The sequence below is a fragment of the Pinus tabuliformis genome, chromosome 8 (assembly GCF_031772625.1).
Source record: "Pinus tabuliformis cultivar Carrire ecotype Pingquan chromosome 8, CPIR1, whole genome shotgun sequence".
NCBI lineage: Eukaryota > Viridiplantae > Streptophyta > Pinopsida > Pinales > Pinaceae > Pinus > Pinus tabuliformis.
This window is the reverse complement of record NC_142294.1, coordinates 552007888-552152066: the sequence shown is the minus strand read 5'-3', so window position 1 is coordinate 552152066 and position 144179 is coordinate 552007888. Positions and strand designations below refer to the sequence as shown.

At 39.0% G+C, this 144179-nt stretch overlaps 1 protein-coding gene and 4 long non-coding RNA genes across 9 annotated transcripts; 3 read left to right on the top strand and 2 right to left on the bottom strand.

Annotated features, from left to right (window-relative positions):
- The first annotated feature begins 50367 nt into the window (after positions 1-50367).
- Positions 50368-53032, top strand: LOC149236638 (uncharacterized). Of its 2 annotated transcripts, XR_016268420.1 has the most exons (6): positions 50368-51731; positions 51902-52016; positions 52162-52290; positions 52380-52474; positions 52621-52843; positions 52946-53032. It is a non-coding gene; the product is annotated as an uncharacterized LOC149236638 (long non-coding RNA). The 2 variants fall into 2 exon arrangements; XR_016268421.1 differs by lacking the exon at positions 50368-51731 and having other exon boundaries at positions 51824-52016.
- A 13288-nt stretch (positions 53033-66320) lies between these two features.
- LOC149236637 (uncharacterized) lies at positions 66321-72619 on the top strand. Of its 4 annotated transcripts, none has more exons than XR_016268419.1 (7): positions 66321-66903; positions 70085-70306; positions 70450-70751; positions 70857-71109; positions 71276-71486; positions 71574-71672; positions 72495-72619. It is a non-coding gene; the product is annotated as an uncharacterized LOC149236637 (long non-coding RNA). The 4 variants fall into 4 exon arrangements; XR_016268417.1 differs by having other exon boundaries at positions 72477-72619; XR_016268418.1 differs by having other exon boundaries at positions 66323-66903; positions 71588-71672.
- A 20375-nt stretch (positions 72620-92994) lies between these two features.
- On the top strand, positions 92995-123685 carry LOC149236634 (uncharacterized). The gene is made up of 3 exons (XR_016268415.1): positions 92995-94335; positions 94436-94899; positions 123308-123685. It is a non-coding gene; the product is annotated as an uncharacterized LOC149236634 (long non-coding RNA).
- Positions 114178-114722, bottom strand: LOC149236636 (uncharacterized). Its single transcript, XR_016268414.1, has 2 exons — positions 114643-114722; positions 114178-114537 (listed from the first exon to the last, which is right to left on the bottom strand). It is a non-coding gene; the product is annotated as an uncharacterized LOC149236636 (long non-coding RNA).
- Positions 121979-122822, bottom strand: LOC149236635 (uncharacterized). The gene is made up of 3 exons (XM_089461588.1): positions 122635-122822; positions 122444-122522; positions 121979-122338 (listed from the first exon to the last, which is right to left on the bottom strand). Exons 1-3 carry the CDS (start codon positions 122805-122807, stop codon positions 122279-122281), a joined length of 312 nt encoding a protein of 103 aa, XP_089317714.1. The 5' UTR covers positions 122808-122822; the 3' UTR covers positions 121979-122278.
- Positions 123686-144179: the final 20494 nt, after the last annotated feature.

Here is a 144179-nt window from a genome sequence, read left to right as displayed (position 1 = left end):
AGTGAAAAAAAGGTGTGTAGTTTTTTTTAAATTTTTGTGTAAGCTTGGTTTAACGGAATTCAAAGGGCATAGTAAAGCATTATTATCGGTAATTGATGCCCCGAGGAAAGAAAATGCAAATACCTAGTAAGGAACCTGAAAGCTCTAGCATGACTTATGAAGAAGAGGAAGAAATGCTACATGATATATCAAAATTACAAGAACAAGTGCAACAAATGTCACGCTCACAAAAGCTAACAGAAGCTAAGATAAGTGGCGTGGAAGCTAAGATAAAGGGCATGGAAGCTAAGATGGATGATTCGAAGACAGATTTGAAGAGAGACATGGCAGATTTGAAGACAGATTTGAAGACAGACATGGCAGATTTGAAGACAGATTTGACAAATTTTCTACAAGAAATACTTACTAATGGTGAAAAGGTTGTAAAGGAAACTCATGATGTGAACAAAAGCAATGTTAATCTTGATTCCATAGACGCTAATTTTGGATCAAAGACCCACCATATTCCAAAAATTGATATGAGGAAGTTTGATGGCAAGGATCCCGCCACATGGATATTACAGATGGAGCAGTTCTTCGATCTCAATAATGTGCAAAACACACAAAAGGTACGTATGGCAACTGTAAATTTGGAACCAAATCAGTTTGTATGGTATCAATGGCTTTGCTCTCGTAAAAAATTTATCACTTGGGCAATTTTTACAGAAGAATTGATAGCACATTATGAAGATACAAAAAGCAACACTTTTTTTAGCCAATTGATAAGTCTCAAACAAAAGGGTTCAGTAATGGAGCACATTGAGGAGTTCCAAAAATTGAACATAAGGGTAAAAGATATTCCAGAGGAGCATAGGATTGATGTGTTCATAGGGTTTTAAAGGATAATATCCAACATGATGTTTGCCTTTGGGAACCTGATTCATTAGAGAAGGCATTCAGGTTAGCAAGAAAAATGGAAAGCAAAATTATGGCAACTAGGAAGCATACCATTCACAACTATAAAGACGGAAGTGTTGTCTCCCATAGTCTTCCACAACCTACAAGGTTGACACCACAACAATCGGAAGAAAAAAGAGCAAAAGGGCTTTGTTACAATTGTGATAGCAAATACACAAAAGGTCATAAGTGTGCTGAGAAGAAATTATTCTACATAGATTGTGAAGAGGAAGAAGAAAAGGAGCAAGAAAGGTCAAAAGAAGAGGATATACTCCAGGAACAAAGCCTAGATGAAGAACAAATAAATCCGACCATATCATGTAATGCATTGGCGGGAATTACCACTCCTCAAACCATCAAGATAGAAGGACAAATCAAGAAGAAAAAGGTAATAGTGTTGATTGATTCAGGAAGCACCCACAATTTTATTCATTGTAAGGTAGCAAAAGAATTGAATTGCTTCCTATATCCAACACCAGAGTGTCAAGTGATGATTGCAAATGGAGGAACAATAAATTGCTCTGGAAAGTGCCATAATATCAAGCTATCCATGGGAGGTGCTGATGTTGTACTAGGAGTCCAATGGCTACAATCCTTGGGTACAATAGCTTTTAATTTTCAAGAACTTTTCATGAAATTTTCTGTGGAAGCAAAGGAAGTTGAATTAAGGGGTATTGCAGGCAAACCAGGAAAGATAATCAGCTCTAATGGCATGACAAAGCTTCTAAAAAAGGAACAAAGAGGTGTAATTGCACAATTATGTTCGCTAGATGTTTCCACATTGGAATCATCTATTTCTCCAGATCTCCAAAAAGTCCTGGACAATCATTCCAAGGTATTTGAGACTCCCTTCACCAATACTACTGGAGCTGAGAGGCTGGTATAGTTCAACCGAGTCAAAGTTCTTTCTCAGCTCCAGTAGTATTGGTGCACAAGAAGGATGGATAATGGCGCATGTGTCCAGATTATAGGGAGCTCAACAAGCTCACTATTAAAGATAAGTTCCCCATTCCTGTCATTGATGAATTACTGGATGAATTGCATGGATCAATTTACTTCACCAAGTTGGATCTTCGTTCGGGATATCATCAAATCAGAATGAAGATTGAAGACATTCCGAAAACGGCATTTAGAACTCATGAGGGTCATTATGAATTTTTGGTCATGCCTTTTGGCCTTACCAATGCACCTTCAACATTTCAAGGTTTGATGAATTCAATTTTCAAACCATTCCTTAGAAAATTTGTGTTAGTATTTTTTGATGATATACTAATCTACAGCAAGTCTTGGAAGGATCATGTTGAACATGTTGACAGGGTGCTACAACTATTGGAAGAGAAACAATTATATGCAAAAAGATCCAAATGTTTCTTTGGAGTCCAGGAGGTGGAATATTTGGGTCATATTGTATCTCATGAAGGAGTTAAGGTAGACCCTAGCAAAATTAAAGCCATTAAGGAATGGAAAATCCCCACATCCATAAAGCATTTGCGAGGATTTCTTGGGTTGACAGGGTATTATCGCAAGTTCGTTAAGAATTATGGGAGAATAGCAGCACCTCTAACAACATTATTGAAGAAAGATTCATTTTCATGGACTCCGAAAGCAACAAAGGCCTTTGAACATCTTAAAGAGGCAATGTGCCAAGCACCGGTCTTAGCTACACCGGACTTCACAAAAACCTTTATTGTGGAATGTGATGCTTCAGGAAATGGAATTGGTGTTGTTCTAATGCAAGATGAAAGACCCATTGCTTTTGAAAGTCGTCCAATCAAGGGAAAGTTTTTAAGCAAAGCTATTTATGAGAAGGAAATGTTGGCAATACTCCATGCACTTAAGAAATGGCGACCCTACCTAATGGGAAGACACTTCAAGGTAAAAACGGATCATGATAGCCTTAAATACTTTTTAGAACAAAGATTATCCTCTGAAGAGCAACAAAATTGGGTCACAAAGATGTTGGGTTATGACTTTGAAATCATCTACAAAAAAGGTAAGCAAAATGTGGTGGCAGATGCACTCTCAAGAAAGGATGAGGATGTGGAAGCATTGTTGTGTGCCATTTCTATTATCCAACCAGATTGGATAAATGAAGCAAGGGAGGAATGGAAGAATGACAAAGAAGTGTGGGCACTTATTCGAAATCTACAACAAGATTCCAGTACTTCTGATACATTTAGCTGGCAAAATGATTCGTTATGGTACAAAGATCGCTTATAACTCTGTAAGAATTCCCAGCTAAAACAAAAGATTCTTATGGAATTGCACACTTCTCCCTTAGGAGGGCACTCAGGATTTTTAAAAACTTACCACAGGGTTAAGAAGGAATTTTTTTGGGATGGCCTTAAATCAGATATTCAAAAGTTTGTGGCGGAATGTTTGGTTTGCCAACAAAATAAAGTTGAAACAATTAAGACACCTAGTCTATTACAACCTTTATCCATTCCAAGCCAACGTTGGGAGGAGGTTTCAATGGATTTTATCACAGGTTTACCCAAGTCTGAGGGAAAGAGTGTCATCATGGTGGTAGTTGACAGACTTACCAAGTATGCACACTTTTGTGCATTATCACATCCATTTAAAGCCAGTACAGTTTCTACTGCATTTATGGAAACAGTTCAAAAGCTACATGGAAACCTAAAGATTATTGTAAGTGATAGAGATCCCATTTTCACTGGAAATTTTTGGACAGAATTATTTTCTTGTATTGGTACTCAATTAGCTCATAGCTCATCTTATCATCCTCAAGCTGATGGGCAAACTGAGATACTAAACAAATGTTTGGAAGGATATCTTCGTTGCTTTGTATCTGATAAACAGACACAATGGGTCAAATGGTTGCCTCTGGCTGAATGGTGGTATAACACTTCCTTCCATACAGCAACAAAAATGACCCCATTTATGGCACTTTATGGGTATCAACCACCATCCATCACATCATATTTAAGAGAAAATTCTAAGGTTCGGGCAGTGGAACATCACATCGAACATCAACAACAAGTCCTCCAACTCTTAAAGGATAACCTCGTGTTGGCACAAAATAGAATGAAACAACAGGCAGATCAACATCGCAGTGAAAGAAGTTTTGATGTAGGTGATTGGGTATTCCTACGGCTGCAACTGGTGGGCTCCAGTATTGTAGCAATAATGCTACAACTCCTGGAGCTTCCTTCTCTAATTTTATCAACCCGGTAGTTCGTAACAAACTTGGAAGCGACGGTGCTGTATGCACAAGTACTAGCTCTTGTCGCAGTTGTCACTTGGTCAGCTGGCACAAGTCCGCTAGGGCTCAAGCCAACTTCTATATGTTCTCAGAAGAAGCTTTTTAAGTGATGAACGAAAGCTATCTCAAAGGGAATCAACCTACTTTGTAAGAATGAACTGAAAGCCAACAAAACATGGAAACCCTAGTAAACCCTAATTCTACCAGCTTAATCCTTATGATGCAATGGTGGGAATGCAACTTCTAAAAGTGATGCCATTACTTCTATTGAGATGAGATGCATGTGTCTAAACTACTTTCATCTGAAAAGAACATGTTTTTGTATTTTTGCTCAAGTTGTTGGAGTTATTATGACTGTGCTTCTTACTGGGTCTTGACTGTGCAGGGGTAGATCAAGGGGAGGAAGGCTTGGAAAAGGTCAGGAGGACTCTGAGAGGGTCTAAGGGATCCCTAACATCATTCCACAGAAGTTCACAAAGTTCAGATGCCTGGCAACCGTGTTTGCAAGCTTCTACAGGATGTCTGCAGGGGATTCTACAGGAAGTTTAGGATTTCTACAGGAAGTCCCGTAATTTCTACAGGATGTTCTGCAATCGGAGTTTTGGGTGATGGATGAGTGCATGAGCTGTGTGGGTGGATAGAGAGGTAGGAGGAGAGCTTGTGATGGCTTATGGACAGAGAGGTGAGATGGAGAGGGGGTGTGTAAAGCTGGTTGGTCTAGAGGAGGGTAGAGGCAATGGAAGGCCGAAAAGATAAAACAACGTGGATAATAGAAGAGTTGGGAGGCAAATGATCTAGCTGGGAGATAAGTAGATGGCTTAGGCACGGCTTAGAAGGATAAGGAAATGATAGAGTGGTGTTGCGCAGTGTAAATGAAACAAATCACCCCTGTCTTGCGTATAACTGAAATGTCATCAACCTACTCTAACTGTTTTATTAGAAACCAAAGAACAACAATGTAGTTTAAAGGGAAATCGTGCATGGTGCTGAAACAAAGAGTTATTCCACAAGATCTAAATGCATGGACACTTCTACAACCGAAAACATTACCTCAAGACTTGCCTGAATATGTAAAACAGTGTTTTTGATAGTTGGCACAGTCTGCACTTCCGGTCCCCAAACAGAGGTGAAAGTGAGTGTGCATTCAACCTTTTTTGGAACTCTGATTAACTCCAATCCTCTTACTCTAATCTAAACTACTGAAGCAATTGTGTTCATAAAACTAGCTTACGTAATCACACCAAAACAGTCAACTCAGCAAACTGTGTTTCCAAGTGCATGTAAAGGAAAAGAAATATAATGCTGAAAGAAAGACGAGTAACAATACAAAGGAAGGAAGCCTTAGGCTATCAGGTTGGGCCCAACCCTGAGAGCTTAAGCTCCTTTAAGAACTCAGAGCTGCCTCAAATCTGCTTGCTTATTCATTAAAAGATAATAGTCAAAAGTCTGATAACATGCCAAAAATGGCTTACAAAGAGCAAAACAGAGCTATCAGCTCGTAGTCTAGAATAAACAACAAAGTTTCAAAAGTCCCCATCGAAGGCTATAGCCTCAATATTTATACATTATGAGGGCCAAGCTGGCCTCCTAAATTAGTGGGGCTTGGCTAACCAACTAAAAGTAAACTGTTGTTCCCTTAGAATCCGTTGGTTGCCTTCTAGCTCGGTGGTGATAGCTGTTGGAGCTCGGAGTTGTGGGTGGAGATCACGAGGAAGGCCATTCAATGCCGTGGACAACCTTCCTACAAAACCTCAATGCCACCTTGGCTGTCTCCTTGCCTTCATCTGCGTGGTTTTGCTCCATTTAATGTCAAAAAACCTGAAATAAACATGTATTAGCCACCTAGGAATAGTGACTGCCCTCCTTCCTACAAATAACATGAATATACTAAAAAATGATGCATAAGTGATGAAAAATGAAGGGTTGAGCAAGGGTAAGTAGGCCAAATGAGCCCAAAATGTTACCAAATTTGGGGCTCATCATCACCCCCCAGCTAAAATATTTGCTCATCCTTGAGCAACTAGTCCAGCTCCTCATCCTTCATTGCCTTTACTGCCACCCTTACATCCCAAGCCTCTGTAGTAGTGTCCTCTTTGCTGATATGGAACCCAGCCTTTCTGTTCACCTCTTCCCACTGTTCATTATCATCTTTCTCGGTGCTGTCTTCCATCAATCCTAGCAGCAGTGGTGGGCTTAGCTTGAGGCCAATCCAGCTGGCCTGGAGGTTTTGCATGGATTTCTTATAGAGGACCACCCGTACTAGAGCTTCCCTCATCCGAGTTGGGGTATGATACTCTCTGATTTTCAGACTGTGGGCCAATGTATTCCATCGGCGGGTGCAAGCTTGGACAGCAGTGTCTCCTAACAGTCTCTCCATGTCCTCAAAATGTGCTATGGTTTGGGCCTGCTGATCCATATATCTCAATGAAGCTTGAGGGTCAGTGGACAAGTGTTGGTGTGCCGAGATTAGTGCAACTGGATCCCCTGGTTCTACTTTAATTAGCAATGGCTCATTCAGCTCTCGGTTCATGACCGCTTTGGCTTCTGCTGCTCTTTTGTCCTCATGGTTCAACCATGAGGCAAATGCCATTAATTGCATATCTCCTAAGGCTGTATTGGGATCCCATGAAATTACATTAGGCAGGGCCAAATTATGGAGGTAGAACTCCGCTAATTTGGCCTTATCCTCTGATGAGCTGGTACTGCATAATTCAGTGAATTGTTGTGGGTCTTGGAGCTTAGAGATACCCCTTTGCGCCAAGGTATTGATTTTAAATTGCAGCCATTGGTCTTTCAGGTACAGGCCATAGGATTTGGCCGGCTGTCTGCATTGTATAGCATCCATGGCCCAACTGGCCATGCAGGCCAATTGTGCCTCTTTCTGCTGCAGCTGTTGTTTGAGAGCTTGCACCTCAATTTGTGCTTGTTGTTCTGCTTCCTGTAGATGCAAGGTTGGCTCCCCAAGATCGGTGTGCAGTTCCTTTTTGCCTTGCTGTTCTGTTGTGGTGTCCCCGGAGGATGTACCTGTTCCTGTCCTCAGCTCCTGTAGCTGCAATCTAAGCTTTTCGTTTTCTTCCTGTAGGAACACTCGTTGGCAATTTGCCACGTGTTTAGCCATGGCTAATTCACTTCTGGCCTCCTTGAGCTGCTCCTCCAAGGGGCCTATGTCCGCCACACCTTTTGACTTGGCTATTTTTATCCACGTGTGTGTACGTACTCTCTCTTCCTCCAATGCAAAGAACAGTGGCACAGTGAATTTCTGTGGTATAATTTTGCCAGCTTCCAAGAAGTTGTAATATGAACTCAGACTTGGCTGAGGGCTAGGCTCTGGAATATGCTCTTTCTCTACTTCTTTTGGTGGCTCTACTTCGCCCTCCCTCGGTGGTGATGAGGGTGCTTCCCCTTCCATTCTCTCTGTTTCCTTAAGCCGGGCTAAGGTTTCCTGTAGAGCAGCTTCAGCATCCTGTAGTCGGGCCTTTGAAGCCAATTGGTCTAACCTTTCTTTCCAAGTGGTTTTCTTCGGGCTCCCCCTCTCATAGGTGACTGATATCTTTGAGGGGGACCTCTCCTTGGGCGAAGTAGGGGCATCCTCTATAGTGATTGGGCTGTTGGATGGAGGCTGTGGCTTGCCCGTCTTTATTCTCACACTTCTTCGAGCTTTAAAATATAGAGGGGCCTCCCTCTTTCTCTTTTCCTTGGGCTTAGGAGGTGTACTGAGGGCGGCCAGCACAGCTGCTGCCTCCCTTGCAAGAATGTCAGCTTTCTTCTCCTTGGGTTTCGCTTTCTCAGGGCTTCCTGTAGAAGACCCTTTTCCAGCTGATTTCGGGCTTCCTGTAGAAGCCGGTTTCGGTTTTCCTGTAGGAACAGGGGGCACCACTTTAGTTTGTTTTGCTGAGGGTGTTTTACTTTTTGACTTGGTCGAGGCTGCTGTCGAGGTGCCTTTGCTGATGTGGACCTGCTCAGCCTTGTCCACTCTGCTTTGTAATCTTTTCTCTCTGGCCGTCAACATGGGTGTGTCATCCTTCTCTTTGGCACCCTTTTTCTCTTGTTTCTTCTTTTGCTCTTTCTTCTGCTCCGTGGTCGTGGTCTTCTGGCCTTTTTCTTTCTTCCCTGCGGGCACTGACTCCTTCTCCTCACTGCTGGATGAACCGAGCTCTTCGGTCAACATCTTTATATCACCATCCTTGGTCAAATTTCTGAAGGCTTCCCATGAGAGAGGAACCTTGTATGTGTGGAGCGCATCCTCCACGAGGAGTTTAATGAGTCCATGGTGGGCTACCTAGTCTGGTGTGCCTTCTTTCAACTTGGTGGCACATTCAATCATAGACTGTAGTAGAAAGTAGGGGATACTTAGTTTGTTTTCTACAGGTAGGTCCATCTGATGCCTTAATTCCGTGAGTAACCGAAAATAGTACCCATATACAATGCTAAACCGACCTTCAAGGTGATGTACTTCATAATCTGAAGGCTAACTTCACTCCAAAGTGGCAGTAAGCTGGTTCTACGAACCCCGTTTTTATCTTCTGAGAATTCCTCCTCTGGTGGAAAGAATTCTTTCTTAGCCTTCTGGCCCAATTTCCTCTCTTCTCTATCCCATGGTAATCCCATTGGGAGCTTAGTGACTCGGCTGATGAATTGTGGGGTGAGTCTGAGACTCAAACTCCTGAAGTTGACGGTGGCCAATGTTTTGGATCTCGGCTTCAGAGCTTGCAAAAACTCCTCTGCCACCTCATCGTCATAGCCCTGCAATTTGTCGCAGGACGACATCCATTGCGCTTGCGTGAACAGCTCCACCACGTCAGGATTCTCTCTTAGCTTTGTTGAGTCGGTTGGTTCCCTTCTGATGAACCCACCCGGCATGGTGAAAAACTGTTGCGTTAGCTGGAGGTGGCGAGTGCGGAAGAAAATTGGCCTACTGGGACAGAGCGTAGAATTACGCCTCTACCACGCATACAATTCACGAAAACTTATCTCCCGATGACCTTAACACGGCTTAATTATAACTCACATCCTGTAGGACGACAATTCATGCAAACGGCAGACAATACTTGCAATTTTTTACGACCAGACTGTAGAACGTCGACTCTGCCACCCTCGAAACCAATTGCATGGAAGGTTCAGGCTTACCTTTTTAATCCGCCACCTTTTGACGTGAGGAACCCAATTTCCTGTAGAAGCAGCTTTCCTGTAGAAGCAGCGCACGAATTCTGGAGGATACTGCAGTGGGTCTGCGCTCTCTGTGCTGCTTAACAGGCGTTCGAACGGCCGAAGACTTGGAGTGTCGAGCTTCAGAGGAATCCGGATGCTCACTCGACTTTCAAACGGCGAATGATAAATGCGTGGGGTGGCAATCTAGCCGATTAGATTTGAATCCGGCAGAATCCGTGGCGCGGGGGTGAGCTGTCCCTGCCGGACCGTTGGACGACGTCACTCCATCATTCTTCTGCAAGTTCCCTTACTGCCGCATCATTCCCCGCAGATCCGCCGCCGTCATTTCTGTTAAAACGCGCTTCTCCCCGACTGGATGGCTCTCACGTGTGCACTGCCCGTTCCTTTTGCCACGACCACCGTTTACCATCCGACTAGACCATCTGACTGGTCGACGTGGCCAGTCGAATGGCCATACGACCGCTCAACCCATTCACTTCACACTTGCAAACATTTCAAAGTAAAATTCATGCAATTCGACGGAAGAAAGGGCGAGGCACTTACCTGTGCGGCCGCGACATGATTCTTCAGGCTTTTGGACGACGATGACTAGATTTGTTTGTTGCTGCTTGATTGCACAGGCCCGGAGGTTCCTCTTCACAGGCCGCTGACGATGAATCTTATGATTCGGCTGCATGTGCCTGCGTTATCCTTGCATGTTGCAGGCGATGGAATGGTGTACACTCTAGTTGGCTTAACTGCTACGGGACTCCTGCAGGATGTCCTGTAGCAGTTTTTCCTCCTCGGGTGCATGCTGCACGATGAAGACAGTGGCCTCACGATCATGCTCACAGGGCTCTTGGATAGCTGGGATGGGTATGGCATGGCATCTCAGCGTCTTTTTTCATTTAAAAATTGCTTTCTCTTGATAACTCAATGATCTGCTTTGATTGTGCAGGTATCTTCATTGCATGTCGACAGGGGTGGTAGAAGGAGGTGACAGCAGTGTGTGAGGGAGAAAATGGTAGCTTGCATGCGTCCATACCAGACCTTGGTCGTTAGATCTCCTCATACAATTAGTTCTGGGTCGTCCAAAACTTCTACAGGAAGTTTCCTGTAGAAATAGAGAATTTCCTGTAGAAAGTTTGTAACTTCCTGTAGAAAGTCTGTAACTTCCTGTAGAAGACTAAGTTGTGATGAAATTGTGCCCATACCTTGGAGAAGATGAGTATTCTTGGAGGAGGTGCTGGTGAGGTCTCCTGGCAGCATGATAAGGATCCTTGACTTTGAGTTGAGAGACCTCCTCTCCTTCATAGAACACCTGCAACCTGCATGCATTTCCACATTATAAACTTGTTGTCCCTGTCTTTTTTGCTTATTGTTTTTCCTTTTTTCTCTTTTCTTTTTTTCTTTTTTTTTGAAAGATAGCAGGGGCGCCTCAATGAGGTTTTCACTCAAGGATTTTTTTTCAAATCCTTTTTTTTTTTTTTTTTGAAAGACAATAGGGGCGCCTCAATGAGGTTTTCACCCCTACCACCTGCCTTGGGAGCCTCAGAAAGGTTTTTACCCAAGGATCTTTATTTTTTTTATTTTTATTTTTATTTTTTTTAGATCTTTCAGGGTATGCCCAAAGCAGAGGCAAAACCCTTCTCTATGACCAACACTGATTTCTCCACAGTTTTGATGAACTCTTGTCTTGAGAGAGGTTTCCCGTAGATCTTCAGTCGATGCCCATTGACAAGCAGGGGGATGGCCTCCTCATCAATGATTCGAATAAGAACAGATCCATTGTCATGACATTTTTCCACTGCATATGGTCCCAGCCATCTGGTTCTCAGCTTCCCCTTGAAATCCTTGTGCCTGGAGTCATACAACAGTGCCCAATCTCCTGGCTGGAATTGCTTGTCATTGAGGTGTTGGTCATGCCACACCTTTCTCTGAAGTTGAACCACTTCTGAGTGAAGGAGGGCCTGCATTCGGTGCTCGTCCAGTCCATTCAGCTGCAATAACCTTTTTTGTTGTGCATGGCTGAGATCTAGGTCCAGCTGAGCTGCCATCCTCAAAGTGTTGTATTCAAATTCAATGGACAACAAAGCTTTCTTCCCATAGACCAGCTCATAAGGTGTGAAGCCGGTTGTGGTCTTCCAGGTGGTGTTGTAAGCCCATGTGGCCTCAACCAGGCAATCTGCCCAATCTTTCCTACTGCTGCTCACCACCTTAGTCAAAATCCCTTCCAATGCTCTGTTGGTGACTTCCACTTGCCCATTTGCCTGTGGATGATAGGGGTTGGAAGTCCTATGCTTGATTTTGTGATGAGCTAGTAGGTCTTCAATTAAGTTGGATGTGAACTGGCTTCCTTGATCGGTGACTAGCTCTCTTGGGTAGCCAAATTTGTAGAAGATGTTTTCTCTTAAGAACTCAGCCACCTTTTCTTCTGTTGCTGCTTTGATTGCCTTAGTTTCTGCCCACTTTGTCAGGTAGTCAGTGCACACAATGATGTAAGACCTTTGCCTCGAAGGAGGGTTGATTGGACCCACAAAGTCCATACCCCACTTCTCAAATGGCTCAAGAGTCACTTGAAGTTGGAGAGGCATCTCATCCCTTTGAGTCGGTTTCCCCATTCTTTGGCATCGGTCACATTGGCTGATATACCTTCTGACATCTTGATGAAGTGTGGGCCAATAGTAGCCTGCCTGCAGGATTTTGAAGGCAGTCCTCTTTACTGCAAAATGTCCTCCATAAGGCCCACCATGACAGGTGAGGAGGATATCAAAGACTTCCTCCTCCCTTACACAACGCCTTAAGATCTGATCAGGGCCAAGCTTGAACAGGTTGCCCCCGATCCAAGTAAATGAGGCACTTTTTCTGATGATTCTGCTCTTCTCTCTTGAAGATAGGTGCGGAGGGAACTGTGCTGAAACAAGGTAGTTTGCTATATCAGCAAACCATGGAGAGAGTACTGCGATAGCAAACAGATGTTCATCGGGCATCTGGTCATCCACTGTTCCATCCTCATCTGCAGATAGATCCAATCTAGATAAAAAGTCAGCAACAACATTTTCTTTACCTGGTTTGTCAACGATAGTCAAATCAAATTGATGCAACAAAAGTAACCATCTAATAATACGAGCATTCACATCTGGTTTATTCATTAAATATCTAATTGCAGCATGATCCGTATGTACAAATGTTTGATAGCCAGTGATATAATGTCGGAACTTGTTCAGTGCATGGACCACAGCCAAGAATTCTTTCTCAGTTACAGTGTAATTCAGTTCTGCTTTGGACAAGTTTTTGCTGACAAAGTAAATGGCATACGAAAGTTTTTGTTCAACTTGTCCTAAGGCTGCCCCTATGGCTTTGTTCGATGCATCAGTGTGGATGTGGAAAGGTAGGGCCCAGTTTGGACCTCTCAAGATTGGGGCAGACACCAACTTGTCCTTTAATTCATTCAAGGCCCTCTGACAATCGTCAGTCCATTTAAACTCCACATCTTTTGCCAACAAGCCAAACAATGGTGAGGCTAGCTTGCTGAAGTCTTTAATGAATCTTCTGTAATACCCTGCTAATCCTAAGAAACTCCGAACATCCCTTACCTTTTGGGGAGGTGGAACCTTCTTAATGAGAGCAATTTTGTTAGGATCCACCTGTAACCCTTGGCAAGAAATGGTATGGCCTAGCACGGTCCCTTCAGTCATCAAGAATTCACATTTTTCAGGACTAAGGGACAGGTTCATCTCAATGCATTTGGTTAGGACTTTTCCCAGATTGGACAATGCTTCCTAGAAGTTGGACCCATAAGGAGTGAAGTCATCCATATAGATTTCCACCGCATCATGGACCATCTCAAAAAAGATGCTCAAGACGGCTCTCTGGAAGGTAGCAGGAGCATTGCATAGCCCAAAGGGAAGAACTCGGTAGGCAAAGGTACCCCAAGGACAAGTGAAGGTGGTCTTATCTTGGTCTTCCGGGCTGATTTGGATTTGGTTGTACCCGCTAAACCCATCCAGGAAAGAGAAAAACTTCTTTCCTGCCAGTCCATCCAACACTTGATCTATGAAAGGTAGAGGGAAATGGTCTTTCTTGGTAGCTTTGTTCAGTTCTCGGTAGTCCACACAGATTCTCCACTTCCCATTTTTCTTGGGAACCAACACCAGAGGGGACACCCATTCGCTATCTGAGATGGGGTAAATGAATCCGGCATCCAACAGTTTTTGCAATTCTTCCTTGACAATGTCCTTAAGGGCTGGATTCATCCTCCTCTGGGGTTGCCTAACCGGTTTACAATCCTCCTTGATGTAAATGTGATGGGTACAGACCGAAGGATGGACTCCTTTCATCTCCTTATAGCTCCAAGCAAAAGCATCTAGATGACTGGCCAACAGACTACACAGCTCCTTTTCCTGGGAAGGAGATAGGGAGGAGCTGATCTTTAACGTTCTCTCAGGGCCGAACTCCACATTTTTTATTCTGGGAGTGACAGGGTTGGTTGCACAAAGGTCCACTAAGGTGCTGGCTTGGGCATCCTCCACCAATTCCTCTAAGGTCAGTGCGCTGGGAGGTGGATTCTGGATCAAGGTCTCAATCAAATCATCCTCGGTTGGGGGGTCTCCCCTAGTGGTGTCTAGGGTGCACAAAGGTGATGAGTACACCTCATCTTCTTCTCCTTCCTCCAAACAAAGTGGTAAGTCATGCTCTAATGAGGGTTGGGCAGGAGGGTATAGGACTAGCTGCTTGGACATAGGACCATTTTTGATGGTCATGTTTCCTGCACGGCAACTTATGTAAGCATCTGCAGTGGCTAACCAAGGCCTTTCCAAAATAAGAGGATATCCAGTGAGCTTTGCCTTTGGTTGCAGCACCAAGAAATCTGCAGGATATTCCCAAGAGTCAACAGAGACCAAGACATCCTCCACAATCCCTTCGGGAGTCACGGTGGAGCGATCTGCTAGTTGTAGGACTGTCGAGGTCTTCCTCAATAACCCTGAAGGTTGAGTTTGAGCATGGTATCCCTGGTCATCACATTAATGGCAGCCCCCAGATCAATCAAGGTGTGAGGTATGATGGTGCCATTGATGTGGACATCTACTACAGGACTCCCAGGATCTAGGTACTTTGGGCATATGACTTGTCCCAACATAAGGTCAGACAGTTGTCCTATGACATTGATGGTTGAAGCATCCCTCTTTCGCCTGCCTGGGTGTTTGAAACACTTTTCCTTAACCAGTTTGTTGTATATTGGCACATCCTTGATGGCTTGGAGAAGTGGTATTTTCACACACAACTGCTTGAGCTCTCCCAGAAGCTCATCCTCCTCTGGGTTGGGTTGTGTGGTGGCTGTTAGTCTCTCAGGAAAGGGTGGAATAGCTTTTGGTTCACTTTCTTGTTTGTCTCCCTCGTCCTCTGGGGGAGGAGGTTGGTGATCCGGAAGAGTCTTTCCAGATCACAGATTGATCTCCTGGATCTCCACAGCATAGGTAGGGCATGATGTTTCCCCAGTGTATACCTGTTGGGCCTGTCTGTTGTTGGGGTTCGGGTTCAGTTGAGCAGGCATTTGAGGTTGCCTTAGAGGAGCAGGAGGTAATGGTTGAGGTTGAACTGGTGGTGGAGGCAAAATGGCGGGAGGAGTGTTGTACTGGGGCTTCCACCCTGACTAAGGTGCATTCCACTGAGGCTGTGGCTGGGCATGTGAGTGATATGAATGAGTAGTGGGTTGAGTATGGTACTGGGGTGGATAAGACCATGGAGGAGGCACAGACCAGGAAGGATGAGCAGGGGGACCCCAGGAAGGCATAGGAGTAGATTGGTTGGGGCTGTAATAAGCTTGGGGTGCCCCTTGCATCCCCTGCTGGTAAGGTCTAGGTCCTTATGGCCTCCTTTGGTTGAGGAAATAGAGAGGTTCGGTGGGGGCTTCTGTCCCTTGATACATGGCTTTAAGCCCAGGTAAGGTTGGACATTGGTTCGTGGGATGGTCCTCCTCACAAACGAAACATACTTCAACCGAATGCAATGGGCATTCGTTCTTAGGGTGTCTCCTTGTACACCTAGGGCAGAAGATAGCCAAGGCCCTCTCAGCTTCTTCCTTCTTCTGCTGGATCCTGAATGTATCAAGTTGCATGGCAATGGTCTGTCTCACCTCACTTTTGAGATCCTCTAATTGATTTGCAAACTCATGTTTGGAGAAAGGAATACCAGCTGAGAGGAGGTTTCCTCTACCTCGTTTCCGGGCTGCCCTAGAGTGGTTTCTAAACACAGTCTTTATGTCCTCATAAGGCAGTTGGTAAATATCTCCTCCAGCCAACATGTGAAGGGTATCTAAGAGGTCTTCAGGGACTCCTCGGAGCAGGACCAACTTGAGGGATTCAGGGTCAAGTGTGCACCTGGCCCGTTTATAGCTAAGTTGGAACCTTTCCTCATAATCCTCTAAGGACTCATCATTTCCCATGGTCATCTGAAAGATTTCTCCCTTGGTTTCCTTGGACCTACAGTAGTCCCGGTACTTGGTATTGAAAGCTTGTTGCATCTGAGCCCAAGTGGTGATACTATTCCCAGGTAAGCCCATGAACCAGCGCAATGATGCATCCTTAAGAGTTGAGGGGAAGAGTTTCAGCTTCTGCTTATCTTCAGTATAATCATAGGTTCGACAAAGGACAACAAACTCAAACAGGAAGGTATCAGGATCTTCAGTAGTCATTCCATGGAAGTGAGGTAAAGCGGAGGGGCTAATGTTCTTCATTTTCATGTCTCCGTTGGTCTCTCGGATGGGGAAGGCACCTTCTATTCTCTCATCTTCTCCTCTATTGTCAGCCATAGCTTCAGATGGAATGGTCTCTAATTCTTCTTCTACTATAGGATCTTCGTATATCTCAGGAGGTTCACCTATAGGTTCTTCTGGATCACTGTCACCGAAGAAGAGAGAAGGGTGACTCAGTGATGTAGTGGGGGTGTTGGGTAAGAATTTGCTTGTTTTATCTCGATTCCTACAAGGCATGAAATGGAAAGACTTTTTTGATTGCTTTTTTTTTTTTCTGGTACCTGCAAAAACTGAAACAGATTGATCTACAACTAACTATCTTGCTGAAATGAAAATGCAAAATTGAAATGAAAGCACGAAAGAACTAATCTACTTTGCTCAAATGAAATTGCAGGAATGGAAATGCTAGTCTACGCTTGCAAAATTGAAATGCTAATCTATGCTTGCAAAAATGAAATTGCAGAATTGAAATGTTAATCTATGAAAGCAGGAAATGTCTATGCTACTTTTGCAGAATGGAAATGAAATAAACTACTTGGCAGAAGGCGAGAGTAGGAAAATAGAAGAAAAGCAACAATTACTAATACTCTGACGCTTCCCCGGCAACGGCGCCAAAAAGATGGTGGGCTCCAGTATTGTAGCAATAATGCTACAACTCCTGGAGCTTCCTTCTCTAATTTTATCAACCCGGTAGTTCGTAACAAACTTGGAAGCGACGGTGCTGTATGCACAAGTACTAGCTCTTGTCGCAGCTGTCACTTGGTCAACTGGCACAAGTCCGCTAGGGTTCAAGCCAACTTCTATATGTTCTCAGAAGAAGCTTTTTAAGTGATGAACGAAAGCTATCTCAAAGGGAATCAACCTACTTTGCAAGAATGAACTGAAAGCCAACAAAACATGGAAACCCTAGTAAACCCTAATTCTACCAGCTTAATCCTTATGATGCAATGGTGGGAATGCAACTTCTAAAAGTGATGCCATTACTTTTATTGAGATGAGATGCATGTGTCTAAACTACTTTCATCTGAAAAGAACATGTTTTTGTATTTTTGCTCAAGTTGTTGGAGTTATTATGACTGTGCTTCTTACTGGGTCTTGACTGTGCAGGGGTAGATCAAGGGGAGGAAGGCTTGGAAAAGGTCAGGAGGACTCTGAGAGGGTCTAAGGGATCCCTAACATCATTCCACAGAAGTTCACAAAGTTCAGATGCCTGACAACCGTGTTTGCAAGCTTCTACAGGATGTCTGCAAGGGATTCTACAGGAAGTTCAGGATTTCTACAGGAAGTCCCGTAATTTCTACAGGATGTTCTGCAATCGGAGTTTTGGGTGATGGATGAGTGCATGAGCTGTGCGGGTGGATAGAGAGGTAGGAGGGGAGCTTGTGATGGCTTATGGACAGAGAGGTGAGATGGAGAGGGGGTGTGTAAAGCTGGTTGGTCTAGAGGAGGGTAGAGGCAATGGAAGGCCGAAAAGATAAAACAACATGGATAATAGAAGAGTTGGGAGGCAAATGATCTAGCTGGGAGATAAGTAGATGGCTTAGGCACGGCTTAGAAGGATAAGGAAATGATAGAGTGGTGCTGCGCAGTGTAAATGAAACAAATCACCCCTGTCTTGCGTATAACCGAAATGTCATCAACCTACTCTAACTGTTTTATTAGAAACCAAAGAACAACAATGTAGTTTAAAGGGAAATCGTGCATGGTGCTGAAACAAAGAGTTATTCCACAAGATCTAAATGCATGGACACTTCTACAACCGAAAACATTACCTCAAGACTTGCATGAATATGTAAAACAGTGTTTTTGGTAGTTGGCACGGTCTGCACTTCCGGTCCCCAAACAGAGGTGAAAGTGAGTGTGCATTCAACCTTTTTTGGAACTCTGATTAACTCCAATCCTCTTACTCTAATCTAAACTACTGAAGCAATTGTGTTCATAAAACTAACTTACGTAATCACACCAAAACAGTCAACTCAGCAAACTGTGTTTCCAAGTGCATGTAAAGGAAAAGAAATATAATGCTGAAAGAAAGACAAGTAACAATACAAAGGAAGGAAGCCTTAGGCTCTCAGGTTGGGCCCAACCCTGAGAGCTTAAGCTCCTTTAAGAACTCAGAGCTGCCTCAAATCTGCTTGCTTATTCATTAAAAGATAATAGTCAAAAGTCTGATAACATGCCAAAAATGGCTTACAAAGAGCAAAACAGAGCTATCAGCTCGTAGTCTAGAATAAACAACAAAGTTTCAAAAGTCCCCATCGAAGGCTACAGCCTCAATATTTATACATTATGAGGGCCAAGCTGGCCTCCTAAATTAGTGGGGCTTGGCTAACCAACTAAAAGTAAACTATTGTTCCCTTAGAATCCGTTGGCTGCCTTCTAGCTCGGTGGTGATAGCTGTTGGAGCTCGGAGTTGTGGGTGGAGATCACGAGGAAGGCCATTCAAGGCTGTGGACAACCTTCCTACAAAACCTCAATGCCACCTTGGCTATCTCCTTGCCTTCATCTGCGTGGTTTTGCTCCATTTAATGTCAAAAAACCTAAAATAAACATGTATTAGCCACCTAGGAATAGTGACTGCCCTCCTTCCTACAAATAACATGAATATACTAAAAAATGATGCATAAGTGATGAAAAATGAAGGGTTGAGCAAGGGTAAGTAGGCCAAATGAGCCCAAAATGTTACCAAATTTGGGGCTCACCAGCAACCATATAAGCAAATGTCCCTAAAGCAAGCTAAGAAGGATAATAAATTATCACCAAAGTATTATGGTCCGTACAAGGTGTTGCAAAAGATTGGTACTATGGCATACAAATTGGAGCTTCCTGCAGCTTCTCGATTGCACCCAGTTTTCCATGTTTCATGTTTAAAGAAGGTTATGGGCGACAAACTCCCAGTTCAAACAATATTGCCAGAACTTGACGAGGAAGGAAAAATTATATTGGAACCGGAAGCAGTCACAGAAACAAGAACTCGACAGCTACGAAATCGATCAATTTCAGAGTATCTTATCAAGTGGAAGAACTTATCCGCTGAAGATTCCACATGGGAGGATGAGAACTTTATGCAGAAGTATCCAGAACTACTCAAGCGTTGAGGACAACACTTTTTTGAAGGAGAGGGGCATGTTGGGTCCCTATAATACTAGTGATTACCCCATTACTATTGTAGTTATACCCCTTATTTATATTGTTGTGCCCCTATTACCCCCATATTGTTATTTCTGTGCCCCATAGAATCCCTCTATTGTTATTTTTGTGGCTTTATATTATTATTATTAGGTCGGCTGGATTATATTGTGACTCCTTAGACTCCTATATATAGAAAGGAGGTTTTGTCATTTGTATCATCAAAGAATTGTACATTTATGTAATGTAAAGGAGGTTTCCCCCTCGAAGAGGCTGAATTCTAAGGCGTTGATCTATCTTTTCTTGAGTTGGTTTCATAACAATCTGTCAACTCCTCTTGTGCACTCCTGTCCATCTCTGGAAGACTCTGCTTGAGTGGATGTCTCCACTCCTGGAACCTATGCATGTGGCTGCTCCGCATTAGTCTGAGGCTCCTCCTCCTTAGGAACCAACAGTTCCTCCACAGCCTGTAGTTGGAGCTCCCTCTCAAGGGAAAATTGCATGGCCTTCTACTCATCAAACTTGATATCTTTGCGAACCACTGTCCTCCAACTGGGAGGAAATTACACCCGATAGTTGTGAGGTGTATCAGTGTACCCCACAAATATCCCCAACTCTACTGTTGGCAAGCTTCTTCTGTGCTTCCTTTGTCACATGGCAATATACCAATGAGCCAAAGATCCTGAAGTGACCCACATCTCGTCTCTTACCGTAGAAAGCTTCCTCTAGCGTCTTCATCCCAAGTATTCGATGTGGGCTTCTATTCTACAAATAGACCGTTGTGTTGCATGCCTCAGCCCACAAGTGATGTGGTAGGCCTTGGTCATGCAGCATTGCCTGTGCTGCCCCTACAATAGTAATGTTCTTCCTCTCGGCCACCCCTTTCTACTGTGGGTTATGAGGTTCCGTCAACTCTCGTTTAATTCCTTCCTTTGCACAGAAGTCCTTAAACTCTTGAGAGACATATTCTCCACCGTTGTCGCTGTAGGCTTTAACCCCGTACAGAAATTACCTGCATACGAATTCTAAAACACAGAAAATAAAAAATGCGAGAGCATAACACATATACACAGAGATTTCCCCTGGATCCCAAAACCGGGACTACTAGCTTGATTTTTCATTATGTTCCTTTAAATGTTACAATACATATTTATACATGCCGAAGCATCCAATACCATGGACCGAAAACCATCGCGTCCAAAAAACATGTGCGAAAATCATGCACAAAACCATAGGTGGGTCCGCCCAACCTGACATAGGGTCCAAAACCAAAATTTTCCGGGGCGTTGCCCTAGACCCCATAAAGTGCGGTTATGGGTGCCCTTCGAACCCCCTATTAACTACGTGGAATGAATATAACACAACCCAACATTCTCCCACTTGTTGTTTTCTTTCCACAGGGGGCCACAAGAGAGCTTAGTCATTTTCCCAGCCCTGAAATGCCCATTGTCTATCTACACCAAGAGAACTTCTTAGAGCTCACAGATTTTGTCAATGCATCTGCAGTATTCTTCAAAGTGTCCACCTTTACCAGCAACACCTTTTTGTCTTCTATCATATCCCTCACAAAGTGATACTGAACATCAATGTGCTTTGTCTTTGAATGATATGTAGGGTTCTTTGCTAAGAAAATTGCACTTTGGCTGTCACAGTCTATCCTTATAGCTTCCTGTACTAACCCCATACTTGAACACAATCTCTGCAACCAAACTGCTTCCTTGCTTGCATGAGTGGTTGCCATGTATTCAGCCTCTGTAGTTGATAGTGCCACTACAGATTGTTTCTTACTCATCCAACTGACTGCACCTCCAAATAGGTTAAACACATACCCACTTGTAGATCTTCTCTGATCTAGATCTTCAGCCCAGTCTGCATCAACAAAGCCATGAATATCCAACACTTTGTCCAATCCTGGTCTTCCTTGGTAGCACATACCATAATCACTAGTGCCACGCAAATACCTGAAAACCCGCTTCACTGTTATCCAATGCTCCTTTCCTGGTTTTGACATAAACCTGCTCAATACTCCCACCGCATGTGCAATGTCTGGTCTAGTACACACCATTGCATACATCAGGCTACCGACTGTACTTGCATATGGAACATGGGACATGTCCTCTTCCTCTTCTTGTGTCTTGGGACGTTGTTCAGCAGATAACCTCACACCTACAGGAATAAGAACCTTCACCAGTTTACTATCCTGCATATTAAACCTCTGCAGTATTGTCTCGACATACTTCCTCTGGTTTAACTAGAACTTCCTCTTTGCTCCATCTCTTTTAATTTCCATGCCCAAAATATAGTTTGCAGCACCAAGATCTTTCATGTCGAATTTGGAGGACAATTGGGTCTTAAAATCCTGGATAATTTCTTTGTCATTTCCAACCAGCAACATATCATCCACATACAAGACCAGATAAATAACATCGTCACCATTTAATTTAAAATACACACAATGATCTGCTTTTCTTCTGGTGAAGCCAAGTCCCCGTATAAATGTATCAAATTTCTGATACCACATCCTTGGTGACTGTTTTAACCCATACAGAGACTTCTTTAACTTTCATACCAGTTCTTTCTTACCCTTCGCTACAAAGCCTTTATGTTGCTTCATGTAGATTTCCTCTTCCAGATCCCCGTGAAGAAATGTTGTCTTCACATCCATCTGTTCTACCTCAAAATCAAAAGTAGCAGCAACAAAGAAAAGTAATCTAATAGAAGTTACATTGGCAATAGGGGAAAAAATATCACCAAAATCAATTCCCGACACCTGGGAATAACCTTTTGCTACCAACCGAGCTTTGTATTTCTCCACTTTTCCTTCTGCATTTGTCTTCTTTTTGAACACCCATTTGATGCCAATGGGTTTCCTTCCAATCGGCAACTCCACCAGATCCCAAGCCTCATTTTTGTGCAAAGATGCCATTTCATCAACCATGGCCTCTTTCCAGAGTTTTCCATCCTCTGAATCTACTGCTTCCTTCACAGTTATGGGATCATCGTCAGTAATAGATAAAGCAAAAATTGAACAGAAAGCAGATGGACTATACCTTTTAGGCTGCCTTCTTATTCGAACTAATCTTCTCACAACCAGTGTTGGTGGCTCTTCATCTTCTGATTCCTCCTCTGCTGTAGAGTCTGATTCTTCCTCCTTTAGCTCAAAATCTATCTTCTCAGGTTCCTTTCGTTGGACTTCATGTTTAATAACATCTTTCACCTCTCTGAACACCACATCTCGGTTGTACACAACCTTCCGTGTGACTGGGTTCCAAAGCTTAACCCTTTAAACCATCCTTATACCCAATAAAGATGCACTTTTCAGATTTACTATCCAACTTGGTTCGTTTCTCCTTTGGAACATGTACATATGCATCACATCCAAATACCCTCAGATATGAAAGAGAGGGTTTCTTACCAGTCCATACCTCTTGTGGAGTCTTATCCTCCAACGCTGATGAAGGTGACATGTTAACCAGGTAACATGCAGTATCCACCGCCTCTGCCCAGAATTCCTGTCCTAACCTGGCACCACTAAGCATGCTTCTTTCCCTTTCCATCAACGTATTATTCATTCTTTCTGCAACTCCATTTTTCTGAGGTGTATATGGAGTAGTCTTTTTCCATGCTATACCACACTTCTTACATAATTCTTCAAATTCCTTACTACAAAACTCTCCACCGTTATCTGTCCTCAGCACCTTTATCTTCTTCTTTGTCTGGTTTTCCACCAGAGCCTTAAATTCTTTAAACCTGTCAAAGACTTCAGATTTCTTTTTAAGGAAATATATCGATGTATTCCTTGAGAAGTCATCTATAAATGATACATAGTACACAGACTTACCCAGTGATGGAACCTTCACTGGTCCAAACACATCACTGTGCACAAGTTCTAATATCTGTTTCGCCCTCTTACTACCAGAGGGGAAACTCACCCGATTCTGCTTCCCATATACACAATTTTCATAGAAATCAAAATCCAGAGAGCTATTACTCATACCTTCTACCATACCTTTACCACGAAGTATCTGAATGCCCTTTTCTCCAATATGTCCAAGCCTTTGATGCCACAGCATGGTCTTCTCTCCAGAGACCACTAGATTTTCTGCTCCACTTTCAGGAACCATAGAATTATTGCACCCATCAATAACAGTGCTACCTTGCAGCTTGTACAAAGTTCCAATCCGAACTCCCCGCATCAATACTAGTGCTCCCCGAACCATCTTGCAGGTATCCTTCTCGAACACTTTTTTACACCTGCATCATCCATCTTGCTAACAGAAATCATATTTCTGGCTAATGCATGAATATGTAGAACACCTGGAAGCGTTCTAACCCTTCCACCTTGCAACTTCAAGTTTACTTTTCCACGACCAACGATTCTAGCCTTCCTGTCATCCCCCAAGAAGACATCACCACCATCATATTTCTCATACTCGCAGAACCACTCTCTATGGGGAGTGAAGTGAATGGATGCACCTGAGTCAATCAACTATGCCTCATGATTTGCATGTGTACTTGAAGAAGCCAAGTACACATCCCCACCTTCATCTGAGGTGGTTTTTGCCTCTGCGGAAGGAGCCTCATCAGATCCCTTTCCTTTGTTAGGAGCTTTAGATTTACAGTCCCTTTTGTAGTAACCTTCCTTTCCACATTTCCAGCACACCACCTTTACATGTTTTCCTGGAGATTTAGATCTCCCTTTAGATTTAGATCTCCCACTCGATGACTTATTCTTGTTTCTGTTCTGGATCCGCCCTCGTACAGGCAAAGCATCACCATTTTGGCTCTCCATATTTTTCCATCTCATCTCCTCCGTCAGCAAGGATGAGACTATTTCATCAAAATGCAAGGTAGTTGCATTGCTACCTATTGCAATAACCAGACTATCCCACGAATCTGGTAGAGAACACAACAAACAGATGCACTTATCTTCATTTGAAATTTTAATATCAACAAATCCTAACTGACTTACCACAGTATTATATGCATTCAGATGCTCTGTCACCGAGTCTCCATCTTTCATCCTCAGGTTATACAGCTTTTTCCGCAGGAACAGTTTGTTCACCAGAGACTTAGATTGGTACAAAGTCCCTAACTTGTCCCACAAAGCCTTTGTCGTAGCTTCCCCTGATACATTCAATAATACTGAATCTGAGACACACAATCGTGTTGTGCTCTTTGCCATCTGATCCAACTTCTTCCATTCTTCATCGGACACTCTCGTTGGTTTAGTACCCGTATCTACCGCGATCCACTGGTCTTTATCCACCAACAGATCCTCCATCTTGAGTTTCCACAACTCAAAACTCTGACCATTAAATTTCTCAATCTCTATCTTTCCACTGCTCGCCATCTTCTTTCACCACCAGAATTGATCTCGCAGATCTCCCACTGAACAGGGTCTACCACAGGCCCGAGCGAAACCCCTTAGCAACGAAGGCGTCCCCTTGAAGCCAAAATAGCTCTGATACCAAATGTAGGTTTTAACCCCGTACAAAAATTACTTGCATACGAATTCTAAAACACAGAAAATAAAAAATGCGAGAGCATAACACATAAAACACATATACACAGAGATTTTCTCGTGGATTCCAAAACCGGGACTACTAGCTTGATTTTTCATTATGTTCCTTTCAATGTTACAATACATATTTATACATGCCGAAGCATCCAATACCATGGACCGAAAATGATCGCGTCCAATACCATGGACCAAAAACCATCGCATCCAATACCATGGACCGAAAACCATCGTGTCCAAAAAACATGTGTGAAAATCATGCACAAAACCATAGGTGGGTCCACCCAACCTAACATAGGGTCCAAAACCAAAATTTTCTGGGGCACTGCCCTAGACCCCATAAAGTGGGGTTATGGGTGCCCTTCGAACCCCCTGTTAACTACGTAGAAAGAATATAACACAACCCAACAATCCAGGGAAAATTTTAAGAACCACCCTAAATTTGTATGTATAATAACTGGGCTAATCCCCATGATACATAGGAAAAATGAGAGGCGATTTTATCAATAATATAATATGTATATATAATTTTTTTGGCAAATCTCTCACCAGATTATATTATCTTGTACAGTGATGGAGAATCTTTCACTGAATTATAAAATCTTGTAAGATCTTGGCAAATCTTTTACTGAATAATAAAACATTGTGAAGTCTTGGCGAATGTTTTGTTAAAGTATGAAACCATATATGATAATAAGAAAACATATTCATTAAACTGTAATATACTAACATACATGTTTGGAAAAAAGAAACATAATTTTCTCTTCCTACAAACAATGTTCCAAGCTTCAGTTGCTGTGTTTGTCAAGGTTCTTACAATACACTCTTTCATATCCTTCTATTAGTTTTGATAATATTCCATAACAAAGTTCTTGTAGGTGTTGATATTGACAATGAGTTCTGTCCAGGTAGGAGAGATTAATCTTTTCTCTACAACTTTTGTCAAGCTACCACTTTTTTCAAGTTATCAAATTTCTTTCTTATTCCATACACTCCAACTGCGAGATAAAAACAAAAAAAACAAAAAAAAACAAAACAAAAAACAAAAAACACATCAAGTTTGTTTACCCCAACACGCCAACAAGTAGTAAGCCCCAACTATATTATATAAGAAAGTATTAGGTATCCCAAAGGCTTGAAGGGGATCTAATTGAAAGAAGTGACCATTGTGAGAATCCTTCCAATCAATATATGAATATATAAATGTAGATTTATTATTATTTTAATTGGAAATCTTCAATTAAATAATAAAATTTAATTACGTCCCTCCCATTCTAAATTGCTTATTAGCATAATTCACTACCCTCATAGGTCTCACATTTTTTAACAGCGTTGTAACATGTAGATTAATTTCCTTTTTGGTGAACAATCTCCACCTTTTAGGAAAATATGGTGCAGTGGCTCCAACCCCTACAGATCATTAGGACAAACTAAGAATAGCACAGAAGATGAAAGGTTATATAAACCAACTTATTTTTCAAACAACTAATCCAACATCAGTACCTAAACTTTTTCATGAAGATATCATATTAAGAATGTTTGAAAAATGGTGAGAAATCTTCCGCGAGGGTGATGCGGAAAGAGTGATAAGGTTTCATTGTTTTGAATTTTTTTTGTTAAATCAGAAAAAGTTAAAAACCAATATTAATGGAGATATTGGTATTTTTTACTAAATTTTGTGAAGTGATTAAATGTAGCTTTAACCATTCACATTAAGATGTTTTTACAATATAATTTCCTAAGTCTATTTAATATCTTCATTATCATAAAAACCAACCTATATCCATCTTAACTCCACATCTACCACTCTTAGGGGGATGAAATCTATTTATCTCTCTAAGCACTTGGTAGACCCAGAATTAAGATGGATCTAAGATGATAGAATTTCTCCTTTAAATAGTCTATGCTCACATGAATACCATGGTATTACCATGGGTCAATACCATGGTTATCATAAACGTGGAGCTTAAAAATTACTATTAGTAATTTATAAAAATTAATAAAATTAATAATTGATTTTTATTTATTTTTTATTTTAACCAAGTTAAAATGTTTAACATACATTAAATTACAACATCCATTTTTACTCTTGATCCACCAAGCCCCAAGAGGGATCAAATATTTTTTCACTCTATGCTAGTTTGCATATCATGATATTTGATCCCTGCTTAATAGATCCAGAGTAAAGATGGATCTATGTTGGTTTAATTCCCCCATTTAAATATGCTACATTCCACGTGAATACCATGAGTCAATACCATGCGCCATTTTTATTTTTATTAATACTAATATTAGGGTTAATAATGTTTTTCTGCATGGTATTAATAATAATCTAGCCCATGGTATTTGGCCCATAGTATTTTGCCCATAGGTTTCACCTAAATATAACGCATTTTTTTAGTGTTCGTAAATATAAGGTGACTTATGGAGTAAATATAAAAAAATGTTTTATTTGTTTACCATACCTCTCGTTTATTTATATTTTTATTAATTTACCATACCTCTTTTACAAATATGGTATTTGGCCCATAGGATTCACTTAAATAAAACCTCTTTTTTAAGCCTTCATAAATAGAAAGAGGGTTATGGACTAAATATAAAAAGAGGTTTTATTTATTTACCATACCTCCACTTTATTTATATTTTTATTTGTTTACACCCTTGCATGTATATAAGGTGACTTATGGAGTAAATATAAAAAATGTTTTATTTATTTACCATACCTCTCATTTATTTATATTTTTATTAATTTACCATCCCTCTTTTATAAATATGGTATTTGGCCCATAGGATTCACTTAAATAAAACCTATTCTTGAAAATTAAGGGGAATGGAAGGTTGTAACTCCTAATTTCAAGGGCTAAATTTACCTTTTTTACCCTCTCCCTTAAAATAAGGTGGGCTATTTGAGGCGATTTGTAAAAATGTACTATGATACAAAATATTCGCCCACTAAAAATTTAAAACCCCTTAATTTCGCCTAAGGGCGAAAATTCGCCCCTAAAATTTTCCATGCAACAGTCGCTTTTCAAGGCCTTGATCTTCTTCCCTGACTCTTTCTCGACCAAGGCTTTGAACTCACAAAACTTTGTGAAAGTTTGGTCCTTCTTATACATGAAATAAATCAAGCATTTACGAGAATAGTCATCAATGAAAATCACATAATACCTTTGCTTCGTTGTGGATGCCGTCGAGAATGGTCCACACAAATCAGTGTGAACTTGCTCTAAGATAGCCTCTGCTCGACTGTCTCGATCATGAAATGAAGACTTGGTGTACTTTCCCAAGGTACAACCTTTGCATGTGTCAACTTGCTCAAGTTTGCCTTTGGGAAGTCCTGTAGATATCTGCTGCATTATCTTCAAAGCCCCATGATGCAAATGGCCCAACCGCTTGTGCCACAACTCGCCAATGTCTTGGCTTTGCACCAATTATGCTTTCGTACCCAATGCTGCACAATCATCTACCTCTAATTTATAGAGATTCTTCACCTGAATCCCTATCCTCTTGGTCTGACCCATGGCTATGTGCCTTAAGAACACCTTTACTTTATTGAAGACAACATCGTAGCCTTTGTCCTCCAACATCACGACCGATACCAAGTTCTTCTTCAGTCCAAGCACATACATCACATCTGTCAAGGTGAGAGGAGCTCCATGTTCCCTCTAAAAAGAAACCATGCCCACTCCTGAAACATTATACCTTCCGTCATCACCCATCTTTATGCACATCTTGAGGTCTTTCTCCTCCAAGGCACTGAATAAATTTTTATCATCGATCATGTGGAATGAGGCTCCACTGTCAAGATACCATACACGACCCATCATCGATGACACCATGCATGCGATGAGGGCAAAGTCCATTTCAAACTGAGAGGCTAATGCCTCACCTTCTGATCCTTATAAGGATCCCTTCTTGGACTTCTTCAATGGGAAATTAGTCTCATAATGTCCCATCTTGTGACAATTAAAGCATCTTACTTTAGGCATGTCACTCTTCTTCCCTCCATGAGAAGAATTCGATTTGAAATGGGAAGCCTTCCCCTTCCCTTTCCTTGCCTTACTTGCTAAGGCTAGATTTTCTTCATCATCATTCTCGGATGAAGAACCATCTCGTGTGCTCCTCCTGATCTCCTCCTACATAAGATCCGACCACAGTCATTCCCAATCTGGCAGTTTCTCCCTTCCATTCACAGATTCCTGGTAGCTATTCCAAATCTTTGGAAGGCCAAGGAGAGCAAGGCTCACCATATCATCATCGTCAGTAGTTATTCCCACACTGCCAAGCTCATCTCTACAGGTGGTGAGCTTGTTCAGATATGTGGAAATAGTATCACCCTTCTCCATCTCGATTCTTCGAAGCTTATCCTTGACCGCCAATTTCCTCTGGTCGTTATTGTTCTAGTAGAGGTCCTTCAATGTCTTCCACATTGAAAATGGAGTATCCTTCCCATGGAGACTCAAGACAATATGGTCTAGAACTCCCTCAAGGATGATCTGTCTCGCCTTAGCCACACACTTCTTCCACTCAGCCAACTCTTGTGCATTAGTTGAAGCTAGCTTTGGATTTCTTGATCAATGAATTCCTTCAAGCCATTGTCTTCTAATACAACCTCCATTTATCTTTCCATGCTATGTAATTCAAGCTACCTTCCAAGGCATACTCAAGTCTCAAGCCATAGAACTCCATTGGCCAACCTTGAAGTATGATATGAATTCAATTTGCACCTACAACCCTGAACTTCAAACTTCGAATTCTCTTCTTAGTATATTGTTCACAACTCTGATACCATGTAGAAAATATGTGATAGGTTAACCAGATAATGCAATATAAATCAAAGTAGAATACTATAACCTTCTTCTACTATCAAATTGCGGAAGCTTAAAGATCGAGCTGAACAATATAACCAGAAGAAGAAGAATCAATGGCACAATACACATGAAAATACTTTGGGGAAAGTCTCGGATAAAAACCCAACACTATTGTATTATCATACATGGTGGAAATACATAGGAATTATACAAAGCCTTAGCTCTCACAGCTAGCCAGCTCTCAGTACAATCCTCACAGATGCTCACAGGCAATCCTGACTTCTCTCCAGCCTTCCTCTCTACCCTCCAAGCTCCTATTTCCTTGCGTTGTCACTTGTGGATGATTTGCCAATTACCAAGTGGAAAAACCAAGCCATCAAAACTACGCAATCCTCAAGGATGAATCCTTGACTGCATGCATGAGTTTTCTCCATGAGAAAAACACATGCAACTGATAGTACATTGTCCTTGAACATTAATCTCAACTGGGTCTTTCTCAGAATAGACATGCATCAGTTTCTGATGAGGGAATCTTCAGTTAACTAGAGTAGCACTAGTTGAGTGCATTAATGCATCAACTGACTATTAACTCACTATTAGTTCCTCAAACTGTTTGGAACTAATTCAACTGGACTTAACTCAGTAAACTGAGTTAATTAATTACAACTCAAATATAACTAAATCTTATCTCCTTAATTTAAGGGATAACTCTTGCATGACTTCAGAAAGACTTCTAACTTGAGTTTCTCCAACTAATTAATTTAAAATAAATTAATTAATTATTTCCAAGTAGTTGTTAAGACTAAATTCGATTTTAGTTCGCAATTTAATTCAAGGACAAATTAAATTGGAATATTCTTGTTGCCATATTTCAACAGTAATCCTCTTACGGATCCCATCTTGCTAACTTTTATCAAACTATCAAATTTCATATGCCCAAGCCTCTTGTGCCACAGTTGTGCTTCACTTGTTTTGTTTAAATAGCAGTTAACCCTGGAATCATCAAACACATATATATTATTGTGAGTTCTAATTTCTTTTCCCAACATTTTTCCATTCTTCATGTTGCGAATCTCACATTCTTTAGATCGAAAGGTCACATCGTAGCCATTATCACACATTTGGATAACACTAAGCAGATTTTTCTTGAGACCTTCTACATACAACACATTGTGTGCTTATGTTTTTTTATCAAGACTGGCTACGTCTTTACCCTTGATTCTTGTTGGAGCATTGTTTCCAAAGGTGACATTGTTTCCTCTATCCTTTTCTTTTAGCGATAGAAATGTGTTTTTGTCCCCATTCATATGTTTGGAACAACCACTATCCACATACCATTGGTTTTCTTGATTATGAGCTGATAAGGCGAGTCCACGCTGCATGCTCCTTTTATTTTTTCATTTCCAACTCTCCTTATAATTTTGGAAAACTGAATGTCTAACATTTTGGAACTTAGATTGGTAATCAAACCTACTTCTGCACTCACTTGCCTTGTGCCCAAAATTATTACATTTGAAGAATTCTACTTCACTTAACAAAGGAGAGAAGACATTTCGATTCCTTCATATATGCAAATTTATGTTGTTGTTAATGTTGAGAACTTAAGGTTGTATTAGCCTCCTTTGATTGAAGATAAAGGAGAAAATGTCCAAATTCCTTCCATTGGGGATTTTTCTCTTGAATACCTTGATGAACTACAGCAAGACACCATTCTTGACAGAAGAACAAGGTCTTCAAAACGAGGGAGTGTGGACTACCTTCGAGTGGGGCTCAAAGGAACAAATCCTTCAAAATCCAAATGGATCGAGATTGGAAAGGTGAGGGAACTGTACCCTCACCTATTGGACAACTGAAAGTGATATTTTGGGGTCCAAAAGGCTTCCAGTGGGGAGGAATGGTCAGGTGCTCAAAAAATAACTCAAAATTCAAAGTTGTCAGATTGGTGTGGAACTTGAACGACCATGTAGTGCTCGTCATCCTGAATCGGTGCAACTTGTTTCGCACGAAACAAACTCCATATGCTCCCAAAAACGTGTTCTGTTCACTTTCCCAAACAGGCGAATTGTTGCAAAATGTGACAGCCCAGTTAGCAGTCTGTAATGTTGATGTGGCACTGACTGTGCAGGTTGACGTGGTAGGGTTGACTGGTCAACGAGATCCTTCGGTGAAAGGCGTGCTGAAACGTGGCAAGCACCTAGGTTCTGATTTGGACGAATTTGGTAGGTTGGAAGGTGGCCAACCACAGGCTGACACTTGACCTAGCCAGAGGCCACCACGTGGCAACCCGGGGGCCACCAAAATTTTGGTTAAGGTCTGGGCAATAGCAGTGGGAGTCGAACCCGCGACCTCCAAGAACAAGTCCAAAGCTCCTACCAACGCACCACATGAATAGTTCTTAACAAACTATGTGTTCGACATTTATTTGAAGACTTCATCTGCGCCATTCCAGGGAAAGGGCTAGCCACGGGGGCCAGCCCTTCGGAATGCGCCACCCACGGGACCACCATCGGAGCGCAGTGGGGGCCCGACCAGCAGGGGCAGGCCATTGTCCTTATCCCTGGGCACGTGGCCGCCCACATGACCATAAAATTAGGATTTAAGGCCTTATAAGTTATTTAACACGTCCGACAATTTTGCCCGGATTTCAACGAAATCGGCGCTCCGTTAGCACAATTTAGGGCAAATTTGTAGGATGGTGTCAAAATTTGGCGAGTTTGTAGAGCGAATAATAGAAAGACATGGGGAAGCCATAACTTCTTCAGTTTTTTACCAAATCAGGAGCAGAAAGAGGCTAGACAGATTTTTTTTGGGCATTTTGGAGCCATTGGAACAGGTTTTAGAGCTATCTAAGCAATGTAAACTGATGTATTCACACTTTTGAGCATAATAGAGGGGCAAGCCATTGGAAGTTGAACCAAGAAGACATAGCCCAGGCGGGGTAAACCCGTTCATCATGTGTTGTTGTGATAATTTTTTGGTGATGTTAATGTCTATTATATGTTGTTGTTCAGTCATTAGTTTATGTTAATTTGTACATGAAATTTACATAAAAAAGACACTCAAAAACTATGTTTAAACTTGCAATTAACCTCACAAATCCTTAAGCACTTTTACGTATTCTGAAGATCAATTTAGCACAATAAAACTAATTTTCCCATTCAGATCAACATCACACAACACTACACCATTCTTGTTTAACTAGGACGTAGAGGGAGAGGCCACACAGTCATTGGGAGAATTGGTGCTAGAATTTGGGGTCTCTATTGTTGCAGAGGTGTTCTTGATCATATTCCAACCAAAGGAGGGAGATTTTGGGAGGCAATAGGGAGTCCCTCACTGTTGTACGAATTGTTGAAGCTTGCTACTACATCATATCTCATAGGCTTGCGCAGTTCTCTTGGGTAATTCTTATGTGGAGTGTCTGTTGGAGGATTTAGGGGTTGAGATACTAGGATTTCATTTAGAGGGATATTGCTAGCATTTTGGAGCAACAATTAATCCTTTTTTACTATAGTTGAAGCGTTCTGGTATTTGAGGAGGGCCAAGCTATTTGGGGTCAAATTTGGAGGTTCAAAACCAGAGAAAACCCTTTATGGGTTTTTGAAAAGTATCACATCCCCAAATTTAGATAATTTTCTAGGTAGTTTTGAGGGGCCAAATAAGAGATCCAAGTCAGTGTGTAGAAAAACTGGGTCAGCAAAGATTTATGGAGGGAAAAGCTATTGCAGCAGTTGGGAATTGGGAGATTGATCACTTGGGGCTTGTAGCTTGCCTTCCAATTTTATTATACTCCAACAAGTTATTTTTAATAAAATTGCCCATTTTGGGTGTTATGGAGCATTTTTCTGTTCATGGGCATTTACTGAAATTTATTGTGTTGTTATTTTTGTGCATGTCTTTGATTATCCCTGTAAAATTTCTATTTGGAATATTACATCCTACCTTGAGGGAGTAACACATTCCTAAGTTAAGAATATAGAACTTACAACGTTAACACATCACTCATAAGATAATTGTTTGTACCCTCTTTGTTACAAGGAACATTTTATAAAACAAAGTCCAGTAAGGTGGAAATACCATCCTATGTACACTTTTAGTTCTTCATTTTCTTAATGAATGAGATTCCCCGGGGAACATGAATAACCTCATAATGGTGTATCCCATGCCTCACACTCTCTTCTAGTGGGCATATATCCCTAGATCCACATTATATACAATGGTGCAATTTTTTGCAACAGAATGGACAATATATTTGACACTATTCAAAGATTGGTTGAATTGATGAGTTATCCTAGGACAACTAGGAAAGTTGCTAACAACAACTCCCTCCCAACATGGCATTTTCCTGGAAGTCTTTAAATAACACAACTCTCAATCTATTGGCTGAAATCATGAGGGAATTAAATGATGACCTATATTGCAGTGGCCCTCTAACATAATTTTTTTCACCTTCCAAAAATATGAGGCATTTATCTGTAGTCATCCAACTATTCATGTGCTAATGGGGTAATCACAACCAAGACAAAATTATGCTACATTTGTTGAAAGGCATGTCACTGCCACTATTCTTGATAAAAGAATACCTTGCCTCTATTGTATGAGTCTACATCTCAAATAGTCATTAGGCACAAGAATTGAATAAATGAAATGACATTACCCTCGAGAATCATACATTGAGATAAAATATAAAAATGCTTGACATTGAGTTGAACATGGTTGATATTAGCAAGCCTAAAGAATCATTTGCATGCTAGAATTTATATGTTATATATAACAATTCACGTTCTATCAAGTACTCGAGGATTTCATCTTCCACTCTAAACTTGCTTATGTGTAACATCTAACACTTCCATGAATGCCCTTTTGTTTGACATGTTTAGGATAGGATAATTGAAGCATTGTGCAGATAAAGGTTTTTTTCTCCCAACTTCTAATTATGCGTTTATAGTGGAGACTTGGATTCCTTCCCTCCAGGGTGGGTTGGAGTTGGCATTTTCTATGGTAGAGCGCAGGGTGGGTTGGGTTGGAGTTGGCGAGCCTCAATACAGGTGAACGGGCTGAGCATGAACAATGAGCAACGAATAGGTTTGAGCAGCAAACGGTCTAGCGAATAGGTGAGAAGCGAACGATTTGGCGAACAGGTGAGCAGCGAACAGGTTTGGCGAACGGTGAGCAATGAACATCGAACGGTCGTTGCGTTTTGTTGTAACCGTAGCAATGATACCTCAAGGGTTTCAACAAAGATACACAGGTAGACAGAGCAGAGATACTGATAACCTGAGCAGCAGGGATCTACAGCCACAGGTAAGGGTTATGCTTTTTCCGACGTAGAGTGTTTGTGTGGGACCACATCACAGAACTGCGAGAACATGTCTGCTCCATCTTCCTCTGTGTCTCTTTTGAAATAGAAATTTTAACTTTTTACTGCTTGTTGAGGTTGAAGAAATAATTTAGAGTTGCAAATAAAGGGACTAGACAACATCAAAATGTCATTTAAAGCCATGTCCATGCCTGAAGTGGGTCAAGGTAGTTTTAAAACAAAGGATTCTAGCTCTGCTGCTAGTAAAAACCAAATTTCAGTGGAAAACATATCCCCTCACAATCTTGGATAGTAAAATGGTCTTCAAACTATTGTGAGGTGGTGAAAATGCCTATAGATATATCATGACTTGAAATGGAAACCCTTCTTACCAAAGTTTGAACATGTTAACACAAACAACCCAACTGATCAGTGGATCTTTGTAAATGAGAAGCAATATTTGAGGATATTAAAGTGCCGACAATCTAGGAAAAAGAAACAGTTGCAGGAAAAAACACTCATCGTGAACTTATCAAAGGTAACAAAAAACAACATTGGGGCAACAACTATAAGGGGCCTTTCAATAGTGAAACAAATTGACTAGGGAGGTAACAAAGACAAAAAGAAGGAGGCACTCTCTTCCCAGGAAACACACAAGACAAAACAAATCAGAATTGAAACCTCTGCATTAAACAAAGGGAAGAGTAAGGATGGACATCAAAGCAACAAAGACTTATATAGCCCACAACCTCACCTTTAGTATGGTCTCCAAAACTATATGTAAATGGGCTCATGACTATGAAAAAGAAGATTGAAATTTTAGAGGCAAAGGTACAACAAGAAGACAACTAGATAAAAGAAATCACAAGAGTTAGGGGGAGGATTGAAAGAGAGAACAAGTTGTTAAAAGAACAAGTAAGAAGCCTACAAAACGTAGAATGGTAGTAAGAGCTAATCAACTTAAAGCAAGAAATGGAACAACAAAAGCAACATAACAAAAAAAAATAAAAATAAAAATCCATTAGAGCCAACGGGAGCAGCTAGCACAATTCAGATGGAAAAGTTCTAGTCAGTCATTATAGACATGGAAATAAGAGAAAACAAGTTAATGGAGCAAATAAAAGAGGCTAAATCCTGGGCCCAGGTGATAAAAGAACCGACAAGTGAACAAAAGGAAATTATAGAAAAATAAATCAAGAGGCAAATGAGAGAGGAAAGGCACAGAGAAGAAAAAGCGACAAATATCAACATCAAAGGTTTGAAAGACTTTGGGGAAAAAGAGAGAACAAATATTATAGCAAGGGATTTTCTCAGGGAGACGTTGCATTAGACAAGTGGGATTCAACAGGGAAACATGATAGGAAACATTACGAGAGAAGGAAGGAACAGACACGTGAGAGTTTCTTTGAGATGCACGGAGGACAAGGCGAGGATCTTAAAGAATAGAGGGTTGCTTAAAGGCACTCATATCTACCTAGATGAAGACTTAACACTTGTATAACAAGAAGAAAGGAGGAAAAAAATGGGAGAAAGTAACGTTAGCAAGAGAGGCAGGAAAGTGGGCATGGTTGAAAATGGGAAAGCCCAAGTTACTAATAGAGTAACACATAAGCAATAGGGATTCGGGGCCCCACGGGAGTACCTAAACATGGTAAACTGGAATTGCAGATGCTATCCATGGAGAAGGGGACTGAGGTTGGGGCCCATAGCTAAGGGTAAAGACATTATTTGCCTTATGGAAACACACAAACACAATGGATGTAGAATTCTAGATTTCGAAGAATACACTAAAATCTCTGTTTGGAATTGTTGTAGAATTTTTTGGTTTTGATAAGATAGAATATTTGAAAAAATGTTAAGTTAGGATATGGACATAATAATAGTGAATACAATGTTAGTAAAAGAAAATATCTTGATAATGATGTCCATATCAAAGAAAATGTTAGGTAGATGCTCTTTTGAACGTAGTTTAGAAGGTTTTCACACTTATGATTGTTCTGTTTTACAGTGTGGAAACTGTGATAATCATATTTTTTGTTGTCTTCTACTCACCACTATTTTTTATCTATATCACTGTGTAATTCTTTATAGCGGCCCTCTGCTAAAGTATTAATATAACCCAAAGGATTAATTACTTTAATTATACATCTGTCTTCATTCATTGGTCTTCCAAAAACTTGAACCAAAAACCCCAAAACATTTATTTTAGATGCTCTAGCATTGGTAGCTGACCTACTACTATCTCAGAGGTACAACATCAGACTGGCACCGTTGCCGGGGATTCAAATTTCTTTTAAGTTTCCCTTGGGACAACGATATTCATTTATTCTTTTCCTTTAAAGGTGATTAAAGGATTTAGAAAGGTTAAAATCATTCACCTAGGCGACTCCACACTCCCAAGCTGGCACCTTATAAACATACCAGATCTCGTTCAGAAGCTGACATAGTTAAACCTCTGTCAGATCCTGAAAGGCTTCTGAGAAAAGCCAGTTCTAAAAGGGGACACCAACCATCTTCTTCTTCCTCTTCAATCCTGCAGTCTGAAGAATTAGAATCATTTGACCCCTATAGTAATATCCCAGCTGATCCTAATTGCTCCCATTTATCACCTAGGGTTGTTGAACTTCTTGATAAAGGAGTTGATTTTAAGTCAACCTACCTTACCCATTCATTAGAAACTCATCCAATACCCACACTACCATCAAGGTCACCTAAAACTGAATCTAATTTGGGTGTCAATCTACCAGAATATAAACCCACAGATTTTATATCCCCTACCACCTATCATTTTCCTTCCATTTTTTACTGTCCTAAAGCTTCTTCTTCCAAAAAATCTGAGGAAACCTTTTCTATATATTCCAATCCTCTCTTTGAAACAAAAGAAGGTATTCCTTTACAGGTCCCAAAGTTAGTTCTTAGGACTCCTTTGAAGTCTTTCAGGAGATCTCCTCCTTCATCTCCTCCTTCACCTCCAACTAGTCCATCAACCCTTGAATCACCATCTTCTTCCTCTACTTCTTATTCATCCTCTACATCCACACAAACACCTCATACTCTACCTGGACAGCCTCATACACCTCAACAACCTCATATACCTCAAGCACCTCATACACCACCTACTGTCATGGCTTTCTGACCTATTGTACAGGCTAGATATGCTGCCTTAGTCTTACCTAATAACCTTGATGCATTCCCAGCTAGATACTTAAAATACCTTCCCAAGTACAATGGAGAAATTGGTCCCTCAACTGAGGACCATCTTCAAGCTTTCCTTGACTTTGCAGACAACATGAATATTGAACAAGAAAATGCTTATATGAGATTGTTTGTATAGTCACTTGAAGGAAATGTGAGAATTTGGTTTAGGCAGTTACTGGCAGCTACCATTAGAAATTGGGAAGAGCTTACAACCATATTTAAAAATCAATGGGGTGTGAAAAAGGATCCTCTTTATTTCCTCACAGAATTTGAAGAGCTTAAAAGGAACTTCGGTGAACCAGTATCAGATTTTATCAAAAGATTCAATAAACTCTATCACAAAATGCCTGTTGATTGTAAGCCCCTTGTAGCAGCAGCTAAGTCTAGATTTTATAAAGCTTTTGATGATGACTTTGTTGTTATGCTACGTGAGAGAACTTCAAGAACTCTTGAAGATATGCAAACAAACGCTATAGAAGTAGAATCAAATAGAGCAGCCTCAACTTCTTTAAAACTTAAGGAAGAAAAGGCCCAAAGAAAACTAAAACTGTTCAAGAAGCCTCTAGTTCCTCTAAGACTAAATTAGAAGACTCAAAAATAGATGAAATAACATCTCTTCTTAGAAACCTATCAAATATGATTTCAAAGATTGAGACTCAACCTAGAACAATACAACAAACAGTTGCTAGACCCCAAAATCAAAATCAAGGTCAGTATAAAAGAAATCCACCACTATAAATTCTTCAGAGACCCAACAATGATCAACAGGTTCCTACTCCTCTACTGATAGATGACCAACAACCTGATGATATTACTATGACAATTACTGAAGATATTAATAGTATGGATTCATCTTCCAATCAAACAGCCATCATTCCTATCTCACAACAGAATCAGGTTCAAGAAGATCAGGAAGTTTCACAAGTGTCTAAATATCATGCTTTCTCTGAATTTTTAATTGCAGAATTAAACAAGAGGTATGATCTTAGGCCTAGGCTTGGTCCTAGAAGACCTCCAAAGGAAACTCCAGTATTTGAACCACGTACCTAAACTGCTGAAGCTCAAACAAATCTTATTCATCCATTAGATCAGTCAATTGATACTACCCAAGCTGGTAAAAACATTTTGACTGCATTTAATGTTGAAAAAGAATTAGAGAGGGTGAAGATCCCAATTCCAATGTCAGAACTTTCTAAAAACCCTGGTTGCAAAAGCCAAGTCACTAAATGGATTCAAAATACCTTGATTGATGCAGAAGGTGATGTCATAAGTCTACAAGATGAAAAACCAGCAATAGTTTTTCGCCCTAGTTCAGACATGATAGATGAGATAGTGCCTCCTTTCTATGTAACTCTTAAAACAAATGATTCCATGTTACATAATTGTATGCTTGATTCAGGAGCACCACACAACCTTATGCCAAAATCCATCATGGACCATTTGAAACTTGATATAACTAGATCCTACCATGACCTGTACACCTTTGATTCTAAAAAGGTGCCCTGCTTGGGATTGATCAAAGATCTAGTGGTTACCCTTACTCAAATTCCAGTGAAAAGTGTAGTACTTGATATTGTTGTCACAGATATCCCTCCCAAGTTTGGAATGCTCCTTTCTAGGTCTTGTTGTGCCAAATTAGGGGGGACTCTACAAATGGATATGTCATATGCTACTATTCCTACTTATGGAGGAAAGCAATTAAGATTATATAAAGAGGTAAGATTTATACATAATGTTTGTAACACTGACCAGCCAAGAAACCATCTAATTTATGCAATAGATCAAGACTTTGATTGTTTTCAACTCACTTCAAACCAACATAAAACTCAATTCAAAATTGAAGAAGTAGTTGAAAGTCCTGAACCAAACCAAACTGATATTTGGAAACTGTTCTTTGATGGCTCTTGCACGAAAGATGGGGCAGGAGCTAGAGTAGTTTTAATTTCACCTGAAAAAGAAAATATAACCCAATCATGTAAATTAGACTTCGAAGTTACCAATAATGTTGTTGAATATGAAGCTTTCCTTTTAGGATTACAACTAGCCAAAAGCCTAAAATTTCAAAACTTAAGTGTGTTTACTGATTCAGAACTTATTGTTAGGCAAGTAAAAAATGTTTGCTAGACCAAGCACCCTAGACTTAGGTCCTACCGAAATGAAGTATGGGATTCAGTTGAAAACCTCTTTGATGCTTTTAATTTGACTCATATTCCTAGAGATCAGAATATTCACGCAGATGCCCTAGCTGTTCCAACTAGCTCTTTTAAAATTTTTGATCATACTGATGTACTCTATCAGATACGAGTCAAATATAGGCCATCTATCCCACATAATCTGAAACATTGGCAAATATTTGAAGATGATGAACAACTGAGATCATTTTTGCAGGTAATAGATGATTTTTCATTTATGCAAATTGACGAAGAAAGAACTGGAATAAATGAAAACGCAGATGGAAATGATACTTCAGATTTTAAAACCCAGATTGCTAATCACGACATTATTCAATTATCTAATAATTTTATTCCAAAGGGACTCATTCCTTTAGAAAAATTATTTGATCAAAATGATGTTTTTCGAAACCCATAGTCCATTTGTGACATAGAAGAGATTAATGTTGGAATTGTTGAAGATATTAAAAACATCAAAATATGCACATCTCTAGACCCAGAAATCAAAGCTCAATATTTTAAGTTGCTACAAAATTATAAAGACATTTTTGCCTGGACTTACGCTCATTTAAAGACCTATGATACATCGTTAATACAACACAAGATTCCTCTGAAGCCAGAAGCAAAACCTTATCAACAGAAGCTTAGAAGGATAAACCCAGCCCTTCTACCAACTGTAGAAAGGGAGATTAAGAAAATGTTAGATGCTCAAATCATCCTCCCTCTTAGATATTCTAATTGGGTTGCAAATCTAGTTCCTGTTAGAAAGAAAAATGGAGAAATAAGACTCTATGTGGATTTTAGAAATATGAACAAGGCATCATTAAAAGATAATTATCCTTTGCCCAAAATGGATTAGTTACTTCAAATGGTTTCAGGAGCACAAAGACTTTCTATGCTTGATGTTTTTTCAGGTTACAATCAAGTGAATGTTGATACGGCAGACAGAGAGAAGACATCCTTTACTACACCCTGGGGTACATTCATGTACGCTAGGATGCCATTTGGCTTAACCAATGCTGGAGCAACGTTTCAGAGAGCTATGGACATAGCTTTCATGGGTTAGGTAAATAAATTTGTGGTTATTTATCTTGATGACATAACTGTTTTTTCTAAATCTGATCAGAAACATTTAAAGCACTTGATGAAGAAGGTTTTTAACAGGTATAGAAAATTTGGAATATCATTGAACCCCAAGAAGTCCTTATTTGTTGTCAAAGAAGGAAAAATGTTGGGCCATATCATTTCAAAGGAGGGAGTAGTAATTGACCCCAAACGAGTATCTACCATTAAATCATTGACCTTGCCTATAAAGAAGAAGGAGATTCAAGCTTTTCTAGGCAAGATTAATTTTCTAAGGAGGTTTATTCCAAATTATGCAGAGATTGTAAAAGATATAACTGACATGCTCCGAAAGGACCATGAAGTCAAATGGACTCCCACTTCTAGGCATGCATTTGAACAAATAAAAAAGGCTATCTCTGAAGCTCCCACCTTAGCCAGCCCTAATTATACTAAGCCATTTAGTATTTTCTCTTTTGCCTCTGAAACAACCCTTGCTGCTGTTCTATTACAAAAAAATGAAGATTCCCATGACCAACCCATAGCCTTTTTCAGCAAGGTTATGAGAGATGTTGAGCTTAAGTATGACATCATTGAGAAGCAAGCCTATGCCCTCATTCAAGCCCTGAAATCATTCAGAATGTATGTCTTACATTCACCTATTACTGCTTATGTCCCTAATAGTGCTGTAAAAATTGTCTTAACCCAACCAGACACTGATGGGAAAAGAGGTAGATGGATCACTCAAATTCTGGAGTTTGATCTAACTATCAAGACTACCAAGCTAGTAAAAGGTCAAGGATTAGCTAAGCTTCTAGCTGAATCCAACTGCAAAGTACTTGGAATCAATTCTGTTTTAGAAATACAAGGGAAAAACACACAAGAACCTTCTGTCCTTGCAAAAGGGGAGAATCCACAAGAACCTTCCCTTCATCCTAAAGGGGAGAATCCACAAGAACCTCTACCTTCAGAGCAGATCAGTCTTATACACATTGATGAAAAATTCTTGTCAAATTGGTATCAAGATATTGTAAATTTCTTGATCCATTTTGAGTGTCCAGCATCATTCTCAAAAACCTAATGTAAAACCCTCAAGTTAAAATCAGTCAGGTACTGCATTATAAATGCAAATTTATACTGGAAAGATCCACTGAACATTTTGTTATTATGTTTAACAGAATCAGAAACTGAAGGAATCATTGATCAGTTTCATACAGGATTTTGTGGGGGACATTATGCTTGGAGAGCAACAGCATACAAGATTCTGAGGGGAGGATTTTACTGGCCCACATTGTTCTTACAAGTAGGGGCAAAGGTCAGAGGTTGTGTTCCTTGTCAAATGTTTGCTGGTAAACAAAAATTAGCAGCTCTTCCACTCATTCCATCAATAGTTTTAGAACCTTTTTCTCAATGGGGATTAGATTTTATTGGAGAAATTCACCCCACTTCAAGTAATCAGCATAGATGGATTCTCACTGCAACAGACTACTTTACTAAATGGGTGGAAGCAATTCCAGTCAGAAATGCTACTGATGCAGTAGTAATTAAGTTTATTGAGGAGAATATCTTATCTAGATTTGGTTGCCCAACTCAGATTGTCACTGATAATGCAACAACCTTTTCTAGTGTTAAATTGATTAACTTTTGCCAGAAATATCAGATTCTATTACATCATTCAACTCCATACTACCCTCAAGGTAATGGCCTTGCAGAATCATCCAACAAAAGCCTGGTAAAGGTAATAAAAAAGACTCTAGCTGATCATAAGAAGAGTTGGGATTCACATTTGATTTATGCAGTATGGGCAAACAGAATCACTCCAAAGAGATCAACTGGCAAATCTCCATTTCAATTAGTCTATGGGAAAGATGCAATTTTCCCTACCAATTTGGCCTTCCCTGTTTTAAAATTCCTGCAGGATTCAACAGATGAACCTGATGATTTCTCAAGAAGGATAAATCAGATTATTGAACTTAATGAGAACAGAGATGAAGTTCAATACAAATTGATGAAATATCATAATAAGATGAAGACCTTGTTTGACAGAAGAGCCAGGGAAAGGGATTTTAAGGAAGGTGATCTAGTTCTAAGATGGGATGCTAGGAGAGAAGAGAAAGGAAAGCATGGCAAATTTGACAATTTATGGTTTGGACCTTTAGCAATTGCTGAAGTGAAGGGTAACAACACTTTTGTGCTACAAAATCTTGAGGGGCTATATTCCACTTATCCTATAAATGGAAGGTTTCTCAAACACTACATTCAATACTAAGAAGTTGAAATATTTTTCATTGTAAATACTCCGGTTTTCTTTTCCTTTCCAAGATGTCAGTGTGATTTTCTTACAGCAAGGACTCCATAGCCCGAGGAGAAGGCACATGGATCTGCAGGTTCTCTGCATTCTAGAGGAGAAAACAGTCCCTAGATGGAGCCAATGTTGTAGCATTTTTTGGTTTTGATAAGATAGAATATTTGAAAAAATGTTAAGTTAGAAAATGGACATAATAATAGTGAATACAATGTTAGCAAAAAAAAATATCTTGATAGTGATGTCCATATCAAAGAAAATGTTAGGTAGATGCTCTAAAAAATTAAGGCAAAAAGAAAATGTTAGGTTAGATAGAAAATAGAACAAATAAATTCTGAAAGTGAGCAAGTCTAAATGCCACTACTCTGTTTCTACAAAATAATGGTTGTGTGTAGCTTGTTTTAAATGCCACAACCCATGACAGTCAAATAGTTTAATCTTGACTGCTTCATGCTTTAAATTTGATATTATAGTTAGAGAATAAGGATCTGGCCAAACTATTTAATCTTGGTAGATCAGTAGTTAGGTAGAGAATAATAAGGTGCTCATCAGTTTAATTTGAGCCCTTGGGGGTTATAAGGGTAGATTTAGATAGTTTGTTTTTGTTAAATAAGAAGAAAGGGAAAGGGTTTGCTAGCTTAAATGCACCCATTAAGTGAAGAAAAAATGATAGGATAAGCAAAGGGTAAGTAGAGAAAGGTTGCAGAAGTTTGATTATTCATTGGACTAAAGGTACATTATCATGTTTCACCATAGGTTTCTATGTCCATGATTCAATTACACAAAGTAAAAGAAGGTCTACAACATAGATTAATTAACTTCCCATTCATCCTCATTCATCCCTATATTCACTAATTTCCCCTTCCTACCTTCATACATTCATATTCATTCATTTTCCACTAAGAACCCCTTTTCCTAAGGTCAAAACCCTTTTTTTTCTAAGAAAAGTGAAAATCCCATACAAAATCCCTTTTTACATGAAAAACCCACAAAAATGATGTTTTCCCTAAGTATTAATGCATATATGAAAAAAAAAAAATCATAAAAAGCATTATACTTAGTCCATTTTTCCCTTTTCCGCTCATATTTCGTGTTAACATTAACTTATAGTATTAAATCCCTATTTTTCCCTTTCCCGTATATATTTAATTTCATTTATTATATATCCTGAAAACCCTTAGTTTTGTTTAAAAAACTATGTCTTTCATAGTAATATCGCATTGCAATATCGGCGGGATCACAAGCCTTTTTACATGCATTACTCCCTGCATTGCGAACTCCGATTACGATATGCGATGGGAACCCTGGACCCGATGCTATCTATATTACAATCTATTCCCATACTGCGTTCGCCCCCATCGCAAAGTCCCGCTAATAAGCATTCCCCTCCACCATTGCGAAATGCGATGCGCGATAAGTCCGGACCCGACGCAATATATACCATAACTTATCGCCATTTCGCATCTGCCCTCGTCGCAAGTCCCGTCCGATGAATACACCCTCCGCCTTTGCGATATCCGATATCTAATGGACCCGGACCCGACAACATTCATTCACCCGAATTAATAAAGTTTCAAGTCTGCCATATATGTTTTTGCGAAGGTTTTCTTTGTTAAATCATTTTTATGATTTTAACAAAGAATTAACCTTAACCTTCATTTAAACCGCAAATCTTTGTTTTAACCCATGTTAAAGCTCATTTAGCCATAATTAACCGTTGAAATCCTCTGTGCTGCTCCTTCACTCCACCACCATCCGATCTAATCCATCCAAATCCAACGACCCTTGGCAAATTTCCGGTTGACTCTCTATACGGGCATTACCCGCCCGAAAAGTGGTATCCCACCGTCCTCCATTGCTACGTGTCAGGCTCTGGTTATTTCGAGTGACTCCTCCCCAAAACCGCCAGTGCCTCATAAGCAGTGCGATGAAAATTGTCTTCCGCAAAATGATAAATGGTTACTGTTCACTATCGCGCCATATTTCAAAGGAAAACTGTTTTTCCCATTTAAAAGCTAAAATGACCATTTTGCTCTGTTTTCGCCTATTTTACACAGCGAAGCCTCCATAAGCCTATGCGACCATATAAACCATCATTTTACCTTCCAAAATGCCCCGGATTCTTTCCGATATCCTTTAAAAGCTCAGCAAAGCCATGAACGACCTCCTCTGTCACCATGTTTTTCTTAATAAGTTTTTGTGTTTTGCAAGTAAAGGTTGTTGTTCTAGGTTTGTAAACAAAAAGCCTGTGTAACAGTTTGAAGACAAATATGAGGATTTTACTATTGAAAAACACAGTAATAAAATTGGAATGCGCAGTAAAGGTAGAAAAGATCACAGTAAAGGTTACTCAACAGGGTGAAAGCATATTAAACAGAGTTTAAAGAGTATCAGGTAAAGATTAAATGAAGGAATTGGCCAGAGTAAAAGATACAAACAATCGATCAGCATAAAGGGAAAAATATCAGACAAACAAAGCCAGCACAACCTGAATAAAAGGGGACAACAAGAAGCAGTTCAATAGCTGCCCCTATCTTCTTGCATGAAGATCTTTTCCTTTCCTAGAATAAATCTTAATCAGTTTTAGGATATTTCTTAAGTTTATTATTGTATAAATAACTCTCTTCTCGAGATGTTATGGGTTTAGAGTTCAAGATTCATAGTTCATTGCTTGTAAAGTCTTGACTGTTAATACTACTTTGAACCTGGAAGCCACCTTTGAAGGAAGCTTTTGCAGACACTTGATGTACTCAGTTTTTCTGGAACCTTAATACAAAGCAGAGGATTCTGAATCTGGTTTTACACAGTTTGTGTTATCCTGTAAGTTTTTCCAGTTTTCAATCATCATGTTTTTCTTCATATGCTTATGACTTACAGAGATATCTAGGTAGGAACAATTTGTGTTTCAATTGATTCCTATAAGCTCCTGAAGTGATCATCTATTAAGAGATTGGATTAATGCAACTGTTTGTGTAGCTAATCCCCTCTAATCAATAAATCATCAACATCTTGTGTAAGCTTAAGTATACTGCCTTGAATCTTTTAAACGTAGTTTAGAAGGTTTTCACACTTATGATTGTTCTGTTTTACAGTCTGGAAACTGTGATAATCATATTTTTTGTTGTCTTCTACTCACCACTATTTTTGATCTATATCACTGTGTAATGCTTTATAGCAGCCCTCGGCTGAAGTATTAATATAACCCAAAGAATTAATTACTTTAATTCTACATCTGTCTTCATCCATTGGTCTTCCAAAAACTTAAACCAAAAACCCCAAAACATTTATTTTAGATGCTCTGGCATTGGTAGCTGACCTACTACTATCTCAGAGGTACAACATGAATGAAGAAACAAAATCAGGTAAAGGGCATGGAGGAATAACAATCCTAATAAAAGAAATATGGACCATGATTATAAAACTAGAGAAAGAAGACCCAAATAAACAATTTATATGGCTAAAAATAACATATATGGATGCAACAATATGGATGGCTACTTGCTATTTTTCCCCAAAAAGCTTAAAATTCTACAAAAAAGGAACCTAGATAGTGAAGACCCATATGTAGCGTTAAAAAAGATATTTCAAACTTTAGTACTAAGGGAGAACTATTCCTAATTGGTGATTTTAATGCAATAACAACAAACAATCAATCTATTAAGTCGGGCAGCGATATGGGAGAGGATAACAATCTGTTATGGCTTAGAGAGAATGAAGAGCACACTTGGAGGAGGATATCGCAAGATGGGAAAGGGCAGGTTTCACACCTTGGAGCAGAACTATTAGGTATTTGTAGCCTAAATGACATGGTTATATGTAATGGCATGAAAAATTAGCCGAAGTCCAATAATATTACTTGTAAAACATACAACGTGCAATGCACAATAGACTATGTTATATGCTCTCAAAGGTCTATTTCCAAGTTGTTGAACTTTTGTATGAGCGGACAAATGAGAAAAGTAAGCCTTCCATAATTGTCTCCTCAACAGAGCTATTTTCGGTTACTAATATTGAACAAAGTATTGCGAAACTGGAAAAATGGAAAGGCACATGACATTGACAGTTTACAAGTAGAATTTTTAAAATGGGGAATGAAACTTCTAGCCCCACACATCAAGGAGATATTTAACATAGTCAATAAATATAGCTTTCTGGTTGAGTGGACAAGCAATGTTGTTATACCTCTTCACAAAATCGAAGATATCAATAACCCTTCTAACTACCGTACTATTATGATCAACCCTCTTCTTGGAAAACTTTTTGGGAGCATGCTAGAGCGCAAAATTAGCGAATGGGCAGAAAAAGAGGGAAAATGAGCAAAGGGACAAGCTAGATTCAGGCCTAAACATTCTACCATTGATCATTGCATCACTCTAAGACACTTCATTGAAAAAGTTTGGGACAACCAAGGTGGGGAAGCATTTTGTTGCTTTGTTGACTTCAAAAAAGCCTTCAATACCGTCCCTAGAGATAAACTATGGCACAGAATGGAAGAACTAAATGTCCCAAAGGAATATGGGGCAGTTGTTCATAAGCTTTATGAGAGGGTTAGAGCCAAAATTAGAACAAAGGAAGGCATGTCTGAATGCTTTGACAGTGACATAAGAGTTGAACAGGGATGTCCTCTTTCTCCCACATTATCTGGTTTATATATTGATAAGCTTTAAGAGTGGATAAACAATACCAAAGGAGAAGGCATCCAACTGGAAAGATATGTGGTGAAACTACTTTTATATGTAGATGGCCTTATTCTTATCGCTAAATCGGTACAAGGTTTGAGAGAACACTTGAAAGCTATGGAACTCTTTTGTCAAGAGGTGGGAATGCAAGTAAATACCAACAAAACTAAAGTCATGATTTTTTCTTTGAAAAGAAAGAAACATCAGGGTACTTTTCTCTTTGAGGGCAACCCCTTGGAGGTGGTAGATGAGTACAAGTATTTAGGAATTGACTTTCACTATAGGCTTAGCTGGGAGACATGTAGATCAAAGAGAATCCAAGGAGGGTGGAAAGCTTCTTACCTCCTTCAGAACAGGTGTAGATAGGTAGAACTATGGGATTGGAAGACTAAGAAAACCCTCTTTGGTATATTAGTGGTGCCAGTTATCCTCTATGGTTGCGAAATATGGGGGAGCAACATGTCAAGCCACAAATGGCGACAAATAGAAAGAATTCAAAAGCATATGATCACAAGTAGCCTCAAAGTTAAATCAATGGTCCCATATGATATCCTTTTAGCTGAGGCTGGTATGTTTCCAATTGAGGCGTCAACGATCATTCATTTGCTAAGTTACCTAAAGAAGGTTGAAAATATGGATAAGCATCGGTGGCCCAAATTGGTTGTTGAAGAAGAGCTAAACTGCTGGAAAAAGACATGGATGAAACAAAACAGAAAGTGGTTAGGCAAATGGGACATAAATCTGCATGATTTCCCTCACGCTAAGGAGGAGATAAAAAGGTGGGTGTTAGAAAAATTTAGGATTGCCATGTGGACAAAGCATATAGGCAAAAATAAAGCATATTATGTCAAAGAATTTAACCCAACGTGGAAACATGACAATAAAGAGTATTTGAGTTCCTCAATTAAGGGAACAACTAAAATTTTAATTGCTCGACTGAGGACTAGCTCACATCATTTAAGATGTGAAACTGGTAGATGGGCGGTCCCTAAAGAAGATTGGGAAGAACGAATTTGCATTTTTTGCAACAAAGGGGTGGTAGAAACATAATGACATTTTATCAAAGAGTGTGTAGCGTATGAAGTTATCCATCGTCAATTTGTTAGCAGTCTAAAGGTGAACAATCTTAGTGAGCTTTTTGAGGAGACAAGACTTCACAAAACAACAAATTTCTTACTCAATATCCATAACAACAAAATCAACCTAGAAAAAAAATCTGAATATGGATTAAGCGATAGTGGGTGGTCCCTTACACCGCGAGGTCTCGTGGATGTCATTAAAACCATTTCATTTCATTTCACTATGCTCTATAACTCTTGGGTTTACTTGGGAGGTCCAAACATAGATGATATCATGTGATAAGTCTCAATTTTTGTAATAATAAGCATGAAAAGAGTTAAAGAAAGGAAAGAGAGACAACTCTTCTCTTTGTTTTAATGGCACGTTCTTTCCACTCAGAAGTACAACGTTGTTTACAGATACAAAAATCCTATAAATTATCCTTGAACACTAAACCTCAAAAGTCAGAAAAATAATCCCCTAACATAAGTGACCATTTCTTCAATCATCTTTAAAAAACCTAATTTAACTAACAAATCTAAAATTAAAATAAATCTAAATTCATTAAATAAATATACTTTATATAAACAATTTCTATAATATTAATTCTCACACATTTAATTAATAAAAAAATTTATATAAACAATTTCTATAATATTAATTCTCACACATTTAATTAATAAAAAATATGTTATTAAGACAAACATTTATTCAATCCCAAAATTGTTAGTGTGCAATGAGTGAGAAACACTATTCAAAATATTTTTAAAGACTTAAAATGCCATAATTTTAATCCATCAAATGTAATGTTTTTTTTTTTTTTGCATTTTAAGTTAATTATTCATTTTAAAATAAAAAAATAAATTAGATTTGTTGTGTTGGTGCAAGTGGTCGGTGGCGTCATTTTCAAAATTTGAATTCATGTCATCATTAGAAGGCATGGTTATGGTTAGAAAAGCCAAACAGTTGTTTTGAAAAAAGCATAAATCATAAAAGCAAAAAAAGCATAAAAAAAAAATTAATGAAACAAAATAATCACCGCCCTCATTAAATGCAATTCGAGTTTGGACGCCTGGCGGGAGGAGGAGTGATGTGTCCGCTGGTCGGCCTGGACACAAAGCAGGGTCTGATGTCGTCGTAGTTTTTTCACAGGACTTCTAAGCCGAGAAGAAACAACAAGGCATTCCTCTCGCATTTACTACAGGGCTCCGGACAGGGTATTCCTCTGGCATTTACTACAGAGCTCCAGCTCTGGGAAGAATCCCTTTCAATTGAGAAGCAGAGCCGGGCAAAGCTAAGACGGTGGGAAGCTGTTATATGAAAGAGGAATTGGTTGATGATGAGATAATTCCGCCCTGAATCCACCACTGTTCCTTCCAGCCGAAAATAATGGCAATTCACGCGTTTTTCTTGTGGAAAAAGGAGGACGGGGTTACTGCACAAGATCATGTACGGCCTGCAACAACACAAAACTCAAATGAAAGCAAATGTGAAAACTCAAATGAAAGCAAAGGTGAGCTGGATGACGCGAAGATGACACTAAGCGACGCAGAGAAAATTAGAGTTGAGATGATGATCAAGAATGGTGGCATTCACATTGTAGCATTAAGTTCAGATTCAGAATGCGAATGTGAGGTTAATTACGCAGCAGGCAGTTCGGATGCACAGGGAGTTCATATAATGTGATGGTCTGTTCGGTGGCCATGGACGCAGAACAGAGCAGAGTTGGACTTGAGAGTTCAGGCGATGTGATGGCGGCCTTCTTGATTGTTTGTGGTGTCTGTTGTGTTGTTGATGGCGGCCTTCTTGGTTGTTTATGGTGTCTGCTGTGTTGTTTTTGTTTTTTATAATTTTATTTTTGGCTTACTGTTTCCATCTTTTTTGTATCGTTGGCTCTCTGGTTATTCTCTTCTGAATTTTAAGCATGGCCATGCCGATTTTTGGTTTGATATCTCTCTTCTCTCTTCTTCTTTCTTCTTCTTCTTCTTTTTTTGTTTGTTTGTCTACTTTGGTTGCTTTCTCCTCTTGGCTTCGCTGTTACCAGTGGTTTTCATAATTTTATCCATTGGGATTAATGAATGGGAAATGAAGACGGTCCAACCCAGACCCAAAAAAGCAGACGAGCGGGATGGAGGTGCTGCTGGGCACCTGAGCTAGTGGCAACTTCCCCTAACTCTTCCATAAGCAGGAGAAGCACCGATTGCACGTGAAAGGAGCATTCGCAAGTATAGTTTCCTCATCGAGATGTGCGAGCCGAGTCCCAAGCAAGGATCAATGATGCCATCGCCTTTTCGTCTGATTCGTATTATTTCGGTCACTAGCTAGCTATCTAAGTGCATAAAGCCCTAAGGAATAGCCAGAATCTCACGCCTGGGCTTGGCACTCCGATCTGAATCGAAACAGCCGATGCAGATTCCACTGATGCAATGGGCACAGGTGAAGATACAAATTATAATGTGATTTGTTTTAAAGTTTAGAAATCTTCAAATTATAATGTGATTAGTTTTAAAGTTTAGAATCGATGCAGATTCCACTGATGCAATGGGCACTGCTTCATTTCTCTCATTTTAGACACAAATTATAATGTGATTTTTTCCAAAGTTTAGAACCAGCAATGTGAAGGAGCCATTTAATATTTTGGTGGTCTGAGAAGGAAAGAGAAAGGTCCATCAGCTTTTGGTCCAAAACCTATGGATCATCCTCATTTCAAGCACAAGCACAGTTAATCTCTTCGTGCCCTCAGGTTGTTTTGGTCTCTTTTAATACATTTCTATAATATGTTACTGGCTCCTTAATCTTTTTAAAGAGAATTTTGTTATTTTTTTAATATTTGTTTTACATGAATTTTTGGTTTTATTTTTGTTAGGTTCAATGCGTGGGAAATTATCTCTAGCCCTAGCAGTGGGGCCAGGAGAAGGTGAAGGAGGAGGTGCAGTGGAGGCAGGGGAAGGCGAAGGAGGAAGTGCAGTAGAGGCAGGGGAAGGAGGAGGAGGAGGTATTTTCGGTTAAATTTAACTCCCATTCTTCTACATAATTATATCAGAAGCATTTTTAAGAATTTATTTCATGTGCCTTGTAATGCAGGTAAATAAAGGTGGAGGTGCACTGTTGAATCTCTCTCTGCCTTTCACAGAGAGGCAAAGGGTGGAGTGCGAGTCCTCTTCGGGATCAAAGCCCCTGTAAGCTTCGTCATTTTCTCCTGACATATATGTAGGGTGTACTAGTTTCTGTTTTTGCATAGGATGGACTTACTTCTACCTGTAATTTGTGTTAAATATTTTCTTGTAATTTACAATTTATGGTTAATATCTCTCATTTTTTTCAGAAAATTTCTTTTAGGCCTTCGATTCCTTTGGGGTGGTGGGAGCAAAAGCGTATTGATAGGTGGATGCAATAAATGCTGCTATCTCACCGAACACATTCGGCATTAGTAATCATTCGGGAAATGCACGGGTAACAGAGGGTTAGTAAGGAAAGAACACCTTCGATCGACACATTAGTAAGGAAACACATTCCAACACATCGATCGGGAAAGCATTGAAGGAAAGGTAAGCTCCCAAATTTCTCATGAGTTTTTGTTTTCTTGGTGTTTTTTAAATATTTCTCATTATATTTTTCTGGTTTTGTTTTTGTTGTGTTCAATGGGCCAGGAAATTAAGGCTTAACCCAAACAATTCAACTAATGAAAGTTCCAATGCTCCATGGGTGTAGTGGGTGCAGCAAAGGCTAAAGAGCAGGTATGCCTGGTTTAATTTATCAAATAATTATGTGATGCCCGTTTTGAAATTCAAAGGGGCTATTCAAGGTTTATGGTTTCTGGTTTTTTCAAAATGTACTTATTTCTACCTAAAGTCTTTTTTCTCTTTCTTTCCCCATATATATTCCATGAAGTCAAGTGCATATTTGATATTTTAGGAAGAAATCGAAATATAGATATATAGATTCCTTCCATCACTCCCAATATACTTTGCCACTTTTGTTTGTTCCTCAAATTTTACCACTCCAAACAGACTTAACCAACTAAATTTACACTAATTAAAATGGCCCATGTAAATAGTCTTCCAAAGGCAAAAGACAATTGTTGGCATGAATACAAATACTACTCAAAACATTAAAAACCAACTATCTTCTAGGAAGTTTCAACTCACGAACCATTTTCAAAGATTCAAAAACGGTACTTTACCTCATATGTATGTTGGTTGCCCTGATTGTAAACCTACTGCTTCCTTTCAGCATGTAATCGCACCAGCAGACTCTCCACGCACCAGCAGTCAAAGGCATACAGCATGTAAACGCTCCAGCACGTCATACGCAGGTCCAGCATGTAGCGCTCCACGCAGGTGGTTTGGTAAACAGCGTTCATTCAAATGCATACCAGCAGTTCTGCGCATAGAAGACTCCCGCACCAGCACTGGAGTCCTGTTAACGCACAGCGCTTCCAAACATATGTAAACGCACAACACTAATTGAATACACGCTCCACCACGCAACGCAATCACACCTCCACGCAGGTTTTACTCAGCGCACCAACAGCTCCACGCAGCACTAGGCACCAGCGTTCCAACATCGCTCTGATACCACTTGTTGGAGATCAGATGCACAGCGGAAATTAAACAAAAATATACAGCTGATATGTCAAGCACATAAGACACAAAAATTTAACGTGGTTCACCCAACCAATCTGGGCTACGTCCACACAACATAGGCATCAACAATTTATTAATCAAACAGGAGACTACAAAAATGAAATCCTCACAAAACTCTCACCCTCATAGCAAACAATCCGAATGGTTGCCTCTTATATAGCAAAGAGAATCTAACAACCTCATTAACTCACTCACATAAAATATAGGAGGCATTAATCATCTCCCAACAACCTGGAGCTAATCTAGGAACTAAATTTCTATTGTTGTCACCTACAAAGATTTTTGCCTATTTTACTCCAAACAGAAAATCTCAATAAGAGTCTCTCCACAACTCCTAGTCGTTCTCAGAAAGTCAAGAATTTGACCTTTCCCAGGGGCTTCGACAGAATATCGACGACTTGCACATTAGTCCCAATGCGATGGAGCCTTCTTGCTCCTCGATGTACCATATCCTAGATAAAGTGGTACCTGATGTCTATATGCTTGGAGCGATCATAGAACATGGGATTCCTCAATAATCGAATCCCCCTCTGGTTGTCACAGAAGATCACGATGGTATCCAACACGTGTCCAAACAACTCACTGAAGAGCTTCCACAACCAGACAGCTTCACACGAGGCTATACTCGCAGCTATGTATTCGGCCTCAGCGGTGCTCAAAGCAACCGACTTCTGCTTCCTGCTCATCCAGGATATCGAAGCAGAACCCAAAGAGAACCAACACCTAGAAGTGTTCTTGCGATCCTCCACATTGCCTGCCTAATCAACATCAGAATAATCATGCAGCTTCACATTTCCAGCAGTGTATCTCAATCCATGAGAGATTGTGCCCCGAAGATATCTCAAATGATTCTTTGCGCCAATCCAATAAGGCTCAACCATATATGAGCCCAACATGCTAACTGCAAAACATATATTCGGAAGGAAGTTCACCAAGAACATCAATGCGAATGAGTTTATGAAACTCAGAGGCATTTCCCAAATCAGGTCCGGCATCACTACCACATAACTTTTGAAAGTTAAGCTCCATCGAGGTAGTCATGGGCTTGTAGTTCACCATTCCAAATCTAGAATCCAACTCCCTCTTACTTTTGCAAATGAGAGGGTCTGCACTTGTCAGAAAGAGGTCGTCCTCATAAGGTGCCAGTATAAGAGGTCTATCATCCACAACCTTCAAGCACTGGTTTGGATCGGCTTCACTCCTAGTGGATCTCAACTTCATCAGCTAGCTATCAATCTTCTCATATCAAGCCCGGGGTGTTTGCTCTAAAACATAGAGAGCTTTCTTCCACCTGCATACTTGAGATTCCCAATCATGAATCTCAAACCCCTCAGGTTGTTCCACATCTGAGGTCTTGTTATTACATGAGGGGAATGGTCCCCTTGTAATATTTCCTTCGGTACATCTCGGACATGTACCTACATGCTCTTCTTGAATTGAAGCATCCCTTTTACCATGTGACTCACATCGGGTAGGGCCTTATAATGAAGATGGGCAAACCTCCGGTGCCATTGAAGAGATGTGTCACACAACATGGTCCCCAATGGACTTCCTGCAACTTGATACAAATTGCCAATCCCTGAACCCATGAGTAAAAGCATCTTGAAAATTCTATTTTCAAACACGTACCTTTCCATCGATGAATGCCACCTTGAAACCTTTGGCTTCCATTGCCGAAATGGACACCGGGTTCTTCTTGAGATCAGGTACATAAAGAACTTCTTTTAAATGAATCATGTTACCCTCATTCAATTGAGGGGTAACATTCCCTACACCCTTTCCGGGATGGGTGGCATCGTCTCCAAGAAAAATCTCCACGATTGTCTCCTTCTCTATCAAATTAGAGAGAGCTTCCTTCTATCTGATGAAGTGCCTTGAAGCACTACTATCAATAAGCCAGATTCCCAAAGAGTCTGGAGGAGTAGTGGAGAGGGCCAATATAAGATAATACTTCTTTAGCTTATCAGAAACAACATTTGATTCTTCATACCTGGAGTTCCTTGCATTCTTTGAAGAGTCGGCCATTTCCTTGATGACTTGCATTATTTGTCATTCCTCCGATCATTGAAAATGTCCCTGGAATGATTGTTATCATCATCAAGTGATGTGTCCCTACCATTCAGACACTCCTTCGCATAATGGCCGAACTTATTGCAAGCAAGGCATATGCCTTTCCTTCCACCCTTAGATTCAGACTTCCCATTGAAGTGATCTTTAGGTAGGCCATTAGATGCTTCCGCTACACCACTCGGATAATATTCTCTGCTTCGACTTCACCCTTGGTGAATTTGAAGAGGGATGAGGAACCCATTGAGCCTTTTTGTCCTTTCCAACTGTCTTTGGTGATTGCTCTTTCACTCTTGCTTGGGCTTTCTCTTCACCTCAACTCTGATACCATGTTAATTTTAGGTATGTTCTATGCTGAGAGAAAATTTACATCAATTTTCCATATTAGCTCAATATCAATTCCAAATTAGCAATCACATTTAGCATGATAGTAAAATGCAGATAGAACATAAACATAAATCGTAGAAAACAAGCCAAGACAAGAGGACACAAGATATGGCGCCAGCTAGGGACAAACCCCAATGTGAAGAAACTCTTGATCAATTCTTCTTATGCCCTTCAATACTTCAGCAGAGAGAGAGATAGTACATATACATTAGAAGTCAACATTTTGACTTATCTAAATAAGAGCAGAGATCTTCTCTAAGAAGATGGCACATGAGGTAGCTGATCTGAACTCAGGTGATGACATACTGCTTCAACTGATCCTCCAAGGTGACTCCATCACCATGCAACACTGTGCTGCACCTCATCATCATGTTGCACCCGTCACTGTGCTGCACCCAATCACTGAGTTGCTCTTCATCACTATGCTGCTCTCATCACTTAGCTATGCCCAATCATCATGCTATGCCCATCATGTTGTACTTCATCAACACTCTGCTGCATCCTTCATGCTGCACTATGCTGTACCCTTTATGCACTCAATGCATACTGCAGCATATCACAATTTTGCCGTTGCAATACATCATACTGCTGCACCTCATGCTGCACCTCATTGCAACATTCATCATCACTGTGCTGCACTCATCATGCTATGATACACTTCATCACTATGCCCATCATCATGCTGCACCTTATTACAATGTTGTCACATCATATAATATCATGCTGCTGTTTGCTGCATTGTTGGACTCAAACAACAATTCAGACAACCTTCACAATGTGGTCATTGACTGGTTAGGGCATCAATGAAGTCCTACCAGACTTCACACATCAGCTGCAACATCCCTCCCAAGGCTACGGTCTCCCTTCTTCAACACTCCTAAATGAGCCATGCTGTCACCTACAACAAAGTGGCATAAGGACATATCCTCCAAAATGTGATATGATAGCTGACTTTCCTTACGTCTCCTTCATCATTTGGCTGATAGGGTCGTCTCCAACTATAGCCATGATGACCTCCTTGAGGGCTGAGACTAGCCCTCCTTTGACTGCGGTTAGAAGCACAAATGGACAACTGCTATAGTCCTCTATTTTGGTGACTGCAACCTTCTCTTTTTACTGCAGCTAGGGCAGACTTGAGACTGTAGATTAGGAACCATTCAGGCAGCGTATTGTAGCTCTAGAGATCCCCTAAGACTGCGGCCAAATCTTGTGATTTACTGTGGCTAGGGTAAGACTGTAGTCCTCCCATTAGGACTGCGACTTGCTAGGAATAGAAACCTTCTACCTGACTGCGGCTAGGTCTTCCTGTTAGGGCATCGTTAAGGCTTCTTTATTAGGGCAACGCTAGGGATTCATTAGGGTAGCATTAGAACAACATTAGAAGCCCATCTTCCTGATTGCGTTAAGCCTTTATCTCCATGCCAGCTTTAGGGGCTAGGGCATCTTCTTTAGAGCAACGTAGATCTTTCTTTCCCATGGCAGCTTCTAGGGTAGCGTATATTCTTAGGATCTCTCCTCCCACCAAAACCCAAAGACAAGTGGAGAGGAAAAGATCACAAGAAGAGTGTGTGTCCAAATGACTAGCAAGCCACCTCTTTTTATACTAAAACATTTGAGCACAAGTGGGGGCAATTTGGTAGCTGGCCGACCTTGACGAATTGTCCCATAACACAAATAAATTGATATCTCCATGAATACATGTCAGAATCGGATGATCTTTAGATCAATCCTATACCTCTTGACCTAAGGAATCCAAGAAAAATATCAGCTACCATAAATAAGATGACCCATATGGAGTTTGGCCCTAGTTGCCAATTTTAACACAAGGTGTGTTTTTTATTACATGAAATACAAAATAGACTCTCCAATTTTATATAACAAACAAGGTGTGTTTTTTATTACAATTAATTATTGCGTTCCACACGTGAAATACAAAATGGACCCCCCCCTTTTATATAACAAGCAAGGTGTGTTTCTTATTACGATTAATTTTTGCGTTCAACTTTGTTAATATCTTATTTGATATTATTTTGTATCTGTAGATTCTGAAAAATCCTAAACCGGAATTCCTACTGCAATAACTAATGATATTTCTCCTACTTGTTAGATTTACATGAACAAGTTATTTGCAGTTTCCTACGACAAATATTGAAATACATACACTGCAATGTTCACTTAATTAATTTATATGTGGAAACAAGAGACTGAGCAAGAAAGAAAATACAACATAATAGCACCGTTATTTTTGGACAAATGTCCTCGGAAAAATCTAATGCGGGAAAACTGGTGCAACAGATCTAAGGGTTTATTATTATTAAGTAGTAGCAAATTTTGAATACATCTCTGAATACCTCACGGGCTGTTCAATTATAGAGAGAAATACTGGCAGAAAGATTTGTGAGATTACCTCACACAATCACCGAGAAAAATTCCAGTTGATCCAGACACTAGATGAGGTGCCTCTAGTAGGTCCTGTGCTGCCTCTGCGCAGTACTCATGCATTCCCTGCGTCAACCCCTATAGGCACTACATCATCTAGCCAGTTGATCGATTTGTTGCCCGGAGTCACTGCTCTCAGCCTCTCGGTCTCACACCCCGGCTCGGCTTCTGAAACAGACTCTGCTGCAAAAATTTCGGACTCTCTCTCACCCTCTGCGCTGCCTCTGCGTGGCCCTGCGTCAGCCTCTACGTGAGAGATGGTGGATCACTCTCTGCCTCTCTCTGCTGATGATGCTGATGATTCTCTAACTGAGAAAATCTCTCTCCGGATGCTATCTCTACCCGTTAACTACAAGAAATATACTGGATCAAAATTTCCTCCTAAGAACTTCTCACTTTAGAAATTCAATCTCTTGATCTCTCGGTGTATTTTCCAAATGACCCTCAAGCTTCCTTAAATAATCTTCTCGTTAACATTCAACGACCCAAATTAAGAGCTAATCAATGGCTAAGATTTTAGCTTGATCCTCGACTTCTTCTAGAAGTTACACCCACAATTAGATTAATACCCATTAATATTTTTAATTTCCTAAGTTTAGACTTAGGGTCCCATTAAAAAATATTAGTTTTTTTAATAAAATTGTCTCTAGGTGGAATTTCCCAAAATGCTTTCTGGGTTCTTTGGAATGCATGTGCCCAAGTCTCCCTGCAAAATTTGAGGCTTAGAGCACATCCGATGCTACAATAAATAAACACTCTCTCTTAGCGAGGAATGTGCTTTAGCAATATACGTTGCTGCATACTGCTTTGACTTTGAAGCATCGTCCTCTGCACTGTTGATGTCTGACATGTTGTCCACCAACTATTGTGCTGCTGCTGCAATTGTACTGCTGTGACACTGCCATTGTTAACATTGCATCCGTACTACAACTCCCTCTCAAGTGTTGCATCTGTGCTGCTGCTAGCACTGATACTGCCTATTGCCATTGCACTGCAAACTGTTGCTGCTACTCTATCAACAACGAAAAAACATCCAAAATTACTGAACTAACTGTGTTCAGTATGATACCACGTGAATGCTGGAGCCTGACTGTTGCTAGTCTTTGCACTGACCCTCTGAAGCCACTGCGCTGCTGCTGACCTCTGCTTTGTGCCATCTGCATTGCTGCCAACTCTGCTCTGCGCTGTTCAGTCTCTGGCGCTTTTGGCGCTCCTAGCCACTGCAACTATCTCCGTGACACTCTGCACCATCTGACACTAGTCCATCTTGCTACTTCTGATTTGGGCTCCCGTAGCAAGTAAATGATCCTATAGGTGGGCTCCTTAAGGATCCTGCCCATTTGTAGCTCTTTCAAACTACAGTTCCAAATCAGCCTACGTCCCTCCTAGAGGTATCTCGGCTGTCATGGCGAACTCCTCATCTTCGATCTTTGCGGGCGCAACCTTCAAATCGTGCTTCTCATCCTTGTCCTTCTTCTTGACATGACACTGAGTAGCGTGGTGACCCATCTCACCACACCTGAAACACTTGATCTTCGAGACGTCCTTCTTACTTCTCTGCTGCTCCTACTGTCCCTTCGATGCAAGGGCTGCATTATCCTCCTCCTCCTTGGGCTTCGACCCACTGTTGCTGCTTCTGTCAAGTTTAACCTTGACTCTCTCCTCAACTCCTCTTGTTTTAGAGTTGCCCACATCTCATCCCAATTCGGCAAGGCTGCTCTGGACAAAGACTTGCCACTCATTTGAGACAAAATTGAGGGCCAGTCTAACGAAGTCTGAATCTTGAGGTGTATGCCTTGCACTAGACAATTCATCACGGGTCTCCTTAAGCTTCGTGAGGAATGGATCCACACGCTCCCCCTTCTGCATCTGAGCAAATCTTAGCTTTTGCTCCAAGTACATCTTTTGTTGCTCGGAAGATCCTTGATATAACGTAGACAATGCGTCCCACATCTCCTTAGCAGTCCCTCTGCTAGCAATATGACAGACCACATGAATCTTCACTCCGTAGAGGATCATTATTTTTGCCTTTGCCATTTCAACTCGGCACTTCTTCAACGGATCTGCATCTACAGGCACAACCACAACGCTGTCGACATATGTCTTGAGGGCATGCTCATCTAGAAGGAATGACATTCTAACCTTCCAGATGACATAGTTGGATCTCCGTCCAACCTGTCCTAATCCCTCAAGCCACTGGTTTCCATTTCTGCCACAAATACAAAGTCAAATGACCTCTTCTCTCCTCTGTGCTGCTGCTGGGCTAGCCTACGCACTCCCTGCTGGAGCTAGTAAAACTACTGCCCCTTGCTGCTCCTCAGCTCTAGAGAATTCAAATTCGCTGGCTAGGAATTCTCCGAGGAAGAAATTCCCTTAACCGTGCTTGTCCTCTTTCTTTTGATGATTTTCTGCCTAGTAAACTGCCTATAGAAAAATTTGTGTCCCAACAACTCTCCTCACATTGAGGTTTCAGCGCTGCTCCCTCTGGCCTGACAAAATCTCGATCTGGAAGCCCTTCTCTCCATCGACTCACTCGGAGAGAGACTGCCTTGAAATTTCAGCGCTCCGGCTAAGAACTACGCAAACCCTCTGGGGTTTCGAACTGCTGCCTCCTGCAGCTTTTTGATCTCCCTCTTTTGCTCAACGTTGGGTTCTCTGGCACTGCTCTTCTTGTTCCACCTGTAGCTCTAATACCATGTGAAAAATCCTAAACCAGAATTCCTATTGCAGCAATTGATGATCTTTCTCCTACTTGTTAGATTTACATGAACAAGTTATTTGTAGTTTTCTATGACAAATATTGAAATACATACACTGCAACCTTCACTTAATTAATTTATATGTGGAAACAAGAGACTGAGCAAGAAAGAAAATACAACACAATAACACTGTTATTTTTGGACAAATGTCCCCGGAAAAACCCAACGCGAGAAAATTGGTGCAGCAGATCAGAGGGTTTATTATTATTAAGAAGTAGCAAATTATGAACACATCTCCAAATACCTCACAGGTTATTCAGTTACAGAGAGAAATACTAGCAAAAAGATTTGTGAGATTACCTCACACAATCACTAAGAAAAATCTCGGTTGATTCGGACACTTGATGAGGTGCCTCTGGTAGGCCCTGCACTGCCTCTGTGCAGTCCTCATGCAATCACTGCATCAGCCCCTCTAGGCATTGCGTCACCCAACCAGCTGATCGATTTATTGCTCGCAGTCACTGCCCTCAGCCTCTCGGTCTCACACCCCGACACCTGGCTTCTGAAACTGACTCTGCTGCAAAAATTTCGGACTCTCTCTCACCCTCTGCGCTGCCTCTACGTGGCCCTGCATTAGCGTCTGCATGAGAGCTGCTGGATCACTCTCTGCCTCTTTCTGCTGATGATTCTCCAGCTGAGAAAATCTCTCTCTGGATGCTATCTCTGCCCCTCAACTGCGAGAAATCTACTCGATCAAAATTTCCTCCGGATAACTTCTCACTTTAGAAATTCGATCTCTTGATCTCTCGTTGTATTTTCCAAATGACCCTCAAGCTTCCTTAAATAATCTTCTCGTTGACATTCAATGGCCCAGATTAAAAGTTGATTAATGGCTAAGATTATTTTAGCTTGATCCTCGTCTTTTTTTAGAAGTTACACCCACAATTAGATTAATACCCATTAATATTTTTAATTTCCTAAGTTTAGACTTAGGATCCCATTAAAAAATATTAATTATTTTAATAAAATTGTCTCCGGGTGGAATTTCCCAAAACGTTTTTTGGGTTCTTTGGAATACATGTGCGGAAGCCTCCCCTCAAAATTTGAAGCCTAGAGCACATCCGACGCTACCCCAAATGCTACCCCAAATCAACATAGATGACTTGTTTGCTACCCCAAATCAACATAGATAACTTGTTTTGATGAGCACAAACAAAAAAAACTCTTCGGGAGGTGTGTTTCCTATTATGAATAATTATTAGTTTTGAAATAAGCTTATCAATACTAACTGTGTGTATATTTTAACCTTATTTAGTCCCTCGTTTTTTTAGCTACCCCAAATCAACATAGATGACTTGTTTTGATGAGCACGAACAAAAAAAATCTCTTGGGGAGGTGTGTTTCCTATTATGAATAATTATTAGTTTTGAAATAAGCTTATCATTACTAACCGTGTGTGTATTTTAACCTTATTTAGTCCCTCTTTGTTTTAGCGGTATAGAGCACATTGCAGAAGAGATGATGTTCAGAGGGTATGTTTGCAACTTTGATCTCATATATGATATTATTGTGTAGTGAGTGACTACAATTGTAGTGTCTTGATGTGGTTTCAAATCTTTAGCAAGTTTCTAAACCTAAAGGCCATCTATCTTCTAAGTTGCCTTCCACCACTAGTGCCTAGCTTCTGCCACATTTTCACTCATCTTCTCTTCATATCCTAACTTTGTTGTCATTACCCCTATAGTGACATTCCTCGTCCAACATGAGTTCTTGCTCCATTCATATCCTAACTTTGTTGTCATTACCCCTATAGTGACATTCCTCGTCCAACATGATTCATTTTCTTGCTCCATTAGAGAAACAGTGCTATGTTTAAGGTCAGTGACACATATTGGGACCATTCACATCCCAAATGACGTTGTAGTTCCAAATCTTCCGCAAATATCCAAACCTGAATTCGTGTACTAGGCATTCCAGCCCTTGAACCATCTTGAAAAGAAGTTTCCCTCCTATTGTGAAGGTGCCTCCTTAGGGGATCTAAAAGCAAAAAGTTCCTTCGACATCCGATCCACGAGTCCTCCCACCTTCACATTGGATGATGGATCTATTACTAACTTTTCAAATGACCCATGGATTTAAGATTTCAAAAGCTTTGAATAAACCTCTCCACATGTTAGAGGCACCTTTTGAATATTTAGGCTCAAGCCTAATACACTACTTCGGAGCCCTGTTTTCCAAATACTTGACCCTCGTTACCTTCCCTCAAAGACCCTGTTTAAACAAACACCTCCAAAGATTCTTTGCAGCCAAAGCTTGTCCAAACAGCTGCAAGTTTTTTAACCTTCAGCCACCTTTTCCTTTTTTATTTGCAATCCTTGCCCACTTGGGAAGGAGAAAACCCTCCATTTCCTTCCTACTTGACCATAGGAAACTTGATCACTTATTTCTAACATTTTCCAAGATTGATTTTGGGATATTCTCTATGGATAACCAGTAAACAAGTGTGCTCTCAAGAACCAACTTAACAATAATCAACCTTCCCCCTCCCCTCAATACTTAATGATAACACCAACAATTGATTTGTCCTTCAATCTGCCCAACTAGCCATAACCGATTAGCTATTTTGTAATTATTAGGTTTTAAGTTACCCCCGAGATACTTTCTTTACCAAGAAGCTCAAGCTTCATTGGAACTAGCTGGCCTAACCTCTCCTTCAAGTTTTCACTTATCCCATTCAACTTCCATTCCCGTAGTCTTGCAAAAGGTTTCCAAGATGATCTCAAGACAATTCAATTCTCACAAGGTACCTCTCCAAAGAGGAGAATGTCATCCACGAACAACAAATGAGTTACAACTCTGCCTGCTAAACTGATTCCATTGAATTGCCCAACCCTCTTTACCTCTAGAGTCAATCTGCTTAGGGCTATTGCAACTAAAAGAAACAAGAAAACAACTGTACCTGCTAAATTGATTCCATTGAATTGCCCAACCCTCCTTGGCTCTAGAATCAATCTGCTTAGGGCTATTGCAACGAAAAGAAACAGAAAAGGTGACAAGGGGAAGCCTTGCCTGAGGCCCCGGGAAGCCATAAAGAATTTAGAAGGTGACCCATTTATCAAAACTGTAAAGTTAGCAAACTTCAAACGTTCAATTATCCAGTTATAGACTTAAGATTCAACCCAGGTTACAAGAGCACCAACTAGACTGGGATAGTTTTGAAGCTTGGTCTTCATTTGTGATTGGGAGGGGCACTAAGTTCTTCATGCCACGGGATGTTGTGGGCTTATCACTTGTGTTATTCAGTCCCACATTTTCTGCGGAGTGACAAATTTGGCCTTTCAACTTCATAATGTATACAACCTGCTCCATGGATTTTATGTTGCCTAAATTCTTCTTTAGCCCTTGGAGTGACATATTTGGCCTTTCAACTCCATAACCTGCTCCATGGATTTCATGTTGTCTAAATTCTTCTTAAGCCCTTGGATACAATTCTTTGTGTCAAATTTCACCTCTACATCTTGCATGAAGGAGCCAAAAGCACCATGGACTCCTTTCATCACTATATTATAAAGTGCCTCATTGATGTAGGAATGCATGACTGACATTGACTTGCTCTAGCAAGGCAATATAGCAATGAGTAGAAAAATTTGGCCTTCATGAAAGGTTGGGAAAGAGTGCATTCCCACTCTAGTTACTAGTATGCAGAGGTTTTGGATAGGGTTAGACTTCAACATTACTTACTTTATTCGGGCCTGAATGTGCATATTGTAGCGATCAACTACCTTTTGTCATTCTTCCCATCCTCCCAAATGCTCCTTTACCTTGTTATATTCTAGTTGCCACAGGGAGCTTAAATCAAGAATGTAGGCTAATAAAGCATTCAAATAACAAAGAAATGCACTAAATGGTTGAAAACAATTTGAGTCCAATCTTTTAGCTATTCAGGGTGAACAAACATCTTACACATAGAGCTAACAACCCCCCTTGGGTAGGGAGGATGGCAAATGCAATGCCTACACTTTACAGCATTGAAGTTAATGATTCCAAGTAGGTGCTTGTTTTGTAACTAAGCCTGGGAGACACTGGGTAAGTAAACCAACTAAAGCCTAAAACCAGAGAGGGCCTCTAAGTAGATAAGAAGGAGATGCAAGGGAGCCTCAAAAGAAAGAAATGTTTAGAAGATTGAAGCCATAGCTTTATTTCCATTCCAACGCCTCATTTACTTGCACTGGGTATGATTCTTCCATCCTGCTACCCCATGCGATAATGTGATTTCTAGCCTTCATTTGTGGCAAAGGGTGCAACACTTTGTTTCATATCCTTCTCTTGGGGTTAAGTTCCAGAATTCATCCTTGTCATATCATGAGGGTGCATGTTTGTTAACCTTGTTCGGTCATGCTAGTTTGGAGTGGAGTTCCTCCACATATTTGCTATACTATTCCAATGACGGGTGACCACTTCTAGCAGCCACTTGTGCAAGCCTCCTTGTTTATGAAGTTCTCGTTGCCCCTGGAGGTTGGCATTAACATCGATATTTATGAACAAAAGCGTAGCAACACAAACCAGCTAAATAGTGAAGTTATTGCTTTATCTCCATTCTCAACACCTTATCCACATGCACTTGTTACGATCTCCTAAAACACATGCCATTCGACCAGGGCAGAACATAGCAGGGATGGGACCTGTTACTCTTGATCAAACTCATGAGTGAACTAATGCCTCGTTGGCTTTTCTATTCATGATATATTCTGAAGAAGGGATGGCCTTTTGATCAACCTCATGAGTGAACCAATGCATCGTTGGCTTGTCTATCCATGATATATTCTGAAGAGGGATGGCTGCACTTCGAAATTGCTGCAAATTTTTGGGTGTTTGCCAATGATGTTGTTTTCCTTATTAATAGGATTTGATGGTTAGGGTGACGTGCATTAATAGGTGGACTGACTATTTAGCTTTGCGTTGGATTAGCACTTGGGGGTTTGTATTTTGTTCTATTTTGCTTTGCTTCAGATAAATACTTGGGGGTCTGTATATAGCTCTATTATGTTCATGATAAAGCACAGTTTCATTATTAACTTTAACTGTTCTATTTCGCCAGTGGTTTGCTCCTTCGCATCAATCCAAAGGAACTAGACAGTGAGGCTCTTGCTTTATCTCCTTTATCACTTTGAGGCTCGTATCTCTGTTGGGATCCATGTTTGCGAAGATCTACCACAATCCTAAAAAAGTTGCAAACCAATCTCGTTTGCAAAAGATATTACAGTTTTGGGCTTGCCAGGAAGTTTAGGACAATGAAACTATGTATAGTTTAGCTGGAGCTGGATTGACAAAAAGAATCCTCCGCGTAACAGCCATCTATTGGTGTAATAGGTACTTCTTTTGATTGCAGCAACTTGTAGCATTTTTTGTTTTCCATTGATATACAATTGTACACTAAGCTTGCCTCTGGTTTGGGAATTCGAGAAGCTTTTACTTATACATAGTTCAGTACAGTTCAATGACAACTCAAGTTTTTGTAGCGCAAATCTATTGGTTGAATAGTTACTTCTTTTGACTGTAGCAGCTTGTTGCCTTATTCGGTTTCCATTGGCGTATAATTGTACACGTAAGTTTGCCTCGTTCATAAATTTCATAATCATATACGCAGGAACCTCCTCAATGGTTCTTAGTTTCACAAAGAAACTCCTAGTCATCAGCAAAGTGCAGTAACAACAACACAAATCTTTGGTGTTGAGTACACAGTTCAGGTCAATTGAATAACATCTTATCCCTATGCAGCCAAAGTCGTATCCCTGTATGTGGTATTTATCAATTTCTCACTGTTTTCATTTATCAGTGCCTATTCTGACCCATCTAGCTGCTCAATGGACTACTCAATCACCATCTCTATCCCATGTAGCATTCATATCCATTTTTTCGACTAGGGCTTATAATAGGAATGTTTTCCTGAATTCAAATAGGAAGTGGGTGGCTTATTCCCATTTGAGCCCTTTGGATATCCTATAGTGATTCCTCTACTTTCATATATGCCTGGAAGAGTTACAAAGTTTTTCAAAGTTAAACCTTTAGAGAGCCAGGAAGCAAGATGATGGAAGGGCTGTTACAAGTTACAACAACAGATATCTTTGGTGTTGAGTACATAATTCAGATCACTTGAATGATATCTCAGTCCTTTGCAGCCAATGCGGTATCCTCGTATGCGGTATTCAACAATTTCTTAGTGTTTCCCTTTATCAATGCCTACTCTGACCCATCTAGCTGTTCAATGGACTGCTGAACTGCCACATCTATCCCCTGTTAGCATTCATAACCATGTTTTCCACTAGGAATTATAATAAGAATGTTTTGTTGAATGCAAATAAGAAGCGGGTGTCATACCCACTTCTGATTCCTCTACTTTTATATATGCTTGGAAGAGTTACAAAGTTACTCTTCCAAAGTTTTTCAAAGTTAATCCCTTCTTGTGCCAGGCAACAAGATGATTGTTACAACAACACAAATCTTTGGTGTTGAGTACACACTTCAGATCAATTGAATGACGTCTTAGTCCTTTGCGGCCAATGTGGTATCCTCGTATGCGGTATTCATCAATTTCTCAATGTTTCCATTTATCAATGCCTACTAATCCACCTAACTGATCAGTGGACTGCTCAACGGCCGCATCTATCCCCTGTTAGCATTCATATCCATTTTGCCACTAGGGATTATAACAAGAATGTTTTCCTGAATGCAAATAGGAAGCGGGTGGCATACCCTTTTGGAGTCCTCTGGATATCCTATAGTAATACCTCTACTTTTATATTTGCCCGAAAGAGTTACAAAGTTTTCCGAAGTTCAACATTTAGAGAGCCAACAACAAGACGATGAAAGGGAGCCAGCCTATATTATTGTTACAACAACACAAATCTTTGGCGTTGAGTACACACTTCAAATTAATTGAATGACATCTTAGTGGCGGACTCAACAGCCACATCTATCCGGTGTTAGCAACATATCCATTTTTTCCCAGTGGGATTATAATAAGAATGTTTTGTTGAATGCAAATAGGAAGCGGGTGGCATTTCCCCTTTTGAGTCCTCCGGATATCCTTTAGTGATTCCTCTACTTTTGTATATGCTTGCAAGGGTTACAAAGTTTTTCAAAGTTAAACCTTTAGAAAGCCACACAACAAGATGATGAAAGGGAGCCAACCAAGTCATATAGGCGGTGATTGTATTCCACTCCCCTTTTCCTAATATGCAAGTTGTGATGTAGAAACTGGGACAAATCCATACGGAATCCAAGATCGACTAATGCGGGAAGGTTAGCATTGGAGCTTAGGTTAGCATTGGAGCTTAATATTGATGCTAGTGAAGTTTGCGACTATTATGATGTTATACTTCATACATATTACAAAGAAAAGCATATCAAGCTATAATATATCAATGAGTGCCAGAGATTCAACAAAGTTGGGCATTGGAGCTACTCTTGATCCCGATAAAGTGATCCAGGATTAACTAATGCAGGAAGGTTGGGCATTGGAGCTATGGCTAACCTTAATGAAGTCAACCAGTACTAGGATATCTATACTTAAGCAAAATGGCTTAAGCTGTCATACATCAATGATTGCCATAGCTTATGTGGGATAATTGAAGTCCATCCTCTTTTTTACAGGTACTTGATAATGCTATGTAATTCGAACAGTTTGTAAGAATTTCCAAGTGCTTTGCAACAGACTATTTCGCAAAGCATCACTTGTGAAGTTCACAAAACTGTAACAATTATTCATTTCAGATGGCATTATACAGTACATTTCTTAAATTGTTCCTCATTAAGCCCTTTCATGTATCTGTATAGAGTCTAGACTCCAACCCTTTCAGCTATTCAGTACACTGCACAACCACGACATCCATTGTCCATTGTTTCGTCCAGGGGTTACATTAGGAATATTTTGAAAATGCCAAATAGGAAGTGGGTGCCTTAACACCCCTCTTCCCCTCTTTTCCCACCTTGATTCAACTTGTCAATATGGTTGGGTAGCAGTTAATATTCATGCAGTTGGTATTTCCCCTGTAGATTTTTAAAGATAAAGATTCTATATCTCTAGCTCTCTGGGACGCTGTTTTCATAAGTTTTTCTGAACATTATTCCAGAAAATCATGACTCTTTACAACTTTGTTTTCTGAACTAGCTATTGGAATCAAAACATTGTTTGAACCAAAATTGGCCAGACTCGATTTTGGTCAAGAAGTTTGCATGTTTCAGTGAATTATGTACCCTGGCTTCCCAGTTTTTAAGCCAAGTCATGGAGAAGACTCTCCATTTTGGAGTTGCCAAGTCATTGTCGAGACTCTCCATGTGGTTTTGCTTTGATTTTTTTTTTTGGTTCCCTGTAAATCTCTCGGTGATTTTTTGAGTGAGTGATAGGATTTTGGCATTTGGATATTTTGGGAAATTGTAGTATTGTGGAAAGAATCCTTTGTTCCAATGCTTATCTAGCAAATTAGCACCTGTGTGAGGGACTGATGCTGACAGAAGCAATATTTTGTCTGTGGGCATTTGCCAATAGCAGAGATGAAGAACAAAAGAGTGCTCAACAAGCTAATCCTCCAAGACAAATTGGCATCTCCTTTGAGGATCTCAAGCAAAATTTTAACGATGAAATTCCAAGGATGTTAGATTGAAGTCACTTCAGCAGGGTAATGCTTCAAATAATGAAACACTGGTGACAGGCTTGAAAGGAGTCGGAGGAGGAGCTGAACACAAAGATGTTGAGGCGAATATGTTCTTGCTTGTAAGTTTGATTCACCATTTTGAAGTTCTTACTTGTATTGGACCGGGATTCATTTATTCTATAAATTTGTCAAACATCAAACGTCAACTCTTATTGTATGGTGTATGAGCTGGGCCATAAGTGAGAATTACATGTGAATGCAGATCGTTCACAGATTGAAGAAAGTCCTGCAAAAATTCAACGGAGAGTACCTTTTTTCCCTTGCTGTTTTTCTATCACATTTGTTACATGGTAGAAATGAATCCATATTAACAAGAATTTAAAACTGATCACTATTTTTTGAATATGGAAATGATGCTTAAAGGGTGTACCCAAAAGTGCAAGTGTGGATCTTCGAGCTATTTGGGATTTGGACATTGCAGGGTTGAGTTCATTGAGCTAGTTTTAAAGTCTCTGTTCTATCTCAGCAATTGAGACAACGAAGAAGGGAAAAATGGCGGACAAAGTATGTATGAGGAATTTAACTGTTTGTTACAACATAATGTTATGGTTACAAAATTTACCTGTTTGTTATATCTTAACTATATTTTGTGTGTTTGTTTAAATTTAGAGTGATTGCAGGTAAAGGGAGGCGGAGCGTTGATGAAAGCACTGAATATTTTTGTCTGAGAAAGATATGGCGCTCTAGAGCAAATGCAAAGGCAGAGGATGAGTTATGCTCTGGTGCAAGGCCCGTGTGTGTTCGTCCATGAAATCCATGAAATCCTCCATTGTATTTACTTGCACCATGTGTGTTCGTCCATGAAATCCTCCATTGTATTTGTTTAAATACAATGGTTCTCCTCCCTTCTTAACAATACCTGGTTTGTGAACTTTGATCTCTACATATGATGTACTTTTACATATTATTATTCAAAAGTTTTTTTGTTTAGAATTTCTCGTTTTTTTTTAAATATTTCTCATATTATTTTCTAATCTTTATTTTATATTTTTTTTTGTTTTCATTTTTGTTGTCTTTATGCGGTAAAGACATCTTATTAGTGCAATGGGGTGGTAAAGGTAGATGGAAAAACATTGATGGCATTGCTCAAATATCCTTGTTTGAGAGAGATATGGGGCAATGCAGCAAAGTTCAGGTCGAGGGCGAGTTCTACATTTATTGACAAAGGACTCATATTGTGGGTTTAGGAATGAAGCATATTTTACAGGTACAAGGAGCGCGAAGGATAAGGAGTAGGAGGTATGTTGCATGCATGGTTTCATGTTAGTTGAACTTAACTCATTCGTTGTTACATTATTATAACATTTGCTTCCTTAAATTTTCAAGGAAATGTATTGCAGGTAAAGGAAGGTGGATTGCTGATGAAACCATTGAAATCTCTGTGTGAGAGAGATGTGGGCTAGTGAGTAGACGTAAAGAAAAATGGTGAGTTCTGTTTTGCTTCAAAACCAATGTATGTTATGCGAATAAATATTCCTCGATTCAAATAAAATGCTTCTTCTACCTCCTTTTCTGTTTAGGATTTGTGATTTTTAGCGTTCACAATAGATTTTCCTTGATTTTGGATAAGATTTTTGGATATTTCTGATGATATATATATATATTTTTTTTGGATATTTCTCGTGATATTTTTGGCGTTTTTAAGACTTCTCATTATATATTTTTTTTGCATTGAAAGGCGCTCTCCAATCTAATATGGTAGCGATGTTGTAAATAAAAATAAAAATAAACGTATGTTAAATATTTTTACTTCGTTAAAATAAATTAAAAAAACCTATGTTAAAATAGAAATAATTTTAAACTAAAATAATATGCAATTCATGTGGAATATAATCTATTTAAAGGAGGAAATTAAACCAGTCTAGATCCATTTTAACTTAAAATCTACAAAGTGCAACTCCGGATCTACCCAGCGCTAAGAGGGATCAAATTTATATCTTGAGATGCAAACCTCTTTTAGAGTGAACAAGAGATTTGATCCCTCTCAGCGCTTGGTAGATTCGTAGATCCGGAGTTAAGATGGATCTATCCCTCTCAGTGCTTGGTAGATCCGCAGATCCGGAGTTAAGATGGATCTATCCCTCTCAGTGCTTGGTAGATCCGCATATCTGGAGTTAAGATGGATCTAGGCTGGTGGTATCTATTTAATGTTATATGCTTTGATTTTGCTGAATCGAATGGTTGTTGAAATTAAGGCTTGTCCTAATGAGTCATATTTTGTGGATATAGGGTATTTTGTGGATATAGGGTTTGATGCAGAGCCATTAAGTGGATGAGGGCAGAGAAGTGTATACATCGTTGCATGTGTGTTTGGTAAATTTCAATATTATGTGATGGTTCACTGCTAAAATCTATTATGTAGAGGTAGAGGCAAAGAGCCATTAAGTGGATGAGGGCAGAGAAGTGTATACATCGTTGCATGTGTGTTTGGTAAATTTCAATATTATGTGGTGGTTCACTGCTAAAATCTATTATGTAGAGGTAGAGGCAAAGGTGAGTTATATTTTCGTCCAAAATCAATTTCAATTTATGGCCTGCTATAAAATATTTTCCATTTAAAATATAATCGTTCTCCTTCCTCTTATAGGATGTGGCAAAGGTGAGCTATATTTTTGTGCAAAAACAATTTATGATATGCTATGAAATAATCTCCGTTTAAAATACAATGGTTCTGATTTTTGTTTTTTAAATAGGAAAAATGTAATTGTTCTGCTTCCTCTTATGATTTTTGTTGTTTACATAGGATGTGGCAAAGGTGAGCTATAATTTTGTGCAAAAACAATTTAGGATCTGCTATGAAATAATCTTTGTTTAAAAAATATTAGGTTCTGATTGTTGTTATTTACATAGGAAGTGGCAAAGGTGAGCTATATTTTTGTGCAAAATAAATTTATGATCTGCTATGAAATAATCTTGGTTTAAAATATAATGGTTCTCTCTTACGATTTATGGTTTTTATTGTTGGCGTAGGATGTACTTGCATACGATTTATGGTTTTTATTGTTGCGTAGGATGTACTTGCATAAGATTACTCATAAGATTGTATATATCTAAGATCTCTTATCAAATATTTTAGTCTCTATTTAATACTTATCTATTTTGATGTGCAGGGTGATCTTGGTATGGCCATGGACCCTTTTTAGGGTTGAAGAGCAGGGTCTCTCTGTTATTTCTGTTTGTTCATTTTCTTTTTGTTATTTTTGTTGTTTTTATTATTGTTCGTATTTTTTACCATTGGTGTTTTTTTATTGTTTCTTGGTGTCTTTTTGTCTTTGTGAGCATGACCATGCTAATTTATGCTAATTTGTGGTTTAATATTTATTTATTTTTTTTTTCTGAATTTTTTTCTTATCTTTGGGAATAGTTTTTGTTTTGGGTTCCGTTGGCCACAAAATTAAGTGGGCCTTAACTACCTATATTTTGTTTTTAGTGCTAAAAACACACAGAAGGCGAAGGAGGTGGGCTTTAACCACCCATATTTTGGGTTTAGTGCTAAAAACACACACCGAAGGTGAAGGAGGTATGTATGGGGAATTTACTCATTTTCTGTTACATGATTTTATGGTTCCATGTCATTTTAATGGTTTGATAATTATTTTTATATATAAAAAGTTATATAAGCATATGCATTTAAGCATTTCAATACATATAGCATCATAACATAATACATATAGCATCATAACATAATAAGGTTAAAAAACTGGGCTGAGAAAGATCAAAACTTTCAGCCCAAAACAGTCCAAAAAAATGCTGTTATGTCGATCATCCTGTCAAAAATCCCCAAAAAAGTATTTTTGCCTCCTCATCTACTGACTGTCACTGTCTATACCAATATATTATATCATGTGTGTTTGTTTAAATTTAGAGGCAATGTGGGTAAAAGATAATAAATGGAATCTCTATGCATTAACAAAAATTGCCTAGAATTGAGTAGAGTTCGTAGATATAAATAATTAAACTAAAATTTTCATGTGTGTTTGTTTAAATTTAGAGGCAATGCGGGTAAAAGATAATAAATGGAATCTCTATACATTAACAAAAATTGCCTAGAATTGAGTAGAGTTCGTAGATATAAATAATTAAACTAAAATTTCTAACCCTATTTCTTTTCTTATCCTTTCTGCAAAAAAATCATTTCCTTTTTGCAAATAAATAATTTTGTTAATATTTCAGAGAAGAAATCAAATACACTTCGACTAGCTTTTCGTCCCATGTTCCACTCAATTACCCTTGTTGTTGCACAGATTGTCACGACAACGCTTAGACCGGGGGCTGTTACCCTGATCCCGATCTCTCCGTTTATGCCGTCTCCCACGGTTAAGGGAGTAGACCCTATGGGATGAATGAAGACCAACTGTGGATCAGTTGGGTTGGGAGACGCAACAAGGCAATTTAGCACTTGATTGATTTAGAAATTAATGTACTAGTGCTTTATGGAGTTAATGATTAAATGATTATTTATTAAATGTTGCAGAAGTATAAACCATGTAAAACAATCATTTATCATCAAATAACTCAAACGATGTAAGATTTTCAACAAATGCACAAGTCTTAACGATGATCCAGCGATTAAACTTCAAGAAAAATTAAATGCTTTAAATGATCATAAAATTTAAACGCTGACCAGTTACCACTTTCACATAGCTAACTTCAAAATAAACATTAAGTGCGTTTAACTATAGAGAAATGTAACATAAAGACATCAAATATGAAATTTTCAATTTTTTGTTAAGCTTTTTCAAAATATTTTAATTTTTATATTTTTGCATAAAACAGAACTAAACGAAGCAAAAAACTGAAGTAAATAAAACTTAAAGATTATTAAAATCTAATTCTAAAATCAAAGTCCTAAACTAAACTAAAACTTTAATCTTAACTAAAATTTAATTCTAAAACTAAATTAAAAAATAAAATTTAAAAGACGATCAGTTACCACTTTCACATAGCTAACTTCAAAATAAACATTAAGTGCGTTTAACCATAGAGAAATGGAACATAAATACATCAAATATGAAATTATCAATTTTTGTTAAGCTTTTTCAAAATATTTTAATTTTTATATTTTTGCATAAAACAAAACTAAACTAAGCAAAAAAACTAAGCAAAAAACTGAAGTAAATAAAACTTAAGATTATTAAAATCTAATTCTAAAATCAAAGTCCTAAACTAAACTAAAACTTTAATCTTAACTAAAATTTAATTCTAAAACTAAATTAAAAAAAAACTCTTTATGCATTTTTTCAATTTTTATTTTTATTTGTTTTTTTCCTAATTTTTTTTAATATTAAACCAAACTAAATCCCAAAAAAATCTTTTTATATTTTTAAAATTTTATTATGATATAAAATTCTTGAACTTAAAATCAACAAAACTAAAATTACAATATAAAATCTAATTCTAAATACAACTTAAATCTAAATTTAATCTAAACTAAAACTTAACACCTAATCTATATAAAAAAACAAAAATATAAAATCTAATTCTAAATACAACTTAAATCTAAGACCTTTTTTGTGATTTTAAAATTCTAATAATCTATATAAAAAAACAAAAATATAAAATCTAATTCTAAATACAACTTAAATCTAAGACCTTTTTTGTGATTTTAAAATTCTAAATTTAAAATTAATATAAAAATAAACTAAAATCTAAATGAAAATAGAACCTAACAAATCCTAAACAAAATGTTAAACGAAGCGAAGCAAAAAACTGAAGTAAATAAAACTTAAGATTATTAAAATCTAATTGTAAAATTAAAGTCCTAAACTAAACTAAAACTTTAATCTTAACTAAAATTTAATTTTAAAACCAAATTGAAAAAAACTCTTTATGCATTTTTTCAATTTTTATTTTTATTTATTTTTTTTCCTAATAATTTTTTTAATATTAAACTAAACTAAATCCTAAAAGAATCTTTTTATATTTTTAAAATTTTATATCACTTTTTATATTTTTAAAATTTTATTATGATATAAAATTCTAGAACTTAAAATCAACAAAACTAAAATTACAATTTAATCTAAACTAAAACTTAACACCTAATCTATATACAAAAAAACAAAAATCTAAAATCTAATTCTAAATACAACTTAAATCTAAGACTTTTTTTGTGATTTTAAAATCCTAAATTTAAAATTAATATAAAAATAAACTAAAATCTAAATGAAAATAGAACCTAACAAATCCCAAACAAAATGTTAAACCAATCAAAACTTTTTGTACGTGAACTAAACTAAATTAATTTTAATACGTGAACTAAACTGGGTAAAAAATGAACTTTTTATCTTTTATGAAATTTATTATTTATTATTTATTATTTATTATTTATTTATTATATTTTTTTGATTTATTTTAAAGTAAAATAAAACTAAAGTAAAGATTAAAAAATTTAAAAAATTTAAAAGTTAAGTTGAAAAAAGAACAAATCAAAAATCTATAAAACTCTAAAACAAAACTAAAGATTATAAAAATCTACCTTAACACATGAAGATCGAAATGTTAGCTAAATCTACGACCATGCATATAAAAAAAGGCTCGATTTAATTCTTAAAAAATAAACTAAAACCTAATCATATTACACCATAATGAAAATGTGAGCGTGTTTGCAGGTATGGTTGACAGCCTGGAGAAGATTGCTTTGCAGGAGCAAGGAATACGACTGCGTAGAGTTGAGGATGAACTCACGCGTTTTGGTGAAGAAAACTGCGCAAGTTTTGGCAACGACAACAACGAATGGCAGCTCGATGATAGAAGCAGCGAGGGTAGGAATGTATCTATGGAGAGGTTTGGAAGCAGCTTTCATGTGCAGGCTGAAGGGAAAAACGGAACAAGACTGCGTGGATGAGAGAAGACACTGCGTGCCGGAGCAAATGTGATGAAGTCTGCAACAGAGGAGCAACAACGTAGAGAGTTGGAGAACGTAGGTCAGAGGGATGGCGTGTGTGGCAAGGAAAGCAGAACGCTGGAGGAAATGAAGGCTGCAGAAAAGCACGCTGGTTATGGCAGCGATGAGGCTGCGTGAGGGAAAAAAATGATCACGTGGACAGCGTGTGAGGGTCTTGAAGACTGCGTGGGCAGAAGACGGAATGTTGCAGCAGATGGTTCGATTCAAGAAACACGCAGATCTGCCAGCGATGGCAGCTTATGTCTGCAGCTCCAAGGGGATGAATGGCAGCGCTTGGGTGCTGCGGAGATATATATAAAACAAAACGTAGACTCACCTCAAAACGTTCCTGCTACACAATGAAGCCCTGAACAATAGCAAGAAGAGATCAAACCCTCAAAATTTTTTCGGAAAACCCTGCAAGAACCTAGACTGAAACCAGATTTTTGCCCTCCGGCCTAGATCTAGCTTTCAAACGAAAATTGTTTTTTGCGACCTGCAATGGCAAAACAAAACACCCAGAGATAATATATGCAGAAAACAAAATTGAAACCCTAAATCAGCTAAATAATTACAGCATTTACAACTTTTCGACTCTTAAGCAGCCAAATTTGTCAATAATCACAGTAATATTATCAGAATTTAATTTTAATGTGAGATACTTCTAAAAACCCTGCATGCATTCATAAAAAAATTTCAGATGATAAGCCCGAGATCAAAACTAGCTAGGCTCTTTCAGAAAACGCAATCCGAGAGTTGGCTGGTTCGATCAAGCGCTATCCCTTTAGCGAAGAAAATGGGGTGTACTGCTATGGGTAGTTGACACGTAGTGGTCAACAACCCCCATTAGAAGAATTTACAATCTCACCCTTTTTAAACCAAATTTTCAACCACACCATTGCTTAACTACTGACTAGTCCAAATTGAGTTGATACAATAATATTCTAGTTTTCATCCTTGAATGACCTTAAGCATATTCTAGTTTTCATCCTTGAATGACCTTAAGCAGCCTAAACATAAAATAGCATCAAAAGAGAATTTTCTGTACTTCGACTAGCTATTCACCTATGTTCCACTCAACTACCCCATTCAAAACAATCTTACCCTTTTAAAACCCAATTTTCGACCATGCTATTGCTTAACTTTCGACTACTCCAAATAGAGCTAACATAAAAACATTATAGTTTTCATCCTTGAATGACCTTAAGCAAACTAAACCTAAGAGAACATCAAAAGAGAATTATTGCTTAACTTTCGACTACTCCAAATAGATCTAACATAAAAACATTCTAGTTTTCATCCTTGAATGACCTTAAGCAAACTAAACCTAAGAGAACATCAAAAGAGAATTTTATGTATCACTCAACTACCCCATTCAAAACAATCTTACCCTTTTAAAACCCAATTTTTGACCATGCTATTGCTTAACTTTCGACTACTCCAAATAGAGCTAACGTAAAAACATTCTAGTTTTCATCCTTGAATGACCTTAACCAAACTAAACCTAAGAGAACATCAAAAGAGAATTATTGCTTAACTTTCGACTACTCCAAATAGATCTAACATAAAAACATTCTAGTTTTCATCCTTGAATGACCTTAAGCAAACTAAACCTAAGAGAACATCAAAAGAGAATTTTATGTATCCCTAGCAAGGCAAGGGAATGTTGTCCTTTATCTCTTGTTTGATAAATGTTCCTTCTTGAATTGAAATAGACTCTTTAGATAAAATATCAACCTTTTGGCTGAATTCCTTATATATACGAATGAACATTTCATCCAGATTACTTTTGAAACATTGAATTCTCTTTTGATAAAACATCAACATTTTGGTTGAATTCCCTATATATACGAATGAAGATTTCATTCAAATTACTTTTCAAACAATGAATTCTACTCATGGTGGGACTTGGACACAAATTTTGAAGGTTATGTCTGCCACTTACCCCACTCTAAAATAATTTTGGAGTTCCAAGTGAAGCCTTTTCATAAAATATCAACATTTTGGCTGAATTCCCTATATATACGAATGAAGATTTCATTCAAATTACTTTTCAAAAAATGAATTCTGCTCATGGTGGGGAAGCCTTTTCATAAAATATCAACATTTTGGCTGAATTCCCTATATACACGAATGAAGATTTCAATTACTTTTCAAAAAATGAATTCTGCTCATGGTGGGACTTGGACACAAATTTTGAAGGTTATGTCTGCTACTTACCCCACTCTAAAATAATTTTGGAGTCTCCAAGTATCTGAAGCCTTTTCACACCTTATGGTCTGCTACTGCTTTTAACAAAAGCCATAAAGCATAAAATTTTGTTTAGTTATTCATTCTGATCCTTGCTCTCTGAAAATTTCATTTATCACCGCAACCGGAAAATATTTTTTTAATTGTTAATTTATTTAACAATTTATCTGCTGTCTGCTATGGCTATGGAAAATACCAAATAATTCACACTGATTTTCACAAATAAACTGTGGATGAAAATAGTGTTGGACACAAAGAAAATCTAGCGCACACAAATTTTACACATTTATTTTTGGACAAATGTCCTCGGAAAAACCCAATGTGGGGAAATTGGTGCAACAGTGAGGGTTTTTATTATTATGCAACAGTGAAGTTCTGGATGCCGAAAATTGACAATCCACAACAAGAAAATCTGGCAAAGATATTCCCTAAGCAACCCCGACACTTGCGCTGCCTGCACTCGTGTTCCTGCACTCACATTCCTAGGAATAACTTAGCCTCTTACTGTTGCCTCTCCAAATCGGGAAATCTTCTTTCGGATCACTGTCCCTGCCCCTCACTGACACCACATCCTTCTCTGGCTCGAACTCTACTGTTGCCAGCTCGATCTGCACAAGGAACTGCTGCTCAAGTGTCTCCTCTCCATCACCTCATCGATCCCTTCTTATATCATCCTGTTGGGACTCCAATGGCCAAGATTAAATCTTAATCGATGGCTCAGATCATTTATGGATCGATGTGATGTGAGTTTTTAGAGAATTGTCACCTTGACTTAATTAATAATGATTAATTAACTAGTTTTCTTAAGTTTAGACTCATGAAACATTAAAAGTAGTTTAATAATCTAATTAAGCCATCTTCAGGTGGAATTTCCAGAAACAATTTCTGGGTTATGGAGATTTCATGTATTCTAGCCTCTCAACCAAGTTTCGTGACTAGAACACATCCAATGCTACAAAAACTAACACTTCCTTTTAGTGAGGACTGTGTTCTAGTGTTGCACATCTTGCCACAACACCCTGTCTTTGTACCATCTCTTGTCACAGCGCTGATGTCTGGCCATATTGCCCACCAACTACTGCGCAATGGATGCTGCATCCGTGCAGCGGTTGACGCTGCCATACAGCTGCCAACCCTGCATCTGCACTGCAACTTCCTCTGATCTGTTGTTGTTGCAACTGCAACTACTGTAACTGAGAAGCATCCAAAATACTGAATCAACTGTGTTTAGTATGATACATCTGTCTTTCGAGTCATGACTGCTACTAGCCTCTGCACTGTCACTGAAGGATCTGTGATGCTGCCAATTTTGCACTGAGACACCTGCTCTATTGTCAACACTGCACTGCGCTCCTCAGAATCTGACTGCCACTAGTCTGCAACTATCACTAGGAATCTGGCTTCATCACTGACACTTATCCATCTTGCTACTCAATACTGTGGGCCCTCGTAGCAAGGTAATGATCCATGAGGAGGACACCTCAAGGATCCTGCCCAATCTTTGCAGTTCTAGACTACAACTCCATGTCGCCCATAGTTTTAAAAACCGGCCTAGCTAACCGGTTATCGGTCTAACCGGTCGGTTAGCAGGCCCACCGGTTGGAACCAGAGCAAAAACCCGGTTTAGGAGGATGGATGGCGAGAAATGGGCCCTAACCGACCGGTTTAGGACGGAACCGGCCGGTTTGTGGTCAAACCGGTCGGTTACCTGCCATGCTCGCGGAGGACCCACACAACAGCTTATCCAAGGTGGTTTAGGGTTTTTGGAGGGAAAGTAAGGGTCCTTTCCCTCCAAAAACAACCTCTCCAAGCCTTTAAGAGGCCCTTCTCCCTCTCATTTGTCTCACACATCTCATTTGGAGTGTTTGTGAGTTTGCTTGGGAGCTTGGAGAGTGTTGAGTTTTTGCTGGAGTAGTGGAACAATAGAGATTAAGCTAAGTAGTAGTCATCATGCCTCCAAAAGGCAGAGATATTGCATGGGCTCATTGTGATATGATTGATGGCAAAATGATCTGCAAATATTGTCAAAAATCCATTGAAGGAGGGGGTACTAACAAGTTCAAGCAACACTTGGCTGGGATAGGAGGCCATGTAAAGCCATGTGGAGCACCAAATGAAATAATAGGGCATATTAGGGCATAATACCTTCAGAAGTTTGAGGCTCAAGTCACTGAACCAATAGAGAAGTTTGTGATTGCAAAGTTTGGGAGTCGAGACTCAACCAACTGAGTTTGATCATGATGACTCATGAGAAGTTTCAAGTGATAATGTTGATCACTATTATCATATATGTAGACTTGAGTCTTGTAGTAGGCCACTGGCCCCATAATTTGTAGGCTTTGTTTTTGCACTCTAGAGGCCATTTAGAGCCTCATTGCTTATGTATTTTTTCGATGATATGTATTGCACTCGGTGCCATTTTGGTATATTCACCTTTACATGGTATATAAATGAACAATCTTTGCATATTTTGTCTCTATTGGCTTGGAATCATGGTTTTAAATCTTAAAAATAGTTTTTTCATTAAAAATTAATTATTGAATGTATTTTTCTAAAACCGGTTCGTTTAGACCAAACCAGTCCTGGTTAGACTGGTTCCGGTTGGTAAACCAGTTCATTAGATGGACTGGTCCAGTTTTAAAAACATTGATGTCGCCCCACCTCACTCTTGGAGGTATGGCTTCCATCATGGAAAAAATTGATCTATTCATACTGTTGCTACTACTACTCTGCTGCTGCTTCCACACTGCTGTTGCAACTATTGCAATAATAAGTTTGATCTCCCCAGATTCTGAAGTACTAGCTTCCATAGGGTTTCTCCTTCTGAAACTAAACTCCCTATGAGTCTCCATCTCCTTGCTCCGTCTTGGCAACTCGCACTAGAAACTGGACTGCGAAGTTCTGCATTGTGAACCTTATGGCTAGAACTGCACCTACATACTTCAACTAGGCAATTCGCACTTCCTTTGTCACTGCATCTAGCTCTGCAACTGTCTCCCAGGTACTGACTGCGTCTAGATTTCCAACTGTCTAATGATGGATTGCGTTTGCTGACACTGAACCTGCTACTATGATATTGTGGGCTCCTGTAGCAAAGGTGATGGTCCCATTGCAACAATCCAGGATTGATCTCACTGATCTCCTTATCCTTGTTGCAAATGCATTGGACCCTGCCCATTATGGCACACTGGAGTCTTATACTCCTCCTGGATCTGGTGCCCCAATATCTCCTTTCAAGCCTAGTCCCTGGCTGGGACCCTTCCTTTCTTTGCAACTTGCACTTCCTCTGTCATCTGCCTGGCTTTGACAACTGGAAGTTGATATGCTCCCCATATCTGCATTTTGGTTGTGCAGCCTCATATGGCAATCTCGTATGACCATCTTTGCAGAGCTACAAAATCTGGAAACTCAAAACTAGAGGCTGGATTTGGAAATATACCTCTTCCTTTGCTTGGTTGTTGAATCTGGTACTCGCACTTCCTTCTGGGGTGAGAAGATCTGCTCACAGCTACTGCCAATCTGCAACTGGGAAAATCAATCTTCTGAAACTTGAAGTTCCCTAAGAGAAATCTTACCTCTGCTGTGTGTGCTTTTCTCTTCCACCTGATGCTGATTTTGCAACTGCAAACTGCTGCAAAACTCTTTGTATCCAAGCAGAAATTTTCTCAGTGAAAATCTGAGCTGTTGCTGCTCCCTCTGATTGCTGGGATCACTATCTCGGGCAACTCAACTTTTTTGCAAACTTGCAATTGAAAATCGAACCCTAGCCCCAATAAGTGAAAATTTGAGCTGTTGCTGCTCCCTCTGATTGCTGGAATCACTATCCTGGGCAACTCAACTTTTCTGCAAACCTGCAACTGAAAATCGAACCCTAGCCCCAGTGATTTGGCCTGCCTGTCTGGGTACTGCGCAACTTCTGAGAATTTCGGTCTACTGCTCCCACTGAACAACGAGATTACCTCCTCCGCTTCTGAACTTCCCGACTGATCACTCACACTCTAATACCATGTGAAAAGTTCATCTATCATAGAAACTGAAAATTATCTTTCTAATTGTTAATTTATTTAACAATTTATATGTTGTCATCTATGGCAAATACCAAATAATTCAAACTGATTTCACAAATAAACTGCGAAAGAAAATAGCGTTGGAAACTGAGAAAATCTAGCGCGCACACACATAAATTTTACATGGTTATTTTTGGACACACACATAAATTTTACATGGTTATTTTTGGACAATGTCCCTGGGGAAAACCCAATGTGGGAAAACCGGTGCAACAGTGAGGGTTTTTATTATTATGCAACAATGAAATTCTGAGTATAATCTGGATGCCGAAAACTGGCAATCCACAACAAGAAAATCTGGCAGAGACATTCCCTAAGCAACCCTTGCACTCTTGCTTCCTGCACTCGCGCGTTCCTGCATGCGCGTTCCTACACACTTAAGTGTTCCTAGATAAATCGGCCTCTTGCTACTGCCTCTCCGGATCTGGAAATCTTCCTCTGGATCAGTGTCCCTGCCCCTCACTGACACTGCGTCCCTCTCTGGCTTGAACTCTACCGTTGCTAGCTCGATCTGCACAAGGAACTACTGCTCAAGTGTCTCCTCTCCATCACCACATTGATCCCTTCTTATATCTTCCTGTTGGGACTCCAATGACCAAGATTATATCTTAATCGATGACTTAGATCATTTCTGGATCGATCCGCATGAGTTTCTAGAGAATTCTCACCTTGACTTAATTAATTCAGATTAATTAACCATTTTTCCTAGGTTTAGGACTTAGGAAACATTAAAAAGTAAGTTAATACTCTGATTAAGCCATCTCATTTTCAGAAATGATTTATGGGTTATGGAGATCTCATGTATTCTACCTTCTCCACCGAGTTTCGTGACTAGAACACATCCGATGCTACAAAAACTAACATGCTCCATATTTTAGAGAGAACACGTATTCTTGAGAAAACAAAGAGCTTTCAATCTGCACTCGCTTGTACTGCAGTACCTTGGCAGACTTTGTCAAGATAACCTCGTGGGTTGGTAAGATCTATTTTGGGCATTTGGAGATTCCTCCTACGTTTTTAGGGATTTCTTCCTTCCCTTAAGGAAATTTTGACTTGGGGTGAGACGTTCAATACCATCCACTTTCTCATAAAAAATAGTCTTATTTTGAGTTCAACCAAATACCCTAGATGTCATAAACTCTCCCTTATGAAAGATGTATTTCTTCCTTCCCTTAAAGGAAATTCTGACTGGGGGTGAGACGTTCAATACCATCTACTTTCTCATAAAAAATAGTCTTATTTCGAGTTCAACCAAATACCCTGGATGTCATAAACTCTCCCTTATGAAAGATTTAGCTTCATCCACTATTCAATCTTCAATTCTTTCCAAAAATGTAGATTGAGACCACTGACCTTGTACTTTGAAGGGTTGGAGCACCTCTTTTTAAATAACCTTTGCAAAATAACATTGAAGAAAGAGGTGGTATATGGTCTCATAATTCATTGTCATTTTTACAGAAGCACACTCGACATCAACTCTCCCTTATGAAAGATGTAGCTTCATCCACTTTTCAATATTCAATTCTCTCCAAAAATGTAGATTGAGACCACACTCAACATAAACTCTCCCTTATGAAAGATGTGTTCATCCACTATTCAATCTTCAATTCTCTCAAAAAATGTAGAGCACACTCGACATAAACTCTCCCTTATGAAAGATGTAGCTTCATCCACTATTCAATCTTCAATTCTCTCCAAAAATGTAGATTGAGACCACACTCGACATAAACTCTCCCTTATGAAATATGTAGCTTCATCCACTATTCAATCGTCAATTCTCTCCAAAAATGTAGATTGAGATCACTGACCTTGTACTTTGAAGGGTTGGAGCACCTCTTTTTAAACAATCTCTGCCAAATAACATTGAAGAAAGAGGTGGTATAGGGTCTCATAATACAATGTCATTTTTACAGAAGCACACTCGACTTCCATTCCAGCTTCATTTTTAATCGTTATCTCACATCATAATTTTATTTGTCAATGGCATCCATAGGAAAGTCTAGATAAGGGCTTTCTATCTTCTGCCTTCCACAACCAGTGGCTAGCTTTTGCCACATTTTCACTCATCTTCGCTTCATATCCTAACTTTGCGGTCATAACCCCTATAGTGACATTCCTCGACCAACATAATTCATTTTCATGCTCCAAGAGAAACAATGCTATGTTTAATGTTAGTAACACATATTGCAGACATTAACATCCCAAATGACATTGTAGTTCCAAATCTTTAGCAAGTTTCCAAACCGGAATTTAGGAAGATCTAGATAAGGGTCATCTATCTTCTAAGTTGCCGTCCACCACGAGTGCCAACTTCTCCCACATTTTCAGTCATCTTTACTTCATATCCTGTCATAACCCCTTGGGTTGATCGAAAGGTATTTCTGAGTGGAGAAAACTCACAAAAAAAAACCTTTCCGAGTGGAGAAAACACACAAAAGGAGAAAACACACAAAAAGAGAGCTTGTGGGCAAGACACCCAAAGTTTGGGGTTTTGATCCAAAGGAATGGGCTTGGAACCCATGGAAGGTAATTTTATATTCTAATCTGTTGCTGAGTGGTGAAGTGGGTTCTCTTGAAGGACAAAGAGGGTTCCTAAGTCACCTAGGGGAAAAGTATAAATATAAGCCAATGGATAGGTTTAGTATCACAAGTGAGGAGGACTTCACTTGTAAGAGAGGAGGCTAGAAGGACTAGCCTAGGCAAGCAACCCTAGAGAAGCAACAACAAGCATAGGAGGCCGAGTTTGTGTTATGGTTAGTAAAGGAGTAGGCTGCAGGTGGAGCAAGTGATCAGAGGTTTGTTCTAGCTAGATAAGGAGGATCAAGCCCTAATTTGAGTGCTTGTATAGTAAATCTGAGGAGGGCCGAAGTCTGATCAAGAGAGTCAAGTTTTGTTGTTGGTATGGATAGCAAGAAGAGGGACGCAAACCTAGAACCAAAAGCTGAAGATTGCGAAAGAAGGCTACACGAAGGGGCGAGTGTCTAGGAATAAGGCTGAGACTAAGGTTGATGCAGGTCGTAGCAAATAAGGGCAGGACAAGCTGAAAAGGAGGCTGGTTAGTGTTGCTGTGGCAGTAGTGAGGGTTAAGGGAGGCTTGTTAGGAAAGGTTGCAACCTAGAACCCTAAGTCGAGAACAAAACAAAGGAGGCCAAGGTTGTTGTAGAAGGATGCAAGTGGTGTTAGAACTGGCTGCAACTTGGTTAGGGCAAGGCCGAAGCCTAAAGGAACAAGCTGTTGTTGAAGAAGGGCACTTGTAGTAGGTTTAGGGTTGTCTAGAACAGGAAATGAGAGCTGACAAAAGTCTGGATAGAGCTGGCAGAAGTCTGGATAGCGCTGACAGAGATCTGGATAGGGCTGACAGAGGTTGGAGGCCTACCAAAGGACTGGTAGGGCTAATAGAAAGGTACAACAAGGCTTTTATGATGACTATGTGTTAAAGGAACAACCGTAGGTGACTCAAGTTCTTACTGGTTGTATTTTTGTAGGCGAAGGACAATTGATTGTATTTATTTGTTGGGACGGACTAAGCCTCAACCCTAGTTAGATTGGTCAAAGGGTTGACTGTGCATATTAGCTTTTTGTTGGGTTTGTCAAGGGCCATGATCCCTGGTATGGGAGCCCTAATGTTTTCTTATTGAAGGATTAATAACGAACGCGTTATGGGCTATAAATATCGTGTACTATCAATGATCTGTTTGCTATTATATTCTGCTATGCAAAGTTGCTATTGTTGGGCACTTCTAGTGTGTTTGTGTTCCTAGTTAGGGCATAGACCAAACCTATGGGTGTGTGGAAATTCCAACATGGTATTAGAGCTACTTTGAAGGGCAACTAGATTAGAGTGTGCACAGGTGTTAGCTCTAGGAGGGTGCTGTGAGACTGTTGCAGAAAGCAACAATGTTGCTGAGTGAGTTAGCTAGACATGGAACAAAAGGTTCAATAGAAAACATGGAGATGTGGTATTTACTACTTTGGTGACGAGGCAAGATGCCAAGTCTCGTGGATTGGTGGAGAACTCGATGTACAGTGGTATGTTGTGTGGCAGGTTGCTGATATGTCAAAGTATGTTGAGATAGTTCAAGTGCCTTGGTAAGCAGTGTTATGGCTTGGACGAGATAGCTTCGTGTGGATGGCGAGATAATTTCTTCATTGGGTTGCAGAGTTGCACATCGAATAGTGGAGCCATGTGCATATGAGGTGTTTGACGCAGGAGGATGAAGACACTCGTAGAGTTGAGTTGCGGTGGTCTAAAGTAGACTAGGCATAGTGTTCAACCACAACTCGGAACTGACCTTGAAAGGACACAAGTTCAGTTGCAACACTTTCTGGGAGGGAAAGCAAAGTGAGCCAAGGGGAATTTGTGTAGGCTCGGAGGGAGTCTGGCTTCAGAGGGAGACTGCAAAGGAGAGTCAGCTACCCAGTGGAAGTCTAACCTTCAGATTCAAGTGAGAGAGTGGAGTATTCCAGGTTATGCAAGGAAAGTCATGACCCATGTAAGGACAATTGTGGTACATGCAAGGAAAGTCATAGACCATGCAAAGACGGTTGTGGTGCACACAAGGAAAATCATGGTACATGCAAGGATAGTCATGAATTATGCAAGGAAAGTCATGATCATGCAAAGAGAAGATGTGGCACATGCAAGGAAAAGTCATGAAGATGGAGATTTCTAGGAGTATGGTGTCTTCAAAGATCCAGGTCTTCTAGAAGGACGTGGTTGCAGATTAGATTTAGAGGTAGGGCCACTTCTAGGCAGTGGTCGAAATTCCTTCCTCACTAAGAGGGAGTGTTGAAATTTGGGTAAGCTCGAAAGGTATTTTGAGTGGAGAGAACCCACAAAAAGAAAGCTTGTGGGCAAGACACCCAAAGTTTGGGATTTTGACCAAAGGAATGGGCTTAGAACCCATGGAAAGTAATTTTATATTTTAATTTTTGTTGTTGAGTGGTGAAGTGTGGTCTCTAGAATGACAAAGAGGGCTCCTAAGTCACCTATGGAAAGAGTATAAATATAAGCCAATGGAGAGACTTAGTATCACAAGTGAGGAGGACTTCACTTGTAAGAGAGGACGCTAGAAGGACTTAGCTTAGGCAAGCAAAGGAGTTGTAAGCAACCCTAGAGAAGAAGTAACAAGCATAAAAGGAGGTTGAGTTTGTGTTTCCTGGTTAGTAAAGGAGTATGCCATAGTTGGAGCAAGTGATTTGAAGTTTGTTCTAGCTAGATTAGGAGCACTGTGCCCTAGTTTGAGGGTTGGTATAACAAATCTAAGGAGGACCAAAGTCTGATCAAGAGAGTCGAGTTTTGTTGTTGGTCTGGGTAGAAAGAAGAGTGTTGTAGACCTAGAACTGAGGGCTAAAGACTGAGAAAAGGTTGCAGGAAGTGCTGAGTGTCTAGGAAGGAGGCCGAGACTGAGGTTGATGCAAACCATCACTAATAATGGTAGGCCAAGTTGAAAAGGAAGCTAGTTAGTGTTGCTGTAGCAACAATGAGGGCTAAGGGAGGTCTTTTAGGGTAGGGTTGTAGCCTAGAACCTTAGGTTTGGGACAAAACAAAGGAGGCCATGGCTGTTGTGGAAGGCTACAAGTGGTGTAGGTTTGGGACAAAACAAAGGGGGGCATGGCTGTTGTGGAAGGCTACAAGTGGTGTTAGAGCTGGCCGCAACCTAGTTAGGGAAAGGCTAAGGCCTAAAGAAACAAGCTGTTGTTGAAGAAGGGCACTCACAACAGGTTTAGGTTTGGCTTAAGCAACAAAGGAGAGTTGATAGAGGTTGGAGGCTTACCGAAGGATTGTTAGCGCTGGAAAACGGTACAACAAGGCTTGTATGATGACTGTGGGCTAAAGGAACAAGCCAAGGCGAGTCAAGTTCTTGCTGGTTGTATTTTTGTAGGCGAAGGACAACTGATTGTATTTATTTGTTGGGCAAATGAGAGTCTGATGGACTAGGCCTCAACCCTAGTTGGACTGGTCAAAGGATTGACTTTGTATATTAGCTTTACACTGGGGTTTGTAAAGGGTCATGACTCTTGGTACAGGAGCCCTAAGGTTTTCTTATTAAAAGTCTCATAAGGAACGTGCTTTGGGCCATAAATATTGTGTATTGTTATTGATATGTTTACTATTATATTCTGTTGTGAAAAGTCGTTTAATGTCGGGAGCTACTAGTGTGTTTGTGTTCCTAGCTAGGGCATAGACTAGACCTAGGCTGCATGGAGATTCCAACATGGTATAGAGCTACTTTGAAGGGCAGCGAGATCAAAGTGTGCACAAGTGTCAGCTTTAGGAGGGAGTTGTGAGACTTGCAAACAACAGTAGTGTTGCCAAGTGAGTTGGCTAGACATGGAAAAAAAGGTTCAACAAATAACATGGAGATGTGGTCTTGACCATAGTTTTAAAATTCGGCCGATTCGAAACGGAAACGGCTGAGTTGATCCGTTTCATTGCTCAGAAATATGACACGGTGGAGGAAACGGTTCGGTCGGCTGAGTCAGCCATGACTCGGCCAACTCAGCCGAGTCAGCCATGACTTGGCCAACTCAGCCGTTTCCACATCTACTCGGCCGAGTCATTAAATCCAGCCAGTCACCCAAAAAAATAGGGATTTTTCTAATTTTTTTTTAACTTTTTAACATTTAGCTGATTGTTGGGGACTCCAAGGTGTTTTCTAAATTGGTTAAGTGCTATTTGGGGTCCATTCCCCTCTCCTAGTATTAATATGCTATTCAAATTTCATGTTAATGTTAAATTCTTAAAGTAAAAGTGACATTCTCCTTAATCTTCATTTTCATCCTTTTACTTAAATTTTTAACATTACCATGAAATGACTCAGGATGTTTGAGAGTGGTTCCGGCCTCATTGGATTTCATATGGAGAAAGTAGAATTTTAGATTTCATTCAAAATCCAGCAGACTTATCAGTTTTTCAGGATTTTAGGATTGGAGGATTGTAATGTTTCCATTGAATTTTGTCATGTATTAGGGTATGGAACTCGTATTTAATCAAGAACACCAATCCCTCTATGTACCTTGATGTTAGTGACACTGGTTGTCGAACTCCTCCGGGATTCGCTCCCAAACCATGAGCTTCTGAAAATGTCACTCCCACTCTCGTTTTCGCTCTCGCTCCCCACTTTCACTCCCGCTCCCAAGTAACACTGAGCCAGATGATGTTGGCAACTCTAGCAGTTTCCAGTAGTACTGGTCACATACTTTTGTTGTAGAGGCCATTTATAGCCTCCTTGGTTATGTGTTTTTGTTTTGATCTCTATATCAACATCGTGTATGTATTGGACAGTGCACTGGGTGCCATTTTGATATAATGGATATATTCATGAGCCTACTTTGATCATATGTTGTCTTCTATCTATATTCTAATGCTGTGTGTTTGGAAACATGAATGAAAATATTTAAAATTATGTGTTTTTATAAAAAATAAATATTTAATGTATTTTTTACAACGATCGAATCAATGAAATCGAGTCGGCTGAGTCGATACCGAGTCGGAGTCGACCCTCGGCCGAGTCAGAGTTTTAAAACATTGGTCTTGACTAGTTTGGTGACGAGGCAGGATGGGAATTCTGTTGAATTGTGTAGCTTGGGAGGTACTTCACAAGCCTAGGAGTTGGGTTTGTGAGAAGTTTGGTCATAAAAGGCTTTGTGGGCAAAGAACCCAAGTAGAGGGGGAGGTTTAAAATCTAAAAGGAAATTAAAAGGAAAATTAATGTTTCCCAAGGTCTAAGTGGACAAAACCCCAAGACCTAGAGGGCTCTTAAGAGGCCTAAGGAAGAGCTATTTACAGAGGCCTAAGGAAAGGCTAGAGAATCAAGTGGGAGGAGCTCATTTAATCATGAGGCTAGGAGAGATGTAGTCTAAGGAAAGGCCAAGTTGAAGGCTAAACATGCGCTGCAAGTAAGGCTAAGTTTGTACATCAAGGGCATTCGATGATGAGGAGGGGGCCAAGTCTAAAGAGTCGCAAACCAAAAAGAGTCAAATGGACGCTGAAGGAGGCCAAGGTTTGAGTTCTTCTTCCAAGATCTGATCTGAACGAGTTAGGAGATTTGTAGGTCGAAATTGGAAGTGTAGATCTTTACATATGTTGGTACAAAATCCTCATAGATTTGGTTGCAGAGAAGGCCGAGATAGTTGATCTAATGCAGGAGTAGGGTTGCACAAGTAAAGACATCAACACATCGATAAAAGGGGTTTGTGAGAGGGGTTTTGGCACTGGTACAAACAGTATTAGAGGCCGAGTTTGGGGCACACCTGTAGCTGGAATAGGTGCCCTAAAAGAGGCCGGAAAAATCAGAGAAATGCATAACACGACTCTAAGATGGTACAAAAAGGCGTCTTAGGAAAGGTATCGTTGATTTGGCTCCCATGATTGATCCAATGCCAAGTGATGGAGGGTTGTCCTAAAGAGTTTAGGACAAAAGTTGCAGGCCTTAGATTGGGTCTATTCCAGTGATGTCGCAACCATGTTTCTCTATCAAGTAGTTTGAGTTTGTGAAGCCTTAGTTCAGATTTGGAGGGAAGGGCTGAGACCCTAAAGGAGAAGCTAGTTTTGCTGGTATATTCCTAAGATCAGGGTCGCTGGTGTATACACAAGTCTTGTGTATGTGCTTGTCCTTTGTGAGGTCGAAACATTTTAAGGGTGAACTAAAGCAGAGGAGAAGGAACAAAGAAGAGGGTTGATGGATTGAGTGGAAATAAGGGTTTATGGAAGCCTGCTCATAGATCATGAGCAACAGTCGATCTGTGCAATTTGAGGAACAAATTGTAGAATTGAAGGAAAAGTATTTGTAGCCCTAGATCAGTCAAGGAGTGATTGTGTGTGGGCAGTTTATTGGCCCTAAACAGTGACAGAAGAGGCTAATTTGTCACAAATATAGGGCAGAGATGTGTAGGTCCTAGGATTAACACTCTAAGGTGACAAGAAGGTTGACAAGTGGGCAAATTTGGAAGAGTGAGCACTGTTCACAAACGAAGTTGTGAACAGTGCAAGATATAGTGTAGGAAGCACTGCAGGATGCAGACCTCAAGTACACGTTCATGAAAGGAGTCAATGCGCTGTTAGGAGGCGGATCTATGAACCCTAGTTCAGAAGTTGTAGATGGACAAACTTTAGTGAAGTAAGGGCAGTTCCAAAAGATCCAATGAGCAGTCATCCTAATGGAGCAGTAGAGCTACTAGTGGCCAAATCCATGAGCCAAAGTTCAATGACACAAAAGGTGTTGCATTCATTGATAGTGGCTTGATGGAGTGATCAACAATTGGGAGGCAAGAGGACCTGCCAAATGTGCTCAGGACATGTGGAATAAAAGGGCAGAGCGTGGCCTCCATTAGCAAGTAGGTCAAGTGTTTTCTTGTTCAATGTAAATTGGGTGTCAAAGTGATTGACACCAAGCCCTAGTTGTATCCTTGTATTAGGGCTGTATGTAAGGGCCATGATCCCTGGTACGAGAGCCCTAATACTATTGCATTCTAGATTGTAATATGACAAGTAGTGGGTTTGAAAAAGTTAAAAATTTTCATGTGCACTAGTTGATTGCTTCCATCCTGCTACCGTATTCAATAATGTGATTTCTAGCCTTCATTTCTGGCAGAGGGTGAAACAATTTGTTTCAGATCCTTCTCTTGGGGTTAAGTTCTATCCTTGTCATATCATATATCATGAGGGTGCATGCTCGTTAACCTTTTTCCGTCATGCTAGTTTGGTGTGGTGTTCCCGCACATATTTTCCCTATTATACAATGACGGGTGACCACTTTTGGAAGCCACTCGTGCAAGCCTCCTTGTTTATAAGGTTCTTGTTACCCTGGAGCTGGCATTCACATCGATATCTATGAGCAAAAACGTAGCAACACAAACCAACTAAAACTTAATAGAGTTTAACTAGACAACGAGGAGATTAAAGCAGGCAACAAAACCAACAAATGCATGATAAGAGCGAAGTTATTGCTTATCCCCGTTCTCAACACCTTATCCACATGCACTTGCTACGATTCTTCCATCCGGCTCCCCTACACCACAATGTGATTTAATAATGATAGGGGGGAACAACTTGCTTCTGATCCTTCTCTTGGGGTTACTATAACCTTCATGATCCTTCTCTTGGGGTTACTATAACCTTCATATCATGAAAGTGCATGGTCCTTCCCCTTGATCATGTTGGATTGAGGTCAAGTGACTACATTTATTTACCATCGTGGACCTATGACAGCTTCCAGTGACCACTTGTGCAAGCATCCCTTTTTTATATTGTTGTCAACAACATGTTACATCTTGATCAATCTCACGAGTGAACCAATAAATCGTTGGCTTGACTATCCATGATATATACTGAAGAAGGGGGATGGCTGCACTTTGAAATTGCTGCAAAATTTTGGGTGTTTGCCAAAGATGTTGTTTTCCCTATAAATAGGATATGATGGTTAGGCTAACGTGCATTAATAGGTGCACTGACTATTTAGCTTGGCGTTGGAATATCACTTGGGGGTTTGTATTTTGCTCTATTTTGCTTTGCTTCAGATTAATACTTGGTGGTCTGTATATGGCTCTATTCTGTTTATGATAAAGCACAGTTCCAATATTAACATTAACTGTGTTCTATTGCGCCAATGATTTGCACCGCATCAATCCAAAGGAGCTAGACAACGAGGTTCTTGCTTTATCTCCTTTATCACCTTGAGGCTCGTACGGTGTTACCTCTGTTGGGATCCATGCTTGCGAAGATCTATCACAATCCTCAAAAAGATGCAAACCAATCTCGTTTGCAAAAGATATTACAGTTTTGGGCTTTCAATGAAGCTTATGACAATAAAACTATGTATAGTTTAGCTGGAGCTGGATTGGCAAAAAGAATCCTCCATGTAACAGCCATCTATTGGTCTAATAGGTATTTCTTTTGATTGTAGCAACTTGTTGCATTTTTTTGTTTTCCATTGATATATAATTTATGTCAATTAGTTTTCAACATGTTTTTCATCTTCTAACAGATAGATTGAAGAATTTTGGGGCCATGAAGATGTCGTTTTTAGAAAACGAATTTTGGGGCCATGAAGATGTCGTTTTTAGAAAACCCTCCAGGCATGATTTCAAATGGTTAAATTCTTCCAATTGTCCAGTGCGTCCAGTGCTTTGGCAGTTTGAATCTATTGTCCAGTGCTTTGGCAACTTGAATCTGCAGCAATGAAGGAATATTGTCCAGTGCTTTGGCAACTTGAATCTGCAGCAATGAAGGAATATTGTCCAGTGCTTTGGCAACTTGAATCTGCAGCAATGAAGGAATATTATTCCTCATGTTTTTCATCTTCTAACAAATAGATTGAAGAATTTTGGCAAAGTTACAGTCGATGATTTCAAATGGCTAAATTCTTCTTATTGTCCAGTTCTTTGGCAGCTTGAATCTGTAGCAATGAAGGAATATTATTTTAAAGTAGATCATCCTAGTTGGCAGCAGGCTTCCAATCTATTCATCTTCTATGTCACAACTCCACGGTAACATACCAGATAAATTTTTTTTTATGGTAAACCTTTATTTACATAACCCTCCATAAATTCGATAATAGACTAACTATATACACATATATACAATTCGTTTATTAAAGCACTAATCGTGCTGCTATGATTACACATATATATAATTACCAATCTCTTAACTTAAGGTTTTCCACTTGGCTTATGGTTTATGAATCATTGGCGACTTTCATAATAAGGTTGAGGTCAACGGTGATCATGCCCATCGGCTTGCTTCTCCGATCTATTTCCGATGCCAGGTGTGAATAGAAAACTAAATGGCTTCACCTACCTTGGCCAGGTGGCTAACACCGTGCAGAGGCCATGTGAAGTCTTGGGGAAATCGCCGAGTTCGCGCGCCAGACCGCCATTCAGATGGACGGTGAGGATCACTTGCACAAATCTAAGGGTTAATATTGCTTCAGGGTTTAGCGGGTTCCATATATACCACCGAGTCGCTTATTCCGGGTTTATTTGCACTTGGAGGAGAGGCCGAACCCTTGCTCCATTCAGCGGCTCCAACCCTACACCTTATGCCAGGTCTCGACAAGCTAGCTCAGGTATCTAATGACTGCAGACCGCCGATTCATCGTTTTCCCTTCAACTGTCAATTGTTAAATATAAATACAGTGCGTTGTTTCGGCAGGGTTTCACATTTCCGGTTTATGCATTCACGGCTAACTTCAACGTGTTTATCATGTGCAGGTAATTGCTTCTCATTCCTCCTACCGCTCAGGGAAGAAATGATACAACCGAGGCATCCTCAGGTATTTATTCTATCATGAAATGATGCAGAGCATTGGTTTAATCCGATGGGTGAGGGTTTAAACTGGAGGGTTTTCTTGCATCGATTCTCTCGGCCTGAGGAGTTCCTCATGGCAATCTTTTATTTATTGTCTCAGGGTTCCTTCATTCGGCTAAACCCTGGTTAGGATGCGCGGTCGGCTTTCCCCATGCCGGTACCTGCGTCTTCTCTGGTTTACAATTTTATGTTGTATTTATTTGGCACTACTTGGGTATATTTGTTAAGGGTTCATGGCCTCCCTTGCCGGAACCAAATCGAGTCAACTCAAGACGGGACATTTACCCCTTTCATTTTCTCTTATTCTCAAGAATGTTTAACTATGTTTACTCTGTATTTATGAGAGGCCACGAGTCCATCTCGGCTCGCTGAACACTTTAATGAATAGGCTGTCGTTATATCCTTCAGGGGTTTATTTATCTCATTGTTAATATATGAATATCTCCTTTTTCCTGTTGAATACGATGTACATGTTTTTTTTTTTCATTTGGTTAATTTGTATCAACAGCTTGCTTTTCGCTATGCATATGAACTTGCTTTCCAGAATGTATTGAGCTCGTCTTGTTTAAGGTTATTATCATTCCTCTGTTTAACAGAGTCGAGACGGGTTCCTTTCGAGGGTTTCGTCTATAACAACCCTACGTTCACTTGTCAATGCATGGCTGTATACGGCGGTTAAGCGGCCGTTTACCACAGCAGTTCTGTGACATCATGTTAATGTTATTATCTATTGTATTCTGCGTTGATACAGTGGTAGTCTTTACTTGTTTCGTATACATATCGAGGCCAAACCCTAGGTACAGGGCCCGATGGGTTTACTTTGAAACGACCTCACCATATACTATGAACAGCACTTAATGTTTCAATATACTCCTCGGCTGTTATAGAAATACGACTGGTTTATATGTCGTTCTGATGTTTTCCATAATCATTATACTGTTATATTTGTACAGAAACCCTCTCGCTGTTGAATAGTATAATACATTTCCACTACGCACTCACGTGCCCTGCATATGGTTATGATCTTTCAGGATCATTGTAACGTTTCTATGCTTCGACTTTCCATACAATAATGAGCATTAGTTTCTATATAATTACATGCATCGCTTTTATACAGTTAGCATGCATCGTTTCCTTTACAGTTAGCATGCATCATTCTTTTTACAGTTATCATGCATCATTCTTTTACAGATATCACGCATTGTTCTCTTTACCGTTATCATGCATCGTTTTCTTACAGAAATCATGCATTGTTCTCTTTACAGTTATCATGCATCGTTTTCTTACAGATATCATGCATTGTTCTCTTTACAGTTATCATGCAAGAATGTAGCAGATAATCTCTATTTGCCTTGAGTAGCCAGTTCTAGGCACTCTTAGAAACTGTTTAAGATATTATATGTATACTGTTCCATCTAGTTAGCAACAGAACTTCAGGTGCAACCATACTTTCCTTCTAAGCACCCAGCATACTAATACAGTAGTCTAATTCAGGTGAATAACGCATACCTGGTCTATTAGGCACCAGAGTTATCGCTCTAGAAGTTCACCTGCAATTTACATACTTGCTCTTATCCACCCAACCATGAGATCCATCGATACGTTGGATTCTCCCCCCGAGCTGTCTTGCAGGCCTGCAGCCCTCAACAAGACTCATGCACTGTTGTGCTAGGGTTATCTGGTCCTTACCAGACTTAACCCTCCTTTCTTTCTCTTTTCTTTTTCCTCGAATTTCTCTCTCCCTCTCTGTCACAACAGACTAGGGGTTTCCCTCCCAGGACTTTTCCTGGCTGAAGGGTTAGTTTCTTTTTCAGTTTTATAACTGTTTCTTTTCTTTAGAAATCCTCCCTTAGGAGACTACCAGCATTTTTCCAAAATATCTTCCATTTCATAAATAAAATAATATCATTTAACACAGTAATTAACAGTTCACATTAGTTTCTTACCATAGTAACTTTCATAATTACATGTTTTACGGGGTCATCACATCTTCCCCCCCTGGGATTGGACATCGTCCCGATGTCTATTCCCTTTAAATAAGTCCGGGTAAACTTTCCTCATAAGTTCCTCGTCTTCCCAAGTAGCCTCCTCAGGCCCATAGTGCTGCCACAACACTTTAATTTGGGTAATAACCCGTTTTCGCAGCCGCACTTCTCTCCGGTCGAGAATGCTCTGTGGTTCGACCAGAACCTCGCCTTCCGGTTCGACCTGCAGACAATCAATATTTTAATCAGATTACATTAAATATATCCACATGTTCAAAACAACGAGATTAATTCTTACCCGAACATCTTGCCATTTGATCACATGTTTAGGATCGTATACATATTTCTTTAGAACAGAAACGTGGAAAACGTTGTGAATTCTAATATGGCTTGGCAAGGCGAGTTGGTAAGCCACCGGCCCCACTCTAGCCAAGATCTGAAAAGGTCCAAAATACCGAGGAGCCAGCTTAGCACATCCGCCCCATTGCAGTGTGCTTCTTCTGGCTTGGATCCTCACAAACACATGGTCACCAACCTGATATTCTTTAAACCTTCTTTTCTTGTCCGCAAAACTTTTCTGCCTGTCCTGTGCAGCCTTCAAGTTGGCACGCACCCTTTTCACCATGTCTTCCATTTCTTTAAGCATTTCCGGACCCAAACTCAGCTTATCCTCAGGTCCACCCCAACTTGAGGGTGTGCGGCATTTTCGCCCATACAGAACCTCAAAGGGGCTTAACTGCGTCGAGGTATGATATCCATTGTTATATGCGAATTCAACCAAATGTAAATACTCTTCCCATTGGTTTGGTTTCATCATCACATACGCTCTCAACATATCTTCCAACACTTGATTTACTCGCTCAGTTTGACCATCGGTCTGCGGGTGGTAGGCTGTGCTAAAGTTCAGCTGTGTTCCTAACTCAGCGAACAACGTCCTCCAAAAGGTGGATGTGAACTTTACATCCCGGTCTGAAATGATTACTTTTGGTAGCCCATGCAGTCTGAATACATTCTGCATAAAAAGGTGAGCAATTTGCACCGCCTTATAAGTGGATTGCACGGGTATGAAGTGTGCCGCTTTACTCAACTTATCAACCACCACCATGATGGAATCATGGTTTTTCTTCGTTCGTGGCAGACCGGTTATAAAATCCATGGAAATGGTTTCCCATTTCCATTCCGGAATAGGCAAAGGTTGCAATAGCCCAGCCGGATGCTGATGTTCTGCCTTAATCTGCTGGCACTCTAAACACTTTGCCAAATACTCAACCACTTGCTTCTTCATTCTGGGCCAGAAATATTCCTTCCTAAGTGCAGTGACCATCTTTTGGTACCCTGGATGGCCAGTGTAGTGGCTGGTATGGAACTCGTCCAAAATCAGGTTCTTAAGGTCATTTGAATCAGGTACATATAATCTTTTATTAAAATACAGCATGCCAGCACTGTCCAATGTATATCCTTGCTGTAATTTTTCATTAACTGATTGCTGTACCTGCTGTTTTAACTGTTGGTATTCAACATCCTGATTTGCTGCTGATTTAATCTGCTCAAACAGAGAGTTTCGCCACTTGCTGACTGAAAGTTCACACAAACACTGCACCTTTCGACTCAATGCATCAGCCACCCGGTTCTCTTTGCCTTTTAAGTGCTTAATCTCGAAGTCGAATCCACTTAGGAAATCTGCCCAACGACCTTGTCTTGCATTCAAGGTAGGTTGACTGAAATAATTGGTCAAGCTGTGGTGATCTGTCAACAACAGAAATTTCCTCCCCAAGAGGTAATGTCGCCACATTTTCAGCGCATGAATAACAGTTGTTAATTCTAGATCGTAAGCAGAATATTTATGCTCATGATCTTTTAATTTTCTTGATTCATACGCAATTACTTTCCCTTCCTGCATTAATACTCCTCCTACACCCTCTTTACTTGCATCAGTACACACAACGTAATCCTTATTAGGATCAGCTATACTCAAGATGGGTGCAGTGGTGAGTAGGTGCTTCAACCGATCAAAGCTCTGTTGACATTCCGTTGTCCACTTAAACGCCTTTCCCTTTTTCTGCAAAGAAGTGATAGGGTAGGCTATCCTTGAGAAACCTTCCACAAACCTTCGATAATAGCCAGCTAGTCCCATAAAGGATCTGATATCAGCTACATCCTTGGGTATGGGCCATTCCATGATAGTCTTTATTTTCTCAGGATCTACCGCAATTCCTTCTTTAGTAATCACATGGCCCAAATATTGAATTTCCTCCTTGAAAAAGTCACACTTACTAAACTTGGCATATAGCTGATGTTCACGAAGAGTTTGCAACACCATTCTCAGGTGCTCTTCGTGTTCCTCATAGGAACGGGAATATATCAGAATATCATCGATAAATATCAGCACGAATTTGTCCAAAAACCTGTGAAACACGCTGTTCATCAAACACATAAAGGTGGCGGGTGCATTGGTCAAGCCAAAGGGCAGCACCACAAATTCGTAATGCCCGTAGCGTGTTCTGAAAGCGGTTTTGGCAATGTCCTCTTCTTTAATTCTGATCTGATGATAACCAGATCGCAAATCGATCTTGGAGAATACCTTTGCTCCCTTCACTTGATCAAAGAGTTCGTCAATCCGAGGCAAGGGGTATTTGTTTTTGATAGTGAGCTTGTTCAGCTGACGATAGTCTATACACATACGAAGAGTTCCATCTTTCTTTTTGACAAATAATACTGGAGCTCCCCACGGTGACACGCTGGGGCGGATATAATTCTTATCCAGCAACTCTTGTAGTTGCATTTTTAATTCTGTCAACTCGGGTACGCTCATCCGGTACGGTGCCCGCGACACCGGGGCTGCCCCAGGTGTTAACTCTATTGTAAAGTCTATATCCCTTTTTGGAGGCAGTCCTGGTACCTCTTCCGGAAAAACATCCACAAATTCCTGTACTACCGGAATATTGTCCAATGCAGATGTTTTGTCCTTCTGGTTTGCATAACCAACTTGGATAGCATAAATCTGACACTTCTTCCTGAGACATTTAGCTAGCTGGGAAGCAGTGATAGGCTGGATCTGTACAGGGTGTTTAATTCCCTGCAATTCTTGCTGCTGTCCCAAGTCATCCTTGTAATAAATGGTTTTGGTCTTGCAGTTTACCAACGACCAATGCTTTTCCAGCCAATCCATACCAATCAGGATGTCGTAGGATCCCAATGGGAGCACATTCAGGTCTGCTGTAATTAGCTGTCCAGCTATGCTGAAAGAGCAGTTACCAACTTTGGCTAAGACTCGTCTCTTAGCTCCCGTGGCTAGCTGTACCAGCCATGGACTCCTGAACTTTTCAGAAGGTAACTTACACTGTTCTACTATTTTTGGACTAACATAACTCAACGTAGCTCCTGGGTCTATAAGAACAGCTATAGAAAGGTTTGAAATTTTACCTTCAAACTCCACCATGGTCGGTTGGTATTCCGCTTGACGGTCATCCAAGGCTGCGTTGATTCTTGGTACGCTGCGCGCCACTTCCCCAACAGTTGATGCTTCTTGGATCTGAGATATGTGGTCCACTCCTTTACGCTGAGGGCAGTTCTTAACATAATGCGGTCCTCCACAACCCCAACATTGAACTGGAGGTCGGGTTATTCCTTCAAGGTCGGACCTGGCAGGTGGTTCACTGATTCTGCTCTCACTTGGTTTAGTCCGAAAGGTACTCTTTGCTATATTCCTGCCAATCTGTCCCTTACCAGCACCCTTGCTGCCATTACCACGACTTCCCTTGTTATTACCAACAATTCTGTTGCTTTTTCTTTCATTCCACCTTTTATTTGAAATGTCTCCTTTCTGCTTGTTTTGCTGATAACAGATTCTTGCCTTACGAATCGCCTCATCCATTGTCCTGGGATTATCAAACTCAATGCGTTCTCTTATATAGGCTGGTAAGCTGCTCACAAATCTCTGCACTTTGGCCTTCTCCTCCTTGATATATGGCACATAGCGAAGCAGGGAAGTGAAGCGGTTAATGAACTCGTCCATGGACTGCTGTCCCAGTCGTAAATCATGGAATTCCCGTGCCTTCTCATCATAGAAACGCTCGGTTAGATATCTCTCCTTGAAGTATTTCTGAAACTTTTCCCAGGTTATGTTCTGCTCACTTACTCCTTTTACAATTTTAATTTCTTCCCACCACAGGGTTGCTTTGCCCTGTAGCTGGAAGATGGCCAGCCGCGCCTTCAGATTCTGATCATACTCATACAGCTGGAAATACTTATTAATGTTAATTAACCAAGCCTCTGCCGCTTCTTCCTGCTCTCCATCAAAATGTGGAGGTTTAATTTTCCGGAATTCTCCCTGTAATTCCATTTTCTGTCTCTTTGAAGTCTGCTGCTCTAATACATTGTCAGAATGGTCCTCCTTCTCCTCTGAGATTTCAGGTGCATAATTCCGTTCTTCAGTTGCCCTTTGCTGTTCTGCACTGGGATTGGCTAATGGTGGATTTTGTCTGTCTGACAGACTCTTCAATATTCTTTCCTGTTCCACTGTCAAACGCGCGTTGTCTTCTCGCAATCGTGCCATCTCTCTTTTCAGTTCTTGAACAGTTTCGAGTATCGCCAGATTGGTACTGCGTGTCTCCGCACCAAGCTGTACCCACAGCTCTGGATTTTCCCGAGGAATGCCGTCAGCTCCCTGCATTTCCTCCATCTTATTGTTCACTGTTAACGAATTGTTGTTTCTGTATTTATCTCCTAATTAATAAACAGAAAAACAATTAGCTGAATTAATTCCTTCTCAAATAGGAACTATATGATAATCTTCCATGCAGCTGGATCTTACTGCTCCAGAGGCCACAGTTTTGAAACCTCTGCTCTGATACCACATTGTCACAACTCCACGGTAACATACCAGATAATTTTTTTTTTATGGTAAACCTTTATTTACATAACCCTCCATAAATTCGATCATAGACTAACTATATACACATATATACAGTTCGTTTATTAAAGCACTAATCGTGCTGCTATGATTACACATATATATATAATTACCAATCTCTTAACTTAAGGTTTTCCACTTGGCTTATGGTTTATGAATCATTGGCGACTTTCATAATAAGGTTGAGGTCAACGGTGATCATGCCCATCGGATTGCTTCTCCGATCTATTTCCGGTGCCAGGTGTGAACGGAAAACTAAATGGCTTCACCTACCTTGGCCAGGTGGCTAACACCGTGCAGAGGCCATGTGAAGTCTTGGGGAAATCGCCGGGTTCGCGCGCCAGACCGCCATTCAGATGGACGGTGAGGATCACTTGCACAGATCTAAGGGTTAATATTGCTTCAGGGTTTAGCGGGTTCCATATATACCACCGAGTCGCTTATTTCGGGTTTATTTGCACCTGGAGGAGAGGCCGAACCCTTGCTCCATTCAGCGGCTCCAACCCTGCACCATATGCCAGGTCTCGGCAAGCTAGCTCAGGTATCTAATGACTGCAGACCGCCGATTCATCGTTTTCCCTTCAACTGTCAATTGTTAAATATAAATACAGTGCGCTGATTCGTCAGGGTTTCATATTTCTGGTTAATGCATTCACGGTTAATTCCAATGTATTTCTCATGTGCAGGTAGATGTTTCTCATCCCTCCTACCACTCAGGGAAGAAGTGATACAGCCGAGGCATCCTCAGGTATTTATTCTCTCACAAAATGTTACAGAGCATTGGTTAGATACGATAGGCGGAAGTTAAACTGGATGATTTTCATGTATCGATTCTCTCGGCCTGAGGAGTTCCTCATGGCAATCTTTTATTTATTGTCTCAGGGTTCCTTCATTCGGCTAAACCCTGGTTAGGATGCGCGGTCGGCCTTTCCATGCCGGGACCTGCGTCTAATCTGGTTATACAGTTTTATGTTGTATTTATTTTGGCACTATGTCCAGGATTATGTATATTTTGTTAAGGGTTCACGGCCTCCCTTGCCGGAACCGAATCGATTCAACTTAAGTCGGGATATTTATCCCTTTCAGTTTCTCTTGTTTTTCAAGGATGTTAACTATAATTACCCAGGTTTATCTGTATTTATGAAGAGACAACGAGTCCATCTCGGCTCTCTGAACATTTAGTGAACAGGCTGTCGTTATACCCTTCAGGGGTTTTATTTATCACAATGTTAATATATGTATATTTCTTTTTCCTGTTGAATACGATGTACATGTTTTTCATTTGGTTTAATTTGCATCAACAACTTATTTGTCTATATGCATATGAACTTGCTTTCCAGAATGTATTGAGCTCGTCTTGTTTAAGGTTATTATCATTCCTCTGTTTAACAGAGTCGAGACGGGTTCCTTTCGAGGGTTTCGTCTATAACAACCCTACGTTCACTTGTCAATGTATCGCTGTATACGGCGGTTAAGCGGCTGTTTCCACAGCAGTTCTATGACATCATGTTAATGTTATTATCTGTTGTATTCTGCGTTGATACAGTGGTAGTCTTTACTTGTTTCGTATACATATCGAGGCCAAACCCTAGGTACAGGGCCCGATGGTTTCACTTTGAAACGGCCTCACTTTATACTATGAACTGTACTTAATGTTTCAATATACTCTTCGACTGTTATAGAAATACGACTGGTTTATATGTCATTCTAATGTTTTCCATAATCATTATACTGTTATATTTGTACAGAAACCCTCTCGCTGTTGAATAGTATAATACATTTCCACTACGCACTCACGTGCTCTGCATATGGTTATGATATTTCAGGATCATTGTAACGTTTCTATGCTTCGACTTTCCATACAGTAATGAGCATTAGTTTCTATATAATTACATGCATCGCTTTTATACAGTTAGCATGCATCGTTTCCTTTACAGTTAGCATGCATCATTCTTTTTACAGTTATCATGCATTATTCTTTTACAGATATCATGCATTGTTCTCTTTACCGTTATCATGCATCGTTTTCTTACAGAAATCATGCATTGTTCTCTTTACAGTTATCATGCATCGTTTTCTTACAGATATCATGCATTGTTCTCTTTACAGTTATCATGCAAGAATGTAGCAGATAATCTCTATTTATGCCTTGAGTAGCCAGTTCTAGGCACTCTTAGAAACTGTTTAAGATATTATATGATCTAGTTAGCAACAGAACTTCAGGTGCAACCATACTTTCCTTCTAAGCACCCAGCATACTAATACAGTAGTCTAATTCAGGTGAATAACGCATACCTGGTCTATTAGGCACCAGAGTTATCGCTCTAGAAGTTCACCTGCAATTTACATACTTGCTCTTATCCACCCAACCATGAGATCCATCGATACGTTGGATTCTCCCCCTGAGCTGTCTTGCAGGCCTGCAGCCCTCAACAAGACTCGTGCACTGTTGTGCTAGGGTTATCTGGTCCTTACTAGACTTAACCCTCCTTTTCTTTCTCTTTTCTTTTTCCTCGAATTTCTCTCTCCCTCTCTGTCACAACAGACCAGGGGTTTCCCTCCCAGGACTTTTCCTGGCTGAAGGGTTAGTTTCTTTTTCAGTTTTATAACTGTTTCTTTTCTTTAGAAATCCTCCCTTAGGAGACTGCCAGCATTTTTCCAAAATATCTTCCATTTCATAAATAAAATAATATCATTTAACACAGTAATTAACAGTTCACATTAGTTTCTTACCATAGTAACTTTCATAATTACATGTTTTACGGGGTCATCACATTCTAACAAATAGTCGTTTAGTTTTCCATTGCTTTGCTTCAGCCAGCGTGCGCATGCTTTTCCATGGAACGAAGCTGGTTTCCCACGATGGTTCAACCCTCCGGTTGCCAGGTAAGCAAAGTTTTATATCACTGTCTGTCATATACCCGCAGAAGTCTTTAGATATTAAGACAAGGTGTTTGGATGTGCAGGCCTCCGCTTCCACGCGGGCCTTCTTGTATTATCTGCTGAGGTACTCTCTGTCGAGAACCCTCCTGGTTGCATTCTCCTGCCCTTAGGTTATTTAACAGGGCACTATGGATATCTGGTTGTTTTCGAAGACTTTCGTTCAGCTCCAATGTTTATATTTGCTAGATTTACAGAGATATTTATATAGTTTCGACTTTAGTTGAGGGTTGAGCCTCCGCGCTCAAACCCTGCAACCGGCTTACTGAAGCCTATACTTGCCATGACTTTTCGTTCTTTATAGTTCAGGGTTTTCTCTCTATGTTATTCGGATTTTGCCTTTGCGGCCGAGGAGATGGCCAAGTTATCCCTCGGTGATGTATAAACAGAGTAATAGACTTATACAGTCTCATAGCATTATTATTATTTGGTTAACGAACATTGCTCTATTCTCGTTTTTATTTAATATCATGATTGTTCATAGGATTTGTTCATTTCAGCTATGATTACATGTTTCAAAGGGCGGCGAACCCCCACTGTTCTTATGCTATCAGTATTTATAACTTTACTCTGTGCAACTTAATTTGTATCGGTTACAATGCATGCATTCCGGCACTGCTCGTTTACTGTTCTTTCGTTCTCTAGAAATGCACGCATAGCTTTTACCATTATTCTGGGTTTTGTACCATTCGGTTGCATGCATAGTTCTGCATATGGTTTATGGGTTCTTTCGCAGTTATACAAATAGTTATCCACATAACTGTGTTCTTTTGGTTATAATCTCATGCACAGGGTAAATATATTACTTGCATATTTATCACAGGTTTATATAAATGCATGGACTGTAATATAACCGTAAGCCCTTAATAGATTTACATATACGGGACTTACAAGAAATACATGTTATTTTCTTTCTGTATTGAAGTTAGAGCTAGCTACCCTCTGCTATGCGCTCATGTCTCACCTCTGACCACAGTCGAGGAATAATGGCGTATCCTTACTTCTACCATACAGTTTATTGCTACCCGTGATTATTTAAACATTTACAGGTTCCGTCACGACATTCTCGTGCTTAGTTTCGGTAGGGTCTCACGGTTCTTTATGTCGATAATTTCAATTCATTCCTCGACGGTACCGCTACACCTGTTTCAGAGGTTCACCTTTGTCAAGTTTCGGTTCCCTGCAAGGGTTTGGTATTATAATGACTGTTAACAGAGTTCATATTTCAACCCGTGAGGGTATTTCGTCTCTGTCCCTGATATCAATTCTTGATAATTTCTCTCTGGTTATATTACCCTAATGCATTGGGTATTCTGCAGCGACTTACGTTCGCTAATGACATTCTATCATACAGAGAGGAACCGCTTCTGCATAATCACATAAAGCTACAGCTTCTAGGGAAATTATAATGTATATTCCCTAATGATTATCTTAGTAATTAATGCATATATCATTACTGTTCAGTGGTTTTACAGTTTTGAGACCGTACCTGGTTCACCCGAACTGGAATTGGTTCTCAAACAAATAAGTCACCTGAACTTTAGTTCTGCTCGTCCACCCAGCCATGAGACCCATCACCCAGATGGAATTCTCCCCCCGAGCCATCCTGCAGGCCTCCAGCCCTCAACAGGTTTTGTGCACACTTGTGCCAGGTTATCTGGTCCTGACCAGACTTAACCCTCTATTTACTTTCTTTCCTTTTTCGTGTTCTTGGAGAAGATTTCCCTCTCTTCCTCTGTCTGTCTCTATTCTATACTCAGACGTCTCCCCAACAAAGATACAGATCGAACACGTGACCTTTAATCATATTCTGTCTCACGCTCTTCCCTCCAAAGACCCCCGACCAGCATCCCCTCGTTCCATTTTACAGGAATCAAGAATCGGTTCAATAACTGATTCAAGAATCAGTTCAACAACTGATTCGTAAGTTTTTTTTTTAATTTAGAATTACTTTTTACTCAGGGCAGTTGCCAATAGGGATATGACATACTCCCCCCCTTAACAGGAACACCGTCCTCGGTGTTCATTTTTTGTTGGAACTTTAGATTGTATTCAAGGTATAATCATCTAATCCATACACAATGATGATTCTTCCTCTTTGGAATCCAAGATTTCATTCCAATTAATGACAATACCCGAAACAGTAATGATATGATCATAAGAAATATCATTAGTTATAAGCATCAATAATCATAAGCATTTGTAATTGCAAAATATGCTTGCCACCACCTGGCCCTTATTCATTCATAATAAACAATTTCTGTGTCAACTTACCATAGCTTACCATCTTATGCTTTGAAAATCATGAATACTTTCATGTAAGCCTTTTAATAGAGGTTGGACAATTCTTCAACCTTCCATGGTAAATAGTTCCTGTAATATATGACTAACAAATTCAACCACTTTAGTCACTATATTTTGAGTCAAATGAGATACTTTAATGATGATATTGGTGTGCACTGAGGAACGGGATTACGCACCTGAGCTTTCAGAAGAACAGGAAGACCATTCTGATAATGTGCAAGAGCAGCAAACCTCCAAGAGACAGAAAGTGGAATTACAGGGAGAATTCCGAAAAATCAAACCTCCACTTTTCGATGGAGAGCAGGAAGAAGCAGCAGAAGCCTGGTTGATTAATATTAACAAATATTTTCAACTTTACGAATATGACCAAAATCTGAAGGCGCGGCTGGCCATTTTCCAGTTGCAGGGCAAAGCCACCTTGTGGTGGGAAGAGATTAAAATTGTGAAGGGAGTAAGTGAGCAAAGCATAACCTGGGAAAAATTTCAGAAATACTTTAAGGAGAGATATTTAACTGAGCGCTTTTATGATGAGAAGGCGCGAGAATTCCATGACTTACGACTAGGACAACAGTCCATGGATGAATTCATAAATCGCTTCACATCTCTGCTTCGTTATGTGCCATACATAAAAGAGGAGAAGGCCAAGGTGCAGAGGTTCGTGAGTAGCCTACCAGCTTACATAAGGGAACGGATTGAGTTTGACAACCCCCGAACTATGGATGAGGCAATTCGTAAGGCTAGAATTTGTTACCAGCAGAACAAACAAAAAGGAGACATTCCAAACAAGAGATGGAATGAAAGAAAAGGAAACAGAATTGCTGGAAATAACAAAGGCAGCCGTGGAAATGGCGGTAAGAGTGCTGGAAAGGGGCAGTTTAACAGAAACACAAATAAGGGTACCTTCCGGGCTAAGCCAAGCGAGAGCAGGATCAGCGAACCACCTGCTAGATCAGAGATTGAGGGAACCAGACCTCCAGTTCAGTGCTGGGGGTGTGGAGGGCCGCATTACGTTAAGAATTGTCCACAGCGTAAAGGAACTGATCAAATATCTCAAATCCATGAAGCCTCAACTGTTGGAGATGTGGCGCGCAGCGTGCCAAGAATTAACGCAGCCTTAGAGGACCGGCAAGCGGAGTACCAGCCATCCATGGTGGAATTCGAAGGTAAGATTTCAAACCTTTCTGTAGCTATACTTATTGATCCAGGAGCTACGTTAAGTTATGTTAGTCCAAAAGTAGTGGAACATTGTAAGCTATCATCGGAAAGGTTCAAAAACCCATGGTTGGTCCAGTTGGCTACGGGAGCCAAAAGACGGGTTTTAGCTAAAATTAATAACTGTTCTTTCAGCATAGCTGGACAATCCGTAACAGCAGACCTGAATGTACTCCCATTAGGCTCTTATGACATCCTTATTGGTATGGATTGGCTGGAAAAGCACTGGTCATTGGTGAATTGCAAAACCAAGACTATATATTACAAGGATGATGTGGGGCAGCAGCAGGAATTGCAGGGAATTAAACATCCTGTCCAGATTCGACCTATCACTGCGACTCAGTTAGCTAAGTGTATTAGGAAGAAATGTCAGATTTATGCCATACAAGTGGGTTACGCAAACCAGAAAGACAAGATGTCCGCATTAAGCAATATTCCAGTGGTACAGGAATTTACAGATGTGTTTCCTGAAGAGGTACCGGGACTGCCTCCAAAGAGAGATATAGATTTCACTATAGAACTAATCCCAGGAGCAGCACCTGTCTCACGGGCCCCATACCGAATGAGCATACCAGAGCTAACCGAGTTGAAAATGCAGCTGCAAGAGCTGTTGGATAAGCAGTACATCCGTCCCAGCGTATCACCCTGGGGAGCTCCAGTATTATTTGTGAAGAAGAAGGATGGGACACTTCGCATGTGCATAGATTATCGGCAGCTGAATAAACTCACGGTCAAAAACAAGTACCCCTTACCCAGGATAGATGAACTCTTTGATCAAGTAAAAGGGGCCAAAGTGTTTTCCAAGATTGATCTGCGATCTGGTTATCATCAGATCAGGATTAAAGATGAGGACATCGCCAAAACTGCTTTCAGGACACGCTATGGCCACTACGAATTTGTAGTGCTACCGTTTGGTTTGACTAATGCACCTGCCACCTTTATGTGTATGATGAACAACGTGTTCCATCGGTTTTTGGACAAATTTGTGCTGATATTTATTGACGATATTCTGATATACTCTCGCTCCCAGCAAGAGCATGAAGAGCATCTTAGGCTGGTGTTACAGACTCTTCGAGAACATCAGCTATACGCTAAATTCAGCAAATGCGATTTCTTCAAGGAGGAAATTCAGTATTTGGGACACGTAATTACTAAAGAAGGAATTGCTGTAGATCCAGAGAAGATAAAAACCATTATGGAATGGCCCATACCCAAAGATGTTGCTGATATCAGGTCCTTCATGGGATTAGCTGGTTACTACCGGAGGTTTGTGGAAGGTTTCTCTAGGATAGCCTATCCTATCACCTCATTGCAGAAAAAGGGGAAAGTGTTTAGGTGGACACCGGAATGCCAGCAGAGCTTTGACCGCCTGAAGCACTTACTCACCACGACACCCATTTTGAGTATAGCTGATCCTAACAAGGATTATGTGGTATGCACCGATGCAAGCAAGGAGGGTGTGGGAGGGGTTTTAACGCAGGAAGGAAAGGTAATAGCGTATGAGTCAAGGAAACTAAAGGAGCATGAACAAAAATATTCTGCTTATGATCTGGAATTAACAGCCGTTATTCATGCGCTGAAAATGTGGCGGCATTACCTCCTAGGGAGGAAATTTCTGCTGTTAACAGATCACCACAGCTTGACACATTATTTCAGCCAACCTATCCTGAATGCAAGGCAAGGCCGATGGGCAGATTTCCTAAGTGGGTTTGATTTCGAAATAAAACATTTAAAAGGCAAGGAAAACAGAGTGGCTGATGCATTAAGTCGGAAGGTTCACTGTTTATGTGAACTTTCAGTCAGCAAATGGCAGAGTTCGCTAATTGAGCAAATAAAAACAGCAGCTGGTCTTGACTCTGAATACCAGCATTTAAAACAGCAAGTACAACAATCTGATAAGGAAAAATTACAGCAAGGATATACGCTAAATAGTGCTGGAATGTTGTGTTTTAATAAGAAAATGTATGTACCTGATGTAAAAGATCTTAGAAGGCTGGTTCTGGATGAGTTTCATATCAGCCATTACACTGGTCATCCTGGGTACCAAAAGATGATCACTGCGCTTAAGAAGGAATACTATTGGCCAGGAATGAAGAAACAAGTGGTGGAGTACTTGGCACGATGTTTGGAATGCCAGCAAATAAAGGCAGAACATCAGCATCCCGCTGGACTGCTACAGCCTTTGCCCATTCCGGAGTGGAAATGGGAAACCATTTCCATGGATTTCATAACAGGGTTGCCCCGAACAAAGAAAGGCAACGACTCTATCATGGTAGTGGTTGATAAGTTAAGTAAAGCAGCGCACTTTATTCCTGTGCAGTCCACCTACAAGGCGGTGCAGATTGCTCATCTCTTCATGCAAAATGTGTTCCGATTGCATGGGTTACCAAAGGTAATTATATCAGATCGCGATGTGAAATTCACCTCTACCTTTTGGAGGACATTGTTTGCCGAGTTGGGTACTCAGCTGAACTTCAGCACAGCTTATCACCCGCAGACCGATGGTCAAACCGAGCGAGTGAATCAGGTGCTGGAAGATATGTTGAGAGCATATGTAATGCTGAAACCAGGTCAATGGGAAGAATATTTACATCTGGTCGAATTTGCGTATAATAACGGATATCACACTTCGACTCAGCTAAGTCCCTTTGAGGTCCTGTATGGACGAAAGTGTCGCACACCCTCAAGTTGGGGTGGACCGGAAGACAAGCTGAATTTGGGTCCGGAAATGCTTAAAGACATGGAAGACATGGTAAGAAAGGTGCGTGCAAACTTAAAAGCTGCACAAGATAGACAGAAAAGCTTTGCGGACAGGAAAAGAAGATTCACGGAATACAAAGTTGGCGACCATGTGTTTGTGAGGATACAAACCAGAAGGAGCGCCCTGCAGTGGAGTGGGTGCGCCAAGCTGGCTCCTCGATACTTTGGACCTTTCCAGATCTTGGCTAGAGTGGGGCCAGTGGCCTACCAACTTGCCATGCCAAGTCACATTAGGATTCATAATGTGTTCCACGTGTCTGTCCTAAAGAAATATGTATATGATTCTAAACATGTCATTCGATGGCAAGATGTGTGGGTAAGAATTAATCCGGTTGTTTGATTAAGCAGCCTTATTTTTTAAGGCACTGATTAAAGGTATTGGTGGTTTGCAGGTCGAACCGGAAGGCGAGGTCCTGGTCGAACCACAGAGCATTCTCGACCGGAGAGAAGTGCGGCTGCGGAAACGGGTTATTACCCAAGTTAGAGTGTTGTGGCAGCACTATGGGCCTGAGGAGGCTACATGGGAAGACGAGGAACTCATTAGAAAAACTTATCCACATTTATTTAATGAGAGTAGACATCGGGACGATGTCCAATCTTAGGGGGGGAAGATGTAATGACCCTGGTAACTTGTAAATCTGGATAATTACTGTGGTAAAAAGTGTTGAGTGGTTACTCATGACTTGGAATGACATTATTAATAAAGAAAGTTAATATTTAAATTATTTTTAAATTACATGGATATGTTCTTGAAAATGCTGGCAGCCTCCTGAAGGAGGATTTCTATTTTTAGTGAATCAGTTATAAAACTGATGCAACTGCTTCTCACCCAGGGAAAAAGTCCTGGGAAGGAAAAGTCTCTGGGTTGTTGAGGAACAAGCAGAGAGAAGAATTCCAAGAGAGCAGAGTGAGAAAAAGAGGTTAAGTCTGGTGATGACCAGATAACCTAGCACAGTGGTGCAAGGGTCTTGTTGAGGGCTGCAGGCCTGCAAGACGGCTCGGGGGGAGAATCCAACAGCAGTGGATCTCAAGGTTGGGAGGATAAGAGAAAAAACATTGCAGGTGACTTCTGTGAATAAGAACATCAGTAGCGGGATTAACCAGGTACGCATCTTCTAATCCAATTATTGATTAGGAATAAGTATTAAGGTGTACAAAAGATTCATAATGAACAAGTACAGGTATTGAAGCGTACAGGTAGAGCAGAAGTTGTATTATTTCCTTAAGTTATAGTGATGGGTAACTAGGTAATGCTTACAGTCTTTAAACTGTTGTGAATGAAAGGTGTAACTGTAGCGGCCACTGTAAACTGTATTTATTTAAGGGTTACATAGTTATTCTGCGCTCAGAATAGAGACAATCTGAAAGATGTTGGGGTAGTTTGGGAGACTGTGTCAATTAACAAGTAAGGAAACCTGAGTATCAACCGAATAGAAAACCTTAAAGAACACAGACCTGGAGGGAAGGGTCTGGAAATACTGGAAGAAATAAGCTAGTTAACTACAGTAATCTAGCACAGACTCGGTGCTTGCAAGTAAGCAACATCATTATACAAACTCGTGTATAACTGCGAATTAAACTGTATAGAAATATTCATTATGATAACACTGTGTAAAGCTAAATAGAAAGATGTGAACGAGATGTGATGTATACGAACAGTAAAGTATGAGCCAACGCTGCCGGAGCAGAAATATCATGTTCTACTAGCAACTATATAAAATATCCTGTAAAACTAACAACTGTGTAGTGGAATATTACTCTGGAACGATGCCATGAAAAGAAGCATCATACAGATCAAACAGTGGTGCTCGCCAAACCGTAACCATAGAAACAGAATAAGTTACATGCACATATAACAGAGTCAAGTACCTGAACATATTGTATAACGAAACCCTCACATAATGTTGAACTAAGGCAGCACAGTAAGAACATAATGGATTAATAACTATGTGCTAACCCAGCAGTGGGTTACCATATCAGATGTTCGCGGAAGGGCGGCCTCTGCACCCATATAACGAGTACAGGGCTCACCCAAATCGCATGTATATATATATATCAAGACTGTGAACAGAGCATGTTAATATAAAGACTGTGAACAGAACATGTTAAAAGACGGTGAACCGAGCATGCATATATATATAAAGAATAGGAACAGGTATTCGAAGAAATATTGCATGTGAAACCCTCAATGGGTAAACCATAGTAAGCCGTATGACAACGAACCACAAAAACTATGTAGTCATGGATTAGATAGAAAACGAACAAACAGCGAGGCACGATACATATAAACCTCATTTACACCGGCAATGCAAGAACGAAATGATATTTAGCCTCTATTGATAGAATATGTGAATAGAAACTGTATTTATTAAGAAACTGTGGAAACACCCCTGTAGCCGTGAGAGGTCCTGACAGGGTAAAATGCGGAAGCCGCAAGTAATACAACTATTAAATAACAGAACTACATATAACATTACATCTCTGTCAACGGCTCGGAAGAGCGTTCAGATATACAAACATTAATAGTCGAACTTGAGACCCTAACTGTTCAATACATAGACACATAAATGAAGGGCGTAACGCCATAACCCTAAGGTCTCATGCGGATCAAACAGGCATAAAGAGACCGCCTGCTAAGCGCACAAGAGGTTGGACATGGTGTTGGACCTGAGACATTAGGCATAAAACACAAGCCCTGTCTCAGCCAGAGTCATCGCACATCAACACAGTAAAACCGTAACAAAGATAAAGTATATAGTGGAGTAAGCTTACCTGTAAATGCGCGTTATCCAAACCCTCCGGCACGCTGTGGAGACCATCCATGGACAGCATCCGACCTGTGTACATCCGTCTGTCAACAAAGACCACAGTCAGGGTATGACGAGAGTTCCAAGCTTATAGACAAAACTGACTGGTTAGCTATGAAACTTAAACATCAAATAGTCAGTGGAGTGAACCTTTACCTGGCAGGAGGATGCAAACCGGAGGAGTTGCAGAGGAACTTGACGAAGGAGTGGAGGAGCTCAGCTGCTGCAATGGGCGCAAATGAACCCAGTCCGATGATTCCGGTGGTTAAATATGGATCGACAAACCCTAAACAAAGCTGAGCCGTCCGATGATAAGGAGGGATCACCATCGTTGATGTTGGCGGGATGGATTGGCGCGAACCCCAGAGCAGGTCAACCCTCCACGAGACACGTGACAGCACGTGAAGATGAGCCATCTGGCCACGGAGAGGGGTGAGTTGGCTCCTTCGTATTCCATGTGGCGCTTCACATTTATATCACAGAGGTATGACAGCTCATGGCCCGCAAACAAACGTATATTGCATCAAACCTTAGTAAAGCGGAAAAAATCCATAATCGATGGGTATGATAAATATTAAGGTCTTAAACATAGATTGCCCACCTTGGGTTTGAACCAGATGTTAAATCAATTGCCATGTATATACCTGTAGATACCGGGAATTCCCTCATGGGTAAACATATATTTACGGGGTGTGGTCATAGGTGAGCCCACCATATAATTTTTTTTTTTATTATTAATTATGTTAAGACAATGAGGTCGTGACAATGTGGTATCAAAGCTAGAGGTTTCAAAACTGTGGCCTCTGGAACAGCAAAGATTATCTTATAATGTATATATAAAAACAATGCAGCTAATTGCCTTTCTTGTGTACCAATTAGGAGAACCATACAGAGACAGCTACCTGCTAGCAGCTAATAGCAAGATGGAGGAAATGCCGGGAGTTGGCGGCATCCCTCAAGAAAATGCTGAGCTGTGGGTACAGCTTGGTGCTGAGACACGCAGTACCAATCTGGCGATACTGCAAACTGTCCAGGAGCTGAAAGGTGAGATGGCGCGTCTGCGAGAGGACAATGCGCGATTAACAATGGAACAAGAAAGAATACTGAAAAGCTTGTCAGATAAACAAAATCCACCCTTAGCCAACCCCAGTGCAGAACAGCAAAGGGGCACTGAGGAACGGGATTACGCACCTGAGCTTTCAGAAGAACAGGAAGACCATTCTGATAATGTGCAAGAGCAGCAAACCTCCAAGAGACAGAAAGTGGAATTACAGGGAGAATTCCGAAAAATCAAACCTCCACTTTTCGATGGAGAGCAGGAAGAAGCAGCAGAAGCCTGGTTGATTAATATTAACAAATATTTTCAACTTTACGAATATGACCAAAATCTGAAGGCGCGGCTGGCCATTTTCCAGTTGCAGGGCAAAGCCACCTTGTGGTGGGAAGAGATTAAAATTGTGAAGGGAGTAAGTGAGCAAAGCATAACCTGGGAAAAATTTCAGAAATACTTTAAGGAGAGATATTTAACTGAGCGCTTTTATGATGAGAAGGCGCGAGAATTCCATGACTTATGGCTAGGATAGCAGTCCATGGATGAATTCATAAATCGCTTCACTTCTCTGCTTCGTTATGTGCCATACATAAAAGAGGAGAAGGCCAAGGTGCAGAGGTTCGTGAGTAGCCTACCAGCTTACATAAGGGAACGGATTGAGTTTGACAACCCCCGAACTATGGATGAGGCAATTCGTAAGGCTAGAATTTGTTACCAGCAGAACAAACAAAAAGGAGACATTCCAAACAAGAGATGGAATGAAAGAAAAGGAAACAGAATTGCTGGAAATAACAAAGGCAGCCGTGGAAATGGCGGTAAGAGTGCTGGAAAGGGGCAGTTTAACAGAAACACAAATAAGGGTACCTTCCGGGCTAAGCCAAGCGAGAGCAGGATCAGCGAACCACCTGCTAGATCAGAGATTGAGGGAACCAGACCTCCAGTTCAGTGCTGGGGGTGTGGAGGGCCGCATTACGTTAAGAATTGTCCACAGCGTAAAGGAACTGATCAAATATCTCAAATCCATGAAGCCTCAACTGTTGGAGATGTGGCGCACAGCGTGCCAAGAATTAACGCAGCCTTAGAGGACCGGCAAGCGGAGTACCAACCATCCATGGTGGGATTCGAAGGTAAGATTTCAAACCTTTCTGTAGCTATACTTATTGATCCAGGAGCTACGTTAAGTTATGTTAGTCCAAAAGTAGTGGAACATTGTAAGTTATCATCGGAAAGGTTCAAAAACCCATGGTTGGTCCAGTTGGCTACGGGAGCCAAAAGACGGGTTTTAGCTAAAATTAATAACTGTTCTTTCAGCATAGCTGGACAATCCGTAACAACAGACCTGAATGTACTTCCATTAGGCTCTTATGACATCCTTATTGGTATGGATTGGCTGGAAAAGCACTGGTCATTGGTGAATTGCAAAACCAAGACTATATATTACAAGGATGATGTGGGGCAGCAGCAGGAATTGCAGGGAATTAAACATCCTGTCCAGATTCGACCTATCACTGCGACTCAGTTAGCTAAGTGTATTAGGAAGAAATGTCAGATTTATGCCATACAAGTGGGTTACGCAAACCAGAAAGACAAGATGTCCGCATTAAGCAATATTCCAGTGGTACAGGAATTTACAGATGTGTTTCCTGAAGAGGTACCGGGATTGCCTCCAAAGAGGGACATAGACTTCACTATAGAGCTAGTACCGGGGGCAGCACCAGTATCGCGGGCACCATACCGAATGAGCGTACCAGAGCTAACAGAGTTGAAAATGCAGCTCCAAGAGCTGTTGGATAAACAGTACATTCGTCCCAGCGTATCACCCTGGGGAGCTCCGGTATTATTTGTGAAGAAGAAGGATGGAACCCTTCGCATGTGCATAGATTATCGGCAGCTGAATAAACTCACGGTCAAAAACAAGTACCCCTTACCCAGGATAGATGAACTCTTTGATCAAGTAAAAGGGGCCAAAGTGTTTTCCAAGATTGATCTGCGATCTGGTTATCATCAGATCAGGATTAAAGATGAGGACATCGCCAAAACTGCTTTCAGGACACGCTATGGCCACTACGAATTTGTAGTGCTACCGTTTGGTTTGACTAATGCACCTGCCACCTTTATGTGTATGATGAACAGCGTGTTCCATCGGTTTTTGGACAAATTTGTGCTGATATTTATTGACGATATTCTGATATACTCTCGCTCCCAGCAAGAGCATGAAGAGCATCTTAGGCTGGTGTTACAGACTCTTCGAGAACATCGGCTATACGCTAAATTCAGCAAATGTGATTTCTTCAAGGAGGAAATTCAGTATTTGGGACACGTAATTACTAAAGAAGGAATTGCTGTAGATCCAGAGAAGATAAAAACCATTATGGAATGGCCCATACCCAAAGATGTTGCTGATATCAGGTCCTTCATGGGATTAGCTGGTTACTACCGGAGGTTTGTGGAAGGTTTCTCTAGGATAGCCTATCCTATCACCTCATTGCAGAAAAAGGGGAAAGTGTTTAGGTGGACACCGGAATGCCAGCAGAGCTTTGACCACCTGAAGCACTTACTCACCACGGCACCCATTTTGAGTATAGCTGATCCTAACAAGGATTATGTGGTATGCACCGATGCAAGCAAGGAGGGTGTGGGAGGGGTTTTAACGCAGGAAGGAAAGGTAATAGCGTATGAGTCAAGGAAACTAAAGGAGCATGAACAAAAATATTCTGCTTATGATCTGGAATTAACAGCCGTTATTCATGCGCTGAAAATGTGGCGGCATTACCTCCTAGGGAGGAAATTTCTGCTGTTAACAGATCACCACAGCTTGACACATTATTTCAGCTAACCTATCATGAATGCAAGGCAAGGCCGATGGGCAGATTTCCTAAGTGGGTTTGATTTCGAAATAAAACATTTAAAAGGCAAGGAAAACAGAGTGGCTGATGCATTAAGTCGGAAGGTTCACTGTTTATGTGAACTTTCAGTCAGCAAATGGCAGAGTTCGCTAATTGAGCAAATAAAAACAGCAGCTGGTCTTGACTTTGAATACCAGCATTTAAAACAGCAAGTACAACAATCTGATAAGGAAAAATTACAGCAAGGATATACGCTAAATAGCGCTGGAATGCTATGTTTTAATAAGAAAATGTATGTACCTGATGTAAAAGATCTTAGAAGGCTGGTTCTGGATGAGTTTCATATCAGCCATTACACTGGTCATCCTGGGTACCAAAAGATGATCACTGCGCTTAAGAAGGAATACTATTGGCCAGGAATGAAGAAACAAGTGGTGGAGTACTTGGCACGATGTTTGGAATGCCAACAAATAAAGGCAGAACATCAGCATCCCGCTGGACTGCTACAGCCTTTGCCCATTCCGGAGTGGAAATGGGAAAACATTTCCATGGATTTCATAACAGGGTTGCCCCGAACAAAGAAAGGCAACGACTCTATCATGGTAGTGGTTGATAAGTTAAGTAAAGCAGCGCACTTTATTCCTGTGCAGTCCACCTACAAGGCGGTGCAGATTGCTCATCTCTTCATGCAAAATGTGTTCCGATTGCATGGGTTACCAAAGGTAATTATATCAAATCGCGATGTGAAATTCACCTCTACCTTTTGGAGGACATTGTTTGCCGAGTTGGGTACTCAGCTGAACTTCAGCACAGCTTATCACCCGCAGACCGATGGTCAAACCGAGCGAGTGAATCAGGTGCTGGAAGATATGTTGAGAGCATATGTAATGCTGAAACCAGGTCAATGGGAAGAATATTTACATCTGGTCGAATTTGCGTATAATAACGGATATCACACTTCGACTCAGCTAAGTCCTTTTGAGGTCCTGTATGGACGAAAGTGTCGCACACCCTCAAGTTGGGGTGGACCGGAAGACAAGCTGAATTTGGGTCCGGAAATGCTTAAAGACATGGAAGACATGGTAAGAAAGGTGCGTGCAAACTTAAAAGCTGCACAAGATAGACAGAAAAGCTTTGCGGACAGGAAAGGAAGATTCACGGAATACAAAGTTGGCGACCATGTGTTTGTGAGGATACAAACCAGAAGGAGCGCCCTGCAGTGGAGTGGGTGCGCCAAGCTGGCTCCTCGATACTTTGGACCTTTCCAGATCTTGGCTAGAGTGGGGCCAGTGGCCTACCAACTTGCCATGCCAAGTCACATTAGGATTCATAATGTGTTCCACGTGTCTGTCCTAAAGAAATATGTATATGATTCTAAACATGTCATTCGATGGCAAGATGTGCGGGTAAGAATTAATCCGGTTGTTTGATTAAGCAGCCTTATTTTTTAAGGAACTGATTAAAGGTATTGGTGGTTTGCAGGTCGAACCGGAAGGCGAGGTCCTGGTCGAACCACAGAGCATTCTCGACCGGAGAGAAGTGCGGCTGCGGAAACGGGTTATTACCCAAGTTAGAGTGCTGTGGCAGCACTATGGGCCTGAGGAGGCTACATGGGAAGACGAGGAACTCATTAGAAAAACTTATCCACATTTATTTAATGAGAGTAGACATCGGGACGATGTCCAATCTTAGGGGGGGAAGATGTAATGACCCTGGTAACTTGTAAATTTGGATAATTACTGTGGTAAAAAGTGTTGAGTGGTTACTCATGACTTGGAATGACATTATTAATAAAGAAAGTTAATATTTAAATTATTTTTAAATTACATGGATATGTTCTTGAAAATGCTGGCAGCCTCCTGAAGGAGGATTTCTATTTTTAGTGAATCAGTTATAAAACTGATGCAACTGCTTCTCACCCAGGGAAAAAGTCCTGGGAAGGAAAAGTCTCGGGGTTGTTGAGGAACAAGCAGAGAGAAGAATTCCAAGAGAGCGGAGTGAGGAAAAGAGGTTAAGTCTGGTGATGACCAGATAACCTAGCACAGTGGTGCAAGGGTCTTGTTGAGGGCTGCAGGCCTGCAAGACGGCTCGGGGGGAGAATCCAACAGCAGTGGATCTCAAGGTTGGGAGGATAAGAGCAAAAACATTGCAGGTGACTTCTGTGAATAAGAACATCAGTAGCGGGATTAACCAGGTACGCATCTTCTAATCCAATTATTGATTAGGAATAAGTATTAAGGTGTACAAAAGATTCATAATGAACAAGTACAGGTATTGAAGCGTACAGGTAGAGCAGAAGTTGTATTATTTCCTTAAGTTATAGTGATGGGTAACTAGGTAATGCTTACAGTCTTTAAACTGTTGTGAATGAAAAGTGTAACTGTAGCGGCCACTGTAAACTGTATTTATTTAAGGGTTACATAGTTATTCTGCGCTCAGAATAGAGACAATCTGAGAGCTGTTGGGGTAGTTTGGGAGACTGTGTCAATTAACAAGTAAGGAAACCTGAGTATCAACCGAATAGAAAACCTTAAAGAACACAGACCTGGAGGGAAGGGTCTGGAAATACTGGAAGAAATAAGCTAGTTAACTACAGTAATCTAGCACAGACTCGGTGCTTGCAAGTAAGCAACATCATTATACAAACTCGTGTATAACTGCGAATTAAACTGTATAGAAATATTCATTATGATAACACTGTGTAAAGCTAAATAGAAAGATGTGAACGAGATGTGATGTATACGAACAGTAAAGTATGAGCCAACGCTGCCGGAGCAGAAATATCATGTTCTACTAGCAACTATATAAAATATCCTGTAAAACTAACAACTGTGTAGTGGAATATTACTCTGGAACGATGCCGTGAAAAGAAGCATCATACAGATCAAACAGTGGTGCTCGCCAAACCGTAACCATAGAAACAGAATAAGTTACATGCACATATAACAGAGTCAAGTACCTGAACATATTGTATAACGAAACCCTCACATAATGTTGAACTAAGGCAGCACAGTAAGAACATAATGGATTAATAACTATGTGCTAACCCAGCAGTGGGTTACCATATCAGATGTTCGCGGAAGGGCGGCCTCTGCACCCATATAACGAGTACAGGGCTCACCCAAATCGCATGTATATATATATATATCAAGACTGTGAACAGAGCATGTTAATATAAAGACTGTGAACAGAACATGTTAAATATAAAGACGGTGAACCGAGCATGCATATATATATAAAGAATAGGAACAGGTATTCGAAGAAATATTGCATGTGAAACCCTCAATGGGTAAACCATAGTAAGCCGTATGACAACGAACCACAAAAACTATGTAGTCATGGATTAGATAGAAAACGAACAAACAGCGAGGCACGATACATATAAACCTCATTTACACCGGCAATGCAAGAACGAAATGATATTTAGCCTCTATTGATAGAATATGTGAATAGAAACTGTATTTATTAAGAAACTGTGGAAACACCCCTGTAGCCGTGAGAGGTCCTGACAGGGTAAAATGCGGAAGCCGCAAGTAATACAACTATTAAATAACAGAACTACATATAACATTACATCTCTGTCAACGGCTCGGAAGAGCGTTCAGATATACAAACATTAACAGTCGAACTTGAGACCCTAACTGTTCAATACATAGACACATAAATGAAGGGCGTAACGCCATAACCCTAAGGTCTCATGCGGATCAAACAGGCATAAAGAGACCGCCTGCTAAGCGCACAAGAGGTTGGACATGGTGTTGGACCTGAGACATTAGGCATAAAACACAAGCCCTGTCTCAGCCAGAGTCATCGCACATCAACACAGTAAAACCGTAACAAAGATAAAGTATATAGTGGAGTAAGCTTACCTGTAAATGCGCGTTATCCAAACCCTCCGGCACGCTGTGGAGACCATCTATGGACAGCATCCGACCTGTGTACATCCGTCTGTCAACAAAGACCACAGTCAGGGTATGACGAGGGTTCCAAGCTTATATACAAAACTGACTGGTTAGCTATGAAACTTAAACATCAAATAGTCAGTGGAGTGAACCTTTACCTGGCAGGAGGATGCAAACCGGAGGAGTTGCAGAGGAACTTGACGAAGGAGTGGAGGAGCTCAGCTGCTGCAATGGGCGCAAATGAACCCAGTCCGATGATCCCGGTGGTTAAATATGGATCGACAAACCCTAAACAAAGCTGAGCCGTCCGATGATAAGGAGGGATCACCATCGTTGATGTTGGCGGGATGGATTGGCGCGAACCCCAGAGCAGGTCAACCCTCCACGAGACACGTGACAGCACGTGAAGATGAGCCATCTGGCCACGGAGAGGGGTGAGTTGGCTCCTTCGTATTCCATGTGGCGCTTCACATTTATATCACAGAGGTATGAAAGTTCATGGCCCGCAAACAAACGTATATTGCATCAAACCTTAGTAAAGCGGAAAAAAATCCATAATCGATGGGTATGGTAAATATTAAGGTCTTAAACATAGATTGCCCACCTTGGGTTTGAATCCAGATGTTAAATCAATTGCCATGTATATACCTGTAGATACTGCGTGAAGGTCTGGCGGGAATTCCCACATGGGTAAACATATAATTACGGGGTGTGGTCATAGGTGAGCCCACCATATATTTTTTTTTTATTTATTATTAATTATGTTAAGACAATGAGGTCGTGACAATGTGGTAATATTATTTTAAAGTAGATCATCCTAGTTGGCAGCAGGCTTCCAATCTATTCATCTTCTAACAAATAGATTGAAGAATTTTGGCAAAGTTACAGTCGATGATTTCAAATGGCTAAATTCTTCTTATTGTCCAGTTCTTTGGCAGCTTGAATCTATAGCAATGAAGGAATAGATGATTTCAAATGGCTAAATTCTTCTTATTGTCCAGTTCTTTGGCAGCTTGAATATGTAGCAATGAAGGAATATTATTTTAAAGTAGATCATCCTAGTTGGCAGCAGGCTTCCAATCTATAACAGTGAAAGATTATTATTTTAAGGCAAATCATCCATGCTTCCAATTTGTAGCCGTGAAAGAATATTAGTTTAAAGTAGATCATCCAACTAATTTGGCAGCAGGCTTCCAATATGTAAGCGTGAAGGAATATTATTTTAAGGTAGATCATGCAACTAATTTGGCAGCAGGGTTGAAGTCTGTAACCCTGAAGGAATATTATTGGAATATTATTATTTAAAAATAGATCATCCAAATTGGATTCCAATTTGAGGTATCAGAACTTAAAATAATTCAAATTGGATTCCAATTTGAGGTATCAGAACTTAAAATAATTCTCTGTTAAATTATTTTCACTTGTATTTACATCAAGTTTACCCTAAGCCCTAAGCTGGACAAGATCCTTTTTTGGATGGACAAGATACTCTTTTTGATGATATTGTAGTACAAAATTCTCTTTTTGAATTTTGGATGATGATATGGTATTACACAGAGATTTGAGATTTGGCTACACACTTTGGTCTGTCAACTTCCAAGGAAATTTAAATGGTGCAGTGGTGGTGAGAGTTTCCATCGCTTCGACAAATATCTGGACTTTTCTAATCCTCACATAGCTCAGAACTTCGATCCGAATTCTTGTGGTTGTGGTTGGGTATGTGGATGAATCTTTTTCTTAAAAAGAACGAAAACTAAGAATCTGATATAACTAACCAGGATTTACCACAACTCGCAAAGTGGGTTAGTTCTGTACCAATCTTTGTATCTCATTGGTGTGATATAGAATGTTTTTTAATTAAAAAAAATCTCATTTTAATGAGCTTTCCTAATTGCAAGTTTGTATCCTGACATATCTACAACAATACAATATCAATTATCAATCAATTGATCGCTGGAATTGCATTTATATCATTATTTTCGTTTCTATTGATTTTGATTCATCCATGGAGTTCAGGATGACATATCTACAATACAATATCAATTAATTGAACGCTGAAATTGCATTTATATCATTATTTCCGTTTCTATCCATTTGTCAATGGAAATGGAACTAGGATTGAAGGAATTTTTTTTTAATTCTGGAAGGCATTCACAATGGGCAATCTCTAAAGCTGTTTCATAATTTTTTGTGGCTGTTCTATAATAAATTGAGATTTTATGATTGTTTTTTGATTTTTATCAAATAATATGCCTGAATTTGTCCTTTCTATAAATAATGAATATGAATATCCGTTAATGAATATGAATATCCGTGAGTTTCTTTTATGATTGTTTTTTGATTTTTATCAAATAATATGCTTGAATTTGTCCTTTCTATAAATAGTGAATATAAATAATGAACATGAATATCCCTGAGTTTTTTTTCAAGATCTTATTTCAAGATGATATTTGTTATTACGCTGACTGCTTTGCATTTGTCCTTTTTTATAAATAATGAATATGAATATCCCTGAAAGTTTTTTTTTTTTTTCAAAATGTCATTTGTTATTACACTGACTTTTTTATAAATAATGAATATGAATATCCCTGAGAGTTTTTTTTCTTTTCCAAAATGTTATTTGTTATTACACTTTGCATAGATTGAGATGACTGCTTTGCATAGATCCAGATAAAATGCTAATTAAGTTTTTCCTTCTAATGAAGTTTTTTTCTTTAGACTGCTTTGCATAGACCCAGATAAAATGTTAATTAAGTTTTTCTTGACTAAGTTTAATTAAGTTCTTCCTTATATAGCTTTGCATAGATCCAGTTCTTCCTTAGACTGCTTTGCATAGATCCACATAAAATGTTAATTAAGTTTTTCGTTTACTAAGGTTTTCCTTGAGTTCTTCCTGGACTACTTTGCATAGATCCACATAAAATGCTAATTAAGTTCTTCCTTTCCATCAAATGTTAATTAAGTTCTTCCTTTCCATGAAAATGATAAATGAATTAAGTTCTTCCTCGACTGCTTTGCAAAGATCCCGATAAAATGTTAATTAAGTTCGTGATAAATGAAAATGCAAAAGCAAAATGTTAATTAAGTTCGTGATAAATGAATATGCATAGAAGAAAAATGATAAATCGAGGATAAATTATGAGTCAAAGATCCCGATAAAATGTTAATTAAGTTCGTGATAAATGAAAATGCAAAAGCAAAATGTTAATTAAGTTCGTGATAAATGAATATGCATAGAAGAAAAATGATAAATCGAGGATAAATTATGAATGTGTATGAATATGAGAGGATAAATGTTAATTAAGTTCGTGATAAATGAAAATGCAAAATGTTAATTAAGTTCGCGATAAATGAATATGCATAGAAGAAAAATGATAAATCGAGGATAAATTATGAATGTGTATGAATATGAGAGGATAAATGTTAAATAAATGTTAATTAAGTTCGTGATAAATGAATATGCATAGAGGATAAAAATGATAAATGAATATGCATAGAGGATAAAAATGATAAATGAATATTGATAGAGGGTAAATTATGAATGTATATGAATATGGAAGGATGTATGAATAATGTGTATGAATATGAAAGGATGTATGAATTACATAGATCCCGATAAAATGTTAATTAAGTTCGTGATAAATGAATATGCAAAGAGGATAAAAATGATAAATAAATATTCATAGAGGATAAATTATGAATATGTGTACGGTGATAAATGAATATGCAAAGAGGATAAAAATGATAAATGAATATTCATAGAGGATAAATTATGAATATGTGTACGGATATGAGAGGATGTATGAATTACATTGGTTATAAAAAGTCTTTTCCATCAAAATCGACTAAGTTTTTCTTTGACTGCTTTGCATAGATCCATAGATCCAGATAAAATGTTAAGTAAGTTTTTTCTTTCCATCAAAATAATAAATAAAAATGATAAATGAATAGTCATAAATGATTCTTCCTTTCCATCAAAATGATAAATAAATATGCATAAATGTCAAAATGATAAATGAATATGCATAAATGATAAATGAATATGGATAGAGGATAAATTATGAAAAATAAAAATGATAAATGGATATGCATAAATGTCAAAATGATAAATGAAAATGATAAATGAATATGGATAGAGGATAAATTATAAAAATATGAAAAATAAAAATGATAAATGAATATGGATAGAGGATAAATTATGAATATGTGTATGAATATGAGAAGATGTATGAATTAAATTTGTTATGAAAAGTCCTTTCCATCACAATGACACAAGGGTCTTCACGTTAATGGAAATGCCTTATCTATGTACACTTGTTTTATCACAAGGGTCTTCACCTTTACAAGGGTCTTCACCTTAATGGAAATGCCTTATCTATGTACACTTATTTTCTCAAAAGGGTCTTCACCTTAATGGAAATGCCTCCCCTTAGCGGCAAAACCAAGTGAAGAGAGGATATTTGAAGTTCGTAAAAATTTATTACATTAAAATCCTAAAACCCTATTTATAAATCACTTATTTTCTCAAAAAGGTCTTCACCTTAATGGAAATGCCTCCCATTAGCGGCAAAACCAAGAGAGGATATTTGAAGTTCGTAAAAATTTATTACATTGAAACCTTAAAACCGTATTTATAAACCAAGTGAACCCTATTTATAAACCAAGTGAAGAGAGGATATTTAAACTTCGTAAAAATTTATTACATTGAAACCCTAATTTTTATTTTAATAGTTCATATGTATGAATTAAAACCTTATTTATTTTTATTTTAATAGTTCGTTTGTATGAATTAAAATTCCTATTTATTTTTATTTTAATAGTTCGTATGTATGAATTAATTTTTTTATATAAAAAGTCAGATGTGTATTAATTAAATTTGGTGTAAAAATAAACGATAAGAAAATAGAAAATGGAACTATAAATCAAAATCTACTGTAGAAGATTGATGAGAAACATATTATAAGAATTACATCATAAGATAAGATTTGTGAAAGATTGATGAGAATCACATAAGATAAAATTTGTGAAAGATTGATGAGAAACATTTTATTAAGAATCACATAAAATAAGATAGATCATAAGAATCACATAAGATAAGATTTGTGAAAGATTGATGAGGAACTTATCATAAAAATAAATTAATAAATTAAGATTAAGAGAAAACTATTCTAGAATTTAGATTTAAGAGATTAAAAAAAGGACTATTCTAGAATTTAGATTTTGTAGAAGATTGATGAGAAACATATCATAAAAAATAAGATGACTAATTTAGAATTTAGATTTGGTGAAAGATTGATGAGAAACATATCATAAAAATTAAGAGGTTAAGAGAGGACTATTCTAGAATTTAGATTTAAGAGATTAAGAGGGGACTCTTCTAGAATTTAGATTTTGTGGAAGATTGATGAGAAACATATCATAAAAATTAAGAGGACTAATTTAGAATTTAGATTTTGTGGAAGATTGATGAGAAACATATCATAAAAAAATGACTATTCTAGAATTTAGATTTAAGAGAACTATTCTAGGATTTAGATTTTGTGGAAGATTGATGAGAAACATATTATAAAAGTTAAGAGGACTAATTTAGAATTTAGATTTTGTGGAATATTGATGAGAAACATATCATAAAAATTAAGAAGACTATTCTAGAATTTAAATTAAATTAAGAGGCTTATTCTAGAATTTGTGGAAGATTGATGAGAAATATAAGTAATTATAAATAATTTAAAAGGACACTTGTCAAAGAATGATGAAAGCAAACTATAAGCTAGAAGATTGATGAGAAATATAAGTAACTATAAGTAGTTTAAAAAGACATTTGTGAAAGAATGATAAAAACAAACTATAAGTAGATAAGAGTATGATACCTAATTTATTCAAAATATCAAAATATATTTTAAGGAAAGCATGGTATATGTGAATAAGAGTATTAAAAAATATTTTTAAGGATAAAAAAGCATAGTATATAAAAATAAGTAGATAAAAGTATGATACAAAATTATAAAAAAGCATGGTATATATAAATAAGTAAATAAAAGTATGATACAAAATTATATAAGTAGATAAGAACATGATACATAATTTATTGAAAAAAAAAAACTTTTAAAGAAAAATTCAAAATATCAAAAAACTTTTAAGGAAAATATGGTATATGTGAAATATTAAAAAAAATGGTATATTTGAATAAGAAAGTATGATATATTTGAATACTAGTATGATAAAAAAACATTTTAAGGAACACATGGTATATTTGAGTAAGAGTATTATGCATAATTTATTCAAATTATAAAAAAATATCAAAATAATATTTTAGGAAAGCATGGTATATGTAGAAGATTGAATAAAACAAACCGAAGTATATAGTTCTCTTAGTATCAAATTATAAACAAACTGAAGTATATGGTTATCTTAGTATCAAACTATGTACTTTATTTTGGTTAATCATTAAACAAAGTTTTAATGACAACAAAGCAAAGTACTTTAATTAGATAACTAAAGTTTTGTTGAAGGCAAATCAAAGTATTTTAAATTGATGAAAACAAACCAAAGTAATATATATATATATATATATATATATATATATATATATATATATAAAGGTGTGATATTTTTAAAATATAAATAGATAAGGGCGTGATATTTTTCAAAAATAAAAATAAAGTGGATTCTCAGTTTGTAGAATTGTTCCAAAGAGCATGCAATGAGCTATGTCCATTCCATTTCTTCATTTTCAAATGTGCAATCATTGATGATGCATTAATGAACTTTCATTTGGTGGGTTGCATCTATGAATTGTTTTGTTGTTTTTGCAAATAGGATTGGACTTCTCACATTTGTTCTTGTTGCTAAGAATCTTCAACCTCCTCAAGAGAATGTGTGTAGTATTTCCTTTTTCACCCATTTAACCAAGGGAGAACTTCCTATCAAAGCATACATAGTGTAGGAGCTTGCAGAGATGGAAATTAGGTTCATTCCCTTCTCATCTGTGTTGCTAAGAATCTTCAACCTCCTCAAGAGAGTGTGTGTAGTATTTCCTTTTTCACTCATTTAACCAAGGGAGAACTTCCCATCAAAGCATATATAGTATGGGAGTTCGCAGAGGTGGAAATTAAGTTCATTTATTTTTCTTTTTGAAACCTTAAATAATATTTTCAAATTGTCATATCAATCAAACTTTTTATAACATTTTTTTAAAATGGTATTTAATATCCATATTGTTTAATATTTGTATGATAATAAATTATATTACATTCTTTACGATCAATTTATTATAATAATAACTCAAAGAGAATATTATATCATGTTTCATAACTCTTTCCTTTCTTATCACACTTATGTATAAGATATTATAACAAGTTTTGTTATGTAAGTATTTTTAAAATGCAAAATTAATCTTTGCCAACAATGTACAATCTTCCATCGAAACAACAAAGACTAGAATGCTCCGCCCACACCATTGACTTCACTTTGTATAACCTGAATGTTAGATCTTTGAAGGCCCCATGTTGACTTTCTTTTGAATACATCAATTTTGACCTGGAATGAACGAATGAATGAGGGGCAATGGCAAAGATGATTTGTAGCTCCAACAACGTCATCAATCAGTGAACCAACTAGGCATTCATTTAGTCAAAACCTGGCGAGACACTGTTGTTTCTTCTCGTTTGGTTCGTTTTTCGTGGTCCCAACCAACCGACACAATTTATTTAAGAGTTTCATTTCAATAGTTCCCGTAGCTTGTGAGGATGCGAAAATAACAGTGAGGTTAGCGATAAAAGTCGTTGGTAGGTTGAGTGATAACAGTGTGGAAACGTTGCTTTTGCGTCATTTCCTTTGATTGCTAGTCATCGCCCCTGCTAGGGCACTGGTTCTCAGCTTCCTCGATAATGCACTCATTGGTGGATCTCCTCTCCGCACCTGCATTCCCCTGATTTTAGCCGCGGGATGTGTACCAAATGGCCAACACCAAGACTAATATCCAACAACGAGTAAACTAGACATACCAAAAATTTATGACTTTAAAAGAGTTGAGACTCCACTCCACTCCTACTACTCGACCCTCATCACAATGAGTCAAACATGTGCCATAGGATCGCTACTCATACCTACCTAGAGGTATTGTTTCATTTATACATTGTAATTAGCATTTCTTTTTCGTCATTTCCTTTGATTGCTAGTCATCTCCCTCGCTAGGGCACTACTTCTCAACTTCCCCGATAGGGCACTCATCGTTGTATCTCCTCTCTGTGCTTGCAGTCACCTGATTTCAGCTGCGCGATGTGTACCAAATGGTGCCTCGCAACCGCCAATTAGTGGCCCCTTTTCATCCAATGGATATGTGTCAATTAGCATGCCTTGGGTGGTCTTGTTTCAGCGAATGGCTCTATGAAGTGGCATGTCCTCAGTGGCCCGATTTTAGCCAATGGGTATCTGCCAAGTGTCTTGCTTAATAATTTACATTGATGAATGATAATAATAAAATTATAAAGTAGCACTATGGTGTAAAAATATCCATATAAATATAATATTGCATATATTTTGTAAAAATAAAAATAAAATATTATATATTGCTTAAACATATAAATATGAATAAAATATTATATATTATATGAAAATATAAATATAGTTAAATTTTAATGGTTTAAATTCAATTTCTTATGTATAACTCCCCTTAATGCTCCATTACAAGTTGGTTATTTATTGTGACTATCCATCATCCAATTTACCTCATACATAATAAATGTCCAATTGTATTAATTCTTTTTACAATGTATAAACTATTCACTAAGCATAAATTAGTTTTTATATTCATGTTCAATGGTTTATGTGGAAATAGTCATATTGTGAAGTTATATGGACATTTATACAATCATATATAATATTAACAAAGTTTTAGACTTTTGGTTAAGAATTGATTTTATTATGTGTTTTTATATATTTAAAGATTTTATAATAATCTTTTTTACAATAACCTTTTTTAAGTATATCATTATAAAAACACATTTACATAAAATATATGTTTTTAAATTATAATTTATTTATAAATTGTAATTAGTAATTATTAAATTATAAATAATAAAATTTTATTAAAATTATAAATATTTAAAAATGTTTGTTTATTTATTTTAATAAATTAAATATATTTATGAAATAAAAATAAATTAATGTATGTAGAATTTAGTTTTTATTGGATTCAAATCTTGTCAAGAAACTAAGAACTATCTCTTCAGACAAAATAAATTAAACCATCTCAAAAACCTGTAGAAAATCCAAATTTAAATTATTTTCCCCATTAAACAAAAAAATTCCAACCCAAACTTTACATAATAAACGATTAAAAATCACCCGGATGCGGGTGGTAGGATTAGTGTTAATGCTCAAGCGAGCGAGGAGGGCAGCTGGCGTCCTTGCGTCTTCGATGATTGAATGCATGGCAGAACATTTAATTCCCTTAATGCCTCACTCGGCTCATGACAGGCGGGATTTGTTTATCAAGATGGTTAGCAGGTTCAGTAAAGCATTTCTCAGGGAGCCGACATTCCTTTGGCAGCACTCAGGCAAATACGCTCCTGAGCGAATAGTTTCGCGTGCTCCAGAGGCAGAGTGGCGCACTTGGAAACCTCCCTGGTTCCATAGGCGCAAACTCCTAGCCAGCTCAATTACTTGGATCACGACTCATAGACTTTGCATCTGGTATGGTAGCTATCTGGTATTTTGGTTTCTTTTTGGAATAGCTCAAGTCTCTGCTCTCGGGACAGTTGAATATTTTCAATTTGGGCCAAGATTTGAAGGATTCAGGAAAGATTTAGAAGTTCAGAGTCATAGTTGGGTGAAGTCTTTCCTGGGCATCCACTACTCCGGGTACTGGTATAATTGGTGTCTGTTTCCCTTTTGCACCCAAAGTCTGGTTCGCCCCCTTGCAATGGCTCCCCGAAAACGGGGAATTCCCCGAAGAGGCAACAATTATGGAGGTCGTGGGGGTAATAGGGGCAGAGGAGAACCTATTCCCCGTCGTATCGTCCTGCTCGCCTCCATCTCTCCGTCATCCCCTTCTTCTGAACACTCTGGCCCTTCTCTGCACAGATCCCTTCACTCCTGTCGGTTCAAATTCAAAAGCAAATTACACAAGCCCTCCATTTCTTCCCTGCTCACTGTTATTTTTTCTGAGGAAGAAGAGGATTCCTCAAGCTCAGATGAACACATCAGGGACAGTCCTCTCTCTCACAATCCTAGTAACTCTCAAGGAAGTGAAGCTAGTGACATTCTCAATGCCCCAGACCCGCTTCAGACTGAAGAACAACGCGAGGATTCGCCCCATCATCAAATCTCTTCTAATGAAGATATCATTCCCTGCGCTCCAGCGTCTTCCTCAGGCAACATATTGCACATGGTGTCTCCTCCGGATCGAACAGAAAGGGATAACGAGGATAACATGGGGGTCGAATGGGTCAGTTCTCCAGACCGCGACATGGATGCAGATAATGATATGCCACCTCAGGCATAAGCTTTCCGTCTCAGCTCGAAGTCTCAGAATGAAGGTTTTGTTTTGAACTTGTTCACAGTGGTTTTCTTCCAGAATTTTCACTATGACGCACTATTATCTTCCAGTTTATAAGTCTGCTTTTCTAGTTTTTTGTAATAGCCTCAGAACTGTAGGATGGCGGGAAACGCAGGATAGATCTATTTTGGGGTTAATATATTTTGAAAACTGGGTCTTATGGATTGTAATCAGACATATCAGAGCTATATGCAGCAGACTTTTTGATAGAGGGCTGGCTATAGCCCCCTCAGAGGTCCATACCTCTCTGTAAATATTTTTTACCTTTTTATTTAATAAAATAGTCTTTACTTAGAAAAAAAAAAATAAACGATTAAAAATCAGTCACCACCGTTTAAATTCCCTGTGAAATCTTTTCGTTCACCTTAATTTTTTTCTGTCTGCTGTTTGTTTCCTCCCAAACAGCCAAACTAACAGCCAACAAAAAGACAGATTCCATCCCGGCAATTTATCTGCTTGCCAGATCTGGCTATAGCACTAAAGCCGCTAGTCATTTGCCAATTCTCAGCGATGGATAGATAAGGCAGGCCTCCATTATTGTTTGCTTGGCAACTAATACTAAATACAAGAATGCTTAATTTTTCATATTATTCTGTTTCAAACTAGTCCGTATGGTTATATGTTTACATTTAAATGTATAATTTAATGTCAAAAGTAACTAATGTTTGAGATTGAGATATTGCTAAGGTAGATAATAATTTGGTTCTTGTCAAATACCCATGATTTTTTTTTTCTAATAATTTGGTTCTTGTCAAATACCCATGATTTTTTTTTTCTTATTTTTCCAAATATGGAGAAAGTGGAGATTTCGCTCAATCCCAATTCGATGTCGTGTTTTTCTTTGGGAGAATATGTGTTCTTTGCACCCAATGAAATCAATACCTCGCCAGTCGCACCCAATGGACAAAGTGGAATACAGATGCAATTATGCTCTTCGTGCGGAAAATTCTAAGCAAGTGTCTCAAAAATTGTCTATTGCTTTTTGCGATCTTTTGCTCACGCTCTGTCATTATCTTCTGTCCGAACTCGGAGTCACCCCAGTCATTTTATTATTTCCAAATTCATCCTTGGAATAGAGCGGGAGCTGCTTGCAGCCATGGCAGCCCAATTGCTGTCCTAAATCCTCTGAGCAGGCCGACCCGCAGGCTCCCTGATCCCCCAATTTCCGGCAATCCCTGTGTGATGAATGCATTGAAATGCTGGCAGACAGGAGCGATTTGAAAATAAAACAACTTGTGTTAACCTGTATATTTGAAATTCTTCCCCCAGGAATCGAACCTGTGTTAACCTGCGTTTATGGTTTCCAGCAGAGAAGTATTCTTCAATGGCGTACCACCCATAGGTTATGTACTGGTATCGTATTCACTGAGAGCTTATTACCTGATGTCTTATTCGCTGATAGTCTATTTATTGATGCTTGTACACTGATAGCTCCTTTGTTGATAACGTATCGATTGAGAACTTATACCCAGAGCTTATCTGCGCTATAGCTTATACTCTGATAGGTTATCTAATAAGAGCTTATCGGATGATAGCTTATCTGATGATACGTCATAACTTATACTCTGATATGTTATCACTGAGAGCGTATAGGATGATAAGTTATTGTTGATACGTGATAGCTCCTCTCTGAAGGTTATAACTGATAGCTTATAGGATGAGACGTTATTGCTGATAACTTATACTCTGATAGCATATCGGAAGATAGCTTATGTGCTTATACGTGATAACTTATGCGCTAATAGCTTATATGCTGATATCTGATAGCTTATAATCAGATAACTGATAGCTTATACTCTGATAGGTTATGGATTAGTGCTTATCGAATGAGAACTTATACTCTGATAAGTTATCGATAATAGTTATCGCTGATATACTGATGGCTTATTAGTTGATAGGTACGAGAAATTATTGGAAGTTAAATTGTCAACCAATAAAGGAAAAGTCACTGGACATATCCACAGAGATAATTTCTCTGCCGAAAAGAAAACTAAAAACAATCCATCTGCCAAGTGGCGCCTCCTCAGTGGCGACCCGACAGCTATCTTCCAAGTGCTGCTTTCTCCATGGCCGAATTTCAGCCAACGGATTTGTGCCAAGTGGCACATTCTCAGTTGTCAGAATTCAGCCAACCGCGATCTACCAAGTGGCGGCCTTCCAAGTGCTGCTTTCTCCATGGCCGAATTTCAGCCAACGGATTTGTGTCAAGTGGCACATTCTCAGTTGTCAGAATTCAGCCAACCGCGGTCTACCAAGTGGCGGCCTGTGGTTGTGCAGCTCTGCATCAGTGGCCCTTTTTAGCCAAGGGCTGTCTGCCAAGTGGTGCTGGAATTGATATTCTAAACGATCCCGTCAAAATGATCCGATCGGGAATTTCTGGTAATGTGTTTACCGATCAGAGTCTGGGCGATTATTTATGGATTGCACAATATGAAAAGATTTAATTTGAATGATCAAGACTGTACGGGGCTGAAGAAGTATGAGTTGGAGTAGTAAATTTTATATTAACGTAATTGTTTAATTAAATATAATTTTTTGGGATTCAATTACATTAAGTAAGTCATTTATTTATGATCATTTTCATGAGAAGTAATCAAAAAAATGAAGAAGTGAAATTGAAACTAGTGAAATAAATCACATACCAACTATTTAAGTTATATTCAATTTAATTTTTAAAATAAATAACCTTTAAGTTGATTTGATACTTAATTTAGAAAATTGTATATTAGTTTATAGAATATTTAAGGTTTTGAGTGGACATAAAGAGAACACGAAGTTGAAAAAAACAATTAAGAGTTTAATAAAATAACTTTAAGTGTTGAGAATTATCATAATAAAATAATTTTAAAGTGTCATCATAATAAAATAATTTTATGATAATTTGATAAAATTAAGTGTTGAGAATAATAAAATATTTTTCGGGGTTGAGAATTATTATAATAATTTTATTTTTTTAACTTAATTTATATGATAAATTATTAAAATTGAAATTTTGATTATTTTTTAAATCTAAAGTTTTGATTATTTTTTAAAAGAATTTCATTTTTTATGATTAAAATTTAATATATTGTTGTTTTAGGGGGCATTTCGATTGGTGATCTAATTAATGTGAAATCTCTGAAAACTAAGAGATCCAAGGTTCAAATCCCCTAGTTGTGACTAGATTTAGGAGAGGAAGTTTAGGAGAGAAAGATAGGCCGTAGAGCCCCATAAGTTTACAGTGGGATACGAGTTACTATATAGAGAACAAGAAAATAAAATTTTATGATAGTTTTTTCTAATTTATATTGAAAAAATATTAAAATTAGATTTTTGATTATTTTTAGATTGTTTTTTTAAAGAATTTTACTTTTTATAATTAAAATTTAATATATTGTTATTTTAGGGGTAGTTCAATTGGTGATCAAATTAATGTGAAAATTGAGAGATCCAAGATTCAAATCCCCCTGTTGTGATCTGATTTAGGAGAGGAAGATAATGTAGAGCCCCATAAGTTTACTAGTAGCTACATATCAGATGTTTACTAGTAGCTACTTGTCGAAAATAAGTTTACTAGTAGCTACATGTGAGAAGTTTACTAGTAGCCACTTGTCAAGCAAGCTGCTAGGATACAAGTTCCTATCTAGAGAACACTAAAATAGTTTTCTATGATAATTTTTTTAATTTATATTGATAAAATATTAAAATTATTTTTTTAATTATTTTTAGATTGTTTAAAAACAATTTTACTTTTTATAATTAAAATTTAATATCATTGTTTTAGGGTGAATACAACTTTTGATTGCAAACAATAGGGATATTTACTTCCGATTCACTCGTTCCTCAAAAAAATGTCGTTTAGGGCCTCAAAACTTCTCTAGAAGTTTAGGACCCGAAAACTACCAAAAATATAAAACTGCTGAAATAAGAAATTATGCTGGAAATTACGAAAATGAAAGGAAAAAGTGTTGGGGGTTTAAACAGAATAGGAAGGTGGCCACCAATATGCACCTGGATCAGTCCTCCCCTCTTAGGAATCAATGGTCCCCATTATGTTGAGCGCCTCCATGAGATGGGGAAACTTTTGCTGAACTTGGTCCTTGGTGAACCACTTTTCTTGGTGCAGGAGTTGGTAAGCTTTGACAACTCGATACAGTTGGAGAGTGTTATTAGATTGTGTGTCCATGATTCGATCAGTCATGGCCTATTCAATGCAATCTGGTTTGAGCTCTGTTGGGGTTAGCTTCTTAGCAATGTCTGATATGTTCAAAAATGGTGGAAACTATGGTTGAAGAGAGTCCATATTGAATACCGGGTGCAAGCCAAGGAATGGGGGAATACTTAGCTCGAAATAATTGTCACACACAACCTTGGTGATGGTGTAAGGCCCATTTTAGAGTGGTTGAAGCTTCTGATGGGCTCCGGTAAGACATTTCTTCTGCAAATGCAACCAAACTTTGTTTCCTACTTGAAACTTATGTGGCATATGATGTTGATCATGAACTTGTTTGTACTTGGCATTAGATTTATCTAGGATATCATGAACTTGTTGACAAATGTGCTGAATGCAATCAAAAAACGTGGTGGCTTTATTGGCATCAGATTGAACATACACAAATTTTGCCTATGTGGTCGCAAGAGGCATTACAACATCAATGCAACACAATGGTTGAAATCACAGGACCACTTGAAAGGGGCTATGGAGAGCTCCGTTATAGATGTGTTGTACATAGGGAAGACTCTCATCCCATGATCATGGATTCTTAGAGTTGTACATGTGCAGTATGTGTAATATCATCCTATTGATACCCTTTGTTTAGCCATCATTCTGAGGATGGAATAGAGTTCACTTGTTGATCTTAGTGTCCAATAAGGACTAGAGGCTTGACCAAAATGCACTCAGGGACCTACTACGTCGAACTGATATAATGTTCTATGGAATCCCAAAATGTACCCACACTCGTTCGAAGAACAATGCAGAAGTGTCTTTTGCTACGATACTCTTCTTACAAGCAGTCAACAAAGCCATCTTAGAAAATCTATCAATGACCGAAAATACATAGTCGTTACCATGCTTGATAAAAGGAAGGCCAGACATATAGTCCATGGAGATGGATTCCCAAGGCTGATTAGGAGTAGGCATAGGAGTGCACATACCTTGCTTCTTAATGGTTGTCTTGGCGATGACACAGACAATGCAGGATCTAATATGTTTTCCAACATCTTGTGAAAGTTTTCTCCAATAAAAATCAGGAAACGTCCTTAGTGGCAGACATTCAACAAACGACTATCTATGAAGTGGTGCCTCCTTAGTCGTTGACAGTCACCCAACGATTATCTGCCAAGTGGTGCTCCTCAGTGGCTGGACTTTAGCCAACAGACGAGCACCAAGTGGAATTTCCTCAGTGGTCCAATTTAAACCAATAGATTTGTGCCAAGTGGCACATCCTCAGTGGCCAAAATTCAGCCAACGATTGTCTACCAAGTGGCACGTCCTCAATGGCCATATTTCGGCCAACGATTTTCTGCCATATTGCACTCCAGTTACTATCTGTTAACTTATCACTCAATGCAATTTACTGACACTATACATATATACAAGAGTTTGATGTATCATTGTGTAGTCTATACGCGAGCGAAAGCCTCATGAATTTGGCGTAATGTCATGCCATATAATGCGATTCGCAAACCACCATCCCAACTTCTACCTTCACTCGCTCCCTCGACTTTCTTTCTCTCTATCTTTAATTCATATTTTTGATCTACTTGTATCTCCGGCTTTGTAGGTTCTAAAACTTGGAATGGTTGAAAGATGAGAAGTCATGAAACCTTTATTAGACGTATGCATACCAATTCAGTATTGGGTTTACGAGGGTGAAAGACACACATTATTGTCCCTAGAACCAATTTAAATATACATTTTATTAAAAATAATAAACAACTCAATTAATTAAGTGTATATTGTTGTTTCTTGTTTTTGTCTCTCATTATAGTTATTTATAACATTGTAAGAATTTGGTTAAACTTCAAATTATTTAAAAGTTGTAACAATCATAATTTTTAATGTTTTTTTTTTAATAATTACAATTATGATTATAACAAAATGCATATTTAAATTTAATAAACACATAACAATCATATTTATATAAATTTAGTCTTGGGTAGCTTGATTGGTTTAAAAATGAAGTGTTATGTATAAAGAAGTTCAAAATTCAAATCCTTCACTTATGTCTGCCAAAGAAGCATACTTAAGCACTTAATGGTTATAATAGTATATCACACAAGTTATTTGTAAAATCCACTCATTAAAAAGAAGAAAGAAAAAATATATATACATTTAATTATTTTTAAAATAAAATAAAAATTATATAAAAATTCATATTATAAATATTAGTCATAAGCATGAGCTTAAAAAATAATTATTAATAAATGTTGTATTATTCAATATTTATTTACGTAGAATCCTCTAGTCAAAAATATATATACAGTTAATTATTTTTAAAATAAAATGACAATTTTTTTTATATAAAATTACATATTATAAATATTAATCATAATCATGATCTTAAATTTTTTTATTAAAAAATGTTGTATTATTCAATATTTATTTAATTATTTTCAACTTTTCATTTTAAGGAAAGGAGGATGTCATCAACTCAATTTACTTTTTCCACTAAAAGTTAATGTGCTTTTCATGTTCTTTTTAGAAAATTGTTGAAATACTTTTCAGCATTTATAGTACACATCAACATTCATCTTATTGATTTTGAAAAGTTATTTTAATATTAAATACATAAAACAATGATAAGTACTAACTATGTAACAATAAAACATACATCCCTTTGACCAAGTACTAACTATGCAACAATGAGATTTAAAACATATTTTTCACAAATAAAAACTATGCTTTGATTAATTTAAACAAGGTTACGTTATGTTGGAGCCTTTACCAAGGTGGATGGGTGTATGGTAATAAACCATATAATAATAGCAAGAAAGGTTGGTAGTTAATGACATGTATATGAAGTTAAGTATAGTTTATTGATTTGAAAATATTGCATTTCTAAATACAATAAATAAAAAATTTAATGAAAGATTGTCTATTCCTTGTAATCAATAAGGTTTGTAGAGATCTTTCTATAAAACATTTTTAAATACCAAATAGATTTGATATAACTAAATATATCTCAAAAATTTGCACAACTCTAAATTTACATACTATTTATGTCATAATTTTATTCACCAAACATATTTCTCGTAACTTCAAATCCTTCAAACGTTGATAATATCAATGTTTATGATTATGGCAAGTACACTTTGCATTTCCCATTTAAGTCACTACATTTGCATTGCCAGACATCAACCAATGAGTGTGTGCCATGTGGCGGCTAGTTAGTGGCCAGACTTCAACGAATGGATGTGCCCTAAGTGGCATTGCTCAAAGTGACGACATCAACCTTGGGCCAGATTTTGATCGATCGATCTCTATGAAGTGACACGACCTTAGGGGCCAAATTTCAACCACCAATCTTTGCCAATATTTGTTAATAGTTGTTGCATTATTTAATACTTATTTATGTATATTCAACCATTCACTCTAAGGAAAGGATGATATCATTGACTCAATTTACCTTTTTCACTAAAGATTAATGTGTTTTTCTAGTTTCTATTATAAGTAATAACCATAATCATCATCTTTACAAATATTTAATAACTTTTATTAATAAATGTCTCATTAAATATTTAGTATTTGCTTGTATATTCATCCTTTCAATTTAAAGAGTATTATTTTCCTTGAAGGTTAATCTATGTTTCTTGTTTATTTGAAAATTGTTGAAATAGTTTTCAACATTCATAGTACACATCAACATTTCTCTTGCTAATTTTGAAAATTTATTCTAATATTAAATATACTTTGATTTAATATTCAAAAGATCTTCATCAATACCAAGCACTAACTATATAGCAATGAGATTTAAAACATATTCTCACAAATAAAAACAATTTTTGGATTAATTTAAACAAAGTTATGTTATAGCGGAGTCCTTACCAAGGTGGATGGTTGTAGGTTAATAACCATATAAATAATAGCATGAAAGATCAGTAGTTAATGAGATGCAGATAAAGTTAAGTTAAGTTTATTGATTTAAAAATATCACATTTCCAAATATATTAAATGAAAATTTTAATAAAATATCATCTCTTTCTTGTAATCAATAAGGATTGTAGAAATTTGTCTATAAGACATTTTTAAATACCAAATATATTTGATATAAATAGATATATCTCGAAAGTTTGCACAACTCTCTTTACATATGGTTTATGTGATAATTTAAATCACCAAACATCTTTGTCATAAATTCAAACCCTTCAAACCTTGGTAATATCGATGTTTCTGATTTTTGGCAAGTACACATTTCCAATTTTCCCATTGACATCACTATGTGTGGATTGGCCAAACATCATCCAACAGGTGTGTGCCAAGTGGCAGCTAATAAATTTCCATATTTCAACCAATGGATGTGCACCAAGTGGTGCTGCTTAATGTGATGACTTCAACCTCGATCCATATTTCGATTGCTCGATCTCTACCAAGTGGATGCACCACTCAATCTTCTTAAAAAAATATTTATTAATAAACCAATATTTAATAATGTTTCTTAATAAATTTTGCATTATTCAATATTTATATATGTATATTCAACCTCACTAAAGGTTAATGTTTTTTTCTTGTTTCTACTATAAATATTAACCATAATCATCATCTTTAAAAATATATATACAATAACATTTATTAATAAATGTATCATTAAATATTTAGTATACATGGGTATATTCATCCTTTCAATTTAAAGAGAGGATGATTTTCACTAAAGGTTTGTGCTTTTCTTATTTCTTTAAAAAAATTGTTGAAATAATTTTCAACATTCACGTTTAGTACATCAACATTCACCCCATATCTAGGTGTCACGTCAGCAGAGGGAAGCATTTACAACCTTAATGGTCTACGTGCTCGTTGCATTCAATCCAAGGGAATGAAAACACCTTAGGCTCCCCCCCTCGCCTATCTATCACTCCAGCGTACACTACGATGGAACCCTCTCATCCAAGCATTTATATCCCTTCAGGCCATTGTATACTCATAGTGTTATTGGATTATGGCTCACACACAGAGAATGTTAAGGGCACTAGTAGTAGGGATATCAACTGATAGAAGTGCCAGTTGTTAATAGTCGAAGGTAGCATAAATCAAAATAATTGGTCACAACACTCCTTTGCAACAACAATGGTAAAGGAACATGGTAGGCCTCGCAGGGGTTGCATAGGCAGAGGCCAACCACCTCTCCCCCCTTGGTATAGTGAAGGAATAAAGCAATTCAATGAGAATATCCCTAGTTGTTACTACTGCCTAGTAGTAGACATGAAATCCAAAGGGATGTGCATCACTATTGACAGTGCATAGTCTCCTCACATTATTCTGGGTCTCCTCGTTCATGACCAGGAAGATTCCACTGTTCTGTAGGAGTGACATGTGTGGGATTTTAATTTTCACCTTTGACATGCGTTCGTTTCCTTGCAAGGCATTGTGAGTACCCTGGGCCTCCAACTCCATAACACTTCATCCTCCACCAACTCCTCTTCTCACAACCCATCATGAACACACTCGAAGCACCGAGTGCTGCTCCTCCTTCAGGCCTCAAGGGTAATGAAAAACAATGGAAAGCACCCCAACGGATCCTGGAGCATCAGGTTGCAAGGATGAAAAGACCAAAGGCCAGGGACGCGTCACCCATTCTTAGCCAACTATGCATCAATTTTCCATGGAGATCACCCCACCAAATTTGTGCCACGAGCCACCTAGGCCCCTCAGCCAACTAAGCACCATGAGTTAGAAACACACAATGAGATGACTAAACATCCTTCGCTAATCAAGAACCCTTTGTTGGACACGATGATTACTATAGTCTAATGCTCGTGGTTTGGGAAGACTCATTAGAGCTCTAGCATGATGTGGATAAATCCAGTAAGTACTCCTTGGTATTGCTCAAGCCTCTCATATGCTTTAGGCCACTCTAGGGCTTTTTCCCTCATGTTAATTTTATGCTTTAATTCTTTTTGTGTTGACAAAATTCTCAAGAGGAAGTCTGGTTTCCCTCACAAGGGTAGATGGTCCTGATTGCTTAATTTTCGCGATTTCCATACTTTTGGCTTCTAGTTTCTTTCTGTATATGGTTGACTATGTTGAAAATGCAACAAGAAAATCTCAGTTTGACTTCACCTTGGTCAAACTAGAGAAAATTCAAATTTGACATCAACATAAATCTTGTGGTAGTTAACTGAGGTGACATGGCACTTGTCACTCAGTTAATTCGGTTAATTCAATTTGGGGAAGCTTGAGTTCAGTTCAATATGATTGATTTCTAATTTGTAGCAATCTATTTCATTTAAATTGAGTTATGGTCAGTTAAACTAGTTCTAACTATTGGAGGAACTAGTGGAAGGTCAAGTTGCGTAGTATGACTTCAGTCACGCTCAATGATCAACCAAGTAACTAGTCAATCAACCCAAAATAATTGATGCATGCAGAGAATTCAATTTACCCAATTGAAATGGAGATTCCAAGGCAATGTACTATCATTTGTAGACTATTTTGAAGTGTACAAGTGGTGCATGCAGTCAGAGGATGAGCCTAAAGGAATTGCGCAACCCAATTGAGGGGATTTCCTAATAAATAGGGGTCTAATTCCTCAAGGAACAACACAAGTAAATATGAGCTTGGAGGGCTTGAAAATTGGCTAAGCATTGGCCAAAGTTAGTCAGCCAGGTAGAGGGATAGACTATACACTTGCAAGTTGTGCTCATGCTTGAGTAGCATATGTATTTCATCTCTATTCTTTGATTAATGCAATACATATAGGAAGGGGTTTTGAGCAATTGCTTTCCACTAGATAAATATCTGTGTATGTGTGATAATTATTCTTACATGTTTATGAATTGTGTTCTCGATTGTGAATTTAATTTTGCAGATGAGTAGAGTAGATTTGAGTCTTGTGTTTTAGTAAATTTCATGAGAAGTTTCAGATCTACACAATAATTTCTACATGGTATCATAGCACGATTCATAGTAAAGCAGAAATTTTGAAGTTGTTATTGCAGGAGGAT

What these genes read in the sequence shown, in the direction of transcription:
- LOC149236635 (XM_089461588.1), bottom strand. Translation starts at nt 122,807, where the DNA reads ATGGTGATCCCTCCTTATCATCGGACGGCTCAGCTTTGTTTAGGGTTT. An exon ending in GGTTTGCATCCTCCTGCCAG is followed by an intron (nt 122,523 to 122,634) that starts GTAAAGGTTCAC and finishes CTTTGTTGACAG; the next exon opens with ACGGATGTACACAGGTCGGA. An exon ending in TGGATAACGCGCATTTACAG is followed by an intron (nt 122,339 to 122,443) that starts GTAAGCTTACTC and finishes CTAATGTCTCAG; the next exon opens with GTCCAACACCATGTCCAACC.